The sequence below is a fragment of the Scomber japonicus genome, chromosome 7 (genome assembly GCF_027409825.1).
Source record: "Scomber japonicus isolate fScoJap1 chromosome 7, fScoJap1.pri, whole genome shotgun sequence".
Classification (NCBI taxonomy): Eukaryota; Metazoa; Chordata; class Actinopteri; order Scombriformes; family Scombridae; genus Scomber; species Scomber japonicus.
Genome location: NC_070584.1, coordinates 15331246 through 15472212, shown reverse-complemented (window position 1 = coordinate 15472212; position 140967 = coordinate 15331246). Strand labels below are relative to the sequence as shown.

The following is a 140967-nucleotide window of genomic DNA, read 5'->3' as shown; positions in this document are numbered from 1 at the left end:
TAATGTATGTAAATTGTGGAATTTTTAAAAGCTTAAATGCTTTCAAGAAATGCTAGTGGTCTTGAATTTAGCAGTACTTTAAATGAAACTGACGTTTAATAGAATTTAAGGGTTTCTTTGAATGATGACTGGAACATTTGTTTGAAATGTGGGTAGTATAGGAGCCTCATCATAATAAAAATGTATAAAGAAATCAGAAGTACATTCAAGGCACCTTATGATAGATAAGTACAACATGTATAACATATTTAATAAACTATAATCATATCTTACAGTGTCAGAAAGCAAAACAGTTCTTTGATACTCTTTAATTTGATTTTGTACGTCTGTGGGTTTATCTAAATGTTTGGGATCAGATGTACCTGTGAATACAAATTGTTCTCGACTGTGTTTATATAGACCATTGATTTGCCTCACAGATGAATATCTTAGCTTGATGATAGAGATTCAAACAAAGTAGTCTGACCAAGACATCTTTATTTTGATTAAAAGAGACAAACATAATGTGCAGGCCTCCATTATGCTTGAAAGTGTATAATTAAACAACAATACATTTTTATTGCCACTTCTTTCTGCAGGTGCAGGATACAGCGGTTTTCACCAAAGAACAAAAAATCAGCAATCTCCTACTGTCTGCAATGAGCATCTAGTTTGTTATGAGTTGCACAGTGTGAGTGCAGCTTTATGGTTGTTAATTGTACAAAGATGTTCATTGTTAGACTGCAATCACATGAACCCTCACCCATCTTACACTGTGGACATGCATTGGGAATGTGTTATTACTGTTGACTCACTATGTACACTACTCTGTGTGGTCGGGTGTGGCTATGCAGGTGGTGATGTTTGCAGAGTTCACACAGGGATAGGAACAGAGAAAACTAACTTGTGTGAACAAGAGGAACCTGTTGGAAGAGAGGAACGACTGAGACAAGAGAAAGAGACTGACAGACTGATGTTTTATATTGTACTTTAATATCAACTCATTTGATTTGAAACAGTATTATTACAGTTTGCATTTTTAATTGGCCATTCACTTTCCAATCGTAGCTTAGTAACCAGTCTGTCAAGCTTTGATTTTTGGTTTTCAATACCCATTGAGCACAGGGCTCCTCTAAAAGCGATTAGAGTTTGGAGGATGGTTTCTCACAATAACAAAAATAATATTATACTATACAATAAATAATTACTTTGATTTTCTTTCTTTGTTCTTAACTATGGTGGCAGTGGTCTCAGCACTTAGAGCCCAAGACAAATTTCCCTTCGGGGACAATAAAGTATCTATCTATCTATCTATCTATCTATCTATCTAAATGGATCTGATTAAATAGTGAGTTTATCTGCCTTAATGTGAGCTGAAAATGTTAGCATGCCTGGCTAACTACATAACTTTCTTGTTTACTACAATAGTAATGTTGATGTATCTCACAAACTAAGACGATAAATTAGAGTTGAGGGTAACTAGCAGCTCTATCGTGATTGGATCTGGGGAAGTTTTCACTCCAACTGTAGCAATACCTGTTACTGCAGGTAGCATTATACATCTGCCACACCCATCAGTTAGTATTCATCCTTTAAGCCCCTTCTCTTGTAGGCTATATGTGAAATATATTGCCTGTAACAAAAACAACAAAAAAATCTAATCTATGTGTTGCTCTTTCTATAGTTAGTATCCAGGCAGAGGGAAATATATTTTTATTTATAATATGTTACTATAATACCAAGACTGACTTGTTCTACCCTGCAATACAGAAACAGTGCTACCTGTCCTGTATAGCAAACTCAATCAATTTCAGTCTAAACATGTGTTTATGTCTGTTACACATTTGGTGTGGCCAAATCTGCTCTAAAAGGGTTTGGCTTCTTTCGTTAAGTAAACACAAGTGTAGTCTTCATTTTGAGTAACATTGCTATGATTGACAGAAAGAAAGATATAGTATTTGATATATGTTTAAAAAGCCAGTGCCTTCCACCTCAGTGTTGATGTGTGCTTGTACTATCAGGGGCAGGCTGAAGAGATCCAAGAAAAGATGATGAGGTGTTGTCACAAAATGAGGGCCAGTGATGATAATACGAGGCCCAGACGCAGGGAGTGTGATTACCACAACAAAGCCTCTAATGGAGGGAGTAATAGTGAATAAACCCTTCAGAAAATCTGCTGCCATCATGTCTAAATAACACACATGACGTACTGTATGACATATTAATGCACACTGACTCACATAAACAGACATCAAGTCCTAGAAATCATTGTTTCTGCTTCTAAATAAAGAGAAAGCGTGATAAACAATCACGGGGGACAGAAATAGTGTTCGGTGGTGATGATTGTTAGCATTTATTTGTCTGGCCCAGTGTGACGTGGAGAAGAAGAGGAAAGACTGAACAAAACAAACCAGTTGATGCAGTTGCCAACCATTTACTGGTTGCTATACATCGCCAGTCTCCTCCCTGTTTGTGTCATCCTCTGACTTGTTGTAAGATCATTATCAAAGTAACCAAACACTCACAAGTCTGTTGACAGATGACAGATTCATTTCCCATGAAATGACATCCTTGATTTTATGTACTTCGCGTTGAAACAGGATGTTGGGGTGTGACATAATGCAGCAAGGGATCATTTGCAAGTATAAACCAATAAGATATTAGTTTTTTGAGCAACAGTTTTATTTTCATGCTCAAGTTTATGGTGGTTTCATTGGTTGAAATTATAATGTACGCCTACTAGTGCAGGATGATGTCACCATTTAAGATATTCTGTTTCACAGGAAGTAGAAGTCGTGAGGATTTTAAATTATCTGTAACAGGAGTGTGCAGGAAATTATAAACAGGGAGCGGTTCTATATAACATTGATGTATTTTAATGTTTTTCCCCACACCAGTTTTAAATATACCTTTGTAAACTATGCAAAATCTTGTAACATTATCAACTGGTCAAATAGGTGGACTTTTTTAAATAACATTTTAAAATGCTAGTTTAACATGTAGAGGGTGTGAAAAAAAGCCTCTTATTACAAGTTATGTGAAACACCCCCCTTATTTAAAAAAAAATAATAATTTCATTTATTTAAAAAAGAGCACAGATAACTAGTTACTTTCTAAAACTTCCAAACATACATATGGATGTTATTACATTAAGTGACCATAGGTGGCACTGTGATACCAGGTTCAGCGAGAAATCCTTAATTTGAGCCCAAGCTGCTCCGTAGGAGACAGAATGATGTGCATGTGGTAAGTAACACACCACTGAAACGTGTTGTTTCTTACTGCTCCACAGGTATGTACAAAAATGTGAAATACAACTATAAGCAGACTGCCTAGACATCATCATTTAATCACGCTGGTGCATTTTAAAAGTGCTCATGTACTGGGTTTGAACAGAGTTATGCATCTACTATGTTTATGTAGCAAGCTAGCGCACTAGCTATTTTCGTTGCTGACAGTGAAAGAGTAAGTTTTAAGTTTTTATTGACTGCACTTGAAATATGATATCTGTCATTGTGTGGTTGTTTTGTAGCGCTGTAGTTTGTATAATAACCACCAGCAGATAGTGCAGGTTCATGTACATTGATATATTTGTGTTAGGGAGTGATAAATTGCATATAAGCATGTTGCTATGGTTATGTAATGTTGTTGATAATTTCAATGTAGTTATTTCAAGTTAGCTTTATTAGCTTTATTTTTATGTATTCGTCAATGTAGCCACAGCATGGGCTTTCACTGTTTTGTCTTACCATTTATGTATTGGTAATAATATGCATTTCGAGTCAGACTAAAGCATATATTAATAGGCTTATTGAATGTGAGATGAGATGTATACATCGAGGTAGTAACACACCACTGAAACGTGTTGTTTCTTACTGCTCCACAGACATCTTTCGCTGTGCAGCAAAATAGCTACCGGCCCAGGTACCCCCCAGTCTTGAGGCCGGTAACAAACACATATTAATATAGAAAATTAATTAATTAAAAAGTGAGACTCACACTTAAGTCTAAAACTGGTAGAAATAGAAAGTTACAAAGATTTCATTTCAGTGTTTATTTTTTCCATCTTTTTGGATAGAAAAATAGGATTCTATCATATTGGTAGTAATAAAGGCTGAAAATGTATCAATTTTATTAAGGATACCGGCATTCACATGATCTGGTTTAACAAAGAAGTTATGTTATGTACAGTAGGGGTATTTTTTTCTACAGGTGTTCGTTACAAACAAATCCTTAAATCCTTTGAAGATGAGTCTTAAAACAACAGTTAGGCCAAAATGAACATCGAAACAGGTTTTTCTTGTCATAACACAAGAAAGTAACTTCAACTTAACAAACAATGCTTAAGCAGGTCTTGACCTAAACAAAACAGTCTGAAACAGCGTCACAATGCCACAGTGTTAAAAATGGCGACATAGCTTTGTATTTTGTATGTATCTTGTGTGTTTTTGCTTCGTACTATAGGTTATTGTGCTGTAATATGTTTTAATATTGACCTACTGAAAGGAGTACAGATGAAAATGAGCTATAATCTAACTTTGGTACTGTACATCAAATGGTAACATTTATGTTTAACACGGTACAGGGTCCCAATAAACAAATTACTACTGTAATGTCAGAGACTCGAAGATGGTCGTGGTGTGAGTGAGTGTTAGAAGCTGAAGTCTGCTGGCCCAAACATTTTGACTACCAAGGTCCTTGTCTGATACATTTATCACTTTTTTCATTTGTGACATTTAAAGCTACTGGTGGTATATCTTTATTTTGGAGTATCCCCCCCCTTTTTCCACAAGTTTACTGTCTTTGTGTGTGACTGCGTTCCTCATTGTGTGAGGGTGAAGGCGGCTGGCTTCACAATGAATCAAGAAGCTATCTCCCTTCAAACTATCTGGGAGGGGGTGCAGCAAATGAAGCTTGAGATGATCTCGCATATGGATACTAAACTTGAAATTATTAATATCAGCCTTAATAAAATTGAAGGTTCACTCTCAACACTTGGAGAGCACGTTGCTGAGCTTGAGCAGAGAGTTGGCTCTAATGAAGATACTCTGCAGGATCTGATCCAACATGTTAAAACACTTGAAAAGGATAATTGTTACCTGAAAGATCGAGCTGAAGACGCTGAGAACCGGAGCCGGGCCTCCAATCTATGCTTCATTGGTGTTCCTGAGAAGGCCGAGGGAAGGGATATCCTCGGTTTTATGAATCATCTGAGCCCTCTGCTCCTTGGTGAAGTGAATTTTCCAACTCCTCCTGTCATCGAGCGCTATCACCGTTCCCCATCATTTCTCAAGCAGAGCTCCAGAGCTGGACCAAGGCCGTTTCTGGTCAAACTACTTCATTTCCAGGACAAGATAAAGATCATGAAGCTCTCCCGGGAGAAGAGGGAGTTTATGTATGATGGCATACGAGTTCATATCTACCCAGACTTCAGCACTGCTCTTGCCCAGAGACGTTGGCAGTTAGACCCAGTCAAGAAGAGGCTACGTGACCTGGACCTCAAATACTCCATGCGCTTTCCCGTGCTGAAAGTGACAAACATTTTTAACCAGCACTTTACAACTGTAGGTAGCGCCTATGTGTTTGACCCATCTATTACATGTGTTCCCTCTAGTAACTCTTCCAGTAATAGTTCTTTTTCCTTTCGTGAAATATCACCAGTTGCATTTCAACATGTAATTAATGGACTAAAGGTTGACTTTGGACCTGGACCAGAAGGCATTGAGATTAAATTTATCAAGCTAGCAGCAAATATTCTTATTTACCCACTCTGTGATCTGTTCAACCTCTCATTATCAACTTGTGCCCTCCCTTCTGCCTGGAAATGTGCTACTGTTACTCCACTCCATAAGGGAGGAGACCCACATGATGTCAATACCGTCCAATTTCTATCATCAATTCTATTGCTAAAATTTTCGAGAAATTAATTTTTAATCAATTATTACACTATATTACGGACCATAATATTTTATCTCCATGCCAATTTGGTTTCAGACCCAGTTTCTCAACAACTACAGCTCTGTTAAAGTTCACCAATGATGTATTTACTGCTTCTGAAAATGACAAACTTACCGGTGCAATATTTCTTGAATTAACTAAGGCTTTTGACATTGTTGACCATTATCTACTTCTTGATAAACTGTATTCCATTGGTGTTTCTCAGAATAGTTTATTTTGGTTCAACTCATATCTTCATAACAGACGACAGTGTGTACATTTTAATGGAAATCACTCTGACTATTCAATTGTCTCGAAGGGAGTACCTCAAGGCTCATCCTTAGGACCACTCCTCTTCTCCATTTTTATTAATGACCTTCCAAAAATGTGCTCTGTTTGTCAAGTATGTTCTCATCAAATAAACTAATCCTGAATAAAAATAAATCACGTAGTGTGTTGTTTGGCACCAGGTCAGGGCTTAGTGACGTCTCAGATTTGATCATTTCTTTCATTGATGGCTTACCACTTGATCAAGTTACCTTCTTTAAATATCTTGGCCTCTGGATTGACCCATTGCTTTCTTTTAAACATCACATCGAATCCATCACAAACAAACTAAGTTGTAATCTAGCCATACTCTACCGTTCCATTAACTGTTTTACCCTTCAGGTCAGAAAAAGAATTGTTACTCAGTTATTACTAACTATTCTGGACTATGCTGACATTATCAGAACACTTTTGAAACACATCTTCAACCCCTCAATTCTATCTACAATAGTCTCTGCAGATTTATCTTAAGGTGCCCATATCAAACACATCACTGCTCCATGTATGAATCTTTGAACTGGTTACCACTCAACACAAGAAGACACTACCATTGGCTTCAGTTTATATTCATTTAAAACATTATTTAATCCCATTCACATCCCCACATCCTCTCAGACACACCCAGCAACCATTTTTCTTTGTTCCTAAAACAAATAAAGAACTCAGTAGATGGGCTTTTAAATTTAAAGCTCCATCGGACTGGAACATTTTACATTTTCAAGAATTCACGATTTTATTTTCTCAAAAAATCATGCAATTGCTTTTAATGGTAATGTCCTCTTCACCCCTATTATTAACATTGCTATTGTATGTATTTATGCATAATGTATGTGTAGTGATGATCATTATTATTATTACTATTGCTACTATTATTATTGTTATTATAATTCATAGTACATTATTATCACTGTTACTGTACTGTGGGTAATAATGGTATGATATGGTGGTGGTGTGTGTATTATATAGTGACATTTTATATTTTATCATGTTGTACATATTAAGATTGATAACATTACTTAGTATTACTACTGTTATTACTTTAATTATTTTTACTATTGTAATTATTATTGATATTAATAGCATTATGACTGGCATTACATTATAAGCTTTGTGGTATTTATTTAGTTTGTGTGGGTACTGTGGGTTTACAGGAATGGTGTGTGGGTTGGTTGGTAATTGAGAGCCTTATGCATGCTATATGTATGCTGTATGTGATTGTGTTGTTGTGTTGTAATATATGTTTTATGTTGGACCCCCTTGAAAATGAGATGGTTCATTTCAAGGGGCTATCCATTAATAAAAATTTGAATTTACTGAAAACTCACTATGACATTCTTCACTCATTCAAAACTATTCTAGTGCAAAGTGCTTGTTTTGTGTGATAATTATGATTAATCATGATATACATTAAAACTTACTTGAGATGTATCTCCTGAAAGAATGTCCTCTTGATCTTGAAAGACGTTAATTCTAACTTCCATGCTTGTCTTCTCTTAATAAATTCCTGAGGGGTCCCGGGCCCCCCTGACTGCCCTTTTGGTTCCGCGGATGTTGGACCCCTCAGAGTTGACAGCACATGGCTTTGTGAGAGCATCAGCTCCTTTATACTTAAACTGCTTTGATGCGTCTGTTCAACATTGAATATGTAAACCATTTATTTTTCTTAATGAAATGTTTCAATACAGCGCATCATCATAAGATATGACACCCTCAAATATGTCGTGGCCTAAACAAGGTGGGAGAGCAGACTGGCAAACATGAAAAGACTTCAGAGCATTGAAAACAGAGTTTATCTTTATGCCTTTGCTGCCTTGTCCGTCTTCAGCTTGTAGAAGTGCAGAATCATAGCTTTCAGGGGTGCGCTGTGGACGACAAACATTTTCATCATTCTGAAACTCACTTCTTGTGATTTCACAGTATCTGCAAAAGTACTTTGAAGTTTTCGGTGAACCCACCAATGTTATGTGACCCCAAATTATCTCCTGCAATACAATATAGCGCCCCTTTGACTGTTTCACCACCAACAGTTATTCCATGTTCCTCCAGATTTTTTAAATCAACTTGCATCTCTGAGAAAACTTTAGCACTTCCAAACTGTTTTAGGTCACTCTCTCTACACAATAAGACAAGGGACATGTGATCTGTATTGGACCACACATGTGCAGGCAAATTTGCCACAGAAAGATAGACTGCAAGAACTTTGTTTTTTTTTCTTAGCTGAGCCAAGAGGATTCACGATTTCAAAGGTATCCTGGTAGAGAATTAGTTTCAGGCATCCTGGATTTTCAATGAAAAACTGTTTGGACTTAAAGTTTTGACCATCACTTCTTCCATAGATCTGAGTTATTTATAGTTTGTGTTACAGGTACATAGTAAGCAAACCTTTCTGTCATATTTTCATCATTTCCTTAATTTTTTTGTATTTGAACATTTTTTTGAAAGTCTGAGCCCTTGAGTGTGTTGTTCTCAGAGGTCCCTGATGACAGGCAGAGAACAGATCTGAATCCTTCACACAGTCACATATTTTAGCAGTAGCATCAGCAGTTAGACACATGTCATTTTTCAAATGTGAATATAGTTTACTTAAAGTGTAATCCTGTCCCAAATCATGCACATTTTGCATTTCTTCAACAACTGTCTGTATTGTTGAAGCTGGAAGAAGGAGCTGCCCTTGCAATTTTAGGTAGAATAAACAGATATTCGTAAGAAAAGTCTCACTGAAATCCTGTGGCAATTCACTGCTTTCATTTGTTGTAGAATCATTTTAGCTCTGGGGAGCATCTTCACATTCACTGACAGCAGAAGGCTGAGAAACATTTTCCATATACATGTCACTTATACTATCGACTGAACATGTTCTGTGTTTTCTGGACATATGGACAGTAAATGATTTAACAGTGAATGTATTTTGACAACCTGTTACTGGACATGGCACAGGTCGCCCCTCCACTACAGTATATGCTTTTTTAAGTGGGAAATAAGCTCTTTGATTGTGTGAAATTTGCACTCACACAGCGGAATAGCACACGTAAAATCTGTAAAAACGGCCCCAGCATTAACAGAGGGTGCAGGTGTGAACTCGATAGAAATGACCTTTAAAAGCAGCATAAGTACAGAATGTCCGCTTGCAGTCGGTGCCGACACATTTGAAAAACGGATGAGGCTTGTTCCTATGGATTTTACAATGCAGCACGTAACCCTTCAAGGCCTGTAATGTTTTGCTGCAAAAATTGCAAGTGAGCATTTTTGGCAGCCCTCCACAACCACCGCTTCACAACAGCATGAAACTAGCAGGAATTCACATAACTTAGTTAGCTGTGACCATGTAATTACATGTAACGTTAACGTTAGTTACACCTTAACTACAAGCATATACTGTACTATATAAGAAAGGTAGAAAGAAAGCCTACAAGCCAGATTTCAGCCTCCACAGGGCAACAACTGATTAGCTGACTAACTACCCGAGAGAGAAAGCTAATGTTATAGCCTGTAGAGCAGCTATTTAAAAAAAGGGAAAGGAAAAAAGCTAACTGCAAGAGTTCAGTGAACCCCCTAACTTGACGTTATTATTACGACTAAAAAAATACAATTTCTCTTGCAAACAGAAGCTATTCATTTAAAGTTTGTATTAATTGTTCGCTTACCTGGGCTACAGATGCCTCCACAGCTCTGTGTGGCAGAGTGGCAGATTGAGCGCAGTCAGCAGCAACGCCCCTTGACCTCTGTCAAACTGTCCAATTAAAAAACTGAAACAAACTCCACAGCTCAGTGCGTGGATTTATTTTGTGGGAATGTAAAACAGCCAAACAGCCCCAATCTTTATTGAAATTACAAATTATACACATTCACTGTGAAATTGTAGACATTGGTACATAACAGTAGAACACAGATAGAGTGAGTGTTAATTAAGTCACATCAGGATAGTCTCTGAACATAAAATTGTATATCCAAAATGATATATAATATATAGTAAAGAAATAAAGAAAGAAAACAATAGTAAATGGTACAAGTCACAGTAAATTCCCCTTTACTAGAGGACGATTAACGATAATTCTATGAGGTATTGCAGTGTATAATCACTTTTCTTATTTTGTGTTAGTTTTATGGTTATGTCTTTATAAAACATGGTAATAATATTAATGAAATTGCTTCCAACGCCTAGAGTTTGTAAGGTCTGTATAATAAAAGAATGCTCAATGGAATCAAATGCCTTGTAAAAAAGCATCAATGCTTTTGGGAATTCCGAGCCATGCTTTGGATGCGATGACGTACGAAACCTGTTAAATACAGCATATAATAAACATAATACCTTTAGTTTATTATTTATATTAGCATAGTTTTACTGTATTTCTAACGTATTTTGGTTGGGAGTTTTACAACATATTTATGTAAATTACACACAGCTTCATTGTTTTTGTATTTATTTATTTTTTTATGTCACGATTTCACAGTGATTCACTGTTAATTCTACAGACATTTTTTACAGTGCCGGTAACAGAGAGATATTCCGGGTATGTTAATCCAGCTTCATAGTACAGGCCTCTGCTGTTTGCAGTTGTTTTCTTCAGTTTCTGTTGGTTGCATTTGGGTCCACTTGCCTGTATAAGTGTTACGTGAAGAGCCAGATATTTCCCTCAGGAGTTTGTGGAGACCAAAACAGAGATAAAAGGGGAATGAGCTTATGTTCACTGGATGAGAAGAAACTCAAACCTAAATGAATGCTAATGTTGCTCCGAATGTGCAGGATCTGTGAATAAACATTTCCACCATTACAACTTTATAAGCTGATAATAATGTTAAGCTGTGCTCACAGCTTGTTCACTGCCTCGGTGTGGTCACAAATTTATAAATGCTGCTTACAAAAATCAAAATCATTGGAGTAAATTAATAGTCTGTCAGTTGATTAAATAATTTGACTAATAGTTTCAACCCTAGCCCAGAGTGTCATGCAGTGAAGGCTCCTAACAAACAGATGCACAGACAACTCTACCCTGTCTACTTCCAGCTGTGCCAATTTCATGACTTTCAAGAGGAAAATGAGCAGCCTTCATGCTCTGAGTGTATTCATTCATTCACACTGGGCTGAAGGCAGAGGGGCTTAAACATATTGATTGGTCACAGAGCTGAGAGAGGCACAGATAGGAATCAGACCTCCAGCTGCATTTGGGGGATTGAGTGTGATGGGGATGATAGTGATGGTCTCAGCTCGCTGTGTCTAATTTCTCTTTTTTGATTACAATAGCCAGACGCTGTGGTTCATGTATTTTGATGCACTGCTTCTTTTTCTATGTGGAGCCCAGTGATGGACTTGTGGATTGTCTGAGGTGTTTCCCTGCCCTCTGTCCAGTTAATTATTGTATGAATTAATAAGTGCTTCTATTTCGGGTTTGCATATTTATTCTAGGCTCCAGCGGTTATTCTGAGATGGATACAGTTAGTCTGTCGTGAGCCCTTGTCACACCAGGCAGCATGAAATTAACATGAAAGAGAGCAGGGAGAGATGAGGAGTTGTTGAGACACAATTACTCCCTCAGCGCCATGTGAAGGGCCGTGTTGAAGTACGATATGCTGGCACGGCATGTCAGCATCCACAAAAATCATGAGCACATACAGAGACGAATGGCAGCATCTTTGCTGATTCATTTGATTTCTGTCTCTGTGCATAAAGAATGCCACAATAGCTTATGATTGTATTTGAGTATGAGATGATCTATACTGCACTCTAGCTCCAGTGTATATGATTGAGAAAATGTTTCTACCCATTGCACTACTGATTCACCAACTTTTCTCTACCCCTCTTATTCAATCACTTCCACCTCTCCTCTCCAACCTCATCTGATCTCATGGTCTCTGGCTTTAGATTTAGGAGAGCGATGAGAGGATTAGCTTTAGATTTGGTTTGCTTTTTCTCTGCAGAGCTGAGGGCCATGTGCTGCTAAAAAAGCAGACAGACAAGTCAGTACTATGGATTTCCTTTGCAACCTGGCTCAATAAATCTGTCACATTTACTCTGCTTTAGCACCCACACCATATGCTTCACACCGCACTGCAGCAGCTTTTAAGACTGTTTAAAGCTGATACGTAATGTGCAATGCCTTCCCCAACTACAAGCACAGCTGATGACGGTGAGTCAAAAAGACCACAGCAGCTGAGTAACACAACTAATGAGCTGCACTTTTCCGAGATTTTCATTTTTTCTCCATTTCTGTTTTGTGGCAGCAGATCTTCAAATGTGCTCTCATGGTGTGTGTAACCATTCTTAAAAGGTCACATTTTGAGGCACCCTTGAGAAGATAATTAAAGTCTTCAAAATGAGATGAAGAGTATATTACAAAATTATGTCTCAGTGTTTCAGATAAAAGCCCCCCTGGATCAACAAGCCTGCCCTTTGTACTGCTGTCTTAAATTTTAATTAAACTTAATCGATTTTTTGGTATCATTTTTACCAATTGTTCTCTCTAGTACCAAACTGAGGATATATTGCATTACTGTTACTAAAGTATTTAAGCCTAAAAGCATAAGTCACATGTCTCATTATATCAAATTCAAGCTTGTGCATTTCCTCAGGTTACTGTTGATCTCAATGTTGGGAACACAGAGTGAGAACAGCCTATGTGATGACATTACCTCCGTTTTCATTGACAACACACTTAAGATATACTTTTCAGATACAGTACTGACTATTAGTTTTTGTACTTATAGGATTCTTAGTTTTATCAAAACATTTCAAAGTTAAACCCACATGAAAACAACATTAAACGGTAGAAGAAAAATAAAATAGAGCGAATCTCCCATAAATATTTACTCCATATCAATGCAAGGGATGTAGCCTGATGTATTAAGACAAATATTTTACAACCAACAGCAAATTCAGGACTTCTGGAAATCTCACTTATTGTGAAAATGGATCCGAGACACATCTTTTTTTTTTTTTTAAATATAGTGAACAATAATTATATTTGTTGATAATCTTGCTCAGTCTTTTGGAGGGACCTGGCTCTCTAAAAATACAGACAGTTAATTATAGTAAACAACAGGACAAACAACATACTTCAAGCTTTTATTTATTGTCTGTGAGAGGTAGTGTGGTGTCTTAAATCATAAAGGTCTTACTCAATATACTTGTGACCTCCATGGCATGTTTGACGTCATATCTACAGATATAGCGTTAAAGCAAAAACTCAAAGGCAAATAACAGATGTGCATAAAATACCAACAAAGAGCTGTCAATAAATCATACTTTTTTTGTTTTACTTAAATCATTATTGTTTATTTTTTAAGACATTTCTCCATATTTTGATCAGCTGGTCAATTTAAAAATAATCTGTTTAAAAAAATAGATTCTGTTGGCTTTGTCACTAACAAAGCTATCACTTGAGGTAATGACCATTTTTATGCCAAACAAGTTTAAGAAAGGAAGGAGTAGCAATCACATTTCCTGTTTAAACAGTGAAACATACCAAGTTAGAAAGTTTGTGGAACAGCGAATGTTTTTGTCAGCATGACAAACTTTCTGGGCAGTTTCTTTATCTGGATGGATATCTATTTTGACCCCTTGGCCTCCCCTCCAGAATCAGAAAAAGGAGCTTCTTGTGTTATTTAGTTGTTAAGTTCCTCATGATGTCTCAGGTTTTGTGGGTGAATCAGGGGGAATAAGTGGTATTTTCCCAAGAGACCACTGGGTGAAATCCAGCTCATGCAGTTCATGCAGACATTAGCTGGGTGTGAACCCAGGCGTGATCTCAGTGATGGAGCAAGGAAGCGAGGGTCCAATGGGAATTGGTGCAGCCACTCTCTTTAACAATAGGAACTAAATCTGTGGTCAAGAGGTGCTAAGACCCCCTAACTTGACCTCAACAAAACTCATTTGGGGACAAGAGAGAAATAATTCAGTTCAACAGATCAACATTATGTGGGCCAAACTTTTTTTACACAGACACATACCAAAGTAGGTGTGCACATGCTATACAGCCACTGTTTTTCCACTTTAACTTAGATAAACAGAAATAAACATACATTTAAAAGAAACGGTAATACTTTGATATCTTTGTAGGGATTGTAAATGCTGTTCTGTTTTCAGGTGAGTTTGTGGAGCTGAAGCATTGATCAGAGCCATAAATGTGTCATTCTAACACAGATTGGGTTGCTCTCATCCATGTTTACAAGTGTGCTCTGCTTCTGCACCAAAAGTGATGTCACTCTTCTGAAGTACACCCGTACATCCAGGCCCGGAGTGACCAATCGGGAGGACCGGGACAATTCCCAGTGGGCCAGTCTGACGTTTGGGCTGCAAGGGCCGGTATTCAATTATTATTTTTATTTATTATTTTATTTTGGGCCGGCATTCAGTCATGGCACTGAGTAGTACGCATATGCTGTTACCGCTGTCCCTGGGCTGTCTCCACTGGCAGCTCTCTTTTTGTTTTGCAGAAGCAGCCTGACGTAACACGTCCGTGCACACCGCACACTATCAGTGGTGTTTGTATCCTTTGTAAAAAGGGGAGATTTGTGTTGAGAATTATGACCATTTTAAAAATGTGATTTAGTGTCAGAGGCAGAGCCAGGAGCCAGTGGTGAGGAGGGGATAGCTGCTGTCAGGGAAGGAACAGGTGAACAAGCAAGCATCAGTTCCAATATAACCACTTTCTATGCCCAAATGATAGTAGCGGCCGATATACTTTTTATCATTAAAAGTAAGCAGTAAACAAAGCACACAATTGAAAGTGAATAGGATGAAAGTAATATGGAATAAGCCTGCATATTTTGCCACTGAAAAAATCTTAATTGGTTTAGTCAAAATGTGTTTTCCATGTCAAATATGCTAAAGCCTTACAGATCATTGGTTGTTATTCTAGGGAAACTGGAGGAAGTGTTAAAGGTAGAGCAGAGTCTACTCAGGGACTGATTACAGAGGCAGCAGCTCAGCAGCTGAACCCTGAACCACAAGTTAGGAATGAGACAGATGAAGATGAGTCTGTTGATAGTTTTGACTACCTTGCTCGCCCTCAGTCACAGGATACATAATCCACATCCACATATAGTGGGCCGGTCTGTGACATGAAACTCTACATCACAGCAGCAGAGTGAGAAATTGAATCATTGGTGAGAAGCAAAAATAGATTTTAGGGGGTTAAATTATTGTTTAAAGGGACATTACAAGCTTTTTGTGATTTCCATTATAAAAAATGTCAGATGTCTTAAAGCCTCATCCTCAGGGATGAAGAGCTCTGTTTGCTTGCTCATGTGGTTAAAAGGTGAGAAAGAATTTTCAGGGGCCCCATGTGCTTTAAAACTGCTTTAAAACTCATCAGCTTATGTATTAAAGACAAATGCCCTGAATACATCACTGTTTCTCCATCATTTGTGAAATTATATGCCTGGAGATATGATGAATACCTGCGGGCAGATTTTCATTAGAATCTAATACTCATCTCTCTCCAGGTCCCCGCTAAGATTTTCTCAGTACGTCTTCCCCACCTCGCCTCTTTTCCCCCGCAGGGAGCATTAACTCCCTGCTTTCTCAACCATATCCCCGCTTTTTTGCTCTATATCCCTCTATCGCTTCTCCCAATCCCCTCTTTAATTTCACCTCCAGTCTGCACGCACACACACACACACACACATACACACACACACACACACACACACATATATCTCCTATCTTTTCACTGGGTCATGGCTGGAGGGTATCCGTATTGTGATGAAATGACATCATAGTCTCATTTGCTCAATGTTGACGGTTCCCATGGTAACACTGTGTTAAGCTTATGGCAATACAATTTACTGCAACCGAACCTCTTTAATAAAATATGAGAATCAGACCACACATAATTTATTGATGGAAATAAAGAACCCACATGTGGACAGCCACCACCTGCCGTTCATATTAAAACAACTTTACTCTTATCATTAGTTGCTGCATTAGGGATGTGGTTATATACTGTATACAGAACTTGATCAAACCCTGCTATTTTCAGTCTGTTACATTTTTGTCCATTTAGGAAAACATATTGTAGTCCATTCTTCTGCTTCAGGAAATGACAGGCAATAACACTGCAAAGTAGGAGTATTGTTGATCTGTGTTCCAATTTGAAAGAATGAGTTTCCCGATTATGATCAGTGCTATCGGTGTGTGCTGTGGAAACTAGTTAAAAGGATTTTAACTTTGTTTCTGAGAATGTATCTCTGTTTCATTAGTTTAGTTTAGCCAGTGACTCGAATTACTACGTCATGATTCAAAACTGTATCAAATTCACAATACTTCGCAACTTAGAACAAAACATTGCTTTAGCTTCAGTTTGCTATTAGAAATGAAAGAGACATGTTGACTGAATGTTTCATGCTGAATTACAAGTTAAAGTTTTTGTGTATACAGGTTTGTACTTTTGACTCTTTGATAAGGAAATGATCTATCTATATCTATCTATCTTTTGTACTGATAATCCAACCAGGAGAGTTTTATGCCCGTCCAATTGTTACAAGTGCACCAAACTGCAATAATCTAACACCGTCTGCAGCAAATGGACATAACTTTTACTTAAAGAATCCTGGACACCAAAATGTCACTATTCCACTTTACGATTAGAAGGGAGGATTGCCATAAAACCTGGACTGGGACTTTCAAATATGTTTTCCTTTATGAGGTTGACACTTAAAATTGCACTATACTGTATGAAAGGAACTATGCAAATTAGGTTTGTTTGACATGTACACAAGATGAGCTTCTTTAAGTTTGCAGTCTAGTCTACACAGTACCTGCAATTGCTGGTACTCTGAATTTTTGAAAAAGATCTTAAGCTGCTTTATATACATTTAACTAGAAGAAGATTGTTGCTGCAATTATTTTCATTTTTAATTCATGATTGTCTGTGATAATGCAAACAAGGTCTACTATGAATTTATTCAATAAAAAGTATTATTTTGAAAGTTGGACCAAAGAATTCACATTACTATTAATAAAACTACTTTCGGTGGAATGCACAGTTGTATATACTGTACATATAGTTAGCTAGTCAGAACAAAAGCTCTGAATAATGTAAAACATGACACAAGTTCACTATGACCATCTCTAAAACCTCCGAATTAAAGAAAACAGGAGTTTGTGGGTTTTTTATGTGTATTTGTTGTAAATAAGCAATATATTGAACCTATTAGTGTCAAAATGTGTCTTTGATTGGGGAGAGAGGACCCTGGACTTCCTTTTTATGAGTGTGTAGTGGTTGCGATCATACTTAAGGATGTTGGAAATACTCTCCCAGCTGGGTGTGAGAAGTCTGGCACAGAAATTTGCCACCAAAAAATTAAGTTTGAACCCCAATATGGAGGCAAGGAGCTTTTCCATGTCTCCCGTAGCACTCGCAGCTCATGCTCAGCTTTTAATGTCCATACTTAAGACCTTAAGTCTAAATATTCTCTTTTATTACAGTCTAAAGCCCTTAATTCAGTCACTCAGCTTCACCTCTGTAGTCTTATAAGTTTTAGTTCCCTGCATTTCACGGCGCTGCGCTCCCCTGCTGTTGTCTTGCTGCAGACAGCTTCCCTATGCTTCAATGCCTGTCTGATAAGAGGAAGAAAGAGTGAGACTGACAGAGAGGAGGGAGGGAGGGAGGGAGGGAGGGAGGAGAGAGAGTTAGAAGGAGAGACATGGCTGAAGGAAAATTATAGAAAGACTCAGAGAAGTAGAGATAGGGAGACAGTGGACTAGACAGAGAAAGGGAGAAAGAAAGAGTGGGTGGACCAGCTTTGGAGGACGTGGGCAGCAGCGGGCGGCAGGCCAATAGTTTCAGCACTCATTCAGTGTTAATTCTCATTTTATGAATCCGGGGCGACTCATAACCCCCCCACATCCCGTGATTTAGGAACTATGTCTCATCGCAACACGTCTGAATTCACTGGCTCTGTGGTGCTTCCGGTGTCTCTCTCGTGCTTCAAAAGTTAAAATGATATCAGTCTTTCAGGCAGCTGAGTCAACAAAGGGTCAGTATTTGCATTGTTATGACTCTTTTGATTAAGAAGGATGGGCCCCCGAGCTGCTCTTCTCTCCATTACCTGTCTAATTACACCTCAGATGATGAAGGAGAGCTGAGGAAACCTTGTTATCTCTAAAAGCCTAATGTCATTCTGGTTTGGAGCAGCAGCAGACTGTGAGGATTAGACGATGAAAAGTGTCAGTGTTTTCGATACAATTATTTTAAAACTGAATAATGACAAATACTATGTGATATTAATCATCATGAAATCATTAGTTGAGAGAAGATCATGGAAGCAGTATGTATTATTTTTAAAGCATATATGGAAAAGACACTATCACTAAATATTGTCTTATGCTTTAGAATACTGTGATTGCGTAATTAAGAGTACCGTTAAAAAAAAAAAAGTATTGTAAATCATCAGACATTAGTTCATTTGCTGGTTTTAATATTGTAATGTTTCAGTATCGATGTTGATATTGGCAATACTGGCTATGGTATTACATTTGTATTGGTTAAAAACTAAATGTCCCCAAATTGTATCCATAAACACAGTCAGTATGAAATTGAAAACTCTATTATGTAAAATCACCTGAGCTGCAATCAGTGGCTCCACTCTAGAGGTTAGGTACATTTACACCATGTATTTAACTTTTCTTGACCACCAGAAGTGGAAGAGGCCATCACATTAGCTGTGTCACCCCATCCAGTTTTGTAAAACCCTGATCTGCCTAAGAGCCAGTGCAGTAAAGCTTTCCTTTGCTTATCTATTGTGGCATGAATTGAACTGGCCATGCCCAATGGAAGCCATACAAGTGCTGCAAGTTACAAGTTAAGCACAATTACTAACTAACCCTAACCCAGAAATAGAGGGTTTTTAAGCATTGCTAAACTGCATTGCAGAACCAATCCAAAGTCTGTAGGGTAGTCCTTTATTTTGGTTCAGTGACATGTGATTCACTACAAAAAAGATCCCTAGACCTTGGTGAGCAGAGATCTCTGACTACCACTTCACCAAGCTTGTTTCATGGAGATCAGCAACTAACAGTGGACAATGGATGTGTTTATTGCAATATAAAAATGACAGAAGGCATCTTTTATTATTACAAAAAAGGCAACAATTTGTTTTTTTCTCCATCTAATTGGAAAAATAAAAATGTTCTTTCCTACATATGGAGACGCTGGCAAGTGAATGAGAAGCAAGTGGTGTAGAGGAAGCCATAACACGTTTGTCTGAAAATTTCCCTCGGCTAATTTCATTGATTCACAACTTTGTCAGACCCCGACAGCTGCACTGATTGCTGTGTTTTGACAGTAGAAAAGCTGCTTAGCTGCTTTGCTAAAATTGCAAACTCCCCGGTGTCATCAACAGAGAAAGGCTCCTTAAATCCCATCCCCTCAGGTTTAGAGATGTAATTGTTTTTAAAACTAAACAAAACATTTTGGGATCCAAATAGAAGAAGTTTCAGTCACATAGAACAGTTCCTAACTATAGAAAGAATTCATGTAAATCTGGTGCAGTAATAGTAACAAGAAATGTATTTTGCACATGTATGTATGCTCACATGTGCTTGCTCTTGTCACATCAAAGCTCAGTGATCCAATCACTGCCATGATAGCTGCCTTAATTGGCCCTCAGAGGTTTGTTATGGTGCTGATAGGGAAAGAAAGGAAACACAGCAGCCTATCTGATGCTCTGCTGCCAGCTAAACTCAGTAAGTCCTTTGCCTCTGGCAAAGTTAGAGGGAGAATGACATCTGGACTCTATGAGACAGAGTTACCACTGATGTCACTTATGGATTTTAGGGATTACATGATTTGGGTGTATTTTCACCCTGAAGAGTCTTTCAGTCAATTTCCGTGTCCCTTTGTGTACCTGGGCTCATTTGCACAATACTGGGAATTCTCTTTTTGCTGCAGAGGGATTCAGCACTGCAGGCGAGATGACAGCTGTAACCGCAAAACACTAGATATTCAGTAGCAGCAAAAACATGACCTGGAGCTCATTATTCAACATTTGTAAAATAAAGAGGGTCCACTGTGTCATAATTTATTAACCAAAGACTCGGGCTACCCTTTTACATCAATGTGCCATTGTTAGTGTGGACTGGCAGCACAGAGAAGGCATGAGAGGATGGTGAGAAAGTAGAGACAGCTGTGAGACTTTTTTTTCTTCATTAGCATTAAAATGAGACAAACAATGTTTTAACATGCAGGTCCATAAAGCCTTCTGAGGATGATGAAAAACCCCTTTATATTTTTGTTTATGGCAAAAGATTGATAGACAGCACTATACACTAATATAGACATAATGTATAATGTAACAGGTTTACATACAGTTACACAAATGCACAACCAGGCATCGGGCACATCCCTGCAGGTCACCCAGAGCCGCCTGGAAAATGCTATTAGAGAGTTGTTTGGCATGGGTAAGTGCTCCATAATGTCTTGTTTTGAAAGGTCGAGAGTGCATTTAAATACCCATCCCAACCCCCTCAACCCCCCACTCATCTGAAATCTCACAATGTTCCTATACCTGCATCACCCTCTCTTTTCTCCATCACTGTCTATATTTTTCTGTGCATCTCTTAACGCCTTGATCTTGCTCATTTTAGCTGGAATTAGCACATCCATCTCTAACAATGACTTAGTGATGCCATTTTTTTCCGCAAAAAAACAAGTCAATTTTATTTGTGTAGTACCTTTCATACACAACGGCAGTTCAAGGTGCTAATCAGCATAAAAACAATTGATAAACATGATAAAATCATTGTAAAGCAAAGTGAAGAAGTACAGAAATATAGCTATGATCACCAAATCAAGCACACATACAAAAATAATAATAGCAATAATACAAAATAAATACAAAATAAAATCATCCAGTCATTCACTCGTTAGTTTGTGGTATCTAGGTTGAGAGCATTGCCCCTTGAAGCAGGGTTAGAAGGTATGTGCAGAGTTGTTGTGCAGCTTTTTACCAATTGATCCAGTTTGATAAATGTTTGTAGCCCCATGCTGAAGAGGAAAACAGTCAGCTGTGTTTGAGCCACAGTACAGAGCCCATCATGTTTACCTGTGCTGGTTTTTTTTAGCAGGGTTCCCTGTTGAGAAAGACTGCTGCTTTGCCTGGATTCATGTAGCAATGCTGTTTGGTTAAAGTGCCTAATAGCTTTTACCTTTATAGACTTAACCTCAGACTGTGGCAAGCTGCCTATTTTTTAAACTGTGTGTAATCTTTTTCTTTTTTTCTTACAACTTGTAAACCATGGTGAACCTGAACAATGTGAACATGAGAAAATGGATATGAAATGTGTAAAGTATAAAGTGCTGATAAGATCAGTCTTACAGTCTTTATGTTTAGCATACATACATACATACATACATACATAATGGTTGGCAATTCATTTTCTCTTGATCTACTAATCAGTTAGTCAGCTAATCATTCTGGCTCAAAAAGATACATTTTATTCTTCACTTTGCTGTAGAGACTTTTACTTATTTTTCACAATGCTTTCAGCTGTCTCTGTCTGTCATATAAAATGTAGATTGTGGTTATGTGAAGCATAAAAACTGGAAGCAGGGGAAAACAGCTAGCCTGGCTCTGTCCAAACATACATAAAAACAACAATTCATATTTTTCTGGTGAGTTCCTTGGTGTAACCATGTCATGGTGGCCAAGTACAGTGACATCCTGGAGTCTTATTGTAACAATTACTGTTAAAGCGACATTACCGAGACCAGAGAGTACAGAGACCGAGACAAGACCAAGACCATATATATCAAAGGAAAATCATAACAAAACATCAAAATGTGAGTTTTCTTTTTATTTAAGTTTCCTTTTAAATAAATGCGACAACAAAAACAATCTTTGCTCTGTTGTTTTCAGAGCAGCACAATGAATGAAACTAATCTCAGCAAACTTGTTGTGTTTCACTTCTTGAAAAAGTTCATCATATTATCAAAACTGAATTGACCTGACAAGTCACAATAAACCTTTCATTTCAGAGAGAAAGAATGAAAAAAGTAAAGAGTCAGTACCAGCTAAATTAAATGAGTTGTGTGAAAAAGCTGAGGTATTTTTTGTTAACATTTTAACATCCTTACACTACCAATGATTTGAAGTTATTAGCTGTTTTTGAGAGGGTCCTTTTTCAAAAACAAAAAGCCTATCAACATTATTGTTAAAAAAAACCAGAGTCCGCCCAGACCGAGACAAGACCGAGTAAAAATGCAACCTGATTCCGAGACAAGACCAAGACCGATCTTGAGTACTACAACACTACCATTACATCTATCTAAACACCACCTCATCCCTTTTTTAAAAATTTGGTTGCAAATTGGTGGAGTTAGAGCCATCAGCCGAATGGCTTAGTACAGGTGCTAATGGAACCAAAAGTGTATCTCGTAAATTACCCCACTAATAATGCCTGCATTGTTATCAAACTTCTACAGCAGTACAAATAGGGTCTTTACTCATAAATTGATGCATTGGAAAGTTTGTAAGTACACCAGGAGGGTGTTTAGATAAACGTAATGGTGCATATGACACTAGGTCAAAATTACGCCAAACCATTGTTTTAACATGCCATTCAGAAGAGCTAGGTTTAATTGTTTGCTCTGACTGATTGAAAAGCTAATTAAAGAGGTGTTGAAAATGTTTAAACTTGAGCAAAATATTCGTGGGCCTTTATGAATCTGCTTCACAGAATGCAAAAAAAACTATTTCTTCAGGTGAAAATATTTTTAGGTGTGTGTTTGTTTCATTATCTCATGTAAATGTCTGTTGTTGGAGTGTATTTATGTGTCACAACCTCTCCACGGTCTAGCAGTGGCCTCATCACACCTCTCATACGGAAAGAAAAAGTCCAACTCATTCATCGAATCAAACATCCATTAGTATACAATATGTAAATAGCCCCCCTGTCAGAGTCCCTTAATTCACAAACACTTCTGTGGGGCTCAGTTGCAGTGAACTTTTCTCAAGAGGTAATTACACCCTTATATTCATCTTCCTCTGTAATTATACCCTCAGCAGCCGGCCTGCACTGTGCCACCAAGCAGAGAGCCACTGAATCAGTGAATCAAACGTTTTCAGTTCTCCTGTGGAGCAGGGATCATGAATTTCTTCTGTCTTTAATGGGAAATAAGAAAGCATGTGACATCACTGTTTCTCAATGAATTACATAAGACAAGTTCACTTTAAATTTCTTAATATATAGTTGGGATGAAAGAATTGCAACTTTAAAAAATGATTTTACATCCTCTAAAAGTGATGGCACAAAACTAATGTCTGCAATCACAATATATTTGCAAATGACTGATTATCACAACAGCAATACAGTGTTTCCCCTAGACATTTTTGTAGCAGCGGTGCTGTGTGTTGGTAACCTAGCTACCCTAGGGGGGTCTGGAAAAATGATTATGTTTTATGCTACAACATTGTGATTAAGCCCTGGTTAGATCTGGTTAGGATTAGACAGAAAAACTACTTGGTTAGTTTGACAGAATAGTTTGGGTTAAAATTATTAGAGAAACTTGGTGTGGGTTAAAGTTATTACCTCCTTAAAGGACCAGTGTGTCATTTGTCATGGCCTCTACCAGTGAGGGGGCATATTTCTGCCATAGTAAAACTTCTCCCATCCCCTCCACTTCAAAGCATGCAGGAGAACCTATGGTGGCCATGACACATATTTTTTGAAAAACTGTTCTGACTACTGCAAAATGGTTTGCCTGAGTCGTCTGCACCAAGAAACACCTTGATTGCTCTTCCTTGTATCTTCCTCTTTCAGAATGGCCAAGAAAGTGGGAGAAGATAAAAGACGGCCACACACAGACACAGACACACACACACACACACACACACACACACACACAAAACCAGATGAAGATGGACAGATGGCAGATTGAAAACTCAGGACAGGCTCTGAGAGACAAAAAGGAAAACTACCGTGTGGAACGTAAAAAGGACAGCCAGAGTAAGATGTGCCAGAAAGAGAAATGATTGACATGAAATGCTGATGCTGTACCGCCTGGGCCCAATTAGAACCCCATTATGAAATTGCTATAATGACGCATCATTTAGCATCCTACTCTAGCTGGCAAAGTCGCACCGGTCCGGAGCTCCATTATTCCATAACGCCTTTCCCACTTGTTCCTGCAGCTGTGGACCCAGACAAAGGACAAGAACAAAGGCTGTGTGTGGGTGCAACTTATTATTCTGATGGCCGAGGCAGTTAACATTAGGAGCCCGCCCTCAGAGCCAGAAAGACCAGGTGACACAGTGCTGATAACTTCGTGTCTCCTTTCCTGTACTGCTGTGTTCAAAGAGAGATCTTCACCATTAACATGACTTGTGGTCTCCTGTTGGATAAAGTATTTTACTATGCATGTCATGAGGACACATTAATCTTCATAATGTAAAATGTATACAAACATAAAATACATTATTACTTTATTTCTCTAACCTAAATGAATGTTTAGGTGTTATGGAGGCATATTGGAGCCCAACTGTATCTCTAAACCTTTTATTACAGATATTGGTTTGTTCAAAACAAAACAAAAAAGCACCAAAAAAGGTTTATTCATCACTGATTCAGTTATATTATCCAAAATAATGTTGCTGCTCATGATCAATCTCTGTTCAATTTATGGGACTGGTTGTTATCGGACGTATTATTCTCGTACCGGAGTATTAATTTCAGTTCACATCTTTAGGCAGCTGTGTCTCATATATCAGCATGTGGAGCGGTCAGTCCAGCCTGAGCCTTTGCACTAAGCCTCTCGTTTGCTTATTTATAATCCTAAAATACCACCAGATTCCAATGTGTCACATTTATTGGCAATTGAGATTCTCTGAGCTACAACAGTATAGGTAATAGACTTATGTCATCACTGGCAATAACTGGTTAGACCAGTTACAATACTAGTTACTACTAGAAAAAAACTGCAAGATGTTAAAGGAGCTTTAGTTACACATAAATATCAGGTTTTTATGAACTCAAAGAGACAAGGAAATGATAAAAGAGCCAAACATAAGAGAATACCAGCTTGTTAAATATTCTGTAAGCCCACAGCTACTTCTTATTAAACATTTTAAAACCCTAAAATGTAAAATTCTGCTGACATTATCCCTACAGTGTATGGTACAGAGACTTGAATCATCTCTTAATTTCTGCTGCGTGAGGAGCCTAGTATTGTGCCTCAGCACAGTGCAATAATGTGGTGCTCAGGAAGATTGTCTGGCTCCCAGGCGGTAGAATATGCTAGTAAAAACACTGGCAACAACGTACTCGCCATCTGTCTCTTTAATTGTCATTATTTCCCTCTGGTAGGAAACTGCATACTCACAGCAGCTTCAGGGCTAAATAAGCAGTCACACACTGGGGCTGGCTCGCAGATAGAATACATAGCAGACGAGTAACTGACTTACTGATTAATTCATAGCACTTCTGCATGTCTTTGCCTTTCTTAGTACTCTCAAAAGGTCTATGCTGACATTTTGGCCTGTTGGTCAGCTGAGGATTTAAATCAAAGACATTTCTGTAAGCCTCGTAGATAACTGGCAGAGGTTCTCATTCATGCCTGGCCTAACTTAATCTGAGGTGATAAATGAGAACCAACTTGCAGAGCAATTCAACATTTGGGAAACACCTTAATTAGCTTTTTTGCCAAACGGCAGCCAAATCTAACAAGATATGCCTCCCTGAACATCTAAATCTCACAAATTAACTTTCTATCTAATTTGTTTAATGATGCTAACAATGCCACAGTGGAAATCACTACAGTTTATAGATGAGAAAATTATAGTTGTGTGACTCTACAGCTGATACTGATGACGCAAAATTATGATGATTAGTAAGTGTCCAAAATCTCAATTTATGGCTAACCACTGAGCAATAACAGCCATTATTTATATAGTACTTTTCAAAAACAAGATGCAGAAAAGTGCAGACATAAAAAACAGAAAATACACAGTGCAGTTACAATAGAAGTTAGAATAACTTCGATGCAATCAAGAAATAGAGAGAAAATGAATAGGATACGTACACATGAGTATTTAAAGGTAGAATATGTAGAATGAGCAGAACAACGCCATCTAATGTCTCGAGATCGTAGTCGCAACAACCAAAAAGTAATTCCAGCAGTCGGGTTGCCAGGTCCGGTGCCGGATTTTATTTTAGCTCTAACTCTGTTAATATACCACTTTATCCACATGTCTAACCTTTTTAGGCGAGAAAGTAGCCCTTTAGGTCCACAATGTGACGCTAATTTGTCCAAATAACATCTATTTAAAGTTTTGTTCCTGCGAATTCGGAGCCACTCAAGTTAGCCGTAGCGAGTAACGCACTTCCGGTAATTTTCACAAAATAAAACACCCGTTGCCTTTTATTATTAAGAAAACCATAACGTTAGAGTTGGTGCTTTTATTTTGAAAACAGGAAGCGGACATACCCTCGCTGTAACTGACTTGAAACCACCGAGGTACATTACATTGTAACACGCCAGTGGGAGTAGCAGCAATGTCTCTGCATGTACTGCCTAATCCTAAACACCGATTGGCTTGTGTGTGGTGTCGTCAGAAGCAGAAGAGGCTCACGGTCGTAAACATCTAGTCACGTGTACTCTGAGATGGACGCGCAGGTCAGGAAATGACGTAAACGGACCGTATATGGTTTGTTATTTGTGTTATTACATTACGTGTTGGACTAAATACATGGACATATTGAGGAAAATATTCCGGTTTTATGGAAACGGATTTCATATTTCACAAGAACGGATACTTGGCGAGCTGTACATAAAGTCCTGTGTCATAAGATGATCGTTGTGGATAAAGGGAAGACTTTGAAGGTATGTAGGCATTATAGCTTTTCTCACTTAGCTGAGTGGCTAGCCAAGCTAATCGCTAATACTATTACGGCTGTGAGCAACCATATAAGTCGTGAGTGGTCTTGAATGAATCAGAACAATCTAAGCTTTCCAACAATGTACGGCATGAGTATATATGTTTAAGGGTTGGTGTTTAAAACATTCAGATGAACGTGTGGCTACCTCCTAACATCTGTCCCGTCCCGTCCCGTGAACGGAACAGCGTGCGTTAAGAGGTTAATGATCAAATATCAAAATCCGAATAGCGTCAGAAAGTCAACCCACTCTCCACATTTCCATTGCTACCGTTTTGATACTTCATGGTACACAAACAAATAGCATTTCATATGAAAGCTAAGACCCTGGCGAGTTCAACAGTACCACTATTATTGCGCTAAAAACTCAGTGAACCAGCAGCATACAAAGGTAAACAACCACTTATTTACAGCGACTAACAGATATTCTGTCTTACCTTCGAAGTTTTGTGATGAAAAGTTGTACTTGAGAGCAAAAAACGCTGGTTTTAGTGAGTCCAACACGGCCGTGTTTGTTTACAACTCCATTTCACCCAGTGCCAGCCTACAGTAGCTGCACCGGAACAACAGACAACCCTGGCAACCCGCAATTCCGGCCGCTAAATGGGTACAATGTACACAGAACGTGTCAGAACGTCATTGTCGAACCCATCAAAAAAATTTAAAAATATTAATTCAGACTAAATTTTTTTTTTAATGGAAAAGCAATACTTTCATTCTGTACCCCTCAAAACGCCCCGTGGCTGTATTATTTTAAAAAAAATATAGCTTTTAATAAATATTCTACATATTCAACCTTTAAATGTCAGTTATATAGGAAGCAGTGAATGAGTGAATGAGAAGTAATTACGGCTACAGCCTATTTCTTGGACAGGTGCCGTGATTTCCTGGAGTCTTCATTGGTTGCTTGGCAACTTCATTGCAATGACAAAGGATCCAGGAAGTCCCTGCTCCTGATCATGAAATAGAAATAGTAACCATGGATACAGATACAGTGGAGGGTTATCTGGAAATTGTGGCGCCACTCAGCCTTGCTGCCAATTTTTTTCCATAGTGGCCATTCATGGCATTGCAGCGATCTCCTGCTGCCCAAAAAACATTTACCACATTGACCCTCATAATAAAAGAGACGTCTGTAAAATTGGACACCTTTAACTTCAACAAGGTAAATTAATAGTCTTTCTATTATAAACTTTTAAACCCATTCTTGAAAAGCTATTTTAATTTATGACATTAACCCAGTGTAAAGTGTATGAGATGAGTAAGAAGTGGCCGGCAGGCCTATCAGGAAAAATGCTAGTGAGAATATTCAGTGGGTTGCTACACATGGAAGCAAACCTAGAAGCTAGAGAACATATTTGGCTTGTGTGCCAGGGAAGCTCTTTTCATTTAAGTGAAATGGTGCCATCTTTGAGTCCAGTATCCAGTTCCTATAATACATATGACACATTAAGGTAAATGACCCTTTGTAAAAAGAGATACAGGTGCTGTTTTTTGAACCTTTGTACAGAGCCAAGCAGACTGTTCCTATGGGTTTGCAACCAGACAGATATGAGAGTCGTATTGATCTCAACCAAGATGATCAAACTCAAGCAAATACGCATTTTTTCCAAATTTTGAAATATTCCTTTAAACCTGGCAGGTTTACACAGGGAATTGGCAAATCCAAAAGCATTGATTTGCAAAAACACTGCAAATCCAAAAGCAATGCCAGATGATCTCTGTCCCCTTGACAGTTTGAGCATAAGCAGCATATAGCAGGACATGCAGTTATTTATGATAAGCTTCCCTAATGAAAAATACTTTTGTTTGATTTTGTTTAAAGATGTTAGGAATGTGCAAGTGATAATAAATCCTCAAATCTGGATTTCACACTTTGGATTATGCAAGTTACTGACTGTTACTTATTATAATATATGCAGAAGCAAAAATATAATGGAAAGTATAACAAATAAAACATAAGGACTAGACCACTTTGCTCTGCAGACATAAAGAGCAGTCGGGCTCTTCTAATCAGGAATTGTGTGAGCAGTGGACCAAACTCTCAAAGCACACAGAACATCAGACTAAAGTATGGGGTGTTTTTGATGCCTGCAATAAAGAAATTTAAGCTTAATCAACTGTTGTAAAAAGAACATCAGCTGAATGCTCAATGACAGTAGCTTAATTGGACTAATTACTACAAATGATGATGATGCAATGCATCTACAAAGAGGAAGCTAACTCTCTGAGTACAGAAGATTAGTAATTACAGAAATAAAGATTTGAGTCGTGAGGTTTTAAGGGAAAGTAAAAATGTTTACTCACTGGCAGCCTATAAGACTTCTATTTGCACATTTCCCTATTAAAATGTATTATATTTTCTTTTTATGTAAATAAAGCGGCTTACAGTATGTGTCTCTTATTTACATTAAATAGCTCAAGAAGTGTCACATTCTCCTCAGGCTGTAATTGTCCAGGATAGACAAGCAAAGCCATTGTTGAGTTCTGAGACAGTGTTATCTGCATTTTCTACATGCACTGGTGAATGCAGTGATTACCTCTAAGACATTCAGGAGCCTGAGCGACACTCACAAGTTTCATTTCTCCTCGACAGCTCTGCCATTCAATCATACCACACATCTCACGCAAATGACATGAATTCACTAACAATTCACAGCAACCTTAAAAGACCAGTGTTACTGCATGTTTAGGTCAGTTATTAGGATGCCGATTCAGCAGCTGAAATGCAAGCATGCTGATGAATGATAATATTTACTGACGGGTGTTTAAAAAGTAGGGCTGCAACTATTCACATTTAAGAAGCTAGAATCAGAGAGATTGTTTTTTTTAAAAGCTCAAAATGGTTGACAATTAATTTTGTGTCAATCAATAAATGACTATCATTGCACCTTGTAAGGGATAACATTAACATCGCCCGAATCTTTGCTTAGCAACCGTAACTAGGCACAGAGAGCCGACACTCATGCTTCGGATTGGAGCTGAAGGAAAAGATGTACTTCTAAACATTTTTGAGTATGCTGTCTTTTTTAGTATGTCTTTTTTTTTAACTAAAGAACAACAAGGAAAAGAATAGATTGAATACACTTTAATTTGTACTACCATCAGCTGTAATTGTACATTGGCATGTTGACATGACTATCTAGGATACTGCCTAGAATAACCCAGCATTACTTCCAAGGCAAAGGAGCACATTAATAATTATAGATTTGTTACAACCCAGAGTTCGTCTGAGCATTTTTCTGATGTGTTATCGGTATGTGCTTCAACTCTGTGCATGTATTGTGGATCTCTCTCCCCCTCTAGGGTGATCCTGCTGGGGTGTCTGTGTGTGATGGGATGCTGGTGAGCTGGGCTAATTGAATGATTGTGATTGTGTGAGTGTGGGTTGTTCCAGGGAGCTGATTTAAAGCCAGTCTGTTCCAGCTTCTGAGGGCTCTTCTCTCCCCACTTCAAGTCAAAATGTATTAATGCGTAATGTTTTACTATGCTTACATCAAATATCAGCTCAAGATTTGTAAGATTGGGTAACTTTTTTTGTTACATTTGGTTTTCTGCTGTTTTTATTATGTCAGGAGTTACAGTAGTAGGACTGGGCCGATATGCTTTTGTGCCGATTCGATTCTCTAACAATTTTTGGGTCCCAATTCGATGTAAATTGCGATTCTGATTAAAAAAGTATTGCGATTTGATTTTACCAAGTATTGCGATTTTATATTTAAATTATTGTGATTTTCTTTCCTTAAACAATAACAGGTTGAACCAAACACTTGATAATACATCATAAGTCATATTTACAAAAAACATTCTCATCCACCAACATCTTACAATAAACTAAACTGCTACATTTAGCTGGTCTTTAGAAAAAAATCAAAAATTCAAAAATAAAAATCGATTCTGGTATGAGAATCGATTTTTTAAAAATCACCATTAAAAAATCGCGATAAATATAAAAGTTAGGTTAGTGGCTTGTCTCTTTGTTCATTTTCTTGTAGTTTGAGTGTATCAGTTTAGTTTGGTTCAACTTTAGTTTGCTTTTGTTTGTTATTATTAGCTCACCCTGAAGACTAAAAGATTTCAAATAAATCCTTTTAAGTGCTGCAACTTTCTTGTTGCTGGTGGTTCATGGGGGCTGGAAAGAGGGCAGATCGGCTGGAAATGAGAGACCTGCTTTTGTCTGCATCTGTGTGAAATCAAAGATGTATTGTTTCAAAAAGTTAAAAGAAAACTATGAATTTAAATCTGCTGCTGTCATTGTAAACTGTTATTTGTGTCCTGTAACAAAAAGGCTTGACAGGAATATTATGGAGGCCAGGTCGATTGTCTGATAAATGGACTGTCAGTACAAGAAAACTATTCATTATAAGTGTCACATGCATCTACCTAGTCTGCTAGGGATATTTGGGCTAAGAAGTGTATATTTCATCATCTAAAATCACCATTAATATTATATTTTTTAAGTATCCCATAAAAAACAGGTAAGGATACACACAACCTTTTTTTCACACAGATATCTTGACTTCTGAAGGTTACTCCCTTCAGACACTGTAACTAGAGGCCTTCAAAGCATTTTATAGACTGAACTGCTTCTCTAAACCAGACCAGACGATGTATTCCCTCAGGGAGAGGAGTGGGCCACCGAGACAAAACCTCTCCAGTTAGAAGCACCGAGCTACTGACCTGATGTGGATCTCATATCTCGCTGGCTACAAAGATATGTGTGTACTTCTCCATTTGATTCAGTGTCAATGGTCAAGGACAATAATGGGGTAAACAGTGTATAGCTCACTGAGCATCTGGCCAACTGGAAAAAGTTTTGGAAACTTAGTTGTTTGCGTGGGAGGATGAGAATGTGAGGGACACTTTAGATACACTATACAGAGGGAATAAAACTGTGTGTGTGTGTGTGTGTGTGTGTGTGTGTGTGTGTGTGTGTGTGTGTGTGTGTGCGCGTGTGTGTGTTTGTGTGTGTCTTGCTCTAACATTAAACCCCAGGGGAGATAAGAGCAGATGATTGTCAATTTTCGCCCTTCCTTTTAATTTGTGATCCATTAGATGAAGTGATCAGAGTGGTACCATGCAGAGTGACAAAGAAAAGAGAAAGAAAAAGACACAAAAGGTTCCTGTGATGAACAAAGACATCACAGCGGTCTCACAGAGCTCTGCTGTCCATTATATGAAAACAAACTCACATTTTTAATCTGTTTGGAACAACTGATGGCTGAGCAACAATTATCAAATTACTTTAATATCAGATTATCACATCAGACTTCACAGTGACAAACAGTGTGACTAAAGCACCAAACTTACTACAGTGTCAATTGCTAAATTAATGATTGTCAAGGCAATTAAAGGATTGGGCTACAAAAAGAAAATACTGATACTATGTAAAATTATATTTATATGTTTAGATATTCATCTAACTTTTCCTTTTTATTCTTGAGAATTACTGAATAATTTTACCTCTTCTGTCTAAAAAGTGCAAAGCCTAGGTTAGGCCATTAAAGGAAAAAAAAAATAATTTATGCTCTAAAATGAATATATGTAATGATCAAATCCAGAGTATGAATTATTAATTCAAAGTTTTTTTTAATTTCTCTGTGGCTCATCCCAAGCTCCGTGAAAAACCCTGTGCTTACCCTTTGCTTGTCCTCGTCATCACCCACAGACAACAACACAACAGGTGAAGATGGCTCACAACTAATGGTAATCATTTCTTAGATTTAACGGGTCCCAAACTAGAAATGTTGCATTAATTTGTGCTTGATGCATGTACTGTAAGGCCTTTGGTTTTAGAGTACCTTTCAGGATTTTACTTGTGAAGTCCTCCATGGTTATAGATTTGTGGGCTTTTGTGCCCAAAACTCTTTGTGTTTGCCGCTGTGACGTCCGTTTAAAGCTCTACTAAAAATCTTTATAAACTTGTCTTTTTGCATGTATTGGTTTGTTTGTCCCCTCTCTGCTGTTTTTTTTTCTTCCATTTGATTAATTTAGGACTTCTTTTTTCTTTGTATTGTTCAAATTCGGTTAATTTATTGCTCATTTTTTGTCTCTTTTGTGAAGCACTATGTTTTGAAAAGCACTGGTGTTTTTATTTATTTTTCAAATTGACTGTTCGTTGTATAATACATTTTCAGATGCTGTCATGCTGAATAAAGTCAGTTCCAAATGGATTTGCTTTTTCAAGCTGAGCAACCTCGGTACATCATAATACAATAAAGCTGCTGTCATGAAAACCTCAAAAACAAATGTCTTATGTTATGGATTTGGCATTTCTTAATAATTTCTTCGGAAGTTACCTTCAGAGAAATATGTTATTTGATAGCAGGGAGAAATTAGAATTTCCTGGAACAAATAGCTCCATTCAAATCCAATTATATATTCTTCTTTATTATTGGAAACTTTATCCTCCATGTTTGTTGAGAGCTGCTGTACACTGTCTTCATTATAATTAGTAGCAAATTACATTGGACTTTCCAGGAAATTTACCGAAGATTATTCAGAAATTATGGACTTGAACATCAAACTTCAAAACTCCAATCTTTTTGGATTTGTTGTTCAGTCTAATTTACATTGTTTACTCCTCAGTGAGTTACAAAAACCATCTCTTTTGGTCTAATGAAAGTCAAGATGAAAAAACAGGGTAATTTCCAGAACACATTTGGGAATACAGTACAAGTTTTCACAATGCAGCATAACCATAAGATACGTCATTAATTGAATAATGCATGTTAAGTAATGCCACAGAAGAATTTCCCCTCATATGTTCAGTTTATCCAAGAATCCACCTCCTCCTCTTCCCTGCACAGCATTTAGTTGTGGTGTAGAGTAAAGTGCTACTGAGCAAGAGAGGGATGTGAGGTGTTCAGACTACAACGCCGCAGGACCAGAGCAGCCTTTAGTGGTAATGACCCGTCTGTATGGCAGAGATTTAGAGACACATACAAAAGTAAAGCCACAACAGGGGACCTGCTGCTGCAATTCATCTTCATTTTAATTGGGAACATTTTGTGTTGCTCACTCCTCCACATTAATAAACCAAAGCCCTACAGCAGTTTCAAAACCTCATTAAAGCACCAGATACAGTCCAACCCAGGTGTTGCTGAGCAGAGAACAGAAACTACATTTTCTTCTTATTAATCTTCTTAATGATCATCTATTTTCTCTTTTTCACCATTATCATCACCATCACTATCATTTTCAGCAGCTACATTATTAGCTGTGAAAAAACAAAAACAACAATAGTGATTCCAAACAATAATCCCATTAACTTCTTGGTGATATAACATGAAAAGGGGGGTTAAACAGCAACATTTACTTTTATTACTGAATTTAAAAATCCCCCTAATGGTGATCTCTTTAACATTTGTGTTGACAATACAGTCCAGGTCCTTCAGGCTTGAAGACAGTGGAGGATTTATTGATGTGCAGTATTCAGACAGGCTTTAATTCCACTCTTGCCCCCTCTGAGTTGAGCAATGTGTGTGAGACAGCACACAGCGAGGGAGAGACGAGCTACAAAGGGCCAGCTGCCACTGCAAATGCTGAAGCTGTTTTGGGAAACTGAGCGGTGATTCATGCTGGCAAATTGATTCATTTCTTGTACTGATTAGCACCTTTTTTTTCTTTGTCCATATGTTGCAATGGCCTTGAAAAGACCAGTTGAAAAAACACATCTTTCTTGCCGTAGTGAAAAGGTTCTAGGTTCAAATATACAATGATGCAATCAAATTCAACATCACAAACAACAGCAACAATCAATCTGCCCCTCTTTGAACATTATAAGGTACACTTTGCTGCAAAGCATTGTTGCACAGGTGTTTACATTATTGCAGCTATTTTTACACACTAAAGTGCCCAGCAAGTGTGTATATGCTTTGAGGAACATTGGTGCAAATGAAAAGCTTTGACTAGCTCTTATCACCAACGGGCAGTCTATCATACCAGGCAGAAGAATCAGTTTTCAAAAGCCTACCTAAAGCTAACCTGCTGCCCTCATCTCAGCTCTGTTCCTACACAGGAAATCACACAAGCTGCTGGAATGATCACCCACAGCTCACCACCCAAAGCGAGTCGAGCACACGTGAGGCTCAGGTTCAGCTGAGGTGGGGATTCATCAGAACAGCAGCAACGGTTTGTCTGATGGTGTAGCTGAAATTTACATAAACATAAACAAATCTTTCATTATCAGCGAAAGGGTACAGAGGAGCGGCTTCCCACCTGATGTCAAATCTCCTCATCTTTTTCGGCACAATATTTTTAGGAGATTCACACACACACCGATCATTTTAAATGTCAGCTTTGCAAAATTGGGTCTGTCCCACACTGGGGTACATTCTGCTAGTTCATACGGATGATTCAAGTTATTCACAATGGCGTCCTCCAAGTAAAATGATTAAAGAACAACAGGATTGCAGAAAACAAAAGACAGACAAAACAAATCCTCCTTAAACCATAACTTTCATGTGCTCACTTCACAGCTGCTACAGAGTAACCCCCCAACCTTGCAGATATAAATGGGTTCCTGAGCATCATCACAGTGAGATGTGAGCACGGATGGCATGTAGAAAAAAACAGCTTATGGAGATCAACATATCCAGTTGTTTTGTGCCATAAACTACACATATCACAAAAGTAATGCCTGGAAAGTTTTCTGTTTGCTCAGAGATGCACAGAAACTGGTGGGCAAGAAATGTCTGTGATGCATATACTTTGATGATCAGTTTGATCTGTTTAGAGATGCTGATAAAGGTGGTCGACTGATAGCTTTGGATGGAAAATAAACACGAATTCTCTGCTGTTGTAATTGCTTATTAAATGCCGAATTGACACAGCTGGTTTGGAGTTGATTTTTTTTCTGTGTTTTTGGCAGGTACCTGAGATTTGATTGTGTCATCATTAGACATCTTGCATATATCCTGGCAATCTCAGAACCTTTCAAATATCTGTCTGATGATGATTTAAGCTCTAGGGGCAACAGCCAATATTTCAGGGCTCCGTATCTAGGTAACAGATCAGGGATATCTACACTAAGACTGTTATGATGTGTCGGTCATTGGCTACAGTCTGATTAGTCTGTTGATATGAGATTTCGGCTAGTTTCTAGTTAATAAAAGTCGTTAGCCAATGGGGTCCGCCACCTTTGCTTTTCACACAGAAGTACAAACAGACTACTATGGACTTCTTTAATGTTAACATTACTTGCTCTTAAACTGTGCTGCCCAAAGAAAAGTGTTGCAACTATAAAACCAGCATTAACTAATTCTTTGAGCCACTTTGGGGCAACCATGACAAGCTGTGAACAGAACAGAACTATTTAAAGCTGATATTTTTAACTTGTTAATAAATGGTTGCTCACTTACACATCCAGCAGTTATGGAGCAACAGTGTCATTCACATGGAGTTGTGTTTCTGTCCTTGGCTGCTAAATGCTCCATCACCTTCACCAGCTAATCACTACCTGTGTCTGTTTGCCGTTTGGTGCTGTAGTGTTTTTTTTTTCTTTCTCGAAAACATGAGAGTGAACCAAAACATGCAAGTTAAGTGCCAGTACACTGAAATTGTATTAATTGACAGGTGAGAAGAGATCTTGTGTTTCAGAAGAAGGAACAAAATATGCACAATGAAATATGAGAAACAATAGGATTGAATATCGTGATATGAATAAATAAAATTACATCTATTGCTCCTATTGAAGAATTGTGCAAAGAAGAGAAGAGAAGGGGACAGAGGGAAAAAAAGTGGAAAAAAAGTGTACATGCTTTTTTTCATGCATACACATACTAAGTTTGGAGACCTTGTTAACTACGATTTTTTGATAGGGTGTCAAATCTGTCTGTTGTTCTTAGTGTCCTCTGCAGTGTGGATTGGGGAATTTTACCAGTGTTTTACTGTCTCTTCATACTGTCTTTTTGGATGTCAGAGGTAGGTGATGGTCTTTTGTTTTAATTAGTATTTTGGAAATGGGTTTTCATGGTTAGCTGACTGCGGTAATGTTGGCTGAAAGGTGGAAGGGGCTCTGGGAGTCAGAATGATTAGACAGCAGTAACAAGGCACCTTCTCTGCTGGCAGGGCTGTGAGACAGGAGGACCACTGTGGTCCTGTCACTGTCTGTGAGCCAGACTCATGTACACGTACAGCTACACACTCTTGTACCTACAGATGCATGAGCACATATACTCTTCTCTCTCTCTCTCTCTCTCTCTCTCTCTCTCTCTCTCTCTCTCTCTCTCTCTCTCTCTCTCTCTCTCTCTCTCTCTCTCTCTCTCTCTCTCTCTCTCTCACACACACACACACACACACACACACACACACACACACACACACACACACACACACACACACACACACTTGAGAATGTCAAATCATCTGGATGAGACTGACAGTCACCAGGACCACAGGATCACACTCTAACGTTCCCATGGTGCAGTGCTATGCAGTGGTGGCAGCCGCTACCAGCCACTGTGTGTGTGTGTGTATGTGCATGCAGTATATGTGTATTATAGTCTAGTTAAATTACTCATAGACATGTTTCACTGTCTGTTAATCTGTATAATATGTACTGTATGTAAATATATCATGGAGTGTGTAGACTGTACTTTTCATCAGTGGATCTTTACTGTGACTTGGATGTTTACAAGAAACTGTTAGTAAAACTGATCTGTCATTTAGTAATGATGATGTTTTTTTCTACCACAAGGTTGGAGGAACAGGGTTGCTAAAAAAAACTACCATATGATTGTGTAAACTCCACATAGCCCTCTGCTCACAGCTCTAACTGTCAAATCCACATGTTCAGACTCAAACGTGATGTTTTTTTTTTCCTCCTTCAAGAATGTGACACCTGTGTTTACAGAGGAATTTTCCAAGTCTGCACCATGAGGACATGCACATACTCATGGAAATGAGTGCAGAGCAGAAAAATCCTATGTGTCAATCCAATGTAAATCCTGTAGGGTTTTATTTGCAAACTGCAGGTCACAAGGAGTTAGCGATCGCAGCCTCTCAGAGTACTTGGTGACAAAGCCTCACAGTGCAGACAAGAGAAAACGCATCAGACAGACAGAGACTCTATGTGGCCACATCTGTCACGAAAGACAAAGAAAGGCAAACAGAGGAGTGTTTGTTCAAGAGTTTGTTTTTAATATCCAACTAGGAAAAAATATCATCCACCCAGGACAACACCAAATAATTCACTGTCACCATAGAGGAGCTCTCCCAAATGCCAAAGAGCAGTTTACTAGCAAACACACTCTCTAGTCACAGTTTCTGCGCTGTTGGTAATTTTTTTTTTTTAATACAGAAAAATCAATCAAAAAAGTAGTCATCAGAAATATGCAGGCTTGTAAATGTACAGTAGAATTAAACATTTGTATTGGAAGGCTTCAAATTCAACAATACAGTATAGCTACCACATCTGAATGAAAAAAGAATGAGTGTAGAGATCAAAACACTTTTTATATACAACTGACAAAAAAGCAACCAAAACCACATAACAGCCACATTGTGAGCTAATGTTAGCTCCCCATCAAGGTCAGTTCATTTAATGAATTTCAATGTCATTTTCCACTCAACACACACTCAACACTCAATGACGCACACGGGGGGTAGAACTCGTGTTTGTAATCAATATTATAAAATTCCCCTCTCCACACACTTGATATAAATAAATAGGACACACAGAGTTCACACTGACACCTCATATTAATATTCTTCACCCTTTACCCAGCAGATCGCCTGTTGGATTTATCCCCCCGTTTCCAACATCATTGACTGAACTCGCACTGTGAATCGAGCTGTTCCCTCGCAGGACAAACAAGACTTACTTCCTTTATTCGTGACCTTTTAAACTACCCAACTGTGATTTGTGCTCAAAATTAAGGTATTGATTTGAATGAAGTATATTACTTGCATGTTGAGGTGACATTAATATTGAATAGAGACAGACGAAAATACTGGTGTCTGAGACTCAGCTCAAAGGTTCAGTGAAATTTTAATATGAGCAATCTGACAGCTTAACGTTCCCCTCTTAGAAAGCTTCTGTTGGCTTTGTATGTCGAGAAAATTGACTGCTGAAAAGAATAAAACATTTGAGAGGCTATGACCAAATGTATTTTTGATACACTGAAAATTAGACATAGAAGCACTTAAAGCACTCTGTCTTTGGTCTATACCAACTCCTGGGAGAAATATTTGAATCTTTAGCTGCTAAATGCTAGTTAGTCGTTAACTATGTCTCTCTGCCTTTTGTGCTGGACAGGTACAGTAGTGTGCAGTAGGTTTATTCAGAGCTTTTTCGCTCAAAACAGCTGCCTCTTATATCTGGAACCTACATTGATCAGAGTGTTGAGAGTGAACCCAAACATTAATGTTACAGACCTGGACATCCAAAACTGAGCTGAAAGAAACTATACATCACATGAGATGAAAGAAACTGCAGAGTTGGGTGATAATTCTCTTCACAATGAGCAACACCTTCCACATACAGGTAGTGATGTTATAATAAATGTTAATATAAAAATATTGTCTATAGCTGATTTAAAGAACCTTTCCCCCCAGCATGTTGGGCCAAAACCATCTAAATCTCCTTTTTCATGTTCTTACCTTCCCTTGCAACAGTGACGAATAACTTGGAGACTGTTAATGGATCTGATGGTCAGGGATTAACTGTGCATTCATTCAGGGGTTTTCTTTCAGTAAAGAAATAACAAAGCACCTGCAGAGTCAGTAAGGATTCTGATTCTCAACAATTAACCCTGCTACAAAAACATCATGCCCTGCCCTCTAACCCATGTTTAGCTGCTTTATGGTGCAGTTTAATTAGGGTTTTACTACTAAATGAAAATCCAATCACGATTATTCTCCTGTTCTTTGTTTTAACAATCTGTATGTAATATAAATTGACAGTAAGAAGAGGATTTGCATAATAAACCAATTAACACAGAAAGTGTTGGTGTGAACTTTCACAGTACCTATGAGAAACTGTAGGTGAATGTAAAGATGTTTATTACATGCAGTAGTGCTATTTTGGCAGTATGTTAAGACATCTATAAGTGGCAGTTGCACAGTCTTCCTGCACATGATAATTAATAGAGACCATGCTGAAAAAGTTGTGTTGGCTACAGATAATATGTAAGAAGTATTGCCAGTGTGAGATAACGGTAATCAATAAGTATATTGGCATTCTGACAGGAGTGTTAGAGAGGCAATCGAAGACACTGTGGTGACATGGTGGCATTAATCACAAAGAGAAAATCCCCTAATTCAACATGTTGTATAATATAGAGTGCAGGAACTTGTATATGGCCATTCATGGCACAGTTTGTGTTTGAGCATGCATGAGCATGTATGACACCTGAATGTAACTGCTGCATTCGAATACAGCTTTTAAATTTGTGAGACAACAGTGGTGCACCCATGCGTGGCCTCATCTCCACTTGTAGAAGTCATTACTCTGTTAATGGCAACACAGCACTTCATAGCATCTCTGTCCCTGCTTCAATTATGGATCAGCTCAGTCACTGCACGAACCAAACACTTCTTCTTACAAAAAAAAAATCAAAATGGGGACAATGTTTGTGGCTAAGTGAAATGAGGATAATTATTAGTTCCTCACTCCCTGATCAGAAGTCACAGTTTGTTGTGTCTCCCATTCTCCGGAGGTGAGAAAAGAGCTGTTCCATTTTTCTCCTCCGGCTTCTTCATGAGTCTGGTGGTGAACTGGAAAAAAGAAGTCACATGCTGACCTTCATCATAGCCTTCACTCCTGCAGATAAATAGTAGTCCAGACAGAGTGAAGAACCTCCACTGTGCATCTGGCTGTTTTCCTTCTTTTTTATTACCAAGTACAAGTTCAGATGACTCCGTAGTCTCTTAGAGACTTGAGCAGCACTGTGTCCTTGACATCGCTGAACACCCTGCGGATGTTATTGGTATCAGTGGCACAGGTGAAGTGCGGGTAGAGAGTCTTCCGCTCCTCCCTCTTGTCGTGGTTGATGGCCTGCTGCTCGTACAACTTGGAGATGTAGTTTTTAGCGTCCTCTGGGTCTTGCCTCTTACCTTTTACAGAGTTGAAAAGCAGGTGAAGGACAGAAATGGACAAAAAAAGGCAAAAGATGATTTTGGGTTATGAATGAATAAAATGGCTGAAATGTAACTTTCATTAATACTCAATATTTGGATTAGACTAGAAAAAATGTTTTCAATGAAATGAAAGTGCAATTTATGTGTCAACATTCAGGGTTATTTGCACAACTCTCACTAATTCTGCATGTTTTCTCACATGAAACAGAGAATACCCTTTAGGCAAGATTTTCTTGTGATGCAAAAGTATTATCAAACAAAATTACAAGAGAGGCTGTAAATGCAAAAAGCAATCCCTCTCCACTCGCTGTAAAATCATGGATTCACTTTGTCTGCTAAAATGTGGGTTTTAGCTGCTGCATGTACAACACTCAGAATATGAAGCAGGGAATCAAATCTTCTCAAAGCAAAAGTTGTAAAAATAGCTGCTAAACAATCTAATCTCAAAGCATGATGTGCATGATGAAAGCATCACAACATCTACAAAAAGGCCCAATTCCAATTAAGGGATGCACTTAATTAGTATTGGCATTATTGATTCAAATGTCCATGATTCTTTTAATTCATTTTGAATCTATATAATGTCAAAATATAGTGTGCATCACATGTACCCATAACCCACGGCGATGTCTTTAAATTGCTTTGTGTAGTTCGACTAACTGTCCAGAACCGAAAGACATTCAATGTACAATCATAAGAAAATCTTCACACTTGAGAATCTGGAATCAGAAAATATTTTGCATCTTTGATTGATAAATGACTCAAATGATCTATGGATTATTACAGTTGTTTGGATTGACAAGTCTTTAAGTGCAAGTCCAATTGTCAAAGTTTCTCACCGTGTGAGCATGGTATAAAACTGTCAGGCTCTTTAACAACTCTATTTTTCAAATGTAGCAACAGTGGCAAGAAGAGAAGCCACAGAGGAACACAGCAACATTACTGTCTCAGCAACCAGCAGCCAGTGGTACCAACTGCTCAGAGTCATTAAGGTTAAATTGACATCAAGGAGCTTGACCCTGTATGAGTCATTACTTTACCTGCTAATGCTGATGGTAAACCACAGTGAGCACACACACACACACACACACGTACACCCGCGGGTTTGGGGGCTGGGGGGGTTGGGGGGGGGGGGGTGCAGGGTTTGCAGGAAGCACAGTATCTGTCTGTGGTTGCCATGGGTAACAGAAGGAGAGAGGGTGGGGGTAGAGGATGGGGGCGTGGGGACTGTTAGGGCAACGCTCCACAGCCTTTCACACCAGTAGAGCTACAGGCTGCAGCCACATCATTAAGCACACCAAGTACCTAGAGGTGACTCATTTGTGTGTGTGTGTGTGTGTGTGTGTGTGTGTGTGTGTGTGTGTGTGTGTGTGTGTGTGTGTGTGTGTGTGTGTGTGTGTGTGTGTGTGTGTGTGTGTGTGTGTGAGAGAGAGAGAGAGAGAAAAAGAAAGAAAGAAAGAAAGACAGAAAGAAAGGCTATATTAATTGCTGGCGTTGCTGGCACCAGGACAGTGATGGAGGGAGAACCTAATACATCGGTGATTCAGAGTCAAGAAACCCACTGTTGCTCAAATCAGTTTGCAAACCTTTTTTTTTTTAAATTGATACTTCTATTTCCACCGGTTGCAGTAGGATGTGATGAAAAAGCTGCATGCCCAAATCAAATTGGCTGCAGATTTGCCTTTTTGGTCTCTGACATGATTCTATCCACACTGTGAGGAGAATGCCGACCCTTAGGTTTTAACTTGAATACTGTTCTAATTTCTTGTTTTTAATCTTGAACTTTGAGTTGCACCAAAACTTTAAATTGGTTTAGTATTTTTTTGTGTCAGTGTTTCAATCTTTTAAGTGATAATCCACAATGATTGTCTCCATGCACAAAACTCATAGATGTTTTTGCACAAACACATACCTACACTAGCACAGGACTTGATGTGATCAGTTTGTTTGTAGTTTGCCAATATTGAATATTCTCATTACTGATTAATCCACAATAACAGATTAATTGTTAAGTCCATAAAATGTATATATACATATATGATGTTGCTTATCATGAGGTGAACGTCTATAAAATGTTCCCTGTATTGTAAAGGTTAATTCTAGTGAAAGGTAAACAGAATGAATGTATGTGCAGAGACACACTTAAGCACAGGACATCGAATGGACGGGGAGAGTAGAATGACGTGCAAACTAGGTTTGTGGATTAAAAACAGGAAACACCTATAACTGGTGATATGTTTTGGCATAATGTAAGTCTTTCTATAAAATAGAGATCTGTGTTTTTTCATGTCAGGTTTTCTGTTTGCAAATAAAAGGCTCTCCAATCCAATAAAGTCTGCTGAAGCCTCATTTTTGGCATGTAAACAAAGCTGGGGCTTCATTTGCAGTGTTACTTCTACTTCTTCCCCATGATGACGTCAGATTGTTTGTGCATAGCTGTTTGTTGGAAAACAGAGTCCAAAGTTTCCATTTTGATTCATTTTTCCTATTGTCTGTTCACCTTGCCTTGGGAGCCAGTGGAAGTCGGTTGAGGTGCATGTTGCAAATCAGAACAGAGTGGGCTCAGTGAGAGGGGGGCCTTAAAGACACAGAATCTAAAACGGCCTGTTTCAGACAGAAGCTGAACTGAGGAGCTGTGTAAAGACTCAGTATAAGATTCATAATCAGTCTTTCTTACTTTTACTTTAAATCATGCTGAAATATACCAGGAGAGTTCCGGGTTAAAAATATAGGCCTGTAAATGCGCATGATATGTCCCCTTTAATTTGCATAGAAGAAAAACAATAAAAGCAGCAACTCAGAAAGAAGCTGGAACCATTTGGCATTTTTTCTAGACAAAAGACACTGTTAATTGATAATAAACACATGTGCACAGCTCACCTGTGAAGCTGGGGAAGTATTTCTTAAAGTCAGAGGTTTGGATTTTGTCAGCAAGGATATCGGTCTTGTTGAGAAAGAGGATGATGGAGGTGTTGAGGAACCATGGGGAATGGATGGTGGTGTAGAAGAGAGCCAGGCTCTCTTCCATACGGTTCTGAGGAAAAGAAGGAAAAAAAACAGTCAGATATCACATGACAGACTGTTTTGGGGAAGATAAAGAACTAGACCAACACATTTTTTAGAGGAGATATCAGTTGGTTGTGAAAATGAGAGGGAAATGTGAGTTCTCAGGAATGGCTAGATGGATTTGGATGGCTGAGCAGGAATTACAAATAATGAGAGGGGCCAGAGGAAGAAGAAGCAGTCCTTTTAAGAGAGGAGGGGAGGTTTATGGGGGGTAGGGGACCACTGTGGAGGTTGACGATTGTGTTGGCAGACTTAAAAGTGACTGGGAGAGATAAACAGCTTAGAGACAAGATAGGAGAGAGGTACGGCCAGAAGGCGACCAAGAGCTGGAGCAGGTGAGGAAGCAGAGAGACGAGAGGTTTTCTTGTGTAAGAGTGAGACCTGCTGGTGGATGGATGAAATAACAAACACAAACATACTGTATATGAATATGAAAACAAATCTGTAAACTATTTGGTGACTATGAAAATGACCCAGTTTAACTCCTAAATAGTATCAAACAGAGTGCTCTTACAATAGTCTCCCTCTCCTCCAGAACCTGGTCGTACTCGCTGAGGGAGGCCAGGAAGATGAGGGAGGTGACGTTTTCAAAACAGTGAATCCACTTCCGACGCTCCGACTTCTGGCCGCCCACATCCACAATCCTGTCAGGGAAAGGACACGTTTGAGGAAGTATGACAAGACAAGATAGTTCTAATTAAGCTAAGACTCTTCAAGTTATTTCAACAATGACCAATTAAAGGTTAACTGCACAAAAGTAGTTAAGAGAGTGGGAACAATCTTCCTTTAAAGCCTAAAATTGATTGATTGATAATGGCCTTGAAAGCATACATTTTCGGCTGATTTATCCACCAAAGCATGTATATTTTGTCTCATCTGGTGTCTTGATTTTATGTCTTTGTAGTGTTATATATTGGAGGACCATGATGGAAATACTGTTATTCTGTACTAGTTTTAAGCACCAAACAAATTATATCAATCAGTCAGAACAAACCACACTCACTGCATCTCCAGAGAAGGAATTCAAACTGGAAACTTAACATTGCTGTGGTCATTAACATATTATATACAAACAAGTCTGTGAGTATTTGGACTATTTTACATGTCTTGTTGTTTAGACTCTGTATTTCAGATCTGGTTTGAAATTAAATTAACCTGCTGACTTTCAGTGGTAAAGGTGTTCACTTTCTCCAAATTTGGAACAACACAAATAAGACAGAGGACTTCAGGATTTCAATTTCTGCTCACCCAATACGGTTGGGAACACTTTCAACAACTAAAACGTCAAGTCACTGAATATTGCACTGTGGACCTAACAGTTTAATGTCAGACTGGACGTGAAAGAGACAATACAAACAGCAACTGTCACTGCACTCACACCCTCATGTGGCTTTAAGACAGCTGCTAATAAGCCTGTTTGAGGAGTCGACTGTACCTAACACAAACAGCATGTCACCTTCCTAATGAGACATGCTTTCACACGGGAAGAAAAACTACTAACTACTTTTGGCAAGCATGTGCATATACATATATACTGTATGTATTTTATTAACAAGTTTATAATGTATGCATTTGGAGGAAGGATTAATCACTAAGAAATAATGACTCAATGTTTCATTTTCTAATAAAAAGATTAAGAGAAATACTCTTCTTATTTTTAGTTGTCTTAATTCTGAGCTACACTTGCACTTCAGGATTTAATGGCAGGTGTCAGTTATATTTCGTAGTGGACATTTCATTTGTGAACACAATGTTCCTTTTAAGTGAACTTTGGTCTTTGCGTGCTAAGCTCTGTCAGATGCCCCCATCAGGTGTCACAGAGAGACAATACCAACACATGTTCAGAATAAAACACACAGAGCGACACCTCACTTCCCGGTAGGAGCTTTGTGCAGAGGCAATCAGAAATGTGATCCTATTACGTCCGAACAGGCGTGAGCACACAAAGCCTCTGAGAGAGTCAATAGTCTTTTTTTTCCCTTCCCCACAGATTGATGAATAGTGTCAGTATTACATTCATCCCTGTGCCATGTTGGTCATCTGAGAACTAGCATTGGCCACCTTAGTGTGATGGTCTTGATGGTGAAGGAGTAGTCGTGGATGCCCGTGGTAGGGAATCGAACTCGCAGTACATCCTGTTCTGTGGGGATGTAGTCAGGGGCAGAGATACGGTCCAGATTACTCATGTAGCTGAAAGAGAAGGAGCAGGGAGGGGGGAAAAAAGACAGAGAAAGTTTGATAACAGCTCAGACACAGGAAACAGGAACAGGAGGCTTCTAGTAAAACATATTGCCTGTGTTTACATCACATCTGTGTAAAACAAACTAAAGTGACATGAGGTATATGATGAATTATGGATGATAAAAAAAACTGTGATTAAAACAGAAGAGTGAATCCGTATCAGCTCGTATACAGACGATGGCTTTATGGCTAGTGTTGATCCAAGCTGTCATTAGCTAATGTTGACTGCCTGTCTCTTATCATGAACACAGCACGATGATCGAGCTACTGGGCAAACACAGAACAGAATGGCAAGAGAAAAACAGAAAACAGGCAGGCTGATCTGAGGTTTTGTTCTGGGACACATCAGATACTTTGAGTTGTGAAGTAGATCTTTTCATGTTGATTTAAAACACTCTGTCTGAAGGTTGCAGTATGTTGCTCCGTACTCTTTAAGTTTTTGTGATCAGATTAAAAGATGATTAATGTCACCAGTCTCACAAGACACTCGGTTGTTTCCCTGAAAGATGTCTTTGTTCAACTGGTAGTTTCAGACATGAAATGGATGGATACTGAGCAGTCTGTAAAGAACTAGCTCCCTCCAGTGGCCGCAGTGCAAAAAATATAAATGATGTATAATAGATATTCTAAATGGTAAAGTGATAAATTAAAAAGCTTTTTTTTGAGAATTAAGTAATCCACAATACTAAAACTGATTTATCACAAAATAGACACATTTTCACATAATGACAAAATAAAAAGATGTATGAAAAAACAGCAGCCAATAAGTTATGTTCTTTTTTTCATTCAGAATAAAATGACAACAAAAAATGTCACAGTAAGAGAAGCACTTGTTTTAAATCACTTGTCTAAACAGCCATTTTTGCTGCATGTCCACTAGTAGAGTTGCCAACCGCCCCTTGAGAAACGGAATTGTCCCGTATTTAGAAACAAAATGACACGTCCCATATTGAGCTGAAAAGGGACGCACTTTGTCCCGTATGTCTGTGGGAATCAAAATAGTCAATGGAATCAATGAATGACAGGGCGTTTATATGAAATTTTACGGTAATCTTATTGCCAGCCCTCTCCTGCTCTGTGACCAATGAGCTGGCAGCACACTCACACACAAGAATGACAATTCAGAATCCTGCTCTTCTCATTGGTCGAGGTACTGTCGCTTGCAAGAAGATACCGGAAGACAAGATTTTGAGGCAGAAAATGGTTACAACTTTTCCACAGACTTTCTGTTTGCACTTTTCTTATTGCATTAAATATGCACTATTACAGGAATTTTCTGCTTTCTATAGCTTTTTGTTATGTTATACTGTTTTCGGTTAAGCAGGACAGCTCTGTTAAAAAAAGATATTTATTTTATTCTGTTAAGTTAAACAGGACTGACTGAGTTCTGTTAAAAAGACTTGTTATTTTGCACTAAAAAATAAATTGTTGAATAAGAATTTGTTTTCCATGTATTCATATCACTCAAAAACATGCATCGAATTAAATTCAGGTTCGAGTCAAATAATTTAAAAATCGTTTCACACACACACACAAGAAAAGGCAAAAAATGTCACCAAGCCGGGAGGGGTGAACGCAATCGGGTTGGTCAGCCCTGCCAACTAGGTGTCCCTTTTTAATTTTCAGGAATTGGCAACCCTATCCACTGGTCTCCAGACGTGGCATCGCAAACAATATGTCGCAATATGCTATTTTTTTAATTTAACGTTTTATTTACCTTTAGCCTTTTCCTTATGTTTTGATTATTGGCTTTATTCCTGTTTGATAGCTGAGTGATGGCACATGTACATGCATTATTTAGCCATGCTGACAGTTTTGATTTAATCTAACCCACCAGATTACTGGCATTTTCCTAATACAATAATCATTAATGGGACAAAGATAAATTACATTCAAAAATTCAATGGCTGCTTATCTTTCCAGAAACTGTTCCCCTGTATAAGTCACAAACTCACTGTAAACAGTGGACCTACTTTTTACAGATTAAATAGTTTCTACAAAAAAGTTGACAGTGCTGTTTACGGATTTTCAAGACCAACAGGGATACTGTTTCTGGAAAGAGATGTTATTTTTTTGTGCAGTATAGAGAGCTTTGACTTCCATTGCAACAAAGCTACTCACTACTCTGTGGAGTCCAGGAGCTGGTACTCGCAGCGGCGGCTGTAGCAGACCCGGATGCCTGAGTCTGCCCAGAGGCGGCGGATTGCATCAACATAGCCCCGTTCCAGCTGGGTGATGTGCACTGTGTTTATATCCTGCAGCCATGTGGCGTAGATCTAGAGGACAGTGAGAGAAACAGAGTATGAGAGTATATGGAGAACTCTGAAAATACTGAAAAGCTGTTGTGTGACATTAAACAAAACACTACATCAGCAACTTTTGAGTCTGTACCGTAAAAACCGGTAAATAGATGCACCTTTGATATAAATGTGAGAAGAGCGGATGATGCTTTGTTTGACTCTGGGACCGACACAGAGTCCGAGGACAGGGTGCTTGGTGAGCCTTATAGCAAATTGGGAGCAATATTTTCACACAGCGACAGCTCGGATGAGTTTTTGAGACTGGAGTGAGCATACAGCTTGGTCCGGGGGACAGACACCCTCTTTACATTTAAGAGTAAGCTTAAAACTTTCCTTTTTGATAAAGCTTATAGTTAGGGCTCTTAGAGCTCTTAGCTTATGCTGCTATAGGCTTAGACTGCCGGGGGACTCCCATGATGCACTGAGCTCCTCTCTCCTCCTCCCTCTCTCTCTCTATCCATCCATCTATATCCATTAACATTCATGTACTATTAATGCATTCAATAACCTAAACTTCTTCCCCGGAGTTGTCTGTGCTTTCTCGTCTCACAGGTAATCTAGGCCTGTAGACGTCCGGATGACAGATTCCAGTGCCGGACCTTCTAGCTTCATTGTTGATTTTCATTGTGCTTCTCTCTCCTATCCTTCCTTTCTCTCCTCTCAACCCCAACCCTTCGAGGCAGATGGCCGTCCACTCTGAGTCTGGTTCTGCCTGAGGTTTCTTCCTGTTAAAAGGGAGTTTTTTCTTGCCACTGTTGCCAAGTGCTTGCTCATGTGGGAATGTTGGGTCTCTTTAAAGTTAAAACCTGAAGAGTTCGGTTTAGAACCTGCTCTATCTGTAAAGCGCCTTGAGATGACTTTGGCGCTATACAAATAAAGATTGATTGATTGATTGATTGATTGAGATTGATTGACAGCTACACACAGTATCAAATATGTAAAGTTACTGTATTATTTTAAAAGGTTTAATTGAAACTCATAGCCTAATCCAAACCCGGTCTGAGTTAAAATACTGGTCCAGTTCAGTTAAGCAAAACATTACCAGACCATAACCATTGACCCGACACACTGTTTCAGGTGTAATATGTGTGTTTTGATTGTGTTTCAAATAAAAGTAAATTGAATAAGTTTTGGAATAACTTGTATAAACATATGTGTTTATAAATGGATAGCTACTGGTGCATTCAAATAAACCGGTCTTTAACAGAGAAGCATTTTCCCCCGCATGAGACCCCCCAAAATAGACTGTGTCTTATACACAGGTGCAACTTAATTACCTGTTTTTACAATGATTTTACATTGCAGATTTTCTGTGTAGGCCTCCAACATCTGCCATTCTCAAGGATTCAGCTTGTGTGTTGATGCTGCAAACTTCTATTTATAGACTACAACATGTGTGTATGTTTATATGCTAGTTTGTGTAAATATGGGCATGATTTCCATACATGTGTGAATCTACCTCATTCTCCGGGTTGGAGTAGGGGATTCTGAGCATGGTCATAGCTCCTGTCATGGCCTTCATGGCTGTGAAGATGTTCTGGAAGATGCATTTAGCAAAGGCTTTCCTCTCCTCCTCTGAGAAGCCTCGTCCGTGGATGATCCTCATCTGTCGGATAAAGGTGGTTTTCCCGCTTTCTCCAGTTCCTGAGGCAACAACCACGAGAGGTAACAATGACCAAACATGCTTACAGTACATACTAAATATGATTCTATCAACAGGAAAGCTCAGGGGTAAGCACCTGTCCTTGATATGAATCTGCTTGTTTGTTGGTTTGGGCCTTTGTTTATTCATGCCCTACCTGAATCTATGCAGGTCATGAAAACTCTAAATTTCCCAAAGGCACAAATGTGTTTGTCTAGCCTCCTACTAGGTAAGTGACTTCCAAAACAAATATATGAAAGTGATTTACAAATGATCACTGAAAAACACACAGAAGAGCTCTTGATATTTGACCTCAGTTTAGTTTGGGGCTAAATGGACTATAATACTTGCCAGTTTGACTGCACTGGAAGACTGATCAGAAAATGTTAACATTAACATTAAAGCTGCATTAATCAATATTGTTATATAAACAATGGATCAAATGACTATGTGTGATATAAATGATCACCTGACTCTGCAGTTCCCCTCAGCTCTGTGGAGCGTTTTAGCATATTTAAGCTCATTGTTTTGGTTTTGTTTTTTTTTCGTTTTCACTGCTTCACACACACATTACATTATTCCAAGGGAAAAACTGCAAAAAAAAAACATTCTTGACTCAGAGGAAGTTAATTTACTTCATAGCCATGCTCTTTGTCCAAAAATACAAGGTTACAAGGTGGATTCATATCTTCACATTTTTGTCAACAATATTGAATGATCAGATAGACTCACACCCTTCTGGGGATATCTAAAGATGTAAGGAAACTAAAACTGGCACATCCTATTATTCTGGAAAAAGATATAAGTCCCAACGTTAAAACTACAGCTCACAGAACTAACTGACTTCATCTCGAGAGAATCAAATTTATTATTAAAGATTATAAATGTTAAGTAACGTTTAGGCTGATAATGGGTTAGAGGTCTTGTGTCTTTCTTTGGTATGTATGTAATGGTGTTTTGTTATCTCTGAAAATGATGATTCACAATAAAAAACATCTGAAACTGAGTTTACAGGTTATTCAGGTTATTTCACAATCCATAATACTGCTGCATTATTTTAGAATGTTTTAGAAGGCAATGCAAAGTATAATTAAAAGTCTTCTGTAACAAGCCAAATTGTCTGCTATGAAAATTATGTCAGCAAATTCAAGTGAATGTATGTAGGACAGATGTTTTATAAAATATGTCTATAACATAATAGTCATAAAGCTGGAGGAGAAGTTGTGAGAAGTGGAGAACAGGATAATACTGTGAGTTATTATTATAGCATCATTTTGCAGATCAGGGATGAAAAGCTAAACACCCTTGAAGAAAACCCAGAAAACCACAAAAGAAGAACTACTGTGTTTGACAGATGCTGTTAAACTGGATTTCACTCCACATGAAGCACATTTTAGAGATAAGAGTTAGGTCTAGATCAAAGGAACTATCTGGTTACATAAAACGAAAGGAAAACTTGATATATATATTCTATGATGAACCTATGCACCTCATTTTACTAATGTGTCAGATTTTACTGCTTTCTTTGTGTATGTATTTGTATTTATAGCAAAGTATCGGTTGTGCTAAGAAGTATTTGATTGTTGTTTGTATCATGGACAGGCCACCTTCTCACACCACCTCAAACTGTCATTTACTGCCTTTCTCAAGACGACTACGTGCTTCTCTTTGAATCTGTATCATCCAATCAGTTATCTGCAAGAGGAATCTAAAAATCTTGAAACGCTTGTTTGTCTGCCAAACACTTTCCTGTAAACTCTCACATGGTTTTCAAGGAATAGCTTAATCCTCCTTCTACTAAAAAAGCATTCAAAGAAAATGCTGAGGGTGTTTTACAGTCCTGTTCCCATACACAAACATTCATTTTCAGAGGAAATCCAATATTATTGTTGTTTAATGTCACTCCATATCATGGCGGGGTTTCCCCCAGGAAATGATTCAGCAGAGGTGGTAAACCCCAAAGATCTTGATGCACCTCTTCACCTCATCCTTTCAGCTTGCTAATAACAGACTAACTGAGAGATACTACCATGTGAAATCTGCTGTGTTTCACTTAATGTTTACACTGTATTTAATAAAAGTGTGTTACGGCTTATGATGGAGGCAGAAGTCTTTGTTTCAGGCACACTACACACTACACACTACACCACCAGCTGCAAGAATGTCATATCACGATGTTTGATATGATGGTGTCATATCATGATGGTTCACAGAACTGTTTGAACAAAAGGTTCAATAATCAAACAAAAGAAAATAAACATCTGATAAGTGATTAAATGTTAAAATCATTTACCAGTAATAAATGCAACATGTTCACTGGTGTCAGCTTTTAAGCTATGAGGATTTGCCCACCTTACTGTTACATTTTATTGCAAATATCTTAAGGTTTTGGGCTTTTGGTTGGACATTAAATCAATAATGAATATAATAAATAGTCACATTTGAAAAATTGTGATATTTATGAATATTTAGAAACACTCTAAAAAAAATAACATTATATAAATCCTTCTTTAACAATATCAAGTGATGCAATTCAGTTTAAGATCCAGTTAAGTCAAACCTTGAGAAAAAAGAAAAGGATTTGTTTTTCTTGGCAGATGTAAAAGGTAAGCATTATATGAGCCTGTAACCCAACATCATTTCTACTGCTGTACACATGAGATCTTCTGCCTCACATCTAAGGGAGAATCTTATCTGACACATCTGGCAAACACAAAACATCACATTAAAAACCACAGCTGTCAATAAGGTCTGAAGTCATCAAACCAGCTGTGAAGTGGGTCTTTAGGTTTCGGAGCTGTCTGTCTCCAGTGCTTGTTGTTTTAAGGTGTAACCAATCCCAATCTGGACCATTCTTTATCCTTTACAGTGACACTTCATCAACACATGCTTTACATAGTTTTCTCACTTGGCTCCAGGCTACCAAACAGGCCAGGCAGTTTCAGTTTGCATGCAGGATGCAAATATAGTGTCATGTAATTATAATTTATTTTACATTATCTGATCAATTAGGATTTTTTTTTTTTTTTGCGCTCTTATGGCACCTATTGTCATCAAAGAGAGAAACAAACAGCTGTGTGTGGTGTTGTGTGTGCCATCACTGACCCAGCAAAAGGATTTTAATCTCTCTTCTCTCCTTCTTCTTCTGCTGCTTGAGGATCCTCTGAATCTCTCTGTCCACAGCGATGGTCCTCTTCTCGTCCTCAGACAAACAACACACACAGGTGCGGCGGCAGAACTGCCAGCAGCCCGCCATGGCCAGAAAGCACTGAAATGAACCGGGAGATGAAAAATCAGCTGTAGTCATACCAATAAAGACTGTCAATAAGGTCAAGTTGCCAAATCTCCATATTAATGTCCAATACTTCTTTTTCCTTTTTTTTCCCAACGTTCTACAAATATATAATTCATTGTTTATTCTAACCCACCTGGGCCACCCCGGAAATTTTGCTTTCAACACTATCAGAAAACATAATACCAGGACAGAGACTTTAAATGGTGTTTCATTCTTTAACAGCCTCTGTCAGTAGTATATAGACTACAGTTTTCCAGAAATAGTCTAAGTAATTAGAGAAACTTTCTATCCACTCGAGCGGATGTGTCAACGCAAGAGGAGTTTGGAACTCAGAAAACTATATACCTCCTTACCTCCAATCAGTCAGTCACACTCCCTGAAAGCGGGTAGCCACAGATTCCTTTTCGCGGTCCATTTCTAAATCCCTAGTACCTCTCCACAGTTAGCAGCTACGGCACAAACAGCGTCATTGGTCAAAAACACATTTCCCGCACCACCTGCAGTCGACAAGAAACAACCTGCAGCTCTAGAAAGTCTACCCCACCTTCAGAGGAATGCACCCTGGGCAAAAAAACGCAGGAAGTCATGAGAGTGAGCCTATAAAATAAAAGTATGTTAAATGATGTTAAGTTACATAGTTATTTTACAATTATACATAAAAGAGGCATTTAAATGATACAACGGAGTGATTTACTAGGGGGTTTAACAATTGTAAAAAAGAAAAAAGTGAATACATTTATAATCATACTCAAGTAGGAAAACTGAAGTTGCCTCATTAACATCCTTAGAAGAAAAACATCTTTTTCTCCCTCACTGAAAAATCCAGATGTTATAAATATGTTTCATTTTAACTATGGTCCCCATGCAGAAATTGATTCTCTGTATTTGACCCCTCCTGTACACACACAAACCAGAAGCAGTGAGCAGCTGCAGTGCAGTACCTGGGGACCAGCTCTTATTCTTTTTTACATTGCCTTGGATAGGAGTATTAACCCTATACGTTTCTTTGATGGTGGGAGGAAACACAGAGGCAATATTTCATTTCACACAGGTAGGACCTAGTGGACCAAATTGTCTCCTACCTCTCTGAAAAGTCGATTCAGTGTATGTGCACTGGAGCTTCAAGTCTCCACATCAGTTTTACAGTGGACTACAATTGGCTGCAAACTAATTTTGATGTTGCAAATTGTGCTTATAGGTGCAGTAGGTGTGCTTAGGTACACGCCTTAAACTCAGGCGCATGAACTTTGGAAAAACAGCCTTTTAGTGTCAAAGTCTGCACATACATCATTCTGCACATTGAAGCTCAAATATTCAACTGTGGAAACAAGAATCAAAACACATTTTTGAGCTTCACCGTGCCTAATTATATATTTGCTGACTTTGACTCTATAAGGATGTTTTTTCATTCATCAGCTGAAGGGGCAGATGTTTCTCTGTGCTCTCCTTGATCTTCACTTTAAAGGGTGTGCCTCCAAGCAGGATTTGTGGAAACTTTTAGTTCAACTAAAACGAGATCTGCCTTTTTAATGAAGTAAGAAATTAATTGTGTCAAACAGTTCATACAAACATTTGGATTCATATCCTTTTCAAGAAGCGAGAACAAATAGATCTCATCTCACTTTTTTCAGGAAACACTATATCATATCACATCATACCACAGATGATTATACAAGGCAAAGTATTATTATCATTATCATTCATATCATATATTATCATTATTATTATTATTGGTTACAGGAAACATAAAGTAATTCAAAAAATATGACAAAAGACAAAGAAGGAGTTGATTGACAGCTATTTTAATTCTGATCAACAAACACTATCTTCATATCAACCCACTACTATCTAAAATACAACACGCTTTTTAACTGTAGTCCCTGATTGTAGTCCCTGAGTGCAGTCCCTGATTGTTCCAACAAAACATGCATCACAGACATGAGCTGCTTTACAGCCTTTAGCTTTTGTGTTGGGAAATTTCTCATTAATTTTCCATCAGCTTAAAAATGCTTAATGGTAGCGTAGCAGTATTTTTCTACCTCACAGTATGTGATTCATTGTTACTGACCACTCCTCAGTAAATATTCAAAGTAAATTAACCGGTCCTGAGCCTTACAGGTTGAGTTGATGCATGACATGGACACACATGAATCATGTGATATGATAGCATACACAGTACTGTAACTACAGCCAAAACTGCAGCAATGTATTATATTTATTGTGTAAAATAAAAATATACACTTTTCTTAAATACAAACGGCAGCTTTTATCCCAAATAAAATCCTTCCACAGTACGTTCAAAGTGACAAAATTCAGCTTTAAAAAATCATTGAAATTGTATCTTAAATTTGAGATGATTTATATTTCAATATTTGTGTATAGTTTTATTTTGAAAGTAAAATACCGGAAAGTGGTTATTTCTAATTGAATGTGGTTTGACAACATTATGAATGAGAGCTTGACAAGGTTTCGGCTGTTCGGTGCTGTGGAGTTCGACATCGCACACGTTTTACCGAAATAATAAAATATAATAAAACATAGAATTCAGCCCAAAAGTTGAAAGAAGGACAACACATTTGGAAACTTTATTGGTTCATCTTCATGTATATATATTAAAAAAAGGAGGGGGGTGGGGGTGCAACAAATCAAGTTATGAAAAAATATAATAACAAATACACAGAAAAATGGCGATACAACAGAACACAACATGAAGTCTCTATAAAGTCTCTGCTGAGTTTCCAAACTCAGTAGAGAGTTTCATGTTTCATGTAGGAATCATCAGGGAATTTTGCAGGAACCTTTCATAGTGCAGCAGGTTATGAATCACCTTGTAAGTCTTTTCAAAGAGGAGATGAGGAGTACAACAAGTATTTGTCACTCCTTCTCCATGGCTGGTATTTGGATGTCAATCTTTTGTCTCAGCCCGCAGAACCAGTTTGTCCAGGCTCTCATAGTCTCATATTGAGATCACCTGAGCTAGGAATTGCCATGGAAACAAAGTGAGGTAAAAGAACAAGAGAGGTGTGTGTAGGTATACTTGAGGTGTTATATTGTAAGCAGTAAGCGTACAGTAAGTTACAAAATGTTAATAAAAGAGATATACTTTAAGCTTACTAAAGCAATCTAAAACTGTTTCTGCTACAAGTTAATAGATAGAAGTTCTTTTTAATCTCCTTTCATTTAAAAAAATATTTATATGAAACTGATGTTGCAAAAAAAAGCTCTGTGCTGGGGAGAGGGGGGCAACGGGGAAGAAGAAAGAAAATGAAGACAGACGGAAGAAAGAAAGAAAGAAAGAAAGGAAGAGAGAAAGAAACAAAGAAGGAAACAAAGGAAGATGAGGAATACCACACAGTAAAAGGGCGTAGACATACAGTAACAGGATAGTATCTGAATCATCCTTCCAGTTACAGGACTAGTTATCTGTGATGTTGATCTGCTGGCAGAGGAGTATCTTAATAACTAAGAATAATGCAACACTTGGTTCAGTCAGGGAGGCCCTGGCCTGTATGTCTTGTATCCATTTTGTGATGAATCCTTACAGGCAGCAACATTAACAGAGAGAGCAGCAGGAAGAGAGTGAGGAGAGGAGACTTTGTCCCCTGCTGCTGGGCTGCTGTGGGAAACAGAAGATGATCAATGATTAATCTGACAACAGCCATCACAAAGTGTGATATACTGGAGACAGTGGGGCATTGTAGGCTGTTTCTTTTCATGCTCCCATTATGTTACATCCATGAATTAAAACAAGTATTACGCAAATAGCAAGTTCAACAACAGGAGTCATTCAAAAGCAAATGTTTAAACAGATTGATTTGTGGATGCACTAAGAAAAACAGAAAGATAGATTTTTATAAGAGATTTAAATCGCCCCTCAGACCACTGTAACAAGAATAAGTCAAAACTTAGTACAGTATATGGCTGGACCATGTATGGTCAGTGTGAGAACTGCTTATATCTTCATGTCAACACATATCTATATACATTTTGCACTGTGAAACTCGAGGAGCAGTTCTTTCATTGATTGTAATTCCACTGTAATTGTACATTGGTGACAGGTGAGAGTGCAATGAAGTTGTAGTATGCCACTTAGAATAAGACAAAATGGTTGTGTCAAACAGTAACTGTGCTCTTTGTCTTGTTAATTGTGTAAATAACAAGTACATATTTGTAAAGAAGCTGCTATTCATTTGACGAGGCTTGTGGCAGGAAATACTAGTCCCAGTAAGATGAAGGCAGATCCGACTGATCTGATGAGTCAGGTCTAAAGATTTTCTTCATCATACCAAGCATAGTGCCAAGTACAAGTGGTTGACATCTGACGCACCTCAGTTTTGGCATTTAAGCTTTAGAAGTTCAGACTTGAAACATAAAAAAAGAAAGAAAAAACAGACAAAACTACGACTAGCAACTTAAACTTGAATCTACATATGTTTTTAATTAAATTGATTAATTATTTAAGATAGATGTTTTGATTTGATTGATTTACTCCACCTATTTCAAATGTCTGAATAAAGACATGAATGTGATTATAATCTCTGGTCATAGTACTAAAAGAACATGACAATATTTGACCCCTAAAACATGTTTTACTGGACCTCACTCTTGTGACTACAACTCATGTCCACAAGATGTCACCTGGCTCAACAAAATTGCCTGCCAGCTCATTTACTGATGGATTTAAACACACAGTGAGAGGGTTGTAATGTAGTTGGTACAGGAATGATGATGATAGAGATGAGCAGCTAAGAAAACTTTTGCAATCATCATCATCCTCCTCAGTGCAAAGCAAAGCCCCTGTCCAAAGCTGAATGACATATCAATAAACCATTAACTGACAAGGAAGCCTGAGAAGCCTAAAACACTACCTTAAATGACTTTCTCATTTGACTTGGGTGGATTTTTAATGAAACGTACAATTACTAACAAGAATATTTCACCACTGCATTGACTTTTTCAAAACTTTTCAAAGTTAATACCTCTCTGATGTATGTGGATAGTTTTTGTTTCATAAATGAAACACAAAATGCATTCTGCTAAATTTCCAAATCCTCACTGAAACCTAACTACCACCAAAACTGGAAGTTCTCCAGCCCAGTGAGTAAATGTTTGCACTTCACTTATGACTGTTGAGTTATGGAAAGTAACCACAGTAAGGATTTTTGCTCAATTAATAGAAATACTGGGTAACTTCACTTAATATCCATTCTGCATTCTTCTTCTATTCCATTCATTTCTGGGAGGAAATCCCTAAGTAAACGGTATTCATTAGACAACTATAGTTATCTATCTATCTAAACTCAGACTGACATACAAGCAAAACCAAGCCCCCTCCTCAATGGGGTTAAGGAATGAGGAGTAGGGTGAGAGGAACTCCATCAGCATCCTGTTGTGGGTCACAAACCATTGCCTGATGATGTTGCAGCAATGGAAACTGACATGTCCCAAACTATAACATACGTTGGCAAGTCATCTCCAATCTCACCCCTCTCTGGTTCAGGGATGAGATCCCTGTAGAGAGTGTCTAAAAAAGGTGACAAGACGCTCTGTATTGTATGGCCCAATAATGGGAACATGTGTTAGCACACCATTCTCAGAGATAGCACCACCTATAGTTATGTCCCTGGCACATCAACTGTAGCTCTGTGGCTGATGATATTTCTACCATACTTTCTGTGTTCCGTCTCATCCATGTAGATGAAGTTGTGCGGTGGTTCACTTGCTTCCAGTTCCATTATATGTTATATCCAGAAGACACAAAATGAGTTTAATGAATTACATGCATTTTCATTTTGGACAAGATACAGTTACATCAAATGTATACAGCACATATTGCATCCTCTTTACTACAGCCATAGCAAATATCTAAAGGTCACACTTACTGTACTGTATATCACTATACGATGTTGTACTGTTTACTGTGAGGTACAGTTACTGCATGCTCATACATGTTTTACACCTGTACATACTGGTAGTGCAGCTCCTTCACTCTTTCACCATTTCTTTCAAATGGAACAGTGTGCAGCTGCTTTACATTCAATTGGTGTCTTTTCAGCACCCTGTCAATGGTTGAGATGATGACTGTTTGGATATTTTCAAAGATGTTGTTGTCCTCTATAATGGAACTCTTTATCTCCCTTAGTCTTATGGCATTCTTTTCTACAACCATGGTGCAAATAGACTCCTCCTGTTCAGGTGTGAAAAGGGGCCCTCTGCCACCCCTGTGAAGTTGCCTTGCAGTCCTATGTGGAAAAAATATAGTAATGCAAAACACAAAATTGAGTAAGATAAGTATAAAGTATACTTACTGTATATTGTAAAATGCAAGTGGAATACTGTAATATTGTATGAAGCTTTACAGAAAGTATACAAGTCTGAATGATTGAGGACACAGTTGTTCTCCCAACATTTGGCTGCACCCTTCGACCAGCCTCGGCCATTGTAAGCCCATGATTGAGAATAAGGTCTACAAGTGTTGCTCTTATCTCATCAGGAACGCGCATATGTCCTCGGCCTCTTCTGCCTCTTCCTCTGTTTTGCCTCCCAACTCCTCCGCCATGCAGCCTCACTCCTCTTTCTCTTCTCTCTGGCTGTTGACCCCGTCCAATTCCTTGTCCTTCCCTTGTCAGACATTGTAACATTGTATTGTGCTCCAGCTATATATATATACTTGCCAGTTGATGGTTCATGAGATGCACCTTTGAGCTATTTCAGAAAACTGGTTGTTCGTTGGTTGATCGAACGCTTCACACATTGCCCTGACAACTTGTTCAACCATTTTGCATGTAAAGACTTATGCAATGAACTAATGCCTAAATGTTGTGGGGGCTGAGACTATTCAACAGAGACCCATTATAATACATTTTGATCATCATGACAAAAGCAATTTATAATGTAGGAAAGAGCAGAGAATTGTACATAATCATTTGCATGGATGTACCAAAGCATTTACAATTTGTTCAAAGAAATGAGAAACTGCTTTTTTGATGTGCATAAGTGACACAATGATGTGAAGATTGAACAAGTAGTTTTGAGAATTCTGATCTGAGAAATGTACCAAAGTGACTGAGAAAAACTGTAATTTAGTTATGTATTTTATTATGTGTAATTAATTATTCATTATAATAATTAAATTGTGATAATTACACCAATTAATCACCATGATTTTAAATAACCTGCATATAATGTTAAGTTATGTTATATTCATAATTATATTAACATTTTCATCATAAATCTAAGAAATGAGTTCACATATGTGGTTTACTCTTATATGTCATGGGCCAGAGAACTGTCAATAAAACAGCACTTCAGAAGTTTTGGACTTGAGGACTTGTTACTCAGACAGCAGAGCTAGATGATTTTTTAAACCAGTTTAGAAGAACCAAAAAAAATCCAGACTCATGTCAAGTCATCCACAGTCTAATATGCATAATCCAGTTATCCAGGCATAAAGAAAAGGGCCCAGAAAAAAGCTATAGACATGATAGAAGCTACACAGCTTCCCAGGTGGCTCGGGGTCACGACTGAACAAATGTGAAACAGTTTTGTTAATTTCTATTTATACAGTGTTTTGTTGACTTGAACCTGTATCGTATGTGTCATGTTACAAAGTAAATATGAGCCTTTCTGTTTTCTGTCAGGTTTACTGGAAAACGCAAGACACTCTCCTTATCCAATCACCCATTACAAAAGGAAGGAAATTCACTTCAAATATTGACAGTATCTGTGATGCTACTGCTCTATTTGTTGACAACGTGTTCTTTTTGGGAGAAAGCTAGGGCTGATATGATGGTAGGATTGTATACTTTTTGACATTTTTGCACTGTTTCAGTAACTGTGGTAACTTTTTGGAAATACATGTTTGTGTTGCAGAAAGTAGTGGAAGAAATACTTGGATCTTTTATTCACATAAACGTATTAATACAACAATGCAAAAATAAAAGTCCTACATTCAAAATGCATAAGTAGTATAAGTATTATCATATAAATCAGTCACACAAAAAAATGCCTCTGAGTGACATATTATGTCATACTATTAGACTGTTAATAGTAATACAACATGTAAGTAGCATTTTAATGTCGTAAGTGATAACAAATGAAGTGTTAGAGATAGGTACTGAAGTCCACTATTTTGAGTAGTAATAACATAAACCTAACTTTTTTGTGAAATATAGCATAATTTACCTCCTTTTGCCACCAACTATTATCAACATACAAGTTTACCGCAAACTGCTCTCTTTGGTGGAGCTGCTAATGACTCATGACATCAACAAGACAAACTAGACACTGCATTTTGCAAGTCGCAAGCCAAAAAGGTTGGAAACCACTGGTTTAATCTTCAGCAATGCAGTGTTTTCAAAAATGAATTCTTAATCTGAAAAGTAACTAGTAACTATAGTTGCCAAAAGTGCAATATTCCCCCTGAAGTGTAGAAGAAATATAAAGTAGCATAAAATGGAAAGTACTTCAAAACTGTAGGCTAGTTAAGTACTTGAGTAAATATAGTTTAATTCCATTCCTGTTTGCAGACAGACATCTGAATATCCTTTTTAACAAACTTCAGGATCAGGTTTGTTGTCAAGTAGGTTTGCACGTACAAGGAGTTTGCTTTGGTGTTGTGGTGCAACAATCAAAATATACACAAGGAGGAAATATAAAATATACTCAGGAGCACGTTCAGCACAGACTCATCCAGCCATGTGCCTCAAAGCGATTGTGGGGCTCTTTCATACCATCAGCCATCAGACTGTACTACACCACAGCTCCTACTTCCACTATAGAAGACTAATGCTTTCCTTACTATGCAGGAACATTGCACACATGTGTAATCTCAGGAACTTCTGTATAATTGCACACTTATTTATTGCACATTGTTTTAACACAGAGATTGTTTACTGTCTATAGTATTTTACTCTATTTATTTTATCACTCTCACCCTTACGCTGTTAGTTTTGCTTTCCCACTATACTGCTTGTGTCAATTTGAATTTCTCCCAAGGGGGATCATAGAGATACATCCTATCTTAATTATAATAACATCCATAATAATAATAATAATAATAATACTAATAATAATAATAATACTTGTGACTCTCTTGTAGGCCTTTGTAAAGTCCAGTGAAAGCAAACATCAGCAGGATGAGCAGCTCTCTGACAGATGGGCGTTGCCCCTCCAGTCAGATGTCAGACACGCCTCCAGAAGGAAGACTTCCTCTCAACCGAACATGGTAATTTAACCATCCAGTCAAGGCCCGCCCAAAACGCCTACAATCTCTGTTTTCATTCGCTGTGCCACTGTCAATCAATCACATCCCAAGCGACGTCAACAGCAGCGCCACACCGGGGCTGAGGAGTGGGTGACGAGCCGAGGAGCGATCACCACCACCAGGAAAAAAAAATACCAGGAGCGATAAAATGCACGGACTACGGGGTCCATTTAACTGTCAGTAAGACGTTTTCGCATTTTTGGGGGAGGTTTGAGATATTGTGAGAACACTAGCTGTGTGAAATGAAGATCATCTGTCAGGCCGAGCTCTTTGCTTTTTAGCCAGTTGGCTGCAATTTCAGGGATGGCTAGCTGAGCTAACCTAGCTAACAGTTAGCTTGCCCATTTAGCTCCCCTGGTCACTGGGTGCCTCGGTCTCCTAGGAAAATAACTGCTCTTGAGCTCAATTTAGAAAGTGGTGGTTTCATTCGGATAAAGGTTGTCGTCCGTCGAGCACCTAAAGCAGTGAGCTAGCCTGTCTTGTCTGCTCGGTAGATGGACAGTTTGACGGGCACTCATTGTCACTGCGCGGGCGGACAGTGTTGGTTTTGGGGCGGCTAGGCTCGTACTCGGCCGGGCAACAAGCATAGGGATTGTACAAATGTGGCAGTGGCAGCCAGTAGTGTCCCACTATCTCCGGGACCGAAGCTGCTCGTTTTAAATTATAAACGCAATTTTTTAAAGAGTGTTAGGCTTACGGGCTAACCAGCTACGCGGGAAAGCTATTAAAAAGTCTTGGCAGACTGCAAATCTTGTCACGGTTGCTCGGTTATAACGTCAGCAGCATTTAGCTTGCAAGCTAGTCAAGAGAGTGATCCAAACAAATTCAGCTGTTTTGGGACAGTGCATTAAAGACGATGGTTATTTGCACCGTCGGTAGTCATCCAAGACGTTCAAGGACATGTTGCACTGCAAATTTTCAGTGATCAGCTGTCAGTCCCTGTAGCCTGAGGATTTACATAAGACTTTGACTAAGCTGTCAAATATTTGACACTTGACAGCAGTTTTACCACCAAGAAGGAAGGCCGGATTCTGCAGCAAGCTCCATTATCAGAGTCTGGATATAACTTGTTGAAAACGGACTGTTGCTCAGAGGGGATTTTTATTTATTTGTGTGAGGTGTAGCCCTGCGACCCTTGTCAGACGGGCTTTTCAGCTCATGCGGTGATGACTTTAGACTCCATGATGGCTTGTTGCCTGAGTGAGGAGGCGAAGGAGTCCAAACGAATCAACGCTGAGATCGAGAAACAACTCCGGCGAGACAAGAGAGATGCAAGAAGGGAGCTGAAGCTTCTTCTGCTAGGTAAGATTGCATGTTTCACACACTGTCTCACGTTAGCATCACTGGATACTACACCTCAAACATCTGACACACGCAGAGCAGATCATGTATACGTTATTGATTTGGTTGTGTTGTGCAGGTTTCACATGCAAAACACTGCACCCACAAATGGCACATGCCACATAATCCCGGTCACCACAGGATTTGTCTGTGATGTGATATGCAAATCAAAATTCAGAAGTGGTTCACAAGCTGTTATAAGTCTAACGGGAGCTAGCTATGGTAGACCTAAGAGCTCCATTCACCCAAGAATTCAAGGAAATGTATTGATGTTTAATTTTAATTTTTAACAGAATGAAATTCACACCAAAATTGTACCTACACTGGGTTTGTTTAAAGCTACCATAATCATTCATATTTTGTCACAGATGTTTATTTGGAAAAGAGAGAAACATCTCTCCAGGTCATGAGTAGACCACAGCTTGTGCCATAGTTTTTGGTGTGCTTTTGCTGCTCTTTAATGTAAAAGCCCTTTGACATTGACTGTCAGGGTGATAACAAGTTTAGAAACAAGACAGGTTAGACAACCACTCAAAAAGTAACAGAGGTAGGAGAGTCGCTTCATTACTTCATTCATGAACATTTATCTGTGTGGCTTTGAGTGAATTTGACTTGTCTGTTGTGTCAGCCTTTCAGCCTAATTTAACGAGGCTTTATTAGACTACAACTGTGGTTCTCAACCTTGTGGATGTCAAGGGCCCACAAATTGATATACACCGGGCTGTGGACCTGTTTTTGTGATGTAATCTCATGAATCCCCATCTGATAAGATTTAATTATTCAACAATTGTCTATACTGTGGACTGGCAGATTAACAATGAAATTAAAACATACTTCATATTTCTGGGACGCCCTCCCTGGCTGCACCCCAAACTGAGAATAGCTGGACTATGATATGCTATTGATATGGTTAACTCATGCAGCTGGATTAGCACTCATGTACCATTTACTGGTGTTGTGGCAAAAAGATGGTAAGTTTGCTGTAAATCAGGACTTTTGTTTAAGGTCATAAAAATCTTATGTGGCCATCCACTGAATTTAAAGATGATAATGAGTCAAAAAGCACTGAATTGTATAACTATCAAGCATGAGTTCTGCTAAGTAAGGCTCTTCACAACCAACATTTCCCTCTTATTAATACTCTCACTGTAGTCCTCTTTCACATCGCTGCAGCCTGTAAAATGAGCTTTTAATGATGAAAACTTGTTGGTTTTAATTAAGGCTGTTACGAGGGAGACAGTATTCTCTCGTCGTCTGGGCTAGAAAAGGCCTCCACTGAGGTGGCCCTCACTGGGAAATAACTGTTCTCTGGAGAGTAGGCCGTGCCATCCACAGACTAATTTTCATGTTTAACGAAGAGTAGCAGAGACAGTGTGAGTTTTAGTGCATTATTATCTTGATCTCTGTGGGAGAAGGCTGTCTTTTTTTTGTTTGTCTTCCACTACACAAAGTTTGCGGTTAGCTACAGAACTCCTTCACTAGAGCTTCCATGGATTCAATTTCATGGTAAAGAACAATTCAGCAGCTCAGTGGTTTACTGTCACAGGTGACTGAAGCCAAACTTTCTGGGTCCAACTCTCACTCACTTATAGGTGCCGCTTCTTTGATCACTAAAAAGAGCAAAATTGTAAATATAATCGTCTTCAGTTCCTATTTATGAGTACTGGTATCGCTGTCAGAACCTCAGGGGACGTGTGCTTGTTGAATGCTGATAATAATTCAGCAAGTAGAGTAGCGTATTAGTGGAATTGCTCTTCAGAAAGATTCATTAATAAACCCTCTAACCACAAAAAACATTGCAGCGAAGATCAACAAGTCTAGAGGAGGGATAGGAGCACTGATGCCTCGATCGAAAATTCCAGTCCTTTTAATATTGGCTATCTAAAGCTATTTAGATAGTCATATCCGATACTTATATTTACATAACACCAGAGGATAGGCAGTGTTTATTTTAATATCTCTTTGACACGTTGGAAATAACGGATGTGGCCTCTGACTTTGGCACACATATTTTATGAGCCACTTAATCCAAGTTCCAAAGGTCCTGCTTTGAAACTACTGTATCGTTGATAAGCTTTAATTATTGATGTGATATGATTGAAAGTTTAACTGAAGAAAGTAACTCCTGAGAAGAGACACTCACTCTGCTGAAGATATATGGGACCACAGAAACACAGCATTGTTATAGTGTGGAGGGTCCCTCCTCACAAATGGTCTTTGTCTTCTTATAGACACTGCGTTTGAAGAGAGCACACAAACCCGACAACAGCCAAGTGTAATTTTACTCACAGAATAAACATTAACTTGCGACAGCTGAGCCGATCTGTCACAGTCAATGTTTGTCATTGTAAAAGGCGAAAGTGACGGTCAGCGACAGCTAAGAATGAGAAGCTGCTAGCTGAGTGTTTTTGTACGCTGCTTTCCCCAATGAGCAACAGACTGTATGCTGTTGTAAAGGACTCGCAGGCTGAGGTGGACAATACACAGTAAAGTACATGAAAGTAATAAAAGGATCAGCATTTGATCGGTCTCCATGCTGGCCTTTAACCCCATCTACACATGTGCGTCTTGAGCAGATTGGATAGCTTTGGAGGTGGTTGATGTAGAAAATGTATAATCTAATCTTAATTATCTCTCTCTCTCTCTCTCTCTCTCTCTCTCTCTCTCTCTCTCTCTCTCTCTCTCTCTCTCTCTCTCTCTCTCTCTCTCTCTCTCTCTCTCTCTCTCTCTCTCTCTCTCTCTCTCCCTCTCCCTCTCATACTTATTTATATATATATATGTTCAAAATGTGTCTGTTCTTTCAGTCAGCCAACATATTGCCAAAAGCTGATCGGAAATATTAAAATGTCGTTGGCATACAAACATTTTGTTATTGTCCTGCTGTTCCTGCTCACGTTGGGATGCTGGGACGGTGACTCACTGAAAGACATTAATCTGGAAACCCCCCCCCCCCCACCCTCTCTCTGCCCTCTCCACCCAATTTTTTTGATGAAAATGTTAAAGTGCAAATTGCAGGAGCCATTTTTTTGTTGCTGCGTGTGGTGGGAGTGTGCTGTCACATCATTTAAGCTTATGTGAAAAGGATCTAAGCATCCATCCAGCTCCAGCGTGAGTTATAGTGCAGTCTGGTCGTCTCACTTCATTTGGAACCTATTATGGGCTGCTTTCATCCTTTTATAGACCTTCACGCGTAGTGTAGCTTTTTATTATGTTTTTGGCTGCGCATGTATCTTGTTTTGAATCTTTTATCTCCAGTGGCTTATGACTTCATATTTTTTTGCCACTGGAAAAAAAACAAAAACTTAAATGAACAAAGTTTTTTCAGTTTGGTTATAAATGTTGCTATAAGAGCATAAACATTGCAGCTGGAACCAAATATTTCAGTTTTATCTTGGAAATATTAAACTGTGCTCTGACTCATATTTGTTCATTAGGCTCTTCTAAATTGCACATTAATGCTCTAAACTTTTTTATTTAAGTGTAGTGGTTTTACTTGTCTGAGGTTTTGGTGCAGTATGAAATGCTACCTATAAGGAGCTGATGTTTTTAAGCAGAGGCAATTATTCCAGCTGTTTGTCAGCAACAGGCTGGCTCTCCTTAGTGGTGTGGTTAGCCAGTGCGTGGCAGACATGCAGACTGAGGAAGAGTCAGGGTCAGAGGAGTGCGCTGCCGCCTGCTCTGTAGCTAATGAAAGTCACAAGTAATTAAATGTGTACAGCCGGAGCCCAGGGAGCCGCAGTAACAACACCAGTTTGTGAGCTTTCTTCAGTAAATGGGAGCTTTTTAATGTGGGTATGACTCTCTCTCTGTGTGTGTGTGTGTGTGTGTGTGTGTGTGTGTGTGTGTGTGTGTGTGTGTGTGTGTGTGTGTCATACTGCTGAGGTAAATCTTTACATTTGTATCTTTACTAACTCAAGTTGGCTGTTGCACTGTTAAGTATACATGTGATCTGATAATGAGCGTGTAGCAGAAACAGTCTGATATTGATCAATAACAGGCGTGAACGTTTCCCCTTGACGTTGATGACAGTTCCTATGAAAACACTTGTCTTATCGTAATCATGATATATTTTCATGTTCCTGTGATATATTCTTCTCTGAATTGTGACGTTAGAGCTGTAGGTAAAGATTATTTTCATCAACTTGCTGATCTTGATCAATTGATTGATTGGTCTATAAAACATTAGAAAACAGTTGGGGAAAAGCCAAAGATATTCAATTTATTACAAAGTTATGCTTGCTTGAAAATAACATGCATGACAAGTTATTCTACTGTAACAAGAAATGAATCCCATAAGACAGGTTTCATGTTTTAAAAAAATGGGTAATGTTGTAAAAACTTGAAAAATGTCATAAATTGTCATGAAAGTATATTGTTACTTTGAGAAAAAAGAAAAGTGACAAACGATGACATCTACTCTTCCAGTTTGGATGCAGTGTTGACTGAAGGTCAAGTCAGACATGGATTAAAAACCTGTAAAACGTGAACTACACAAATGTTATTTATTTTTTACTAATTCTTTAGAAACATATTCATATTGTACAAACCTGTTTGAAAACAGGCCAAACAGGAGCCTAAGAGTCACCCTTTAAACACATTACTTTCATCAGTTGTGCTTCCGACATTACATAATACAAGATCACATCGTATTTGTCTAAAACGGTCCAGAGTAATGCATTTGCAAGCTTTATAGGAGGAGGTGCTACTTGCGGCATGTTATATGTTTGAGGACCAGTACCTGAAAAAGTTAGTCTTTGTGTTTCATCATTTTATAACCTTCATGGCCAAATTTTGCCTTCTCATCACATTCCTCTTAGTCCAAAAAGCAAATGCCACCAGGCAGCAGGGTAGTATAGCAAAGGCGTGTCTCCTTGTTTGAAATAAAGGCCACTCTCGCTAATGTCAGAGGAAACATAACAAAAAGAACAAATGTGCCGTATCACACAACAAAAGCCACATATACAAGTGTAGCAGAGAGGCATGGGCCGGTTACCGGTTTCAAGGTATACCACAGTATGAAAAGTCACGGTTTCAAAACCACTACAATTTTCTGTCATACCGTTCCTGCGGTATGAGTGGGGGTTTTCTTTATGTGATGTCTCGTCAGAGAGAAAGTGGAGGTCCCTCAGGTCGTGTGCAGCTGCAGTGTAAAGTACCCCTCCCCCCGCGCACCTCTGGTTGCTTTTACAAACAGGTAGCTCTGCAGGCTGAATGATGGCTGAAGGAGGCGAGCCCCATGAACTTTCCCCTGCGTCTAAAAGGACCAAGTCGGCTGTATGGAAATATTTCGGCTACCATAAAAAGACAGACGGCCACGGCTTGAAGGAAGAAGGTCGCCCAACGTGCAAAATGTGCTTGCGGGCCATGGCAGCCCGCATTTTGTGTTGTTTTTTTTTCACTAAAAATAATTAATTTATGTCGTGACTTGAGTTACAGGTTTAGCCCAAGTTAAAGGACTGCACTTATTTTTTATTTTATTTTTTTTTATTGAGAAAAAATTCAGTTATTTTTTATTATTTATTTTAAATACATATTTACTAATGTTCCATCATGTTCTACATATTATCATAAAAGACTGTTCAATGGAAAAGTTTTTTTCTTTTCTTTTGTTTTTAAATGACATTTCAAAATAACATATTTTAGAGCTGTACTCATAATACCGTGAAACCGTGATATATTTGCCTAATGTTATCATACCGTCAGAATCTCATACCGGCCCATGCCTAGTAGCAGATCTGAACCTCAGCTAGTAACTGAAGTTGTGATAAGAAGGAAGAAAATCATGATCTGAGTCAGCACAGCAAGTGAAAACGAAAACATTCACAATGAAGCGAAGCCAAGCTAAGTATTATTGTGTTTTTACATGTGTGTGTTTTTAGAGGGTAAAACAATACTGAAATGCTCGGCTGAAACAACACAGCCATTTCTATTGTTTACTGTAGCTGAGCATCTACACTTGGGCTATCACCTTTTTTTGTGTGAATGAATGAAAACTGAAGTTGTTTGATTTAATGTGAACACAGCCCATGTAGCCTGATTCTTTGCTATGTTATATATTGGCTTTTCTGTACTGCTCGTTGTTAATTAATAGCTTACAGATGACTCCTCAGATGTTGTTGGGTTTTGTAAGGATTGAGCTTTTGCTTTGTTGGAACAATCGGCTCCATTCTGTTTGCTTCATTTACATGAATGTTTGTGCAAGGTCACCAAAGGTTCAGGATACACATATTTAGGCTTTTTTTTTTTAAGTCATGCTTTTAACATACATCATACCTTTTTTTTTTTTTTTTTTTCAAAAGAAATTATTTTAATAATTTTTTGGTTCATCAAGTACCAAAAAATAAAACTCTTGTCATGTTTTCAAGTGCTTAATATCTTCTAAAACTGTTGTTTTATATATTTTCAAAGCAGGAGTGTTGACACATGAGCAGCAACTTTATGTCTAATAGGGGAAACCACTCCAAGAACAACATTAAGCTCAGAGCTCAAGTTGTTTCGTCGTTCACCTTTTGAAACACGGTAACTTGCTGCCTGCCTCATGTCAAAGGAACGGCAGAGAAAGAAAAGCACCTAGCAGAGTCACATTCAAATCCACGACGTCAGGAGCACCTTATGTACACCTGAACGAGCTAAGGCCCCAGGCAGTGCGGGATATTTACCTTAATTCATAATTCAAATGGGAGTCAGGATACTATATACACACACACACACTGAGCACACACTTAATCTGTCAGTGTGCACACCGCTCAAACAGGTCGGTAGTATCTGGGTTAATGAGTGTTTGTTTTTTGGCAACACCCAAGGATGTCTCATGCATGGAGCCTACCTACGCCTATTATGGTTTCTCTTAGAAGTCTAACAGTAAGCCAAACAGATAAGCCCTGCGTTAGCCATATTTATTTGGAATCGCTGTTAGCTGCTGCCAAGGTAACAACAGGCATGGAAGGTTTTTTCTTTTGTTTGTTTTAGAAATAACAAAATTGCAGACAGTACAGATGAACAACCCACACACAAAGAGGATAAAATGACCCAAAAGAGACTTATGAGAGTGAGTGTATGTACAGGAGCATCATGGGCCATCACAGGGCTGCCCTGTGCTTTCCCAGCTATCCTCACAGGCACAATAGCACCGCTGAAGGCAGAATTGGCAGAAGCCTTCCTGTATACTTCCTCCCACAACTGTACGTCTAACAACATTGACTGACTCTCAGCCAAGGTTGACAATGCTAATCATCACTCCACGTGAGCTTATTTCCCAGAAACCTTCAATTGCTAGACTCATGCAGCCTGACCTGGCACTCTGGTGTGACTGTGCCAACTAACTGCCAGTTATTTCATGTCTAATGCATATTGGTCTATGTTGAAATAGAGTTTATATCCACTATGAAAGTCACATGCACTTCCACTTAGCAGTAAATTGTCTAAGCAGATCAAACCCTTTCAACCAGTTATCACGGCTATCTGAATACATTTTGATTGAACTGCTCAATAACTTGCAGCCAGGACATCTATTTGATTTCTTAACTCAATATGAGTGTGGTACCTTTGTCCTCTCAGCATTACCAGCTATTACTGGTCTAACATCTCATTTATTGTGATGAACATTGGGGGTCTTTAATCTAGTCCTAAAATGATTAGTTGGTTAATCAAATGGTTGATTAAAAGGTAAATTAATCAGTGACAATGTTAGAAAATGGGGAGGGGCTATTATAAATTCTTAATGCATGTAAGATTCAGATGATCACATCCGAGAAGCTGCTACCACTGAATATTTGGCATTTTTGTTTTAAAAATTAGTTACAATGTAATTAATTGACTAATGGTCAAAGTAATTTGTAAACTTCCCTTTTTTGTCCACCAGCCCAATGAAGAGTGAATGTTCAAATTTTACCAGCTGCTCAATTGATTACCATTGTTTGTTTGTTTTTTTTGGTTGGTGAGTGAAGTAATTCTACCAGCCATTTGCATATTTATTTACCAGTATTTGGCTGATGCCTGGTGCTAATTTTGTGCCCTGGGTGTTAGTGTACCTGCACCGTTTAAGCCGTCCCAACCATTATTTTTTTCATATGTATGTAATCCCGAGTTCTTGCGCCTGGTAGATGAAAAATGGAGTTTCACAGTGTGGTACGAAGGCAAGGCAGGTAGGTGTTTGTAGTTCTGCACTGTTTGTTTGGCGGCTCTGTTGGTTGAGCAAACTGATGTTGACACGCCCAGAGTTTCGGCAGTTATGTGGCATTCATGCCTGTGAAGGACTGCCCACTCCTCCTCATATCACCGCCTGCTGGGTTTGTTATTATCAACATGTACAGTCCCATTAAAACCTCCTCGTATCGCTTAATGATCAAGAGTCTTAAGTTCTGAATACCATAAAGGCAAAAGGCATCAAAGGTCTTTTGTGTGTTTACACAGCAACACATCAGTGATGGACAAATTCCCAACTAGGTCTTGGACTAGGAAGAAGGAAGGGAATCTGAAGATGGATTAGAGACACAGTTAGTTAAAAGACTGCAGAACCTCTGTCCAGTGGAAAATACTGCTGTTCCAGTACAACTAGCACTTTGATTAAACGGGAACCAAAATAGGCAAAATGATTAAATTGACATCTAAGTCCTTTTTAGAAGGAAAAATATGCCAGGAATTTTCTCAAAACTGGAATGGAGATCCTGTGCCTGCTGCCCCCACCTATCTCTGTCTGTCTTTCTCTTTCTTTCTCTCAACATAAATCTTTTTGTGTTCTTACCAACCGGCTTACTCTATGAAGACACATTTCAAACATCTAAAAGCAGCAACTGGGGAGATTTGGATCCTCGTCCCTCCCACCCATTCCTACCAATCGCCCTCTTATTAAGAAAGCATGTGAAAAATGTCATTCAGGCTGCCTTTGAAGTGAGTAGATGAAGATGTAGCTGTAAATGCCATGACATAGATGGTTAGTTGGAAGATTGGTCTAGCTCAGCAGGTGTGTTTTGTGGAAATATTTGACCATCTAAACTATCAGACGGATGTGTTTTTAATTTTTAGATCACTTCAAGTTCTTTTTCTTTCTAAAGGTGAGATGGGCTAAGGATATGTACCAGTTGCGGGATACTTCAGATGAATGAATGTGTCATATTAACAGTCTTACACCAGCATTTGCTCAGCTGTATTATTTTGCTCCTGCAAACTTGCATGTTACAATGATTGTAAACAAACAGTGAACCACTGTGCAATAAATGCCTGATTGTGAAGAAATGTATAATCAAGTTTTAGTCTTATATTGAATTTCGATAGTATATTGCAAGGCATGCACAGATGGGACAGAATTACAGGGGCACATTCAGTGTAATGCAGTCCAGAAACTCCTGATTCATTTAATGCAATCCAATACAACAGAACTATCAACTGTCAGCTGCCTTATAAATAACTTCCTGCTTCAAAATGAAATATTAAATTTAACAGTGCTGTTAAATGTACACCAATATCTGTATAAGTCTGCCTTTTTTACTGTTAGTAGTGCTGTAGCTGAAATTATGTTTAGCAGCACATCTACATAATCCTCCCCATTCATTTCTGATGTAGGTTTCTGTTATCCACCTATTACTGATTTGCTCTGCTTTTATGTGTCTCTCGTGGTATTGTCTCTGCTGTCTTGTAGCTATACATATAACCAGTGGGAGGAGGATTGGTGGGTGAAGGGGCTCCATCTTGTTACTGGGAACAGTAATATGGGAAATGAATATGAAACCATTTTTATCTCCCACACACCCTCTTCTCAAGCAAGCAGGAGTTACTGTACACTGTAGTGCCAGTGTGGAAATCCTAGCACCAGTGATGCTGTCAGTCCATGCACAGACAATAAAGGTAGTCTGATAGTCTTCTTATTCTGCAGATGCTGAGTCAATGAAACAGTTGAAGGAACTAAGGAGTCCTAGGATCTCAAAATTCATGAAATGCATTTTGTGTTTCTACCACATACCAAGAATCACAAAGATCATATTAATGTGGTTTTATTGCAGACATAAAGACAGCAACATTTAGCATTTAAATTGTGTTTCATGACAGCAGAAATGGAAATACCACAAATGCAAAAACACCTGTTCACAGTTTATTAAGGGTTATGGTTTGTCCTGGGAATGTTACAATGAGATCCTCGTGACTTGTTCCAGGGGATTGGTGTTATTGCTGGTTACAGTGTAAGTGGTTGGTTTCATTTTGGGGCTAAACTATTAATTAAAAAAAAGTTATATGATGTGTGATATTAGAGGGAATGATGTTTTGAGACACAATTCCCTTTTAACAGGGATTTTAAAATTGCTTTATACCATGTTGCGATTTCGATAAAGTTTAGGTTAATTGTGAGTGTTGTACATTCTGAATGAAGAAATCAGTGTTTCAGATTCCTTGTTATTTCAATGATCCCTATGTGATTCTTGACATTCAGAGAGTGACATTGGTATTAGCGCTGTTACTCAGTAAACATGTTTACACTAAATGTTATTTGCATTAGGTGTTTACTTGTTGTAAATGGTTCAGTTAGAGCTGCATAATCAGTGTTCACACATTCACATTTTTCCCCACAGTAGTAGTTATAGTTTTACTGGCCCCTTGTATGTTTTCACAGCTATTATAATACATACAGCGGTCAAGTGTCCTTTTAGATCTGATTGTTTTCCTTCAGTTATGGATGCAAAATATGAACTTAGGCACATACTGAATCACTAAATGAATGGTATGTAAATGTTGGTTTCTCCATATTTTGAATAAACCCAGAAAATGTGGAGTACAACAGAATTTATTGTCATAACATTTCAGTGACTATGGCTAACCATGACAATATACTGACAATAACGATGCTGAGAGATCTGCAGAAATGTTCTCGTTAAGATACAAGACAGAACAGAAAGAACATAATGGCGTTTGTTGGTTTGTGTGTCTTCACTCTGAGATCCTTCAGCCTGGTCCTGTGAGCCTCCTCACCACTACACACACATGGAGTTGAACTCCTTCACTGTAGCAGTGACTGGATGATGACCTTTCCACTGGGCTGCTCTGTGTGCTGTGCTTTCTCCGAGTCATGACTTGTGCTTATTTTTTTTAAATATGCATAATGATGAAGCTGGATATTGATGCAGGTCTTTTATTATTATTGCTCAACTGTTTTTCACATATACATACACACACCTACAAAAACTAGATGTGTCATGTTTTTAATCTTTTTGCATTTGCTCAAGAAACAAAAGTCCTTGGTCCATAGTTTTATTACCAGGAAATGTGTTCACAAGTCTGCCTGTAAAAACAGTGTTGCTCACTTGTTGAATGTATAAGTAATTTAATTTTCCAGGATACATTGATAAATGCTTTGTGAAATATTAGTATTTATCTGATGTGACAAAATCAGCAATTGCATTGAATTGAAATTCTGGACTTTGTGAATCTAAGTTGAATCGAGATCAGTGGTGATATCTACTTGGTGTTTGGTTTCATGCTGGACTTGAAGTAAACTTTGCCTGAACCCAACTGGGACGATTTAAAAAAAAAAAAAAAAAAAAAAAAAAAAAAAAAATTTGGTGGCGAAAAGTTGCTTTAAGGAAACTGAATTGGCATTTGTCATTATGAGACATCTAAATGTCTCACACAGAGGATCTGACAGTGACCAGGTTGGCTGTTGCAGGCCACTCAACTGGACAACCTGGAGCAGCTAGGCTGGCACTGACTAAAGGCACAGACCTCACCGATAATCCAGATAAACCCGGCTGTCTGAGAACAACTTGCATTTGAAAATAACCTGCAGATACAAAGGTCCATAACAGGTCATTTTACCAGCTTGTGTTGTGGCTAGTTAGCATGGCTAGCATAGCATAGCCGAGCCGTGCGTCATGCTGTTTCCGTCTTCTAAACCAGCAAATGAAGAAAGTTAAGTTAAATGGTTGTTGTGAGAAACATAAACACGATGTGTCATTCAGTGGTCCACTAACATTAAATTCTCTTTCATGGGCTCACATGTGACGACTAGTGGTAAAATTTGGTATTACCAGTCTGGTCCAGTATTTGGCTTCATATAAAACCAGTTTGAAAATAATTACATAGGCCCAACCCTAGTGTTTGCAGTATAATGTTAACATTTCCTGGCGCTAATCTCAATGAATGTTGTAATCAAATTGTAGTGGTTGCAAAACGTGTTAGTCCAGTCAGCGATGCTCAGTACGCCCGACTTAAATCCAATAATTGCTGAACCAACAGTACTGCGAAGGGAGCAGGGAGCGTTTGGGATAAAGAAACTATGACTCAGGAGCTAAACTCAGAACCAGACACCTCCAAAACACAGGTCAAGTTCCTAAAAATGGCCGTGGATGGCCCTAGACACTCATTCAGTTCCTGTACAGTCAAACAAGTCTTCAGCAAGTCTTTTCCAACACTGAGCTGAAGTGGACACAGCTTCCTGTTTGATGTGCTTGGGGAAGTTTTTAAGGAATCATTTACTCAGAGTGCCTTTCTCCCCCACTCTGTCACACTTTGCACCTCCTTCCTTTCCCTCCTGTCTCCTTTTTACTCTCTTTAGTACTTTAAATGTGGATGCCAAACTCTGCTTCAAGTTATTACTCTTCATGTAAACCACAGCTGAAATGTCTGTCGTGGCCTCCAACCGGCCCGACCCAGTGAAATGGATCGGTTTCAACTATTCTTCGCTGTTCGTTGTGAGTTAATGGTTATTTAGCAAAATGACTAATACCCCGGTCAGTGCAGGATGTCGGGCAGAGTGACACGGTTCTGCCTCGGTTAACGGTCACGGCTGTGTGATTATCGGGCTTCTCCTCATCCTGCCCCCTCCGGCTTTGCTGTGTTGGGGATTTCAAAAAGCACAAAGCTTCTAGTTCATCAGCTTTGTATATGAACTCATGGATTCTGTGTTGCATAGCCTTTGGCCACTTTTCATATAGTTTGTATGGAAACTACAAAGCAATTATTGTGATAATTTAATGAGAGATGGTCATGAAGAGAGCATCTATTTTTTTCTTGCTTTCGAGGAAAAGCAGAAATGGGAAAAAAGCACATTTAATTTCGACATTACAATGATGATGTTCAGTGTTGACGTATTTCAAAATTGCTCTATAAACATTTTTAGTTGTGAGAAATTCAGGTTTCTGAAACTGTGCATATTAAAAGTTTTTTTTCATTTTTGTTTTATTAGAAAACTGCAGATTTTACATCACAACATCAGATCTCATATCAGGTTTCAGACTGCAGATACATAACTGATCATATCCATCAGAAACTAGGGGGCATAGAGTTTGAAAAACATAGGAATTCAACAGACTGGGACGTTCTAATGAAAATGTGATGAGTTGCATTATGGGAAATGTATGATCCAGTGTTTTGGGCCTAAAAATTTCAGGATATCATGGCCTCGCTCTTTCTTGTGAGTTCCTCCACCTTTTTGGAAACACAATACCTCTTTAAAATGTTGTAATCTGGTTAAGCTGTGGTTAAGCTTTGTGTAGTGATAATTGTTAAACATGTCTACATACATGCCTCATACAAAACATTCATGGGGTTAAACACAACACTAGTGTAGTGATATAAAGAGTCTTGTCATGTTTGACAAACTACACATTACACAACCACTGGTACGACGTTTGAGATTGTCAGCTTTCTTTGCTCAAACACTTCTTAAACATGTTGGTTAAAAGTACTTGATAGTAATTCCCATGCCCTGAGTGGAGAGTACTGGCCAAGGACGTTGTGGGATTTCAGAAATGCACGCTAAAGTTGCGTGTTTGACTCAGCTCTGTGGAGACATGCTGAAGCCGATCCCTGCCATGTATTTATGAGTCCAGTGCAGGAGTTGCCATGGGAACTAGCATTACCCCTTAGGAGTAGCTCCGGCGAATGTACAGTAGCTTGTCCGTGAGAAATGCTTCTGCTGGGTTTTCCAGTTAGGCTGGAGAACAATGGGATCTGTTGAATTAAGCTGATCATGCCTGCAAGACATGCCCCTTTCATTTTGGTTGTGTGTGTTTGGAAAATTCAAATACACATGATTACTCATTTGCCAACAAAGCTGATGTATCTATCTCATGTCCTTTTCCTTCAATCTCCTTCTTCCTTCTCCCCTTGTCAGTTTGAAACTAGATCAAGTTTTTCTTTTTCTTTCCTACTCTGACCCTCACATCCCACTAACACCCCTCCTTTCGGTTCAGGTTTTTAGTCAATGAGAAAGTGAACTCTGCAGTGCTGCGTCTTGATAATTGCTATTTATGTCCCTCTCTCAAAGACACACTCTGTCTGAAGGGGAAACTCCAATGTTGCCTGACCTGCTTTCCACAGTGAAAGATCCTGTCTGGTTAGAGGGCAAGCAGCGCTCGGGGCACTCCTTCACTGTACACTCAACTGTGCTCTTCACTCAGCAAGAGTCAAACTTAACTCTCGTCATCCTTGGGAGACATTTCAGCTTCTTAGTTTGCCTTGGGAATACCAGCTGTACTTTATAACACGAAGCACATTCCATTATCTAACCATCCACTACAGCTCTGCTTAGACAACGTGGCTGTAAACATCATCAATGTCACTAGTGTTTTGTTGGTTTTTTTTTTTTTTTTCTGTGCACATTTCATATTTTTCCCATTTGGAATGACTAACTTCTCATGTGCAGATATATTTTCACTGCCATCTTCCTGTGTTGGCCGGAGACTGCCATGTTTCCCGTCTGATACACATGTGCTACTTCTTTTCATCTGTAAGCAACGAGCCACAGTTCTGAAATGGACATCTGCAAACACAGGCCGATTAGTTAACATATTTGTTTTTGCATACAGTCCAACTGTGTAGTTTTTTTTGGAGGGGTGGGGCTGATGGACAGTCCACAGGAGAATATCCTCCATATAACTTTTAAAATGTTCACCATATTGAAAACTAGAAATATATTGGCTTAAAGGATATGTTTAAAATGTTTCTAGTCTGTCCATAAACAGTCACGTGAACATGACACGTTTTTCTTGCTGTAATCATCCCTCCTGTTTATACTGGCCATTTAGAGATTCCTTCATAATGCACTGTATATTAAAAGTTAATAATAATGTGATGCTTCAGTCATTCAAATTAGTAAAATTGAGACAATATCTTTCAATTTTAAAGTTGTTTTTTTAATACCAGATTCCCTCTTTTTGTTACAATCCTTCCACTACAGCTGAACAGGAAAACTTTTTTTTCTAGTCGACTAGTCATTGAACGTTAATGATATTAATTTAATTATTCTTGGGGGGCATCAGGAAATAGTTTGATATCCAGGGCTGAGAAGAAATGTTATAAGGCTATGTAAAGGCTCGTTATTACTGTTATAACGGTAATAACTGGTAATAACGAGCCTTTAAATATGAGTTTTCCAAGCACGCACATGAAGCGAGCTGTCTGTTAACGTCATCAAATGTGTCATAACAACCAGCAAAGAGACGGAGTTATCCTTTTGAGTCACATGCGTCAGCTAGTTCCGCTAAATCCTCCTATCTCTCAGTTTCCTGGTAGGAAATTGCTGAAGCAGACAGATATTTCCAGAGGAATCGGTGCTTTTGTTATCGCAGCGGACCGGGTCACTGACTGAGTGATAAAGTTATGCCATAGGTGGGGTTAAGGTTAGGCTGAAGGCCAACGAACAGCGTAACTTCATTGGTCGCGTCATGCTGGGTGTTGCCACTTCCTGTATCCGTCGTTTCGAATTAAATGCCCTTTTAGTATTTCGTGGTTCAGCCATATTAGGTTGTCACCTAATTTTGGATGCAGCTCCGTAATGGAGTTTAGGGGTTAGGGTTAACTGTTGGAGGAGGGTTAACCTTATGAAAACATCCAAGATTTTTCTCATTGACTATTAGGGGGCAGTGCTAAAATTTGACTAAAAAGACTGCAGCTGTCCACTTTATCTGACTAAATTGCTTTTGGAAGGATCTTCTGATGAACAGTATGAACAAAAGGAATGATTTTGAATGATTGTGAACCTATCCTTTAATTAAGACATTGTTTTTATTGCATTTACAGTGTAAGGTGCAACTTTAAAAAGTACCTTTTAAAAATATGTTAGTACTGTTAACCTGTGACAGTTAGTTATTTTTTCAATAGAAGAAAAATGACAGTGAAAGCAGAAACCATACAGTGAATGTGTTAGAGCTCAAACTGCAGTGAGTCAGACTCAAATGTTGGGAGAAAGTGAGATGGAGAGATGAGTGGTGGAGAGCTCGAGCAGCGTTGTAGAGGAAAAAAGGTGATAGAGTGGGGGTGGAACTTGAAGAGAGGATTGCACTGGAGAGAACGCTAGAAAGAGACACATACATGGTGATACTAGAGGTTGACTTTAGGTTAGACCCCTACCTGCCTGCCTTGTCTTTTGAATGTTCCTCTTTGCTTGATGACCAGAGTATAGAAAAACTGAGATGCTTTCATCCTGACTCTGGCGTCTCCTAAGCCTGGTGTGGTAATTTGCTCACAGAATATGTCCATATAAAGATACAGACCCTTCTGTGGGAGCTCTCGTGGAGAACAGCGTGTGCGAGAGGGGGACCTGTGGGGTTCTGTGAGTTTCTGCCAGCCTCTCTGTCTCCCTCTCTCTCTCTCTTTCGCTTTCCCTCCCTCCACGACTTAGTCTTTCTGTGTGTTTGTGCACATTTGCATATGCATGGACTCTGTGATACTAAATTGGAGGAGTGAACTCAGCTTACACAGCTCTTCGTTGAGCTGAGGTGAACCGTGCAGCCCTCATGTGGTAACTCTGGGCTGCTACCACTCTGGTAACTACGGCCAAAACAGTGATTACATTTCAGACCACTGGACCCAAGATGACTTTTTTTAAAGTTTTGACTTGCAGGGCAATGGCTGGACCACAATTGTATTTTAGGCTTGTTGAAATTTGTATGTAGAGTTGCAGAATTCCCACAACTTACTTGGTTGTAATTCTGGTGATCACGTAATGTGAATGTAAAAAAAAAAAGAAAGAAAAGAAAACCTTAGAGGCTTTGCTCTCAGTGTTTCAATATGCATGTTTCATTGTAAAATAGAAGATGGGAAGATATGGCTATGCTTTTAATGGACTGAAAAGGTCATTTAACAATAAGCAAACAATGAGCTGACACCAGGTGGAGGCAGGAGCGGCTCGGCTAAGCAGCCTGTACCGGTAAAAACACAGACGAGGTTGGCATTGTGGTCTGGACAATTGCCTAGGGGCATGATGGTGCAGATTCCTGCACAGCCTTGTGTATCAACACCAGGGTGTAGGTGGACACACAAGGTCGGCCTGTTGCAAAGATAGGCCAGTTTATTACCCCAGAAATAAGAGTTATGTAAAAAGGCAACATTTGAACAAATGAGAGACGCGCGCTATTGACTCTCTGGATGTCTGAGCAGCTCAGAGCTCACAGGGGCTATTTTATTTTACTGCTCGGTAAGCTTTTAGAGCAGCACAAGTAGAGCAAATGCAGAATAGTTGGAGGAGTGCATAATACTGTCAATTATATTTTTAATTGATTTAGACAAGGCTGAGGATTATAGCTTGTTTGGATATTATGGTATTAACACATTTTTGAACATCATACTTTTACTACTTTTCATTTTTAGCATTGTTTTACTTGTTTAGCAGTTTCCACATGAAGCCCTTTACAATGTTTATCTGCACACACCATCTGCACCATTTTCCCCCCATGTAGGTTAACACTGTAGGCTGCTATAACCTTCTGTTATGTTCCTGGATCATGGCAAGAGTGGGAAGCAGCCTGCCGTACTTTTTTCACACCATCAGCAATTTCACGTGTCCATTTATGACTGTTTTACTATCGTCTGCTAACCTCCAGTATCTTTTTGCCCTCCTCACAGGTACCGGAGAGAGTGGCAAGAGCACTTTCATCAAGCAGATGAGAATAATCCATGGGTCAGGCTACACAGATGAGGACAAGAAGGGCTTCACCAAACTGGTCTACCAGAACATCTTCACCTCCATGCAGGCCATGATCCGGGCAACTGAGACCCTCAAGATCCCGTTCAAGTATGAGCAGAACAAGGTGCGTACTGTCAAGTGTTGGAGTGAAAACATTGTCCTGTGATGTGTTATACTGAGATGGATACTTTCATCCAAATACATACATACCTTGTTCAGCAGCTGCTGAGACAATGAAATGAAGTTAGTAATGGTTAAGATGAAAGCATGTTTTACTGAAGTACCTGCAGCAGTTAAACTTTTGTTTACTCAAGATTAAATATCACCTTACAGTGTTTCCCTAGAATTTTTTTCAGGCCTGGTGGTATGCACCGAAAAAACCCTAAAGGGACGAGGTGCACAGGATGGCATTGCATTTTGGAGAAAAATATGATATATGTAATTAAATGTGTCCACCACGTTATAGCTTTCCCAGGCAACGACACAGAGGTTGACTCATGTTTCAGAACAGTGCCGCACAGACGCAAACAGAAATTATTATTGATTTCTGCATGAATGTATAATTGGCATTATTTTTGGCTTTAAAACATTTTTTTTTTGGCCTGTACAATCATAGAGGAACAAAGGTCCTCAGACTAATTTAAGAACAATTGTGGTATGATATATGGTAATAGTTCAACTATGTTTCATGTTAGGTAAAGTACTTGTCCCCATGCTTGTTTCATTTTGACTTGACAGTAACAGTTAGCTGACAGTAATCTGTGTGCTTCATTGCTCAGTCCATTTAATCTCATGCAAACCACATTTAAATAGATCATAAATCTGGCAGTAAAATAAGATGTAAAGTAAATCAAACTGGTCTCCTCCAGTGTGCTGTGGCCTCTGTTGGCTTATCACTATAAATACACGTTGGCCACACAGAGCCATAAAAGGACAGTTTATAAGAGGGAATATACAGTATACATAGTATTTATACTTGACTTAAATATGGCACTTCAAATGTAGTGAATGTGGCCGTGATATAAATGCATAATTAAAGTGTGTAATCACATGTAGTGTGATTACACACTTTAAGAGAAATAATTTCTTGTATAAAGTTACTGAATTTAGATGCCATTGTTAAAGTCAGCTTTGTTTGTTTGGTTGCTTTTCTCTCAGAATAACGCCCAGGTGGTGCGCGAGGTTGACGTGGAGAAGGTGTCGTCATTCGATCATCCCTACATTGGTGCGATAAAGATGCTGTGGGCTGACCCTGGCATCCAGGAGGCCTACGATCGCAGGAGAGAGTACCAGCTCTCCGACTCAACCAAATAGTACGTCTGTGATCTACTAGAATTTATTACTTCATGTATAGAGGTGTTGCAGCTGCCTCAAACCCTTTTCTCTGCCTGCGCAAACTTACAGTCACACAGAGGAAGGGAAGAGGTTTGAGGCAGATGGAGAGAGCAAGGAAAAGGAAGAAAAGTTAGCATGTTCATAAATGAATGCTAATAATATCAAGGCTAATTCCAACCTCCATTAATCCATTTCAGACTAATATGACTCCTTTTTAAAAAGTTGATCTTTGTAAAAAGACCAAAACTTGGGCATAGATATATTTGTTATTTATTAATTTATTTTTATGAACTACTGGTTGCCACGTGTATATTTTTTGAATGTTGTTCTGTAATTGTTAGTGTTTTTTGACAGAATGCAATTGTATGTCTGTTCTTAATATATACGGTACATGTGCATGTGGTCTCATACTCCAGAGACTGTTGGTTTGCCTACATGTCCCTCTCTGTTATATGTTCCCTCCCCTCCTACAGTTACCTTAACGATTTAGAGCGAATAGCAACATCGGGGTACGTGCCCACTCAGCAGGACGTGCTGCGGGTTCGAGTGCCCACCACCGGCATCATTGAGTACCCATTTGACCTGGAGAATATTATCTTCAGGTACTGGTGTCAAGTGCTGCCAATGATGTCACTGGCTGACTAACTGTGCGACAGTTGGTCAGCCAGTTGGAAGCCGTCGATGCCGCTGTCTCCATCTACCCTGTGCTGCACAGCAGGGCTCAGCACTTTGAACACATCCCTGATGGTACACTCTCAAAAGACTGGAGAACAAACCCAAACCCTCCTGTCAAGACTAGCTCAGAAGGCACTCATTTTCATTTTCACCCAGGCAGTCAAAGCTGGCCTCTTGAGTGCTAAATACCTTTTTATTTTGTTGGAGTCAAGTTAAAAGTTCTTGCTTCCTCCCTTAAATGCACAAACCTTCACAGTGAACACTTTGAGTAGAACGGAGGATAAAATGAGGATTGTTCTGTCTTTGGGAGCTGCCATCAAGGAAAATTTGGGGTTAGTGGTACAAACTGTCACCTAATCCCCTCATAACTCTTGGGAATGTTTTTTTCTTTGGTTGCGTCTGGACTGATCCACTTGCTTTTGGAAGGGTTTATGCTGTATCTGCTGTTTTGCTTCACTTTCTCTTTCCTCTCTCTGTCTGTCTCTCTCTCTCTCTCCCTCTCTCCCTTTCTCCCTCTCTCCCTCTCTCTCTCTCCCTCTCTCTCTCTCTCTGTGGTTTGTTGTCCTTCCTGTCTCTAGCTATCTAAGTGATCTGGATCGTATTGCTGAACCGTCCTATCTACCAACCCAACAGGATGTGCTTAGGGTTCGAATCCCAACCACTGGGATCATAGAATACCCTTTCGACTTGCAAAGCATCATTTTCAGGTAGAAGAAGAACTACACTACTTTGACTAACTCTAGTTTTTTACCCACTACTAGTGTTCTGTGTTCATTTTACAATACAAAATGCCCTCAGAAGACTGAGTCAGCATGTTAATATGTCACCTACAACATGTTTTATGTCTCCATTTGTGCGCCACCCCAATGCTTGTATTCATTTTGTTATTTAGTTCAATGTTGCAGTGTTAGAATCGAAAGAGCTGCTGTTTGTTGATAAATCAAGAAGTCAGTTATTTTTTACCTAGTTGAAGGGTTTCCTATTTGATTTGTTGTTGTTTTTTTTATATTATGTCTTCAAAAACTGACTTCTTTTGGTTTTAGACAAGGTCTGCAACTAATAATTATGTGGATTATTGATAAATGTGTTGATTATTTTCTCAATTTGGATTAGTTTGTTGGCCCACAAAACCTGAGAAAATGGTGAAGGATGTTCATCACTGTGTTCTAAAGCCCAACACGACATGTTAAATGTCTTGTTTTGTCAACAATCCAAAGAGTTTACTGCCAGAGAAGACTGAAGAATCCATAAAATATTCAGATTTGAGAAGCTGGAATCAAAGAAAAAATAAAGGAAAGCAAAATAGAAAAAGACTCAAAATGATTAAGCGATTATCAAAATAGCTAGCGATTAATTTACTGGCAACTAATCGATTAAGTAAGTAATCGTTACAGCTCTATTTTGGACTGTTGGTCAGATCAAACATGCAACTTGATGACATTGGCTGGGTCTTATGGAAGTTGTGATGGACATTTTTCAATATTTTCAAATAATCGATTGGTCAATAATGAAAATGAATTGCTGTCCTGAATTTTACATGCACCTACCATATTATCACTCAACTACAATCCTTAATTATACATAAAAATATTGATATAAATAATAGATTAATAATAGTAAACGTTGTGCAAAACAGTAGAATATGGATACTATGGATACGGGATACTACTATGGATACTAGGTTTCCAAGCTGCGCTCTTAAGACATTCACATGTTCAGAAACTGAAATGCTCATAAAAGGCCGTATTATTACATGAGAGCTCTTCCTGGTTTCTCAGTGTAGCCCAAAGACTCTGCCTTTCAGGACTTGGCTCAGCGACAGTCTTAGGACCAGCTACCAATACAGCTTCCCTTCTTCCTTCCTTCTCCTCTCGCAAAAAAAGAGAGAGAGAGAGAAGATGAGGAGATAGAGATAGACCCAGGGAACAAGAGCGATTACAGTAGAGTGCAAATCGATAGGAAGCCATCATGTCAGCCCCCTCCTACGCTTGGCAAGGCTAGAAATAACTCTTGCTTGCAATGCGGTTGTGCTGAAGAGGTTCCCAGCAGCTCTGCTGCAGCTAGCTGATAGGCTTCGCTCTGCCGATGGTGAATCACTACATGCTCTCAATGACATCAATTTTGTGTTAAAACACCAAAAATACAAATATGAAATGGGGATGAGTGTGAGCTGGAGAAGAGCATGGTTATTTAGTTTTTCCTAATTGAGAAAGAGAATGTGTTGTAATATTCCTGTAATTAAAAACAGAGCACACTTGCAGGATAAGAAGCTTCCAGCTCAGTGTGTGGATAGTAACAAGCACATGTGAGACTGTACTGCTTGTGCTTGCAGTCATTGGGGCCGTGGCTGCAACAAGGAAGCCTTTCATAGACAAACATCTCCATTAGGCTTGCTTCCTTCTCTTTTAATTGGCTTTTGAAGTCACAGAAAATGTCATTTCACTTGGCTTATCCAGCATAGGAGAGCTTATCATACAAAGTAGGTCACTCATCCTTTGCTAGAGGAAAGAAAGGAGGTCGTCTGATGTGAAGGAGTTTTATTTTAGGCCGGCTCTTCTGGAGGACTCTATTTATCAATGCCCTCACTCCTTCTGGCAGACTACCTGAATGAGTTCACCTCTGTGAAGTGTGATCAAAGTTTAACTGTGTGGCTGCAGAGTGATATTGGGTGTATAAATTAGGTGAAGTTTATAGGGAGTGATTCAGATTCATCAGGTTTCCGTCACAGTTTAGTTGCCTGATCTTTGAAGAGTAACAGCAGGAAAAATGTGCAGATCCAAAAATCTGACTTGCTGTTTCTGCCCCTCTTCCATTTTTTTTATCCAGCAGCATTAGTAGTTCAATTTATTTAATTCCCGTTTTGTTGGTTTTAGTCATTTAAGGAGAAGACTCATCGAAACGTTAGAACAAAGTTAGAAGCAGATCCAAGTCTCCTACCTCCGAATCAAAACCCACATATCACGCCTTACAAGTGCTTATTCCGATTTTCCTACACTCTTCAGTATTTACCAATTCTACTATATTCAATTTTTTCTTCATCTTGTTTCTCATATCCCTTCCATTTAGAGGCTCATTGGCTCTTCTAAACAGGAAAATATTTCATAGATTTTTTTTCCTATTTCCTGCATGAGCTCCCTGCATCTACTTTGCCAAATAAGTACGGCATTGTTTGACATGTGACTTTCTCGCAGTTATTTCAGTTCACCTTAAGGAAAGTTTGCTCTGTCCTCTCTGCAATTCACGCTGCAGATTCTCGGTTCACATCTCTCCTGCTTATATTCTCGGTGCAAAAGGGGTGTTTGGCTTGAACTACACTATACTCATGACATGCTGAAGTGGTCTTCGGTAGTAATTGTCACGCCACACTGGCTTTAAAATATATTGATTGGCCACCACTGGATGCAAAGCTTAGTGTATCTGAAAATGGAGGGAAAAAAATCTTGCAAGATGAATGCCTCTTTGCACTGATAAATCTTCTCCTTTCCAATCTTACATCTGTCCTGAAGTGACCCAGATTCTTGGCTGGTGCCTTAGCAGTCACTTCAGGGTTTCCTCTGTGGAGCCTCTATTACATTTTTAAATAAATTAAATGTCATACATGTAATTAAATTAACTTGCTTGATTTGGGACATGTGTATCCTGATTTTCTGTGTCAAGTTCGATTTGTTTGACACCCATAGTTACAAAGATTGAACAAAAGTTCAATCTTTGGGATAATGGTAATGATAAATGTTAAATATGTAAAGAATGAACATCAATAGACTCTGAGTGATAGATTTAGAGCTAATTTTAATTTCTTCTCTTTTTTTGGGGGGATTCTCTCTGCCCTGTTTGGCCTCTTATTTTTTCCCCCATCATGCATATCCACTCAGGATGGTGGACGTGGGGGGTCAGAGGTCAGAGAGGAGGAAGTGGATCCACTGCTTTGAGAACGTCACCTCGATCATGTTTCTGGTGGCGCTCAGCGAGTACGACCAAGTCCTGGTGGAGTCGGACAACGAGGTGAGACACAGACAAATGTGTGATAACTTGTTTGAATGTTATTTATTCATACTAGGCTTCAACTCATAATTGAACCACCATAATAAGATAAAACATGCTGCTTTCCACTGTATCAAGCTTGGTTTGGTAGGAAATAATCTTAAGATTTTAAATGAACCTTCATAAACATCCTGCTGACGTCATTTGCAAACATTCACATCAGCAGGACAATGAAATGTAGTTTACACATTCACAATCAAAGCTGCACTTATCAATATTTTTATATTGACAATGGATCAAATAATGACATGTCATGTGAAAGGCGACAGACACACAGAGCATTATCACCTGACGCTACCGTTCCCCCTCAGCTCTTTGAGCCTTTCACAACTCCAAATAAATGCTAATGTTGCTCTGCGGCTGCTGGATGATTAAATAAACAACTGTTGGCTAACATGCTCACCATATCAACGTCATAAGGTGATAATATGTTGCTGTTGCCCGTGGGTGGTCAAAAAAACATTTTAAAAGTATTAAATATGTCACATTCATATAGCAAAAAAACACATCAGAGGGGATGTGTCATTTGAGGCTAACCCCAGCACAGTGTGATTATTGATAAGGCTCTCTTGAATAGAGGTCTTCTTTCTGTTTACTCCACAGATAAGTTGTTTGTCCTTGTCGTCGGCTGTCTCCTCCGACTGTTCAGATAGAATTATCGCTAATAAAGCTAATGTGATCAGCCCCTGCATGCCCTCTGCTACTCTCTGACAACAAACCCTTTCTCTGACCTGGTCATATGACAACTGGCTTTCATAAACCAGACTCAGCTGCCAGCTTGACTCACTATATCTGCTGTACATCAGTGCAGCTTCATGGTACACAGTGCACCAGGGACAGTGTTTATCTACTCCAGCATACTGGACTTTATTTGCACTCAGGTGCGCTGCCTTTTTGAACACACAAGGATATGATTTCTTTTTTGCAGGTTACTGCTTATTTGCTTTTCCTCCTTGTAATGTGTTCACAGTCACAGGTGTTAGGCCGCACGGGACAATGTGTCGTTACTAAACTCTGTTTCTGAGACGGGGCTGGGCAGCGTTTAGTTATCACAGTTCAGCAGCAGAGATTATCCTGTACCCTTGACAGGCTCAAAACAGAGACTCTGACCCTTCAGACCAGTCAGAGCCTGACGAGAGTTTTCAAATGTCTTTGATTTCATCGGGTCAAGTCTGGCCAGGATCATATTATGACTCGCCAAGATTAAACTGTGGGAGTGATGCTGGCAGGGACTCGAGATCAGAAAGAGGAATCACATTCAACAGCAGCTCTCAGCTCCTCCACTTCTCATGTTTGGACAAACAAATTGTATAATGTGGGAGCACGCCTCTCTCAATTCACTGAACAAGAATATAGGAAGGCAAGGATATCTATTCTGTGTAGCACCTTTCAACAACAAGCTTATTTGAATTTTAAAAAGCATACAGGGAATTAAGATGTAAAAGAAATACAAGACAAAAAGAGGCATTTAAATAGGGTTTAAAAATAGTAAAATAGAGGATAACATGAGCTAGAACAGATAAAATGAGAGAATAAAAAATGCTGTGCAGTGCGAGACATGAATGAATAATCCAAAATTGGATTTATTTAAAAAAGGCAGTGGCAACAGAAAGTAACATATACACATAATCCAGTAAGTGCTCTTTTGTTTCTGCTGGCATGTTGAGTTTAAGAAAAACTGAATGTTTGTTTCGTTTAGCTGCATTTTTATTGACCCTGGCATGGCGGTATTTTTACTGGCGACTGGGTCGTTTCTATTTTTCAAACAAGTCCTCGTTAAATCTGACCCTCCATCCAAATAAAAAGCAACAAAAACAACAGAAACACAGTCCAAAGTGAACTTGTTGGTTATCAGATCACATATATTTGTCATATTCACTCTATTCTGCTAAGTCTGTAAAGGTTCTTCAGATACAGTTTTAGGTTAATGGTAAACAAAGATCAAGTCATGAACCTCAGAGGGTGGCAGCTATGAAACCAGGAAGTCAGGACTGTACTGTACTACTCACTTTCACAGACTCACCACCAGTTATTTACGTGGCAGACAAACATAAGACACAGATTCACATAAGATGCCTCAAAGCAGCTAATCAAAATTATTTAAAAAAAATAAATAAATAAAGTAAGACCTTGTAATAACATCTGTAATGTAAATATTAAGTGTAACATCTGTACACAAGGCCAGGAATTCTAAAATCTTAATTTGTTAATCATGTTTACAGTAAATAATGTATAATAAAATGTTGTATTCTGATATTACTCTAACGTTGTATTTCTGCTATCCTTTATGCTTCCTCCCTAACTATCTCCTCCCTTCCCGATGCTCAGAATCGTATGGAGGAGAGCAAAGCTTTGTTCAGGACCATCATCACATATCCCTGGTTTCAAAACTCCTCTGTCATCCTCTTCCTCAACAAGAAGGACCTGCTGGAGGAGAAGATCATGTACTCTCACCTGGTTGACTACTTCCCAGAGTTTGACGGTACTTTGGTTTTTCCTTTTCTTTCAACATCTTCACATAGTTATAAATGTAACAGTCTGCCTGTCCCTGAAAGGCTTTTGCAGTGAAGGAAAGGGCAGCCATTGTTTTCTTTTATCCATTATGAAAATCCAGTTAGGCGGCTATTGTGGTAACTATGAAAGTGGCTGTATCCTTATACCATCAGTATCATCATGTTGTTTGTTTCCCTTTTAGTTTTATAAGTTCTTGCTCTTAGTCAAATTTTGATTGTAGAGTGACACCCTGTGGCCACAGTACTGAACTACAATGTGAGGTGGTTCAACTAGCAGTTTTCAAACCTTTGTAGTTCCTGACCGTGTAAAATGAAGAGATGTCCACTCACCCTTTTAGACATTATGTGCTTTAACCCACACAGTGAAACAATGATAAAATTAATTAAAAAGAACAGAAACTAAAATGTAATGCTCTGTCCTTCTCCCAGGGCCCCAGAGAGATGCCCAGGCAGGCCGGGAGTTCATCTTGAAGATGTTTGTGGACTTGAACCCAGACAGTGACAAGATCATTTACTCCCATTTCACATGCGCCACCGACACAGAGAACATCCGCTTTGTCTTTGCGGCGGTCAAAGACACCATCCTGCAGCTCAACCTCAAAGAATACAACCTGGTGTGAAAAAAGAGAGGGAGGAGAGAGAGCAAGCAAGAGACCTGCAGCCCCCCCCCCCCCTATACACACAGACACACACACACACACATATACACACAGCAGAGTTCACATAGAGAAACATACACATCTGCATGAAACACATTGCTGCTCAGATAAGCATTGCTTCATACTTTACCAGACCAACTATCAATATTCTGTCTCTGTTGTCCACTTAGCTCCTCGTTTGTTGGTTTTCCCATCCTTTTTTTTTAAAAGAATGGTTTTGTGATTCTATTAATTGCTCCTCTTGCACATGAAACACACTAAAATATAACACTCCCTCCATTTGTGGCCCTTTCTTGGGGTGATGGTCTGACCCCGGGCTCGTCTTGTTCCTCATTAGGCGTGGGGTGAGGCTCACATCTTTGCTTTCTTTTACACTACATTATCACCAGTGCTTGTGTGTTTGAGGTGGGTAGAGGGCCTTCTCTGAGTCGACCAAGCTTTGATGGATAAAGGGCTCTCTTCCTCTTCTTCTTATGTAACCCGTGCATGCGATACACTACAGCGACCTAGGACTCATCTGCAAAGGGGTGACTAATTACAACAATAGGAATTTATTATCAGGCAATGCTGGGGTGCAGTACTTGGTTCCTCTGGGTCTACTTTTTTTTTTTTTTTTTTTTTTGTTAACCATGCCCCAAATTGAGAGTCCACAAGCTCTTTTGAATGTAAATAAAGTTTTCATGCTGCTCACACAGAGTGAGGGCTACACAGAGACGACAACATGTTCTCTGTAGTTCAAATATTTTCAGTCATGTTAACGTTTTGATTATATTAGTACTGCTATATATGGAAATTGAAAATGACTACTCAAAAGAATGCAACCCTCCAGAAAGAGTCACAAAATGCTCTTTTTACACTGCCCCTCATTTTAAAGTGTTAAAATACACCGCTAAACAAAAGAAAATTAAGAGACAGCACTACCGGTATTAACATACTGTATATCAACTCCACTGTAATTTTGTATCACGCCAAATTACGACATTTGTTCTCTGTAAATATAATTACGTTGCCAGTATCTTACGCATCCCTTAAGTGGTTCAGACACTAAACTAAAACATATTTGGGAACCGCTGTTGTCAAAATCAAGTTTTCTACGATTTTTGGGTCATTCAGATGTTCATGGCATCCACTTTGTGTGGCATTCTTCGATGTCGACAGTTATCTGAATCACAAATGTATTAGTACTGTGATTGATTTTCTTTGTTTCCTTTCGATGGTGAGAAATCTTCCTGTGCACGTGTGAATGACAATACCAGATTAGTACAGTGCAATAGTTTTAGTTGTAGATGAAATAAAAAAGCTTTTGCGCTGCCAGTTAGCTTAAGTCACCAGTTGACCTTGATCACCCCAACGGCTTCTCTCTGTAATCGACATTGTTTTTGCCATAATATTCGGCCAACATTTGATAAACTGTTAATGGATAGCAAGAGAGTAAATAGTTCTGTTTTTGTATGTCTAATTTATCAATCAGATCTACGTATTGTTGATACAGTAAATGAGACTTTCTCCCTAGTTTCAGCTCAAACGTTTTCCAACCTAGGAGACGGGAGGAGATTTTATACTGCTGTAAAATATCAAAACTATTTTATGGACAAGTGTTCTATCTTTATAAATGATTCTTCATATATTTAGTTGTGGCAGGTTCTGTTTTGAAATGCTTGACAATGGAAAGCATTGTTTCCATTTCAGGTTTGTGCTTTATGCAAAATAGGAAAATGATAACAGACAAAAAAACTTAGTGGTTGAATATTTACTGTTCAAGGATGCTTGCAATTTTGTAACTTTAAAGGATATGTTGTTGGCTATTGGTACCAATCCCATATCGTGTCTCTTGCCTGATAGTTGTTCAAATATTCCATTAAGCTGAAAGTTTATAGATGGCTATTTTTGTCTTCACAATGTAATTCAGGTAAGTTTTCATAACTTTTTCATCACAAGGGCTACTACTAGCAGCTTTGGTAGAATGAAAGGACTCTATGGACGGCATAGAGCAAAAGGTGCAATTAATTATAGAGGGGGTGGCTTTGAATCAAGGGTGTGTTGACATCCTGTTGAGGGTGATGGCCGCAGGTTCAGTGAGGGTGGAATGCAGCAGTCCACAGATGCCTATGTGACATTCCTGAGGGAAGTCTGGTGGCTGTTTGGCTCTTTGTTCACGTTGACCTATCTTTTTTTTGCCTTTTTTTTAGAAGGAAGAGAATGGCTTAAAAACAAGTGTGGTATTCCAAGGCGCAACAGCACATCTTTAGCACCTAACCATCCTCTTACTTCTCTCACAAATTATGTTTGGATCTTCTTAGCGTGATGATATTTTCCACTGTGTGGTTATGCATATTTGGCTTATCTTCTCATTGGTAGTGTTTCCATGTTTGACTTTGCCTTCGTTGGAGTCAAAAAAAGGGAATGCTTAGGACATTTTGACCTTTTTGTGCACACTGAAAGAACTGACAGATTAAACATCTAAGAAATAATTACCGATCCTTCAAAGCTCTTTCTGTGTATCTTAAATTGTTTGCCAAAAGGTTTTCACGTCAAACTTCTTTGTGATATATTTTGTTTCTGTAGAAAAGCAGGACGATGTTCTCGGCTTATGGGGAATCTACTCACCCTGTGTATTACTTAGACTTTATTATAGTCACTGCACACCTCTCGTGCAAATGTGTACATTGTGTTGGTAAAGCCATTATCTTGTACGTTAAGAGTTTGTGCATTTTGAAACAATTAATGAAGGAGGGACATGTATATTAACGCTAAGTGCCACATTTTTCAGTTCAAACGATATTGTAGACGTTGTAAAGCTCTGACTTTGACCAACTAAGTTTATTTTAGCTGCGATCTTGTATTTGCACCGTGTATTAGTAAAGAATTTATCTTTGGTGCTTCAGTCAACATTTAAAAGGCCTTTTCTTGACCAGTTTGTCTCGGTATAGGGTGACACTTCACACACTCGCTCGCTAGACCAGTCTTATATTTTTGGGTGCCACAATTAAGCATACTTTCCAGTTTTGGTTTTGGAACTGACAGAAGGCCTTTTATATTAGTTTGGAAAGTTGTCACAGCTAGGTGACATGTATGTGTATTCTTTATGAATATGACAGCTTGGTTATCAGAAACTTAATTCGCCTCTCTGAACTGTGGCTTAGGAATTCTTTCTTTTCCTTTTTATGAAGATGAATTGTCATCCAGAAAATGGACTTGACCAGGCTGCTATGAGGATTATAAACAATGAATAAGGTGACCACTCTAGGGACCAGTGTTGGTGTGATGGCGTATCCTCTCTAAAATAAACAAAAAACCTAACCTTATTATAGTATAGTATGTTTCATTTGCTGACAATATGTGGATTTAATGCCTTGTTCTCCGGAACCAACACAGAAAAAGTCAGATGGCTACACTACCAGTGATTAGAGCCAGCAGCAAAGCTGGGTCAGTTATTCTAAAATTCCTCCCATTGACTTGTACTGTATTTGCTTTATTCTGCATTGGATGCATTTTTGGAAAAGGTTTGTACGACAATCCAGTACAAAAAACACTGTGCCAAGCAAAATCAATCAGCGACAGAAAAGATATCCACAATTCACACTTTATAGTAACATGATCCAGATCTCTGCGGTGAAAAGTTTGCTACTTTTCTTAATCGACTCTTACATTATGGTTTCTTTTCTTTATTTTTCCAAATGAAGCTTGTTTGTTAAGCCTCAGTATTAATGTATTTATTAAAACACTTGCCAAGTGAAGGTACTGAAATGGCCATTATATTGTTTTGGTGGTTGTAATAGTGAGTGAGTGAATGAATATGCTGTGTGTTTACATGTCCGCCATTCTCCGCTCTTGTTCTTTTCTTTTCTTTTCTCCCCTTTACTTGATTGGACTGTGTATTCTATCCCTGGGTCGAAGGCACTGAGACTGCACCACTGCAATGGGCCTGCATTCATGCAACTTAGACCATTCAAACGCGCTCGTTGGTACTCTGAGGTGTGTGCGTGCGTGTGTATGTGTGTGTGTGTACACTTTTGATGGCTATTGCTTATGCTTGAGATCCATTCTGAATAGAGGGATGGACATACAGTGATAATAAAAGCTATCTTTGCATCTTTTTTTTTTTTTTTTTTGTAAGGTTGACACACCTTAACATGTGTATTTAGGACCACTTATGATGAAAGACTTTTTTAAAAGAGTTCAAATAAACTTTGTGTAGTGGTGTACAAATTGAAAGTAATGTATTTTTGTTTGATTTTTTTCCTTTTTTTCTTTCTTTTCTTTTTTTAAGTATACCAAATGTAAATTATGTACAATGAGTGTGCCAATCCCCTTTCTTTGTAAAGCCAGACTCTTAACAAGTGCCAATGTTGTGAAAAATCAGAGGGCCTGTGAATTTCATGGTCCAGTTTTTAAAACAAATAAACACTAAGTATGTGATTAATTAACAAAAAAAGGACAATTTTATTCTATATTTAAGATTAATGATGAACTGCTGTTTTTAAAATAAATGTCATTTTAATTGCATGTGTTTGTCAGGTTGGGGAGGGAGTGGGCGGGTGAGATACTGTATTCATGCAATGCCCTCATGAAAAGGGTCCTAATGGTTATTGATTTACAGTATTTTAGCCATATTTCTCTTTTGTATGTTTCATTTCAACCACTGTTGCCTGAACCTCATTCAAACATGAAAATGATTTTCATAGCCTTCTCCTTTAAATGTTTTAAATTGGAATAAAATATGTTCCTATACTCTCTTATCGCTTCCTTGTACATTTCCTTTGAATAAATGTTTTCTCACATACTGCGATTAAAGATTATACCAGTTTAACGCATATTCTGGCCCAGTTACTACAAATCCTGTATATTTTTACCACATTACCACTGTGTTTAAGATTTCTGAATACATTTCCCTGCCTTCCATTCATTTCAGTACACTTGTAACTTAATTTCTGTAAATCAGTACAATGTCTGCATTAATTTTTTACAGGTTGTTACTGAATGGTGAGAATGAAGACATCTCAAATAAAGCTCAATACAGTTACAACTGGGATTATCTTGCATCAATAACTTTGAGAGCGGTACAAGCAGACAAACCTGATATTTCTGTTGCCGCATCACCTTTTTAAAAATGGCTTTGAATCAGAATTACAGTCTGCTTCATTGGACAAGTATGTTTTCACATACAAGGGATTTGACTGCAGCTTCTTGTGACTCACAATGTACTTCCAACAATGTTCAGAAAGATAAACATGGAAATACAGACAAAACAATGACAATGAAGCCTAAAAAAAGAATGTAATTGTTATGTACAACCAAGGAGGTGAAACATTATACATACATATAGAAATAACATCCAGTGTCTATACAGGTATAACCGTTGTTTGTCAGTTATAAACAATATATAAATGGGGCAAATGTGTATAAGAGTGGGAGTATGAAATATAGGTAAAATATGATAGGTTACTTTATACACACACAGAAAGTGGTTATGTAGCTTATGTACAATAAATCCAGCCAATCCTCCACAAGTCGATTTTTGTATACTAGAGTGAGTCAAAGGCTGCTTGGAAGAATGTGTTTAAGTACTCAACATTTGACTTGTTATGGAGTATTTTTCATTTTCATTTTTCTGCTTTTGGTACTTTTTATTGGCAAAAACCCAATTATCTTTATCCCTTTTCCATCACTGGGATCAACAAACAAAAAACAATCTTACACTACAACATGCTTTTAAGAACTGTTAGCTGACAGCTGTAGTCTATGTAAACCACATGTGTAGTAGATGTGATGTGTGAATAGATACAGTTTTGATGTCTTAGGGTTAGATACTGATATTCCTATAGACAAAGGTAGATAAACACTTGAAACTATGAAATGAGGATGGGGGTTGTTGATATAACAATGTGCATATGACACATTTGGGTTTTTTTAAGCCTGAATTTGATCTTCAAATCATACAGTTTCTGGTGAATAAATAAATAAACAAAGGGGTTTTAAGGGTTAGGGTTAAACAGAGAATGATTTGATTTGACATGACATTTAGATCATTATGAAGGAAGATACAATTGGCGGAGAATACGCTCATCAGCCCCTTTATAAGGTAAGATTTTGTCTCCAGAACTTCTTTAATTCTTTGTGGCATAGATTCAACAAGGTGCTGGAAACATTCTTCGAAGATTTTGGTCCATACTGACATCACAGCATCACACAGTTGATGTCTGCTGTACATCCCTGATGCAAACCTCCTGAAGGTGGTCTATTTGATTGCTATATGGTCACTGTTGGGTCCATCTCAGTACAGTGAACAAGAAACCAGGTTGAGATGTTTAGAGCTTTGTGACATGGCATGTTATCCTGCTTGAAGTAGGAATTAGAAGATAAGGGCATAAAAGCATTGGACATGCCTAGCAACAGTAATAACTAAGTAAAGAGAGTTGTGTGTGAAGTTTTGAAATACTCCAACCAACCTGTCTGGCACCAAGAACAAGGCTATGTTTAAAGTCACATAATTGACCTTTCTTCCCCCTTCTGATGCTTTGCTTAATAATTTAAATAATTTGTGTTAATAAGTAGCTGAACAGATGTACCTAATAAAATGTCTGCAAATAAATGGCACATTTTTTCTGTTTTTAATAGCATTTATATACTCAGAGCTATGCTGCAGGCAAGGCAAACATTTCTGAAGTGGGTGGGGTTCTCCTGGGGGAATTTCTACTCTAAATTCCTGGCTACGGCCTTGCACACTGGCAGCGACCGCAGTAATGATTCTGTTGCATCAATATTCTTTTTCAATAAATATTTGGTCTGTAAAAGTCTTATAAATTCTTAAAATTATGTTGCCACTAAGGAAGGGAGGCAGGATTTATGTATTGTATGTATTTTAAACTTTGGCTCCAATTTTCACTCCAGGATTTCATTGTGTGAATTGTTTTTTGGGGTTCAAAATCACACACATCCACCATCAAATTAGGTCATTCATTATGCACAGAACTGATCAGAGCAACGTAGCATTGTATATGTTCATCGCTGAATTTTAACCACTATTGCAATGTAAAATAAAATGGTCACTATTAAATAATGCTGTCAAATAGTCACTAAACCCATCAAACAAAATGTGCAATTATCATTTCCTCAAAGATAATAATACAATGACAAAATGTGCAGCTACAAAGAAGTAAGAATGACTCAAGAAAACTTTTTTTTTAATTAAATATGTTGTATTCTGCTACTGTAGATACTGTCTCACTGTACCCTGAAATAAACCCTACATTCATATAAAGCAAACTGTGATTGTTTACTTTTTATGTATCTACACTATGATTTTGCTCACTTATGAGTTTACAGAGTGAAATGTCATACAGTGGTGAAGTGTAGTCAGCAACAGTGGTGTTTACCTGAGTAAAAAGATATTAAAATAAGGAGCAAAGTTATCAAACACTTGTTGAATTAATTTAGTAATAATACATATTTTAATCTGTGTATGCTGAAGACTACAGATGTTGTTTAGTGTTTGGAGCGGAGTCAGATTTGATCTTTGCATTCAGTTTTGCATGTTGAAATTCTCTTGTGAAAAATTACAGTTGTAAAATACTGTATTGTTTATGTTGGAAGTATATATCAGTTTGAGACCCGTCTTATTCCTATTGTGAAGAGAGTTGGTGATGGTGCTGAATGTCAAATAATACCCATTCCTGCCCTGCATGTTGGCATTAGTGAAATCAATGCACTGCTATCCTCAGAGCAAACCTGTGCCTGTGAGACGGTGTGTGTGTGTGTGTGTGTGTGTTTGTGTGTGAGTGTGTGGTGGTGACCTGTCCACATGAGGCGCTATCTGCTCAGACATCAGCCGGTTGATGAGGTAGAGCTGCGGTGTGTAGATCTGCTAATCTATCCTCTGTGTTTCTGTGTGGGGCGTTCAGCTCAGCAGCGTCTCGCCTACCAGCTCCAGGAATGGACTGACTTTCTAGCTCCGCCACCACTGACAAATGTACTCAGTTTCCACAGGACTCATCGGTTCAAAAGGATAAAACGACGACTGATTTTCTGCCGCTGGAAGAAGAGGGATTCAACTTCAAACCAACGCGCAGACATTTTGTTATTTCTGAGAATTACAGCGCTTTTCCCCCTCCTCCTCCTCCTCTCTCTTGACTTGTTCATCAGTGCAGTCGCAGCTGGTTTTTAGGAGAGCGGACTGAAAGCGTTGAAGGGCCACCACAAGGCAAAGGAGGAAACCCGACGCTGTGTGCATAACGTTGTTAATTTCCATGCGTCCAGCTCGCATCGCTGCCCTTTTTGCAACAGCGATGAATCATTTTGACTGACAGCTTTTGAAGAATTAGCTAGCTTTAGCCGGCGAGGAACTGATGCTGGTTTCCTGCTCACAGACACAGTAAATACGGGGTCGGCACATGTACAACTGAATGGTCTTGCATCACCCAGACAAGACACCGACTTGTACGTTCGCAAAGTGCATTACTTATATTATTTATTTTTTTAATTTGTGAAGACGGTCGCTAGCTACCGTTAGCTTGTCACCCCGCTAACGCTGGACAGCTCCTGGTTGAGGTTGGGCTAGCTTTGGACAAAGGACCAACGCAAGGAGAAAATATAAACACAGGGCGCACACTTAACCGTGTTTGGGAAGGAAAGCAACAAACAAGGAACTGACATGATGTTTCCACAATCAAGACACTCAGTAAGTGTTTTTCTTTTCTTTCTTTCTTTTTTTTTTTTTTGTTAATTCGACATTTGTTCGTTAATCAGGTGACTTATGCTCTAGTTGGGAGATGCCACTTGTTTCTTGACATCACGTTGTCATTCAGATGGAAAATGTTGGTTTATAACTGCATTGTATGATGGTGGTGAAGACATGGCATGATGGAGAGAAATATTTAGTATTTGGGCTTATAACAAACTACACAACTTTTTTTTTCTCCCTTAATGGTGGCATTAAAAGTCATCCTCAAACAACATCAAACAAGTCTTAATGAATACTGTCATATTTCACAGCCATGATAATTTACTACACCTCCTTGTTGATTTAGTTTTATTCGTCTAGCATTCTCTAAAAATACCACCAAAAAAATCAGATGTTGTCCTGTTATAAGATCTCTCATAAAGGGAACCAATAAAAGTGGTGCGGTTGCTGTCATCTTAATGGTTCTTGCACCACTCTCAAAATGCACTGTATGCTGTTATTGTGCAGGTGGGTGTTTTTTATGACTGGAAAAAGCGCACATCTCCTCTGTTCCCCTAAATCTCAAGTTACCATGGTAACAGAAACTCCGTCCAGGGCATGCATTCATCTGTGACGAGGACTCTCAGCCCATTGGTCAAACATGTATGTTTAGTTATGAGCAGAATTGTGAGAGTTTGGGTTTTTAAGAACAGGAAATAGAGTCAGTGATTTATCAGCCAAGGACTTCTGTTTCTGGCTGCTACACAGGCTCAAAAGTGACAATAGAAGCCAACTCCACCATGCACGATCCAGTCATAAATCTGTCTAAAACTCTTACTTACCTGCCTGTATTTTGCCTTCATTGTTGGAGTTGCCATTACACCGTGCCCTTGCAAGAGAAAATATATAACAAAAGGGCATGTGTGTAAGTGAACACAGGTAAACACAGCGTCTGGGGCTGTGCCCTCTCCCTCTCCCTGGCAACGTCTTGTCGCCACCACTAGTTCTTTTACTGCTGAAAGGGGAAGAGTTGTTTGCTGAAGCTAGAACCTGAATGTCTTTTGTGACATGAATGGTTTGCCCTTTGGCAGTCAGTCTGTGTGGCAGGCTGATTGTACTGCACTGTGGTGCTGCTGCTGATGTGAGCCAGCTGATGTGTGTTCTCAGACTGGGGAGCAGGATGTAAGGATTTGTGAATCTCTTGATGCAGCCTGACTTGTCAGATGAATGAAATCTTATATTAGCGGTGTGTTTAATTCAAGTGTTGTGAAACTGCCAATCGAAAAAGCGTGTACAACTTCAATCTCAAATCAAAAAGCCTGCAGTTTAAGTCATGTTCTCTTTATGAATATGCTTGATCAAATATCTGTCACTGTCAAATAATAGCCTGTAGTTGCTTCTTGTAAATGAAAAAGGGAACCCTACAGCTGGGTATGAAACACAACAGTCAAAACTAGAGCAGCAACTAACGATTGTTTCCATTATCGATTCATCTGCAAAAAAAGATCCCTCTTAGTTTCTTTAAGTCCATGGCAATGCCTGATGTGTTCCACCATCCAAAATCCAGAGATATACAATTTATTATCATGTAAAACTAAAAAAATCAACAAATCATCACATTTACGGGCTGGAACTGGTTAATATTTGACATTTTTGCTTGAACAATGAGTAAAAAAATTAATCGATTGTCAAAGTAATTGCCTATTTATCGACTGAACAGTTTTTCAAACCTTTTTGACAGTTCACTGGGGTAAATGGTATGTGACGATATGACGATATCAGCTGACACTATATGAGAGCCAATCCAACAGGAAATAATATGCATCAATCACCCACCCAAACCTGACTCGACCCTCAAATCACCAATTGAGCAGCAAATCCGTTATGAATATAAGCACATAGGCTGGAAGTACAAGACAAAACTTCAGAGATAAAATCATTAACATTGTCTTTTATCGTTCATCCAGCACCACAGTAGCTAGATACTGAGAGTCACAAGATAAATATCAGCTGAAACAAAGAAAGGTCTTGCGTGTTCCATTCACCACAAACATAACAAGACGTGAACATCTCATATTTTGGCTAAAGTTTTCAGCCTGTGGAGTTAACAAACTGAAATGTGAACAGTGCCACATTGTGGTTGGAGGGGGATTATAACCTGCTTTAAAGTGCCTTTGGTAACCTCTATGTTTACTCAGTCTATATTTTTGACGGTATTAAAAATCAAACCATCTGGATTTCTAAATAGCCTTGTATGACATAATACGGTAATACCCCCCATGCCTATAATAGACTAATCATTGCAGCTCTAGTCAAAGGTATATACATGGCCATTCAAGCAGTCAGAAAACATTGTAAGAAAACCATACAATCATATTCAAGAGTTTACTTCTGAACAACAACTTATGTCATCTCACTCATACAAGCAGCCACATAACGATTATCAGCTGATCTTTAAATTCGAGGTCAAATACTTGCATACTTTTTGTCAGACAGTACAGATTTTGTATGACGTGGCTTTGTAATGCTTTTGCATCAATGTTTTAGTAGTAACATTGTTTTAAATGTAAAATTGGGTAATTATTTCTTCGGCCCTTTTGGGAGGAGATGGTTTACACTGTCTGCGTGGCTACAAGGGTCCACATGTTGTACCAATACTCGTATGCCCATATCCTCAAGGGTTTGCACCGATTGTTTGTGCACATCCTGAAAGTCATTACTGTGTGAACCGTATGTGTCAACAAACGTGTAACACCCACTGGCTGTAGTTTCAGAAAAAAATCTAATGGAGCTGCAATGATTAATCACTTAAGGAACTGGGAAAGAAAATGAATGGGCAAATACTTTAATAATTGAGCAATCATTAGAGTAATTGGATATTTTTTTAAGGGAAAAAAACACAAATTCTCTTCTTAAATTCAACCTCTTAAATTTGAATGTTTAGTTTTAGATTCCGTTTTGGTAGTAAACTGAATGTCTTTGGGTTGTTCAGAGTAAGGATGCCAAATTTTAATTATGTTGGATAATTCTCACTGACGCTCAGCTTTGGGGCATCACTAGGATGAGATCTCACCTGCCTCCGACACCCGTCCTCCCCCCCTGGGTGAAGTAGTCACCTCCTAATGGGGTGAGAAGTCATTCACCTTTGCCAAGGTTAGAGCAGCTGGGCCGCTCCACTCCAGCCTTCCTGTCTGATAGAAGGTTATTTTTCTAATCCAACTGAGTGCCCTTACGCTGCTTGATTGGGGTATTAAGACCCAACACACAGGATTAAAAATGGGGTTTGGGAATTTAGCACGTCTCTTCACCGCTCTTGCAGTTGGTTCAGCCTAAACCTTTTACAACCCCCCCCCCCTCCTTCTACCCCACAAATACACCTGTGAGCTAACCTCCTCCCAACCTTCTTGTGGGGCTGTGTACATAAATATACTGTACATACACACACGTCTTCCCTGTTCAAACCCTGCTTCTCCCCCGCTGCTGCTGCTGCTGCTGTCACAGGAGGCCCGGGGATCTGGAGAATGTGTGACATCCATATAGATATGAGTGTCAAAGATAAGGAGCTGGAGGATGAGAGAGTAACAGCACTGTCTCATGATGACAGATGATGGATCTCCCAAACTGAATCTGCTTTCCTTTTTTATTGTCCTTTGTTCACCACGCAGTAACATTAGCGTTAAAGTTCCACGCTGGCATATGATGGGAACAAAAGAGGTACATTTCCACCACGTATGATGTGTTTAACAGCAGCAGAGGACATGCAGAGGAAAGCTGTCTTTATGGTGGTGATGTGTGTTCATGTTACATTAAAATAATGTTATGGCGTTTCCTGTGTGTAAATCATAGGAGCTGCTGCCTTAAGGGGGACACTTGATGCAATTTATTGCGTTAATGTAAAGCTAAGCGTATGTGAAAGGGCCTAATGGCAGAAGATAGAAACATTTTCTTGTCTATTACCGAGCCTGACCGTATTTCCTGCTTTGGATGAATGCTACTGTTTTTCTAGAGATGCTTAGTGTGTACATTTTAACACTTTTGGGGGTTTATTTAAGGGATTGTTAGAGGGTTTAACAGGGATTCATGTGTCTTTTTTTCTTTCTTTTTTTCAATGAATGGTTTGTAATCCACTGTTGCAGGTTATGGGCACAGTTCATTGGTTTAAGAGGAAAAAGCCTCATTTGATAGTGGCACAGTGCCTGACCCAATTGATAGCATTTGCCATATTGTTTGGGTGTTGATTAATCCTAATGCAGCTTCAACAAAGCTGGCTGTGGTATGAAAGTGGAGCAACAGAAAGGCCCGGTGCCAGAGCCAGAGAGCAGTGCAAGTAATATGGAGGCGAAATCTCTCAAGTCCCCAGAGCCTTTGCTCGACTGTAGAGATGGCTACAGGTTGTACACACACACACACACACACACACACCACACATACACACTCCCTGCCCCCTCCTCCTGCTTGTCTCCCTTTATCATGCGTTTCCTCCCAGATCTGATGTAGTGGTGGGAGGGTCAGGGGCAGAGGGTGCACAGGCATTATTAAGCCCACTTGAATTAACAGAACAGCCCCCAGCTTTTCCTCTAAAGCCTCCAGCTGGGGGGAGCTTAATCCCTATGGTCCCCTGTCTCGCCCATTAAACAAACTCCCCCCCACCACTACCACCACCACCGCTCTGTAGCTCGTGTGTGTGTTTGTGTGTGTGTGTGTGTGAGTGAGTGTGTGTGTGTGTGTGTGTGTGTGTGTGTGTGTGTGTGGGACAAGCCTAGTTATGTGTTGGTTGGTGGGAGGTACTGGACATTAGTGCATAGACACAGGAACACAGAAGAAAGCAGAACACACAAACGTACACTTTGGCTCTCTTCTCTGCTGGTAATTATTGCTCTAGTACATGCACAGAAATAAAAGGATTTTTCTCTTTCACGGATACAACATCAACAACAAGGGGACACACACGTGCACACGCATGTACATGCACACACGTGACGTTTAATTAGTCTCAAAACCCACTTACATAAAAAACAGTCACTTGATGCAAGCACACAGAACAGTATCTGCGAACAGAAAAGTGTCCATAGGAGGCAGCATTTCTGCTCGGTGTGCACAAACACAGTCCTGTTGTGTCGAATGCGGGCATGCGGGCACACTCACAACTCCTCAACACTTGCTGCCTCGTCAAGTCGCCTTTGAGATTTTGGAGGCAAAGATCGAGTAGACAGTTCGTTGATCGGTCACTAAAAAAATACGGACTATGACCTTTGATTAGCTGTTTGGTTTGATTTGCTGTTTCCATAAGCAAACTAAAGGTTTCACAAACAGCGTTGGGGCTTTTGCGCTAATGTTAAACACTTTGTCACAAATGTAAGCCGTTAAAAAAACTAAAACCAAACAGGCAATCAAATGTCAGTATTCCAAATGACCAATCAACAGAGCAAACTATCTCTACCATCCCCGTCTTCAAAGCCTCAAAAGTCGACTTGATGAGTGAGCGAGTGTTGTTGCGAGTGCGTAGGGAGAGTCAAGCTCATGTTTGTCATAGCCCCGTGCTCGCAGGACTGCATTTGTGCATGTGGAAAAGAAATGCTCTGTTGCAGCGAAGATGCTTTTCTGCTTGCAGATACTGCTGTGTGCTAGTATCACATGCACACGTCTGTTTTTTATGTGCATGGGTTTTGAGACTAATTAAACACCACACACACACACACACACCGACATTCTTACCAGCCTCAAGGGTCTTATCTGCTTTTTGTATCTGGGGAACAAATTGAATGTGGGGCTTGACACACGTAGGCCAGCAGATGTCTGGGTCGTTAAGGTTAGGCCATCTGATTAGCATGACAAACGTCCCCCCTCCCCTTCTCCACCACAGGAGGCCCTGCTTTTGAGTGGCCAAGTTGAGGCCATGGGTCACAGGTGATGTTGATTTTTGTGAAGAGCCACAGTGGTTGATTGTCAAAATGCTTTGTGGTTGGTTGAAAGGAAGGGGCGTAAACTGGTGCAAGACTCAAGTAGGCAGAGAAGATACATGTGAATACACTTTTAAACCCTCTAATTTATACACCCCATACACACTTTCTTCTTAAGTTATATTTTGGGGGCATTTTATGCCTTTAAATAGATAGTGCCAGTGGAAAGAGCAGCAGGAAGTGAGACAGAGATGTAATAAATGTCTTAAGCCAAACTCAAACAAAGAACTTTGTGGTTCATGGCCCATCAGCCATTGGGGTGCCCAAATTACGCATTTCAACCTGTGTTTGACTCCATATATGAGACTGCTGTCACAGGTCATCACTGTTAAAGTGCTGGATTCAGTCCATTACTGAAGTGGACTATTTATTGTACATAAGTGTCTGCATAGAAATAGATGGCCGGTATAGTCAAGGCGACTATACATTTTGGGCAGTACACTGCTAGAGGACTTGAACTTAAAGGATAAGGCTGGTTATTAAATGTTTCTTATTGTCAACTAATCTCATTTGAGCCAAACCAACAATGAACTCATCTTGTTTATCATATTCCTCTGTGTTGTAGGCTTTGCAGTACGTCAGTGACTGTACTGGGTGACATGTACGCAGAAAAAGAAGAGTGTTGTTACTGTTCTTGTGGAGGAACGTTGATTTGGTTACAGTGCTTTGTTAGCTTGTTGTCCTGCGTATCAAAACCTCTAGACTATGTACCAGAGTTCTTTAAGAAATGTATAAGGTAGTGGACAGTACTTGAATGTGGGATGGGTTCATTCATTGTTGGTTTGGCGCTGCACATAAGATTTGTTGACAGTGAGAAAAGTATAGAAATCACCAGCCAAATCCTTCAACACTCAAGGCTGCCACTGCCATTGTGTGTATGTTGCTGTCAGAAACTGAAATAGAAAGAATTAAATGACTCAGAAAGTACCAAACAGCAATTAGCTTTATATGTCAGCTACATGTCAGTGTTTTAATAATGTTTGGATTAATTCTCTCAAAGTGAGTTTTGAGTTCATCACATTATCGACACATCTTTACCTTTATTCCCACTAATGTGGATGCAAAACAGATATGTTTACAGACACGCAGTTTGTGCACCATCCTTCCACAGAGTACACTCAAGCAGCCTCTGGCTTCATGGAAACACTGAATCAAGATGACAGAAAACATTGCTACTGTATGAATGCTGCAGTCACCTGCTGGGCCAATCAGTTACAGGACTTCCACTTTGTAGTTATGTGTTGTGTTAGACAGAAATGACTGAGGCAGAATCTTTATGGACATGCATTTCATTCAAGAAAACACAAACTATCTGTGATATTCAGTATGTCAATTAAGATCATATAGTAAAGGCAAGGCCAAAGAAATATTACAGCTCATTTTGTGGTTTGTAGCTGCTATCAATTAAACATACTGTGAAAAAACAAACAAGACGTCTGTTTTTCAAGAAAATCATACCAACAGAAATATGTGGTTAGTTGATGCTTCACGCTTTCCAAAATCACATTTGATCTAAAACTTTTAACTTCCGTCACGTTTTAGATGCAGTCCCAACAATAAACAGCAGGGGACACTGTAGAGGGCAATGATTGTGATAGGTCATGTTAACTTTATGTTTTCATTCAGTCTTTCACGATGCCCATGGCAGCCAAGTTGTGACAAGTTTCTTTTTCATGGCATCTCGGCTGTCCTCTGTTCCACTAGTTTGTGTAACTTAGTGCGATCTCTAAGTCACCAATTTTTTTCATCACTGTTCCTGAGGTTTACGCTCCACAGTACTTGATTTTTGGTTAAAAATAAAACCTTCACAATTTTAACAGGCATATAATGCTATGAAAATTTACCAGTGGTAATGCTTGGGTGCTTGATCATAACTAGGTTTAATCTCTATCAATAGTATTCACAAACACTCTTGTCAATTTTCCAACTCTTGAACTTCAATCTCTGCTGTCTAAAAATGTCTGCATCTTTCAGTCCTCTGTGTCCTGCTGTTATTACAGACATGGATGAACTAGCTGCAGCCCCTTGTCTCACCACTGGCCTTGCCTCTTTTGTCATGCTGTGTACGTGCCACCCACGATGGTCCAAACGCTAATGAGTAATGGGGTTTGTGAAAGGTAGCCAAGAACAGAAATATTGTTAAATTGTCTTTAAAAAAAGTACAGTACTTGTGGTTTTCTTTCTTTCTTACTTTGTATTTGTTAAAGTGTAGAGACAGAAAAGAAAAGTACAAGCTACGAAAAGATGTTAATTTTTGAAGATATTTTCAGGTCTACTGTTTAGTGCAAGCCGATAAAAACATGATTCAATGAGGAGGTGATGTAAGGTGTAAGATATAAGACACTGTAAGGTTTCTCTCAAAGGAAACTTACTAGTGAGGATTTAAGCTTTTTTAATCTTGTCCCGTCCCTTTGGCATAAATCTGATCATTGGTTCATCCTGTTTTATAATCTAAAATTATATTGTACTCTATTTTCATTGTAAATGATTTGATTCCAGTGATCAGTTGTTTACTTGTGGATATTTTAATTCTCCTTGACAGATCCCCCGATTTAGTTTTAAGACTGTTTTTCCAGTTTGACTGAAGCAAGTAAGTAGTTTTGTTCAGACCACATCAAAGATAATATTTACCAGCTGAATTTTATGTGTACCCCTTTGTGAATATAAATAAAAATAGTTGTCAACTCAGTTGTACCGCGTTTTTGGTTTTTGCTCAACTGTGCAGGAGCCACTGATGTGAATGTGTGTGTGTGTGTTTCTGCAGCATTTATAGACGAGGGCTGCATGTTGATGCAGGGGTGGAGTGTAGTATAGGCTGTCATTTTACAAATTCATAAGCAATTGACAGCTTTGTTTGTGTAGGATGGTCTTTTGTTGTCTGTATACATTATTCTCTTTCTGTGTGTGTGTGTGTGTGTGTGTGTGTGTCCGTGCATTACTGAAGGATGTGTATGAGGAGGAGAAAAAAAATGGTAATGAGTTTTTGCTTGTGTGTGTTTGCGTGCACGTTCACACACGCAGTCGAGATCTCATCGGGTGGTGTGTGCGTTTTTTTTTTTTTTTTGTGTTGGAGTGAACGTGGGGTGTGTGTGGAGTGGAACGGCTGCATCAGTATTCAGCAGTGGCTCCCCACGAGGAGTGTGTGGGAGGTGGAAAGGAGGGGGGGCGGTAGTGGTGGTGGGCGGGGCAGCCCTTCCCCAAAGCAGAACAGTGCGATGGGCTGGAACAAAGCCTCTCGACGGGGGGCTGCTTGATTGGCCGAGCTAGGCCCTAGACCTGCCAAAACGCAAGGCACCGCACCAGTCCAGACAAGAGAATTAGCTGCTCTGTTTGTCTGCCTAAGAGCAGTAAGGCCCTGACTGGAACAATATGTCGCCTCATCCCCACCAAGATCCCATTCAGACACCATGAGGATTCACAGCAAGGCAATGAAAACCTCCCTCACTCAGTCTGTTTGTCCAGGAGGGGTTTTGGCGGGCGGGGGGGTGTAGTTCTGCTTCCTGTTGTGTTGTATTCAGGATACATGTTGGCAGGTATTGTCATCACCCTGCTGTGAGGTTGGCGCCCTGCTATTCCTGAGTGTGCAGCGTCTACAACCAGTCCCATCCTTATTACACACGCTTGATATTTGCAGTGGGACATCCTGTCACTTGTGTCACACAGGCTAATGAAATTTCCTCAATGTTCAGACAGAAAATAGAACCATGGTTAAAACAATCAAAGAAGTCCAATTTAAGTGGTAGGTTTATGAGTGTGATTATGAGAGAAACAGACACATTGCAAAGCGCATTATGATGCTACAAGACAGGATTGTACTACTGGGAAGCCACCACAGCAACAGTTATTCTATTGGGAGCAAGCAAGAGGTAAACAGTCAAATTATGTCTCTCGAGTTATGAAATATTGGACCAAGAAAGTGCCCCTCAGCACCCATTAAAGAACGCAGTGAGTATGCCTTTAAACTTCAGTATACATCAGATTAAGTGCTTGTTGGATCGTTGATCAGCATCTGAAACCCCTAACTTCTCATTTCAGAGTGGAGTGGCTGCATCTGACAATAATTGTAACTATCTGCAAAGTAACACCCTCTTAACACAACAATTAACCAGGTGTGCAGAAGTGAGAAAATAGGCAGAATTTAAACTTCTCTGTCAAGCTCTCTATTTTTTTTATTCTTCACACAAAGCACAGTACCTCCGTCACTTTTTTCCTCTGAGGAGCGACTGCCTCTCTGTGGTGGCAGGTTATTCTGCCCTTTAAGGATGGCCATCGGTAACAGCCATAAACACTTGCCTTTAGATGTTATGACTGTGTACAAACTGGTTAGGAAGAGCAGCAAAGCCTTAATGCACAGCCACAGCAGGGGGCTCATGAAAAAAGAGGACCCTGTGTTTTTTACTGGGAGTTTAAAGTCTGAATGTGCTAAAATGTCATGATTATTTAGCATGATATGCATATTACATTGAGAGTTATTAGCGGATACTCAAAATAAAATGAACTTGAATGGGATTCGAAGGGGGGAAAAAATAGCTCTACCTCTTAAAACTGTCAATATGTGCACACACACAATCACTTTAATGTTGGCTTCTCAGTTAAACAGATTAAGCAAAAGTTCCCCTGATGTCAAACACATGCCAGCACTCCAGCTTTCTGCTTTTATTGTCCACTTATTTGTTGCAAACTTTGGGACTAATCTTCCTTTCCTCCCCGCCTGTCTACCTCCTTCGTTGGCTGTTGTAAGTAATAACCTTGGTTTTTACAAGCAGGCATCAATCATCTGCACAACCGCACTGGGTGTAATCTTAAAGTCCCCCCAACCCCCCCACCCCTCCTTCTGTGAGGCTGGCTTTAATCTCAGCTATGGTCTCCAAACCCACAGCTCTGTCGTCCTCACCACTTTCCCTACTCTTGACAAATTGCCCATTTCCCTTGGCTGTGCAATCTCTGCACTCTTCTCCTGTGTGTGTGTGTGTGTGTGTGTGTGTGTGTGTGTGTGTGTGTGAATACGCCTGCCCCCACCTTGGGTTGTGTGTGCTTATTGGTACAGTCTACTACATTTTTTGTGCACAAGTGCATCTGTGTTTGCAGGGCAGTGTGCCGCAAGTGTCATGTTTTGTGTGTGTTTGTACTGCGCGCTTGGCTGACCTTGCACAGGGGGGTCAAGATAGTTCTGCAGAGTGGGGAGGGAGGCCGAGCCATGCCAAGCCTATGTTTGCAAGGGCACTTCACTCGAAGTGATAAAAGTAGAATAATCCCCTTTAAAGCATCTTAACGAGGTCAAATCTGTTGGGCTGCAAGGGGGAGGTGTGTGTGTGTTTGTGTGTGTGTTTTGTGGGGATAACGCAGCAGAAATGGGGGTAAGCCTTGGCTTGGTTCGTGAGAGATAATAATCAAAATCAAATTCCTGGCCCAAACAGGATTAGGCTCTCTCCGCGCTCTAAAGCCCCTGTCCAGAGCGGCTGAAGACACAATCCTATTCCTCAGCCTCCTCTCTCACACACACACACACACACACATACACTGAGCTTCTAACATAGCAAAGACTCGCTTGGCCTCGACAGAGTTGGCTGGGGTAAGCTTGGACGTGGGCCAGTTAGCCCTGTCCCTCTCTCAGATCACTGGGCACATACGCTTTAGATTTAGATGGAATTGTTTAGTTGGAGCTATTCTTAGATGGAGGATGTGATCTTGTTTGGTGCTGGTGTATTAGCAAAAGGCTTAAGTCCTCAATGTCTGGCTCAGTAAGTCGTGTCATAAAGGATTTCCTCAGAGAAGTTTGCATACATGTTAAACACATACTTGCACGTGGCATATTCACCAGCACATATAGCAAGATATCATATTCGCCCCCTTCAATAGCTTAGATCTTAGAGGAATGAGATGAGAATATTTTAGCAGAGTGGACATTTCCCATGGCTGATTCGTGTTGATTTACCCCCAAAGGGTTCACATCTAAACACTGCTTTCTGTGCCCGCTGTCAGCACTTTTCCACAAAGGTATTCATCTAAAACCACACACATACCACGCTCACACTTAGGCTTTAATTTACCCCGACAATTTCTAATCTTGCCACACACTCAACTGAAAAGGCCTAATGATTATTTTGCTTACAACAGAAATACTTTTCAGTCGATAAAGAAATGCTTTCTCTTTGAATAATAGTTTATCTGCGTCCTTCCTTTGCACTCAAACTGGGCAACGAGAGTCCGTGATGGACAGAGAGGGTGGATGGCTGAAATGGCATCCTTGGGACTGTTGCTATGGAACAGAATCGGACAGCCTGGCATTGAGAAATAGGCCAACTGTTAGTCTGTGCAGATCTTCTGCATTCATTTAAAAGTGGGAGTGAGATAACATCCAGTCATTAGTGAGTGATTACAATGCCAAGACTCCATCCCTTCCCCCAACACACACACACACACACACACACACACACACACACACACACAGATACGCCACACACAAGCACACACACACACACACACACACACACACACACACACACACATAGATACGCCACACACAAACACACTCCAACTGAGATGTAAACAGTCAGGCAGTGCTCCAGGAAATACAATCCCCACACTGCCGCTACCCTCAGGCAGGATTTATATTGAGGAGGATGTTTTCCAATGCATCCCGCTGTTATTATGTGTCTGTGTGTGTGTCTGTTTGTGTGTGTGTATGTAATCTGCATATGTATGTGCTCTGCTTGTGTGTCTAAACACTCTACTGGATATATGTACTGCATTCATGTATTGTTGGTGTGTCTGATTACTGTAGTGTGTATGTGTGAAGCCGAGCACCCCCCACCCCCCCTCACTGTAATCTCCATCACCCTCCCATTGCCTTTGTCAACTGATCTATGGAGCAGAAAAAGCCTTAGCCTGCTTCTTATTTAAAAAAGACATTATGGTTCACAGTAGATTTCACATGGATTGGACCAGATGATGAGTCCAGGAAGGGTGTGTGTGTGTGTGTGTGTGTGTGTGTGTGTGTGTGTGTGTGTGTGTGTGTGTGTGTTGGGGGGTGGGGGGGTGAGTGGGCTTCGGGTGGGATGGGGGTGGGGCAGCCATTTCCTGAAACGATGAATCCCATTTATTCACTGAAGACTGTCTCAATTGCCTCACCAGTGCACAAAGCTTTTTAATGCTTTAATTACGTCTCAAAGGAGTAGGGCAGAATCAAATTAGAGATTGTCCTACATTTAGGTGCTGTGTGTGTGTGTGTGTGTGTGCGCCATGTAAATTTAGCATGGAATAGAGAGTGTGTGTGTGTGTGTGTGAGTGTGTGAGTGTGTGTGTGTGGGGGCTGTTGTATCCTTGTGTATGATTCATAGACACAAGCTTAGCACACCCCACACACAGATGCACACACAAAATCTGACACGCACACACCTATTCACCGTTAAGGTTCTCTCTTTAACACACACACACAGACACACATCTTTCTCTATCACATTCACACTGTCAAGGCTTTTTCTCTGTAACACACACACACACACACACATTAGCCACTCTCTTGCACAAATACATTTTTGCTCACGCAGCGTGTAGGCACCTTTTTTGTCACAGCAGATGGCATGTGTCACAATATTACGACAGTATTTCATTAACATTATGGGCATCCATCTGTTGTGGGCTCTCAGGCCCCCATGGAGCACCTTGTTTTGGTCACTGACAGAGAGAGAGATAATAAACATTGTTAGTGTATACTGCATGGAGCTGAGAGAGGCCCACATAGTCTGGCTCTGTTGTGGATAAAGTATCAGGATAGCAATGAGAGAGTTGAGTTTTAGACTCTAAGCTGTTGCAGTTTGCTAGATGTTAATTGACGTAAATCATGTCTGTGTTCTAATATTCAAGTGCTGTCAGCTGTGTATAAAATACAGTCTTGATTATGTATTTGATGTGGCTTTTCATAAGAAACATTCCTAAATTGTCCTTGCTTTCTTCCCATCCTGTTAGTAAGACTGTGAGCTAATGTTGACATCACCTTCAGCCAAGCTAGAAAATGAACGCCAGCCCTCAGCCAAATATGGCCACACTTGAGATGTGAATACATCCGTGTTGCATTCGGTGTTCAAAGTCTGTTTGACATTTACAGCTGAAGGTTGAGTGTGAGTTTACTGGTTAAAAATGTTCCTTACCAAACATAGAGAGTTTGACAAGAAGCGAGTTGCCCCAGGCAACCAGATGTCGACCGCTGTCTCTTGTGTAATTGTCCCTATGGGTAAGCAGTTTTCCTGTATTCAGATCTATCTACTGTGTCCCGTGGAATTATCTGCCACGGCGAATGAAAGTAAAAAAGTTATAGAACTACAGCAGCAGGTGGAAAATGGCCCCTTGAAAATGGAATTTTCAACAAAATCTCAGGCAGAGCTGTAAAACTTACTGTCTGACTTCTACAATTCCTTACCAGTATACACAATGAAGGCCCATCGCCTACAATAATAATAACAAAGAATTTAGGACTGCAACTAACGATTATTTTGATAATCGATTAATCAGACGATTATTTTTTCGATTAATCGATGAATCGGGTAAAAAAATATTTTTTAAATTTCCACCCCTTCATTCGAAAACAATACGTCAGTGATATGTTCATCAGAAAACAGGAAAAGTATTCCTAAACAATCATCATACTTCATTTGATTGTTTGCTAACAAATCGTTTTTTGCGGAGGTTATTCAGAAAAAGTAATTAAAGTCCTAAAATTGCCCTCCTGGCCTTTCTTGGTTCTAATTTTGTTACTCCCTTTTTCTTGCTTTTTTGCTTCCTTTTTCCCTCGTCGTATTGTTCCGTCTGTCTTCTTCATCTCCGTCTCTTGTCCCTGTGGAACAGGATGCTGTACCTGGGGGCTGTTGACTGTGAGAAACTTTGGTATTTTAAACGTTTGCATACTGCGCAACACTGCAAGGAAATCGGATCTAGGGCAAGAACTCTACCCTCCCGCACAGGGGGCAACCTGAGGGCACACACACACGCACACATGCACACATGCACACACACACACACACACACACACACACACACAGAGCTATTGCAGCGTGTGTTGCATGGCTGCCTGTAGCTAAGTGCCTCATGTTGACACAGGCTCTGTATGGCACAGACCCATATAGCCAAGCTGTTGTTTGCTGACTTTGGTCCATGCCATACTGGCTGGAGAGATAATGGAAAAGGTTACTCTGCTTTACAGTCAGAGCCTCTGTCTCTAAGCAGTGCCTTGGTTTGTGTGGATTGGGGGTTTCTGTTTGTGGCAGCAGCATGATAATGTCAGCACTTGTCATGACATTTGAAAGTGTATGGCTGAAGTCACTGTGCTTGCCACTGTTTTGCAGCACTGCAATTTTTTTTTTGGTTTTCTAATTTTACAAGTTACCCCCTAAATGGCTGTCTGCCTAAAATATTTATGCCCAAGTTAATACCATGAGTACAAATGTTTTTACCCTGAGAAGCTTTTATAAGAATTCATCCCCAACCTCAATCCATAACTATGTTAGAGTGATGTCTACTGAGCCACAAAGTGAAAAATAATTCGGCTTTTGAAGCTAGCAGGTCCATTCTTACAACCTGAAGCAATCCTGTTGCTTAGCATATTCTCCGGCCATGGTTCTGTGAATACGAAACAGCCTATTTGTAGTTAAAAATGAAGCTGAGCGACATGCCGTGGGGAGCAGGGGTACAAAGCGACAGGTCATTCCTAACAGCAGCGGGCTAGCTTCCCGTAAGTGGTGCAATCAGATTTTTGATGGTTTTTTTATGCCAGCTCAATCGTAGTGGGAAAATGTCGACTCCCCTCCCTCCCCCACCACCACCACCTGACCCATTATGCAGCCTGCTGAGAAATAATGAGATTTTGTCCCTATTTGGGTTTGATGCTTGCTGTGCTCTAACACACAACCAGGCCATCCACCACTGCCTGGGGAATGTAGTGTGAACAGAATTACAATAAGGGCTAATAGCGACACTCAGGCGAGGTGAAAGAATGGTGGTGTAGGTGGATGTACGAGGCCCAAACCAAGTTTTTTCTGGGCATGTAATGCATACATTTATTGTTTGGCAGGCCCCAGTATGAAATGAACAGCTAATTCTGACTAGGCCAGCACAAAACTACACACAAGACTCATGAAACATCATGGCAGTGTTGTGGGGTAACATAGCCTTAGCTGTTTTCCACTGCAGGAAGTTAACAACTCATAACCTGAGCCTCCTGTAACCTGAACTATCAGGACCATTTTGAGGCTTCACTACTTGGTTCATCCATGCATTTCCTACGTTTTTCCAAACTCTGATGATCTGGATATATTAAAATCATTACCATCATATCATTACAAAGGTGACAAAGGGACTGACCCTGAAAGTGATTTTGAGATAGGCAACAATGGAAGAAGTGGGTGCTACTATTGATAGAATTACAATTAAGCTGAGTGTAAGGCACCGCTGGGGATGGCACAAGCTGTTTGGTGACCCAAAACTCAAACTATTTTCTTCGAACTGATTAATGACTTTAAATTGTTGGAAAATAGTGAAAATGTTCACCAATTTACAGAGGCCAAGGAGACTTTTACAAATGTCTTGTTTAGTCTGATTATCAGTGCTAACCTCAAAGATGATGACATGGAACAGAGAAAAGCAACAAATCCTCACATTGGTGCAGCAAATAGTTTTGCTTGCAATATGGATTAAAACAATTTCAAAAGAGATACATTTTCAATCAATCAACTAATGGCTTAATTGATAAACTGACTAATCATTCCAGCTCTACAGTTTGATCTGCTGTACTGTGATCATTTTCTTTCATCTCTTAAAACATTTTTTTCTGCACCGTTAGGCTATGTGTTGTATCACCATTTCTGCCAGACGTGTTCATCGCAGTCGTCCTTGTTATGATGTGATGCCACATCTGCTTGTCCATGTATGATCGGCAGCACTGCTGGCAGCCCCTGAGAGTACCTGGAATTTGCATTTAATGTCTCCTCATGAGCAGAAACTGAGGAACTCATGCCCAAAGCGTGGAGAGAACAGTGGAAACAAAAGCAGAACCATTAACCACAGCTAGACGTGACATAGATAGACATAGACATAGATAGAGAAAAAGAACACATCCAGGACATAATATCCCTGTGTCAGGAATGCTCCATTCAAGGGAAGTTTGTAATTTGTCAGGTGTTTAATTTTACTAGACTATCCACAAACATTGGCTTTTAGGAAAATATATATGGCTATAGCATGATAAGTAGATTTGTTCACATCAGCTTACACACATAAGCAGTTTTATAGGTGAGCAGAGCTGGGTGTGTCGCAGTGTAAGAGCAGAGAAACATGACGTCAAACTGGGAATTTAAGAGACATTTTATTTGGGGCTAAATCTTTTCAACACATCAAAGTGCTCAGCAAAAGTTCTGCATAACATTTCTAAATGTGTGTTACCATACTTGTTTATACAAGCATTATCTATTCAAGCATGTAGGTTTACATATTGTCACCCAAGCAGATTGTTGGAATAACAAAATGAAACCTTGGAATAATAACACATCTTGACTCACTGGTGTTTCATCAATCAATTGGCTCTTATAGTTCATACCAAATACAAGTGTGCAATGGCTGTGAGTAATAACAGGGGAGGAAGACTCTGAGTTATGTCTATTGAAGGATAAATAGGGGTGTGTCAACATCTACTTATGCCAATTTGTGGTTGTGCGTTTGTTAGGCTTGTGTGCAGGCACATAATTTCACAGTGATTAATATATATAACAGAGCAGTGCATATGTAAGGGTTTATTAATCTGGCAGAAACAATGGGGAAAGCATGTTTCAGCTTTTGTGCATATTCAGATTTAAGTCTACAGAAGGTTTTATAGCCCTTTGGATGTGGAAACATACTTGCCAACCAATTTTAGTGATACTGTACCCGTTGGACGGTGGCAAATTGAAAACGGCTTGATTTCTTGTTAATGTTCTGATTATTTTCCCCTCTCTGCTCCCTTTCTCTCCCTCCCTTCCTTTCCTATTCTTTTCTCTTTTTGCTTGATTCTTACTTCCTCTCACGTGTGTTTCTCTTTGGCAGGCTTCATCGCAGCAGCTGAAATTCACAACCTCTGACTCCTGTGACAGGATCAAGGATGAGTTCCAGTTCCTCCAAGCACAATACCACAGGTGCAAACAGAAACACCAACATGCACACAAACATAAAGGAGAAGCAGTTACATATGACAGCCTGATAAGTGCAGCTCTGTACGAATATATCTCTGGGCTATACATGTATCACACAGTGTTTTTCTTTATTGAACCCCTCCATGTAATAGTAGATACAATGGGAAAGTGCTGATTTGAGCAGCAATAACCTGACATATTAGCCAGAAATGGGTTTTAATGTTGAGATGTGGCCTTTTTCAACACGCTGTTTCGTATCATGTAGACATACACAGTTACACTGCCTGACATTATTGCTCGCTAGTTTTAAACTGGAGTATTATAAATGTTATTCTGATTACTTTTCTTGTCTCATAATTAAAAAAATAAAAATAAGAAGATAAATATGGATAATACTTTGTTTATAATTGTGTACAAGAAAGAACTATGGCTTAAAATAGACATAGTATCAAATGATACAATAAATGAACTCTACTTAAATGCTAAGATAAAGTAGCCTTTAGTGAGGACACAGCAGGACAGGACTGCTTGAAAGATGGCCAAACAGCTTCAGAAACATCATATCCAGTAGGGGTGGGACGATATGCTTTGGTCACGATTGGATTGTGTCACGATTCTCGATAATTGCGATTCTCCAAGTATTGCGATTCGATATAATCAATAATTGCAATTTTCTTTTCCTTCTTAAAAAACAAACAAGTTGAATCATGCACTTCTAGAGATGATAAACCATGAATGACATTCCCATAAACAATGCACATCAGTCTGTGTCAATGTAATGAATTGTTCAATAGATGAACCAATATGTTTTAAAATAATAAGTACTCTGTAAGTGCTCTGACTACTCAGGGCTCTCTGAAGTAGTGTAATGTCTCATAGCTTTAAGAAAATAACATGCACATGTATGCTACACAAAAATAGGTATTTTCTGTTGTTCAGTCGACCTGAGCTGTTGGAACAATAAATAAAAGTTAAATAATAATAATGGTTTATTTTTGTAGGTACCAGTTTTACTTTTTCCATCATTAGGCTACCATACCAACTATGTGCGCTAGATTCCCCTGCTGCTCTCCTCATCTCCTGCTGCTGACTGTGAGATCTGAGCAGGTAGAAGCTGATAGTTCACTAACTATAACCAGGGAGCACACTGCAACAAGGTTAATGATCCACACAGTGACATTATATCATTGATATGACGCGCAAAAGCAATAGAAAACCCATCGTTTTTGGGGGGGTGCATACGTGCGCAGGATGCAGCACATACTTTCTAGTTTTATGTAGTGTGAACTGCTCTACACTTTAGAAGATTTAGGTGCGATTGGTGTAATAAGCAGCAACACACACACTGTCAGGACGCTGTTCTATCACACGCACTGCATTGATAGTCACACACACACACACATGCGCTCTTGCTTGCTCGCTCCAGATTCCGGGAGATTGTGTCTCATTTGCGGGCGTCAAGGAGCCGCTATCAATATGCGGGAGACTCACAGGACGTCCAGGAGAGTTGGGTTGTCTGCTTTTATCCTCCCCCTACTTCAGTAGCTTATGAAGGGAGGGGGCAGATTGTGTTATGAAGCCTAGCCTACACCGAAGTTTTATGGTTAACTAGCTGTTAGCAACTTCTAATGAAATTGAGCAAGTGATCAACATAGTTAACGTCAGGTTACTTCAAGCACAGTCATTTTTGTAGCGGCGCTGAGAAGGTAGTGCTGTAAGGTAATAAAATAAAACACTTGGCCGAAATAGAGCCTCTAAAATAGAAAAAAAATCGATTCTGGAGAGAAAAATTGATTTTTAAAATCACCCCATTAAAAAATCGTGATATGTACATGAATCGATTTTTTTCCCCCCACCCCTAATATCCAGGTATTGTGGGGTCTGTGACCGACAACTCCTGTAACTTTGCAAAACCAACAATCCGATACTCACCCTCCTTTCACACCATGATTGTCTCGTCTTCAGTGTGAACACTTTGTAGGAACTAGCTCTTTTCTAGCACAACCAAACAGTCTCAGAACTTACTCTGTATTTTCTCAATAGTTAGTACCAGATGACATTATTTGGAATTTATTTAAATAATGGACCTGTAAAATAAATTGTTACCAAATAATGTAGATTTAACATGAAGAAACTGAAAATGTCTGCCTTTGTTCCACTTGAACCTCAACTCTACCACCACATTGCATGCTGAGGAAACATCTGTTATTGACTCATACCTAAATCAATCTCGTTTACCCTCAGTTATTGATCTCTCTTTACTTCTTAAATACTGCTCCAGTGCCAGAAGTCTGAGGTACTTCCAAAGTGCCTGGTTCGATCTTAACTGATCTGTTTGATATAAGTTATAAAGAGGGGGGACGCCACGGGCTCTACATCTCAGCGAGAGACCCTCTCTTTGTGAGAGTGGAGTCTTTGAAGCCCGCTTTCCTTCCTGAGGAGGTTGGTTTGTTCCTCTGTACCTGTCCTCCCCGAACCTTCCAGAGGCTTGCCTCCGCCAGTTACAGACACAGGCAAAGGCAGATGAAAGCCTGGCATATTGTGTGCAAAATCCCTGCTCTGGTCTGATCGTTCTTGTTTGCGGAGGATTCTGAAGCAGCAGTAAGACCCTGTGCGTTTTTTTCCCCTCGCCTTTGGTTTTGTAATTCCCTCAACACAGCACCGTTTAACCCTCTTCACAGAGCTAGGGCGCAGTTGAAAGAATACCTTTTTTGTCTGAGCATACAGAACATGCATACAGTGCCTATTGACTCAAGAGGGGGGCTGGGATGGGGTGGGGGGCTTGGGAGCCACAGACAAGGCTTTGTAGCGCTCTGCTGCTGCGCTGTGCTTGTCTGTTGCTGAAGCCTTTAAAAGGCAAATGTACCGCAGGCGTTCCCTCGGGTATAGTAGCGAGCATTGTAGCTGTCGCTGTCTTCCTCTTCCCGCCCCCCCCTTCTTCATCCCCCACCTCTTCTCCCCTCCCCTTGTTCACATGCATAAATAGATCAGGGAATACATAAATCAAAATAAAGATGACAGCAGGAGCGATTTAGAGACGGAAGAAACGGCAATAAAACTCCATCAAACTGTCGTTTGAGAGCAGCGGTGCAGGCCTGGGGACTGCTGAGCACCAATCAGAAGAGGCACAAAGCCAATCCCAGGTAGGCAGGCAGCAGGGAGGCCTGTCGTCATGACAACCCACCACACAGCCTACGCATGTACACAGGGATAGTAGGAAGGGTTTTATGTAGGTGGGAAGGGGAGCATTTTGGATAAGTACAAACTAAATAATTTTTTTTTAAACAGCTCTATCAGGTTGGATATGTGTTGTGTATCATTAGCCATGATATAGGCTAACCAAATTTATATACATGAAGATGTTATGTAGGGAGGGGCCCTGTGGCAAAGAGGCAGGGTCACGATCCACAATCTCATCCCAATTCTTTTCCATGTCGGTTTTTAAGACTGTTATGGTGCTAAACTAACCTAGGCTCGATGCAACATACTAACCCCCTTTCTAAGGGTAGCCCAACACCTAACAAAGGCCTGCAGGTCACTACGTGTTGTAGGTAACGCGAACGTCTGACCTGCTCTTTTCTGGGTCAGTGTATTGCTGCCTTAACTGGAGGGGGTGGTGTGTTTGGAGACCCAGTATGGTTGTTTATGTTCCTCGCGGACAGCGGATCCGACACAACGGTATCTTTCGACGTCCAGGTTGTTCAGTTTTATTTTGAGACTGAATATCATAACAAAGACTATTTACTATAAGTAAATGAACAGTACAACCAAAGTCATTTCTAAATTAAAAACATAACACTACAAGGTAACAAAACCTAAAAAGAAAAAACAAACCATTTAGGCCAAAGTTTGCACAAAATGTGCTTTCACATAATAATACACTGTTGTTGCTGGAACAATCTGAGAGGTCTGAAAATTAGCACTGAACTCATAACAACATCCCATAAACACTCAGGACACAAATAGTTCTGGGCCAGCGTAAACCTAGTTAAATGTAGAGGTAGACCAAATAAAGGCTAATTTGTGTCTTTAATAACTGTAAATGCCCATTTTTAGTTAATGCTAACTAACTAGCTGCTACTAGCTTGTAACCTGTCTTGTTTGCTAACATTGACTCAGCCTCTCTCAGCTCATATACTTTGCATGCATCCCTGCCAGCTAATGTTAGATGTCAGATAAATTATAATTCCAGGAGTTAGCTAATTGGCTGGTGTTGGCCTTTCCACCAGTTGCTAAAAATATCTTGTCTTCCAGTATTGAAACCCTAACCCTAACCCTAATCTTATGTTACATGTTGGATGTTTAGAATTGCATCCAAACTACCAAAATTGCATTTTTTAAAGTTGATGTGTGTCTAGATGTACAGTAGACCAGTTTACAATGGAAATGAGCAAGCCATTAGATGCTAGCCTCAGTTACTGGTCAAAAATCAATGTTTCAGCTTCTCTTCTCTGGATTCTTTGTGCACTTAAGCAACGTGTGTGTGCGTGTGTGTGTGTGTGTGTGTGTGTGTGTGTGTGTGTGTGTGTGTGTGTGTGTGTGTGTGTGAAATATTCTCATGCCTAGGAGCTGATGTGCTTCTTGTCAGTAGCAACAAGAGCTGTCTAATTGAAACAGAGCTAAAATGGGCAGTTAGCATCAGCTGTGATAAGTTCATGAATAAGTGACAGAATATAATACGTAAATACATTCTGTCGAAATACTGGCTATGTTCTTTTATTGCCGTCATCTATCAAGTGCAGTGCAGAAATATCACAGTAGTGAACATCTGAAACACAATGATTTGAGACCAATAAAAAAACGTTTTTACTTAAATGCACCACAATTATAGTCCTTGTTCAATGTAAAAAGGAATAAAAGCAACTCCTGAGACCTTCTTTTTGTAGAACTTATTCTCCCTGTGTTCACAAGTTTACTTCAGTTTCTCTGTTTGATTGTATATAAGTAACAACACACTGAGAACACTAACAGCCTTGCATTAAAAAACATGCACATTAGTCAAGGTTTGTTGCGTCAGGTAGATGTTTTTCTTTGTATTTTGATGTAAGCCGAATATTTTGGTGTTTTAAACTGTTGATTAGATAAAGCAAGACATTTGAAAAAGTCACCTTGAGACCAGCAAATCACAAGATCACAATATCTTATCCCTTGTCATGACGATTGCCAGGTAAACAATAGAATTACCTTGCCAATGTTAGAAACTTCAGCGTTGCTACCTTCACTTCGTCATTGCAGATCCCCAGTTCAACATTGCTTTAGCCCAATTATGGACTAGCAGCCACCTGCCCAATACATACAGAAATTAATGTGAAATTCAGGCCGTCTGTTGTCATAGAAAAATAATCTGAAGAACTATTACAGTAAAGTTACAACTGCTAATATATTGATAAAATGCAGTAAGTATAAAAATATCTACAAACACAGTGCTGTGAAAAAGTTTTAGGCATTTTAAATGTTTAGATTCTTTACCATATTCCTAAATTAATCCTGTAGCATGACAACGACCCTAAACTTACCGTCAGAGTCATAAAGAACTACTATAATGACAAGAAGAAGAAGTCCTGTAACACATGGTTTGGCCCCCAAAGAGTTCTGATCTCAACACTCTGAGATTACATGAAGAGACAGAAGTAACTGCAGAAATCCACTGAAGGACTAAATATGCAGGAACAACTGACCTGCCAAGTACATTTTTAAAAACCATATACTGGCATACCGAGGAGAATTGGTGCTTATTTAAATGCAAGGTCCAAATATTGATTCGATTTTTATCCGTATTGAACTTTGTATGAAGTGAATTGATAAATAAGAACAATTTATAGCAATATTTGTATAAGCATCACTTTACTTTTAGTGCCGAAAACTTTTGCAAAATTAAGAAAGCTGGAATGACCCCAAGCTGGAATCCTTGTTAAGATAATGAATAAGATGGTTCAACTATAAACATATGTTATATGCATCAATAACAAAAACTGGATCTCAGACTTTGAAACTAACACCAACGCCAACAAACACTGCAGCTGCTCCAATAATTACAGAACCACCACAGCATGTATGAGACCTCCCATTATTGGCCGTGTGTGAACCGTGTTCAGTCTAGCAGTTGAGACTAACAGCGATGAAGACTCAGCCACGCTCGCTGTAATCGAGCTGTCATTCCCGCAGACAGCTGAGGAGAACATCCCAGCATAAATCTACACACACCATCAAACAGGTCTCAGACTTATCCTAAATCTGAACCTATCCACCGTGTGCCTGCGCATATCTTTATTTGATCTGGGTCTTATCCAGTCCTCACATCGGATGATGACTTCTGAGGCTGGCATGTTGGAACTGGCTGCTTCAATCAAAGGCATCGGGGAGGTGCGAAGGGCGGGGGGGGGGGGGGGGGTTCTTTTCTTTTTTTTCTTTTTTTTACCTCTGTCTTTTTCATTTGATGATCAGGGTGACTTGTTGATGTGTCCTCCTTTGTCCTGTCGCCTCGCGTGACATCAGCACTGACATGATTACAGCTAATGGCTGTCGCAGGGACCGGGTCGCAGGGAACGCTCCAACACTATATTTAGATGTGACTTTTTACTTCACTGCCTCTTCTCTGATTCAGAAAGCAGAGATTTTGGCTAGATGCGTCTGTGGAGTTCCGAATAAGTTTGACCTCCTCCTGTCAATTGACACTTTGTCAAGCCGTGAAAACTCTCCTACTTAATGTCGGCAGATGATGACGATGGTAACGATGATAGTGGTGGCAGTCATGTTGATGAAGATGGTAATGGTGGGAGAGATGATGACAATGGAGGTGGTACTGATGATGATGATGAAGGTGGAGGCAACGATGAGGACTGAAGTAATGATGAAAATGATGACATCGCCATTGGTGAAAGTGGAGATAATGATGGTGAACGGGGGATAGAAGTCACCAGGTGTCAGCACTTTAGAAGGAAGACTGTCCCACTGTCTAACTAGGTCTGACTCCCTGCTCCTCTCCTCTTCCTCTCTCCCCAGTTTGAAGCTCGAGTGTGACAAGTTGGCCAGTGAGAAGTCAGAGATGCAGCGTCATTATATCATGGTGAGTGAATCCATGTGTATGTGTCTGTGTGTTTGTGTATCCTTTAAATGTAATTATGTTTTAGCAATGAAATATTTTATTTTTGTGTAAATTCCCTTTTTCATTGTTGTTAAAAACAACATGACAGATGTTGATGTTTATAGGCAAAGACATTTTCGATTATGTTTTCACCCCCTCTGTGAACTATGACTCTTTCTTTTCTTGTACCTTCTTATTTCTCCGTCTCCCCCTTGCAGTGCCTTCTTTAAACTGTTCTATTAAAAGATGATTTTGGTTCATTACAACTTGGATCTTATTTTCATAGGCTTGGCCATCTGTTCTATGTACTCACAAAATTGTACTTACCAAGTTAATGGTCTTGAAATGTGGCAGCACTGTGAAACACAAGTCAGACTGGGAAGAAAATCCTATGTTTTAGACAAAGCTCCATGTTAGCCAGAAGGGATAGGAATCTTTGAACGGGACACAACATGCTTTTTGTGATTTTTCTGTTGCTTTTATACCTTAAGGATGTCAGATGATTATGTTAAACATGGTCAAAGGTCCAAAACATGAAATGAACATGTTTAAAATGCTCCCTCCAAGTCAAAATCTCAGGATTCATTGTGCTCTCAATGCTTTGTTTGTAATGTAACCTCTACTTCATCCTCCTGATGATATCAGATTGTTCGCACATGCCCACCAACAGCCGCCGGTTCAGCAGCTTTTGTTGCTCCACTCACGTACTTCAGATCAGATTCACACTCATACATGCACAGGTGTGTTTGTCCATTTCAAGTAAAGAACCAGAAAATGAAGTTAAATGTTTTTACTACTGTTTGTTTACGTAGCCTCCCAATCTACAGAGACTGCCTAGACACAGCTTCCAATAAGAACAGAGTGGGCTTATGGATAGGGGGGTCTTAAAGATACAGGAGCTAATAAGACTGTTTCATTTCGAGGCTGAAATGAGGAGCTGTGTTAAAGGCCAGTATAAATAGAATAAAAAAATAAGGAGTTTTTTATGGTAAATCATGCAAAGATAGAGATAGAGTGCTCTGCCGTGCTGTCACTAACATTATGTCCCCCATCAGTAGAGAACACCCTCACTGCTGCAAAGCTAGTTCCAAGGAAACCAAACGCTGAATATACGTAATTACGAAATATGAAAATGAGGCTCCAGTTGAAAAAAATCATGATAATCCTTTTAACATTCAAAGCCTTTTGTTTCTGGAGTTACGAGTGATTCCCTTTTGTTCTTCGTTCCCCCCACCTCTTTCTGTTTCTCCCCCACACACATACGTGTTCACACACAAACATGCACACACAGATGTGCTTGCCCGCTCTCTGCTCCACCTCAGGGCTAATCTCATTGTTGCTGGCCGTGGCTGTGTAGCCGTCTGATGTTTTGCCTCTAATTGATCCTCTGACTGGCTTTAATCTCATCTAATCTGTGCCGCCGCACTGCTCTTTCCACCATCAGCCAGCCAGCAGACACACACACACACATATGCACACACTCACACATGCATTTCCTTTCTCTGTGCTGCAGGCAGGCGTGAATGCACACACACAAACACACACACACACACACACACCCTTACGGAAAAGCAAAATCATTCAAGCAGATGTGATGAAAAGAATGATCACAAAATTCAAAAAATATCTTGTTTAAATTGCATTAATCTGTGACATTGACCAATATATTTTTTTTCTCGAGTATGTAGTGTTTTTAATTACTGTACATTATCCAGGTTAAGGTAATAGCTGAAATAAGCGTTTCCAGAAACCCAGCTTCTCTCCAGCTTACATGATTTCTTTGATGGTCGGGTAAATGTCTGGCAGGATGTTTGGTAGCCTTCAGGCAGATATTATCATCACAAAGTTAGGAATGGAAGATGGAGAGTTTTCATCAGTGTTTGGTATTTGTATTGATCAGTGTGTGTAGAGCACCATAAAGTGCACTGTGGCTTGCAGCTGTTTTGTTTTTGCCCCCCAAAGGTTGTTTTTTTCTATGACTGCTTGTCATGGTCCGTAGTCTGTTTGATTTTTACACACGCTGCTTTGCTAATGCTAAAAGAAACCAGACAAAGCCGTATCCATGGCTGTATGTCTTTTTTTCTGTGTATAATTTAACTCCTTACCCACCTCGTCATGCATGCATTAAAAGCACAAACATTCACTCTAGAAATGACTAAATGCAAATTTGTAGTTTTTTACATTATGTAGATTTTTAATTAACCTGCTCTTTGTTCTCTTACCTGTCAACATCACTGGAAAAGGAAACATGTAGGAGAAAATACAAAGCAGACCAATCATGCCTCTTGTAGTGTTTGCGTTGCCTGCTCAGTAGCTGTGATTACATTTTTTAGTGGATGCACATAAGCTGCGTGTAAGTGAGCCTTGTCAGATTATGCTCATCTATTGTCCCTAACTTTGGGGCTAGCCCCCTTCACTTTTGCAGCAGTTGGGGAAGCAACAGACAAGACATTTCTTGGTCTTGAGAAGCTGCAGCATTTATTAACTGACACACTGTAGTCTGTACTGTACATTTACTGCCAGACTGACAATTTACTGATAATGTTTTCCTGGTCTTCACTCACACTCACCATCATTTTTCTTCTGCACGCTCAACCACAAACTCACTACGCACAAACATTACACACTGCCCTATTCCTTAAAGCAACACGGTACTCACCTGTCACATAGATGTGTTTTGAAGAAAGAGGAGAGGGAGGACTCAAAACAATTCAACAGTAACTAAGGTGTAATCAAGCTCACACAGCATGCTATGAAGATTATTAACAGCCCATTGATATTAATGATCTTGTGAAATTTTAGATGTGGTGCTCATAATTGAATATAAATGAATATATGGGAAACACTTCACTTGATCTATTACATGTTCTGTTGCCTTGTCAATGAAACGGCTTATTAGTCATCTTTGTTAAAACTAAATGGATGAAAGTAGCAAGCCATGCTATATGAGTAATTATGACACCAAACCATCAGAGAGGTGATGCATGGCAGCATTTTGGTTTCAAAACCATAAGTGGAAAATGTGTGGATAAATCTGGTTAGGTTATCAACACATTACAAGTTTGTTCCCATTCGTTCAAACATGATTTTTTAGACAGTAACCGCCCCAACTGGGATTGTGATACTTCCGGACTTTATTTTAGCTGTAATCAGATTGTGCAGATTGGACACTTGCTGTAGCTTGGGTTATCTAATCTTTGAAAAGCAATTTTATTTATATTTTTCTCAGAAATATATTTTTCCCAGAAATACAAAGGGTTTTTGTTCAGTTGAAACCGTCATTTAGTTCAAAATGTTGCAATAAAATTGAACTATGAATCCAATATAGCTTACCCCTCCTCCTCCTCCTCCTTCTTCACCTCCACCCGCTCCCTTATAGACACACACACACACACACACAATCACCATGCAGGTGCAAACACAAACACATACAGACACACCATGCACATACACACGCACACTTTCAATCGCACTTCCACTCCATCAGTGGCAGGCCTGGCCATGTATCCCCACTACGCACCCCCCAACCCCCCCCCCCCCCCCCCAACTTCTCCTCTAATAGCATATCGGGTTGCCCTACTCCCCCAGCCAGCGGCAGCACCTCCATTTCCCCAGCGCTGTAATTACTTTAGGGAGTTTCCACGTGGGCCTGAGCAGCTACAGAGAAAAAGAGAAAGAGAATATGTGCGTGTTTGTGTGTGTATGTGGGTACGAATGACTTAAGTCACTTTCAGGGACACAAGCCAGTCTTATGACCAGTTGATTGGGGACGGCTTGTCCAACTGTGAACAAAAGCCATGTCCTTGATTGATAATACGCTAATTCTTGGGTCAGTGGTTAAGGTTAGGGTAAGGGAAAGGGAAAGTCTCCAGGAAATAAATCTAAGTCTATGTAAATACCCCAAAAGTGATGTAAGTAAACCTGTGTGTGTGTGTGTGTCTGTGTGTCTGTGTGTCTGTGTGTGTGTTGTTTGTTTTCCAGCGACAGAGCCAGTCCCCCTGCAGACAGTGGGTGATTAACAGGGTTGACGCCTAGAGGGTGGCCCTCTCATTAACACTGAAGACACACACACACACACACACACACACACACACACACACACACACACACACACACACACAGAAACTCTTTCTCTACTGTCTCTCCTTTTCTCTCTCAGTTCCTTTCTCTCATCTGTAGCAGTGTGTCTTCTCTGTGTATGTGTGTATGCAGGCGTGTTTATGTGTGAATAATGTTTGTAGAATAAAATCTGGGATCTTGGGAGTCTTTAAAATGTAAAAAGATGTTTCTCTTATTTTCAGCCTGAGCCTTATTATCTAGTTTGTTGCATCGTAATGATTGAAAATCTTCAAAATTGCACAGTTGTAGTTTGCAGGGAGCTCTAGCTCTGGGAATTAGCTCATTTTTTTACTATGATTATTATGTGTTATGAGATTTTTTTTTTTAATAAATGTGAATTTTGATCCACAATTTTATTGTCATAATGAACATCACAGAGCAATTACTAAATCAGTCATCATTTCCAAAATATTTGAGATGGCTGCTGAAAAAGATTTTCAGTCTGACTTCCTATTAAAGTATAATGAACATCAACTACACAGTGCATATGATTGGACATGGAGATCATTATCCCTGTTTTCACTTTAATTCATCCCGACTTGTCACTGTGACATTGCAACTGACAATATTGTGGAAATGAAAAATGTGGACATGCAGATCTCACTGCAGCTTGAGTGTTACTGTGTTGAAAGGATGCGTTGTTACATTTTTGGGCACGCTCCAACACTCTGCTTTAACTGAAAGACTTAAGCATACACTGAGTGAGATTGCGAATAATTGTAATGCTAGTTGCACAGGAAGTGTTAGCCTGGATCTGGGTGGTGCAGGAATTTGATGTCTTTGTTCTAAGTTGTCCAATAGTCTCCGAAATCTTCTCATAAGCGCAAGATTAAATGTTCTCTCTCTCCTCTCTCTTCCTTTCCAGTACTATGAGATGTCCTATGGGCTCAATATTGAGATGCACAAACAGGTGAGTCTACATTTAAACTCCTTTATTTCCATCACATAGTGTATAAAACTGCTGCATGTGAATGAATAACAGATTGTAAAGGATACTGGAACAGACATACAGTATATGCTTATGGAGCCAGGCCAAAAAACTTACTTGGCAATCTTGTGTTAAAATATGTGGTCAAATTTTCCATATAGAGATATAATGGTGCACACATTTATACAAATATTACATGCAGGAAGTTAAAACAGTTTATTATCAACCAAACCCTCCAGTTCACAAGAATGAAGCTGTTAGTGATTTTTTTATGATTTAGTAATCGAGCAGCACAGCAAAGTGTTAGGTGATGTTTTCTTTTAATAACCTTTATTTTTCTGAACATATAAGCACAGACATCTCCCAGATAATTTAATCATATTCTAGGGTTATTTTATGTATGTCGTTGAAAAAATATTTTAAATGTACTTTATTTTATATTACGTTTTTATTGGGAAGGGCTCCAAATACTGGGGTGCTCATGAGCTTCAACAGCTGTGACTGTGGCTGTGGTCTATAACCAAAATGTTGCTGTTTCAGTAAATGTTGAACTGACAATGAGTGGGAGTTCCTCTTCTGCATCACTTCCTATGTTTATGCATACCAGGTGTGCATTAGATAACACCCACTATGGACGATCCAGCAAGAGGGGAAAAAAACTGTAGCAAAGTCAGAGCAGTATTTTGTGCAATTGATCCAGAATTCAAAATAAAATTGATTCAAGCTACTGAATATAAATAAATATTTAGAGGTTTTTTCTTTTCAAACTCCACATCTAACTTCTGTCCACCATTAGTAGTGTGGATAACATAGTTTCCAACTTCGTGACTGAAAGTAGTCTCAAGGACTTTGAGTCTTTCGTTGCAGTTCGCAATCTGTTTTGCGGCCATTGAAACCTTGGAGCTGCTTCAGCTGCCAGTCATTTAAAGCATATACAAAAGAAAAGAGAAGAAGAATAAGACCTCCAGAACCTTGAACATCCAAAATAACTCCTCAAACGTTGTTGCTCTGTGGATGTAGACACAGTTGTGCACTCTCATCCCCTTTCCCCCACTGTGCACCTGCAGCTCACTGATTGGCAGGTGTGAATTGTAGAGATAATCTCCCATCACTTTGGGAGTGTTCAGAGACATTTGAATGATGTCACCTGAGGCTGTGTGAAAATGCAGGTGCCAAATAAGTTCTCCTTATACACAGTATTCCTATTTTGGGAGTATGAAAATGTATTTTAAGCAAGACTGCACTGAAATCCATTCCACGTTTAGTCCCTGTATAGCTTCAACCACTCATTTAATACATATAATCTTTAGTTACAGCAGTAATATCTAGTTGACAATCAGTTAATTTATGCATTTATCTGCAATAAAACATAGCTAGCAATCGCCAAAATCCAGTGAAGTCCGTGCAGCTAGAATAAGCTGGGCATTTAGAAAGAGAAAAGAAAACATAGCCTTCAGCGGACAGAGCAGGGGTGAGAAGCCTGTGCTCATACATCAGTTTGTGTGGCTGAAGCTGGGGGAGTAATTTATGCTCGGGCTGTAGGAGGGAGAGAGCGATGGGCCTCCGAAGGGCCAGCCCTTATCAGTGACCTCGTCTGGCGCTGCCCGTCCGCACACAAACACACACACACACTGTCTTATGATTGACGGCGCTCACTGACAGCCATATTGGAAGAGGCGAGTAGGCTTTGACAAATGGACACACAGGCGTGCACTAACACACACACAAGTGGCAGCCTCTGTGATTTAAAGACCTTCACGTATACGCACCCACACATACTCTGAAGTAGGAAGCACAAGACGGGCACGGTGATGCATGCAGGTCCAACACACACACACACATATTAAGCCTTATGTGTGCAATTCATCACACCCTTTTCCTTTATCTGACAGGGATGAAATTCACAGTCACAAGTGGGGTTGTGTGTGTGTGTGTGTGTGTGTGTGTGTGTGTTTGTGTGTGTGCGTGCGTGCGTGCCTGTGCGTGTGTGTTTGTGTGTGTGTGTGCGTGCGTGTGCGTGTGTGTAGGAGTCTGTGTGACATTTTAAATTTGCTCCCCTATTCCTATTGGCTGCCTGCAATTTTTTTTTTTTACATTTTCACGTGTGAGTGTGGTTTGAGCCTGCCAGCACAAGCATTAGTGTGTGTGTGCATGTGTGTCCCTCTGTCAGCCTCTGTGTGTGTGTGTGTGTGTGTGTGTGTGTGTGTGTGTGTGTGTGTGTGTGCGTGTGCGTGTGCGTGTGCGTGTGTGTGTGCGTGCGTGTGTGTGTGTGTGTGTTACTGGCCTGTTCATAAGCAGCTGTGTGTTTTCGTTCATGTGTGCTCTTGTTATCCTGTGTGTGTGTGTGTGTGTGTGTGTGTGTGTGTGTGTGTTGTGTACGTGTGTGCTGTCTTTGTGCACTGTGTGAGTGGGTGCAGAGAGTCGCTAGTTCCATTAGAGAGTTGAAATTGAAGGGGATGTGTGGAAACGAGTGTCGAGGAGCATTCATGTCGAGGCCTATTGTGCAGCGCCAGTTTCTCCCCCACCCCTCTGCTGCTCCACCTCCTCCTTTTTCCACCTCTGTCTCTATTTCCCTCTCTTTCTTTCTCTCTCGCACTCTCACACATTCAATTGCTCCCTCTTGATCACTCTGTCCTACTCAATTCAAAAAATGCCTCTCCACTCTCTGTTCACTCTCTCTCTCTCTCTTTCCCCCTACCTCCTCTTATCTCTTCTCTCTCTCTATTTCTCTCAGTTTTTTTGGTTGAGGAGAAGCAAGGTTGGGTTGTGGATTGAACTGCGAATATGTTGAATGAAGCCATATTGTTGCTGTTTTCTCTTTGTCTTTCTATTGTTCTGTTTTCTCATTGTATTATTTTTTTTTTGTTTAGTGTAGGTGTTTTCCAATTTGCACAATGCTACAGTGTGGTATTTACCATTAAATAATTAAATAATGTACATTTTCTTACATTCTGTCATTAGGCATAATTTAGAGTAAAGCCAATTCCAAACACATTCATTTATGCTGCAAGGACGTGTGCTCGTAGTTTGACTACCGGTATTTGTTCTTGTCAGCATTAGTTGAAGAAGAAATATTTGTAAACTTTACTTCAGTATCACTAATATATTTTTTCTGTATTCCACTGCAAGTAAAGTCCTGCATTCAAAATTTTAGTGAAAGTACAGAAGGGTTAAAAGATGAATGTACACGAAACAAAAAGAACAAATTGCTGAATTGCCCTTTTCCATGTACTATTATATATTATTGGATTATCATTGTAAGATATGGTATTATGCTGTATTACTTATTATTATCACAGTAAAAAGTACAGATTTCCCTTTAAAACATTTTGAAGTAGAAGTATACAGTAGCATAAAGTATACATACTGGACTTTAAGGGGGTACTTTAATGATTATTTTCCAACACTGCACATCAGACTTTATGTGTAATGCAGCTGTGATAGCATAAATCTAAATGTATCTTTTAAATGTGCAAGGAAGGTGTGTTTTTAGGTCTTTAATCTTTTTGAGATATATATGTTGTTTTTTTTTGCAGATGAACAGGTATCATGTTGTGGTATATTATAGGAAACAGTAATACAAGATGCTCAAATACGGAAACTTGCACAAGGACAAAACCAGGGCGCCTTGAGGAAGTCAATAAAAAGTTCAGGCTTGTTTAGGCTGCCTGCCATGCTTCCTAGAAAGGCATTTTTAATCATGTGGACATATTTTTGTCTCCGTATTTGTTCTCCTCCTTTTTTAAGTATCTTGTACCAGGCTACATTTTGAAATTACAAAAGATGAAGCATTTTTAAATAGGCAGAAAAAAGACATCTGTAATAGAACATATTTAGTCTGTTGCTGATCTTTGATACGTCTGTCTAGTCTCGCAGCCCAGTTTATATGTTAAGTATGTTTTATTCCTGTCAGTGAATGTGTGCTGCTGTAGCACTTGAGGAAAACTATAAAGAAGTGGAGTAAAATGTAGTAAAAAGAGAGGACAAAAGAGAGAGATGACAGAAGCAGGTAGATGGCATAAAGGGTACTGAAAAAGAGGAAGAATTGTTAGCATGGAGTAAGTCCCACAGAGACATTTTAGAGAGACATTTTAAAGATGTCAGGCAGTGTGTATGTGTAATGATGAGCAGATCGGAGTGAAGCGCTTGATGGGGAGCTGTGCTCTGCATGCTTAATGACTGTTAGGAGGGCCCCTCTCTCCTCATCGCAACGAATTAGGCTCTAACACAATTACTGCTGCTCTGCATATCTCAGACGGATTGGATGATTACCAACCAAATGTGATAATAGACCTGCGTGTGAGAAAGATAGGGAGTGTGCATGACGGAGAAAGGAAAGTGTGTGTGTTTGCATGAATGATTTCTACTTTGGGAGTGTGCGCGTGTGCTTATAATTGCATGTGCATCCGAGAGTTTTGAAAAAGAGTATTAAGTACAAGCAACTTAATTAATGAGGTAAATAAAGAAATGATGATATGCGTGTGTATGTAGCCTCTTTCATACATAGTTCCTGGTAAATTACTGGGATGACCTTTCAGGCACCGCTCATGATTTTCACTATTGACACACACATACACACACACACACACACAAGTAGCTACATTCAAGAACATTTGCGTCTCGTGCCTTTTCACTCACCATGTCAATGCCAGAATAGATGGGGAAAGGAACAGTCCAACAGATGGCAGTAATGCAACACTTATGGTTGCCAGCTGCCATAAAACTCAGGCCGCGAAAGACGTCTCACACACATTGTTTGTTTCAGGAACATGGTGAATTTGGAGCTGTTTTTGTCCAGTGCCAATGTTCTTGTAATGTATTTAATATTCAACAGGTTTGTGAACCAAGAAATGTTTTTTTTGTGATCTACTTGAATCAGAACCGTAAACAAGTCAAATAATGAATCAGTGGAGTGATTGGTGTGCTTGTTCCATGTACTTGTCCCTGTGATTGATACTGCTGTCATTCACACCACAGTCATACCAGCGTTGCCTCAAAATGTTTCTAGGTCTTGAGGTCGGAAATTGGTGCTACAGATTTACCTGAATATTGATCCCTGCTCACATTCACACAACCCCATGCAGGAAATGTTCCTCAACATTTCAGGAAAAGACTGGTTGTGTGGGTCTTATTGTGCAATATATGTGTGGCCTAGTTTGAGAAGGTCATAGCAGATGTTTTCCATACAGATGGAGAGTATGGTTTGAGTTTTCATATGACGGTTTGAAGGTGATGTTCTGTATTTTTCCCATTGCAAACAAATCCAGTGAAAAGACAAAGCAATGAATTGAGGCTACTATCAAGTATTGTTTGTGAAGCCAAAGCCTGATGTAGCTTATTCCTCTGTGCCATAGAACTTCATTGTAGTCCTAATGCTGTTGTAGTCCAACTGAAATTGAATTGTTCATGACGTGTAGCTTAAGTTCTTTGCTTATTTTGTCTCCATTCAATACAGTTCATCACCGATAGCCTGCCAGCTAATGTCAATAATCAACAAATGTTGCACTTTAAAGCTGTGAACAGATTTAAATTAAAGATTACCACAGCATCTCTACTACAGTACTTGCAGTTGTTGGATCAGCTGATTTAATGTCGTATTTATCAATTCATATGCTGCCCACTGCTACGTACCAAGCAGCACACCTGCATGACCAAATAAAGTGTGAAGTAAGGGTGTAACGGTATTTGTATTTGTCCCAAACCATCACGGTTCGGTGCACACAGTCATACTACGAATACGTCTGAGTGAGTTTTTTAAAAAGTCGGGTCCTCACTTTAATCCAGGTGGCGGTAATGAGCCTAAAAGCTGCCAGAAACAGTCATTACAGAAAAAGAAGTAGTTACAAAAAAGGACGAAGAATAAAAGTGATGGAAAGTGTGGAGTTGGAGGAGCCACCAGCTTCATTTAAATCAGCTGTTTGGGAGCACTTTGGCTTCCCAGTACAATACAATGGTGATGGCATGCGGGCATCTATGCGCCCAAATGCCGTAGTAGAGGAGCCCAGCTATTTATTAAAGGTGCTTGAGACATGCTACAGTGTCCCATCCCGTGCGCACATCAGCCAGTCTGTGGTCCCTGCCAATTTACTGTTCAAAATAAATGAAGAAAAGCTAGTCTTTTACATGTGATTTTTTGTTTTCCATTGTACCGAACCCGTACCGAACCGTGACTTGTGTGTACCATTACACCCCTACTGTGAAGTCATTATAGTGTAAATGTCAATCACAGTTTGTACACACCCACACAGTCTTGAGGAAAGGTCTCAACACCTGTGCGGGTGGACTATGGGTGTGTAGGGGCTTCAGAAACACAGCAATCAGCCACTCCATTGCATTGAGAGACATGTTCCATCATTAGCTAGAGCATAGTTTCTGTTGTTTATGTTGAGTCAGTCCCACTTACACTGCCCTGCTGCTGTACATACTCATCACAGCATGACTGAAAGTAGGCTAGTCCTTTCTCAATTTACCACTTACTCCTGTTTGAGTTAGATTTGCTTCAGCATTATTTTGCATTTTTTGAAAACGAAACTATACTACTATATATATACTATACAACTTTTCATAGATTAACAGCTTAAGTAGAGAAGGCAGCCACAGACTGCCACAGTCTAAATCATACATACTTAATAGGCAGGGAGCATTAACAATAAGAGAAACATAAAATTAAATCAATGTTATCCTTAAACTAAATATTTCTCCCTCCACAGGCTGAGATAGTGAAGAGATTGAACGGGATCTGTGCACAAGTCCTCCCCTACCTGTCTCAGGAGGTAAACACACACACACTCAGACACACACTGACAAAAAGACGTCACTAACCCCATGACCCTCAGTCCTATTCCTCACATCCTGGAATGAGATCACCCTCATTCCCACCTCATTACCTCTGCACCTCACTGACCCCTCGCTCGGCATGCCTACCTCCACTTCTCTCCTTCCGTCAATCATCATCACGCGTGTTCTTTTCCACCTCACTTTCACTTTATTCCTCCCTCCCCCAACTTGATTCTCCCCTGCCATATTCAATCTGTCCCTTCCTCCCAGTCTTCCCTTCCCCCTCCCCAATTTGGCCTCCTCCTCTTCGACTCCCCCTCCTTCCCTTTATCCCTCCCCTCTACTCCGCCTCCTCCATCCCACTCTTCCTTTCCTGTCTTCATGTGTATGTGTTTGTGTGTGTCAGCATAATAAATGGTTGTGTGATTCAGATAAGCCATGCTCTTATCTGCCCACCAGGGGGTTGACCTCCACCCATTACAGCACACCAGCCAACCATCTATTCACCAGTGTCACACAAGGCCTTTGTGTGTGTACGTGTGTGCCTGTGCGTGTGCCTGTGCGTGTGCCTGTGCGTATGTCTGTGCGTGTGTCTGTGTGTGTGTGTCTGTGCGTGTGTCTGTGTGTGTGTCTGTGCGTGTGTGTCTGTGTGTGAGTGAGAGACTGGATGAATAGCTGAATGGCCGGAGGGGGATGGATGCATCACCAGAGAGGATTGTCGGGTCTCTGTTGGGACTATTGATATTGATCTAACCTCTCCACCTCTTTCTCTGCCCAAACTCTCCTCCCCTTGTTTCTGTCTCGCTTTCATTGTCTCACTCACTTTCAACCCCTTCACCGCCCCCCACCCTACACCCCCGTTCTTGTCTCCAGCACCAGCAGCAGGTCCTTGCAGCCATAGAGAGGGCCAAGCAGGTCACCCCCCCAGAGATGAACTCCATCATAAGGGTACGATGTTCCAGCCCCCAGCCACGCCTGTGGGTCTGTACTGGCTAGAAAAGTGCAATTATTGATCATTATCATAAATTCTATTGTTTTCTATTGTGGCATTTATTTATTGGCTTATTGTTTGTAAACATCTCTGCTGTGATATTGTAAAATGAGTAAAATTATTGATCACTGAAAAACAAATAAGATTAGCTTGCTAGCTAAAATACTGAATCAGTACGGATGTGACTTTAGCTGGCTAGCCATGATCCTTCATCTCTTTGGCTGTAATGTAAGGTAACTATAATTTATCATTTTACAATGGGTCCAGTGTTAGCTAGACTACCCACTCCATCACTGTGATGCATCATTCATTGTAGCCCCTTTTATACAAAGATAGCGTAATATTGCCTTAAAGCTGACTTTGCTCTTTTTTGTCTACCTTAAACTAAAGAAAGCTGTTATAATGCTGTCCCCATGTGTGATTCTAGATGATTTTAGATAGCATGCTGATTCCCTGTAATCAGAGGTGTGACAATAATGTGTAGGACAATAATGTCTGTGTCTAGTGTGTGCTGTCCCGCCATGCTAGCTCTCCCTTTTACACAGACATTGATCCGGCAGTGTGACTACCTCCACTGCCAGCTAATGGCAGAACAACAATGCCCCCCCCCCCCCCCCCCCCCCCCCAATCATGTATTTGTAGTTTTTATGCAGCAAGGCTGAATAACTGCAAACGCTCCCACCTTGAACAGGCTCTGTAAAACAAGCAAGAGGTGCATTTCTTTTGTCTTTGTGTCTGCTGCTTTAAATGCAGAGGATACTGGTCTGCATTGAAAGGAAGACACACTTTTGTCAGTTTTCTGATTCCTATCATGTTTTCTTTTGATAGATGCTAATATCATAATTACTTATTTACATGTGATATATACACATATATATACATACATACATATACATATACACATATATACAATGGAGCATTTGAGGTCTGATTCAGAACGTAAAGCAGAGCTGTTGATGTTCTATGTGTAGTCTGAACAAACTGGCTGTTTGAAACAGTTTTTGAGAAGTCAGTCAGGATTGTCATAAAATCAACCCACTGATGTGTCATCATGTTGAGTGTGTGCACAGCAGGGAATGATTAAAGTACACAGGTGTGGCAGTAACACTTTGTCTTTCTGTATATTAAAATGAAATGCACGTGCACCCTGAGGGATGTTTTTTATATGTATTTCCATGTGTTTGATTTTATGCCTGTCCTTTGCTGGGGCATCTTTTCTCCCCTCCTGCTCTTGGTTTGCTTTCATCTTGGTGTATAGTAGTTATTTTCTTGAGGATGTATATTTATAATTGTGTCTATTATAAATAACTCATGTCGCCGGTGTCCCGTCTCCTACTGAGCATGTGTTTTAGCTGTGATATGAGCCTTCCATATGTCCCATTGAGCTGGAGCCATTAGCGCTTTGCCTCAGGGGTTATATATTAAACATAGTTGGTAATGTATATTAGGTGTGCAGATTTTGCATTTACTTCAGTTTTTCTGCTTTGCTGTGATTGTGTGCTAAATCTATCCTGCTGTGTCTAAGATGTGCCTGGTTGTCTTCTGTGCAGCAGCAGCTCCAGGCTCACCAGCTGTCTCAGCTCCAGGGTTTGGCCCTGCCCATGACCCCCCTGCCGCTGGGCCTGAGCCAGCCAACCCTCCCCGCCGTCACCACCTCCTCCGGCCTCTTCTCCCTCTCCTCCCTGCTGGCCTCCCAAGCCCAGCTGGCCAAGGAGGAGAAAGCATCGCGTGACGGAGTTGACAGCCACCGCGAGGAGGACGGAGACAAGTCTGATTAGATGTTCTCCCAATTCAGCTCTGTTTTTATCCAGAGACCTGAAACCCCAGATCTGAACCCCTTTGCCTACAGCCTCTCCCCTGGTCTCCCTCTCTGTGATCTTAGCTAACATGGGCTTCAGCCCTATCACCACAGCTTCAGCTACAGACCCTTACTAACTCCCATACTGTACCAGCGTACCTGAAGCCCTGTATGCCCAGCCTCTTATTTGGAGGGCTTAAGCACCTGCCCCTCATGTCCCCTCATGTCAGACTAGTCCTGATTTCATCATATGTACCACATTTCTTTACCTTCTCCTCTTTTTATCACCATCGGGGTGTCTGTTTCTTATATATTTTGTGTCTTTTCTTCAAATACTTTTTTTTGTATGACTTTTTTTTTTTTATCAAGACTACTTTCTATTTCTGTTCCTTCCTGCCTTCCTGGCACTCTGTCTCTCAGTTCTTATTTCTGTTTAGTTTCTGTTTTTTTCCTCCCTGCCTCTCTTCCTTCCACTCTCCCCCAACCCCTGCCTCTGTTCTGAGTAGCTCCTTGTTAAGCAGGACTGATCTGTGAGACTGAACGCACCGTACCATAGGTGTTAAAACAGACTAAATGTTAAACACAGGGATTCTTTGACAAGCTATATATCTTGTCAGACACAATACGGGATTCCTGCAAACTTCTTTTTCCTAAGAAAACGGTCTCACAGAGATCAGTAGTGTTGATATTTTTTGGCAGTTCAGATTGCATGCATCCATTCCAAGCTTCAAATTGGCTGTGAGTTCAGATGATGGTTTGTTATGATCTGAGTTTTGTTTAAGTAATGCCCTCCAAAAGAGAGCAACATCCCTATTGCATTGCTATGTAAAGCTACACTTTCATCCTAACCAAATACTGCTGCTTTAAGCTCCCGAAAAAAAGAAAATCGTTGTAATGAGAAGACATCTCGAGTCAACAAACGAGATTTTGTGTATAATCCTAAATTCATACGGAGAAAGGAAAAGCACCTTCCTAAAGCAAACTTCATGCTGAGAGCTGTCAGACTAGATAACAAACCCACCTTAGTAAGTAATCC

The 140967-nt window shown here is 39.5% G+C and overlaps 3 protein-coding genes and 1 long non-coding RNA gene across 6 annotated transcripts; 3 read left to right on the top strand and 1 right to left on the bottom strand.

Moving 5' to 3' along the window:
• Positions 1-30443: 30443 nt before the first annotated feature.
• On the top strand, positions 30444-33292 carry LOC128361309 (uncharacterized). Its single transcript, XR_008321576.1, has 3 exons — positions 30444-30457; positions 32781-32818; positions 33250-33292. It is a non-coding gene; the product is annotated as an uncharacterized LOC128361309 (long non-coding RNA).
• Positions 33293-40964: 7672 nt separating this feature from the next.
• Positions 40965-54218, bottom strand: LOC128361391 (guanine nucleotide-binding protein subunit alpha-11-like). The gene is made up of 8 exons (XM_053321835.1): positions 54092-54218; positions 53549-53711; positions 50261-50445; positions 48623-48777; positions 46322-46450; positions 44775-44904; positions 44075-44228; positions 40965-41170 (listed from the first exon to the last, which is right to left on the bottom strand). Exons 2-8 carry the CDS (start codon positions 53697-53699, stop codon positions 40965-40967), a joined length of 1110 nt encoding a protein of 369 aa, XP_053177810.1. The 5' UTR covers positions 53700-53711; positions 54092-54218.
• An 8912-nt stretch (positions 54219-63130) lies between these two features.
• Positions 63131-96196, top strand: LOC128361278 (guanine nucleotide-binding protein G(q) subunit alpha-like). Of its 2 annotated transcripts, XM_053321669.1 has the most exons (8): positions 63131-64305; positions 82177-82361; positions 83396-83550; positions 84046-84174; positions 84826-84954; positions 88120-88249; positions 90617-90770; positions 91231-96196. In XM_053321669.1, the coding sequence occupies exons 1-8, from the start codon at positions 64170-64172 to the stop codon at positions 91419-91421; spliced, it is 1209 nt and encodes a 402-aa protein (XP_053177644.1). In that variant the 5' UTR covers positions 63131-64169; the 3' UTR covers positions 91422-96196. The 2 variants fall into 2 exon arrangements, with proteins under 2 accessions (XP_053177644.1, XP_053177642.1); XM_053321667.1 differs by lacking the exon at positions 84046-84174.
• A 3197-nt stretch (positions 96197-99393) lies between these two features.
• On the top strand, positions 99394-140756 carry tle5 (TLE family member 5, transcriptional modulator). Of its 2 annotated transcripts, none has more exons than XM_053322217.1 (7): positions 99394-100137; positions 118149-118237; positions 125237-125300; positions 130303-130347; positions 137076-137138; positions 138016-138090; positions 139687-140756. In XM_053322217.1, the coding sequence occupies exons 1-7, from the start codon at positions 100111-100113 to the stop codon at positions 139909-139911; spliced, it is 588 nt and encodes a 195-aa protein (XP_053178192.1). In that variant the 5' UTR covers positions 99394-100110; the 3' UTR covers positions 139912-140756. The 2 variants fall into 2 exon arrangements, with proteins under 2 accessions (XP_053178192.1, XP_053178191.1); XM_053322216.1 differs by having other exon boundaries at positions 139684-140756.
• Positions 140757-140967: the final 211 nt, after the last annotated feature.

Bases quoted from the DNA above. Each gene is read 5' to 3' on its own strand.
- LOC128361391 (XM_053321835.1), bottom strand. From the start codon at position 53,699: ATGGCGGGCTGCTGGCAGTTCTGCCGCCGCACCTGTGTGTGTTGTTTG. The intron at 50,446-53,548 runs GTCAGTGATGGC...TTGTTGCCTCAG, and splicing joins GATTAAAATCCTTTTGCTGG to GAACTGGAGAAAGCGGGAAA. The intron at 41,171-44,074 runs GTGAGCTGTGCA...ACTCTGTAAAAG, and splicing joins ATACTTCCCCAGCTTCACAG to GTAAGAGGCAAGACCCAGAG.
- LOC128361278 (XM_053321669.1), top strand. From the start codon at position 64,170: ATGACTTTAGACTCCATGATGGCTTGTTGCCTGAGTGAGGAGGCGAAG. The intron at 84,175-84,825 runs GTACTGGTGTCA...TCCTGTCTCTAG, and splicing joins CTGGAGAATATTATCTTCAG to CTATCTAAGTGATCTGGATC. The intron at 90,771-91,230 runs GTACTTTGGTTT...TCCTTCTCCCAG, and splicing joins CTACTTCCCAGAGTTTGACG to GGCCCCAGAGAGATGCCCAG.
- tle5 (XM_053322216.1), top strand. From the start codon at position 100,111: ATGATGTTTCCACAATCAAGACACTCA. The intron at 130,348-137,075 runs GTGAGTCTACAT...CTCCCTCCACAG, and splicing joins ATATTGAGATGCACAAACAG to GCTGAGATAGTGAAGAGATT. The intron at 138,091-139,683 runs GTACGATGTTCC...TCTTCTGTGCAG, and splicing joins AGATGAACTCCATCATAAGG to CAGCAGCTCCAGGCTCACCA.